Source organism: Rhipicephalus sanguineus, chromosome 4 (assembly GCF_013339695.2).
Source record: "Rhipicephalus sanguineus isolate Rsan-2018 chromosome 4, BIME_Rsan_1.4, whole genome shotgun sequence".
Taxonomy (NCBI): Eukaryota; Metazoa; Arthropoda; class Arachnida; order Ixodida; family Ixodidae; genus Rhipicephalus; species Rhipicephalus sanguineus.
In genome coordinates, this window is record NC_051179.1 from 125771867 (window position 1) to 125902667 (window position 130801).

A 130801-nucleotide genomic window follows, 5' to 3' on the forward strand; every position below is an offset into this window, starting at 1 on the left:
TTCCTGTTAGACTTCCAGATTACACACCTATCTTCATTGCATAATTATTTGCTATTGTTCTGGCTCTACGAAAACTTCCTTCAAGCGAATCAGAAGCAGCTGTTATAATTACAGATGCTCTTTCAATATGTTCGGCGCTCCTTCGGCGACAAATTTACCGCTCATTAATATGTTTCATCATTTAATACCGGCAAACTTGCGAAAAATTTAGCTGTTATGGGTACCAGGCCACCGCGGAATATATTTAAATCAGATGGCGGACTCATTAGCCACAATATCTTGAAGCGGACCCATCACACCGATTATACCCGATACTGCTTACGCGACAACAATGAGATTTCGAAATGCGTGTCTGCATAATGAAATAGGCACATTTTCATTTGATGAATTCAACGACTTCGCGCATCTAAGATTTTTTGGAATAAGCAGTGGTGTGTAGAAGTTACGGCAAGTAGAAGTTACTTTCACCACACTACGCTGCAGAATTCCGAAGTTGAATTATTACTTACATAAAGCTGGACTCGGCGCGTCACCGTTTTGTCAGTGTTGCGGTGAAGTAGAGACAATAGAACATTTCTTTTTATTCTGTCACCGGTATTCTAATCAGAAGAAAAGATGCCTCGTCGCGCCCCTTCAAAAGTTGCGCAAATTTTATCATTTGGTGGCATTACATTGGGTTATAGCCACAGAGAGGTCCACTCTGCAGTGTTTGATTACATACAGTAAACAAAAAACATTACCATGCTTGTGTACTTTGGCTTATTTTAATTATTAATTACAACCGGTTGTTACATCTGTCAAACATCACATCCGATAGTCTGACTGTTAGCGCTATGCAGTTTTCAAGTATTACCTATGTTCTTTTTTCTCTTGTAGTCTAAAGTTACAGCGTTTGTCTTTATTTATTTATTTATTCATTTGATTTGCATCCATAGACACACAAGGACACAGAGAAAAGAGGGAGAGAGCAAGCTGGCAACTGCCACCAGAAGGGGCACAACGCCTGCCTGCTCTTTCGGGAGGAGGGAAGAGGAAAGGAAGTTAGGAGGAGAAAAAAAGAGGAAAGGAGACAGGAAAGTGAAGAAAAAAAATTGACGAATACTTGGACACAAATAGGTAAACACACACACACACACACACACACACACACACACACACAAGAAAGGCTTATAAACGGGTGGCCAGATCTCTTTGGTCCATAAATGTCAGCAGAGCTCGATGGGCCTGGTCGCGTCGAGATACACAACCTCTCGGAAATAGATAATCGTCGATGGTCGCGCATTGAAGTCCGAGGAATTTATATTGCTTAATCAGCAAAGCCCGCTGCGTAGCAAACGCGGGACAGTGTATATAAGTGTTTCACATGAGCCACAAGCTGCACAGAACGGACTGTTCACACGTCCTTGACGATGTAAGCGTTCGCGCACCAATACTGAGCCGACTCTTAGTTTATATGACAGTGCTCTGGAACGACGAGGCAAGCTTCATAAGTATTTAACTCAAAGATCCTGCTGACTGGTTCTTGGCCCATCCCCCTTTGTTTAAAGCGCCATCAGTAAGAGATCATCATCATCGGTCCTCTCTCATGTTCTGCCAATGAACCCGGTCCTGTGCATGCTGCTGTAACGCTATACCCACAAACTTCATCTCAACTGCCCACCTAACATTCTCTCTCCCCCTCGCCCGTTTGCCTTCTCGGAATCCAGTCAGTTGCTCTTATTGACTAGCGCTTATCTCGCCTACACGCTACATGCCCTACCCATGTCCATTTCTTCTTCTTGATTTCGACTAAGATGTCCTTAACTCTCTTCTTGTCCATTAAGGTTACACCCATCATTTTTCTTTCCATTGGTCGTTGCATTGTCTTCAGGTTAAGTTAAAGCCTCTTTGTAAGCCTGCAGGTTTCTGCTCCGTAGGTAAGTACCGGTAAGATGCAGCTGTTATATACCTTCCTCTTGAGGGATAGTGGTAAACTGTCACTCGTGATTTAGGAATACTTGCCGAATGTGCTCCATCTCATCCTTATTCTTCTAGTTACTTGGGTCTCATGGTTCGGCTCCGAAGTTACTACCTGTCCTAGACGTATTCCTTTGCAACTTCAAGTGCCTCGCTACCTGTCGCAAAGCGCTGTTCTCTTCCGAGACTGCTGCACATTAATTTAGTTTTATGTATATTAATTTTCGTACCTACCGTTCTGCTTTCCTTCTCCAATTCTCGTCCCCCAACTTGCTCATCAATGCAATGTCATCAGCGAATCGCACGTTACTAAGGTACTCTTCATTAAGTAACTTTTCGCAATCTTGAACCGGATAGTTTAAAGCAAATCTTCAAGACATAGTTTTTTTTGCTCCATTAATTAAGAAGAAATAGATACATAAAAAACGAAGGTTTAGGATATTGTTATTCGATTAAATAGGCGCGCACGAATATAGATTAGGAGTAGGAGGAACAAAAGCTTACTTTCGAAACAGTATACAGGGGTAATCTCTTCTGCACAAGGTGGCAGGTTTCGTCATTCAAGGAACCCTCTGGCCTTCGCTGCCTCCTTGTTCCTGGCGACAGGGCAACGTTGTTTCAGGTCCGCGGAGACGAGCTTGGCCTCCCAGGTTTCGGTGAGGTCTTCGCATTTTACCCCGGCGTTGTAGTCTATCGGTGAGGGCGATGCGTCTGTGTCTAATTGTCATGGGCACTCGAGAATTAGGTGCCCATGGAAAAAGAAATTGCAAAAAAACTAATATGATTCGGAAGGAAAGAAAATCCGGAGTAGAGATGAAGTTCCTGTATGAACATCGGCAAAAAAAAAAATAAAGGCACGAGCCCATAAAAGCTTTTGCTTTGTCTTCTTTCTGTACGTTCTCTTCTTCCCTTCATCATAACTGTGCAATTACAAAATAACATGTATAGCAACACAGTAAGAAAATCACAAAAGTACATAGGACAGCTGTGGTAGGGAAAAAAACAAAATGCCAAATTAATACAGAAATGGAGAAGATTAGCGCTAGTATAGGCACAAAATGTAGTTATACAGGGCAAGTAACACAATAACACATTTTTAGATAAGTTTTTTGTAAAAGTTGTTCTAATTGTAGGCTCTTTGTAAAAGAACGTACGTATAGAACAAGAAATTACGTTTCACCTAAGAACTTGCTTTTCACTTTTCACAAAGAACTTACGTTTCACTCAAGTTCTTTGTGAAATAACTTACGTGAAAAATTAGGTGATGTTGGCTAGCGTTACGGGAAAGCAGTGCACGTTAGTCATGTTTACTTCTTCGGCAGGCAATAGATTTGAGCCGCGATCCGAGCCACGTTCTGGTGCAAATGAACGATTGGGATATTGGTTCAAGTCATACAGCTAGTGCAATAACATATAAATAATTGTGAACAAATTAAGTGTCAAATGCAAAGCGAATGGCAGTGGTAATGTGTGTAGAAATTGAACCCAAGGTGAATTCAATGTGAAGCGCACGTCAGTTAATGAACTTAAGAGCATTGGCTTTCGTCTGTGCTCTCCTCAGCGCAAGTTGAAGGCGGCCCTCTACAAAATGCCACTTGCGCAGGGCGTTCAGATTGCATTACACGCTCTGTGCAAGTGGCATTTTTTTTTTTTTTTGTAGTTGGCACTCTATCCTTCTAGCCGCCTGCATCTGGGTGCTGTCGTAGTCGCCTCCTTAACTTCGTTTATACAAAAATATGCAAAGGAGGGCATGAGTCTATGTAGAACATGACCAAGAGCAAGGGTTGTCTAGATTATTGAAAGATAGCGGGTGTGTGTGTGTGTGTGTGTGTGTGTGTGTGTGTGTGTGTGTGTGTGTGTGTGTGTGTGTGTGTGTGTGTGTCCCTGTCCCGTGTTCACAAGTCTCTGCGCTAAACTCTAAGGATATGACTGATAGGTCGTGATATGTACTTGACATGCCTGTCGCATACGTCACGAAATCATTTCCCACAGTCACGTGTAGCACATACCCGCATACAACGGAGCATGGTATGCGGTATGTGCACCAGGAAACTTACTCTATATGAAAGCAGGACCGCGACAATAGACTTATACTTGGCGTGGTCAGACATGAAAAATGCTACCGCTTGTTAAAATTGCCTTTTAATGTATCCCACAAACGCTTACCTATGTACTCCTATGCTTCAGGAACTGTAGCGTAGCTCATCCCCGCAGGAGTGCAACAGACACGCTTCTTATACTTCGTTTCGACAAAAGTGGCGTATTTTTGCTGCAACGCGAGTACCGGCGTTTTTACATCGGACAATGCACTACTTCTTAGAAGTCGGTGTAGTCAAAGTGCCTGGTAAACCCACAATATGCACACAGTTGCTCAAATAACATAAAGACGTCTATACAACTCGTAAGACTTTGCTCAGAGTGCGACATATAAGGAGCTACTCGCAGACCCTGTCGCCTGAAATACATTCCCATGATACGCAGGATCGATCTGCTGAAATCATACGTCGTTTAACGAACACAAAGTGTAGCTATAGCACACGTTTAGGGGCTAGTTGTTGCACTAGAAAGACTCAGAAAAGGGCCCACTGTAGAATAAAGGTAGTGTAGTAGCACACAGTAGCAAAGACAAGACAGCCCGTGAACTCAATGAGGCATTTCCTATCAATAAAAGCGGTAGTGAATGTATAAGCAACCCTCGATTGCTGTATAAGTGAATGCGAGTTTTTATATGCAATGTGCTAAACTACAGGTTGTAATCATCTATCTTCTTTTTGCAGTTTTCTCTGCGCATGTGGAGTGCTTCCTTTCTGGTTTGTGCCCTCTCTGTGGCCTACATATTCACTCGCCTAAGACGTGAACGAAAAAGGGCCAAGTTTGCGCTGGTGTCGCCTCTGTCCGTGTGCTGTGTTTTTTGCGCAATCCTTCCTTTCTGAAAGGACACAAATTGGCGAACAATTATAATAAATATAGCGCCTTTCCTCATTAACATGAACACTGATGAGAAAGGAGCAAAGGAAATTGCATTCGCTTGCAAAGGACATTTCTCAAAATTGTGTCAGGAGAATATTCACTCCTCGCGTTGTCACAAACGTTGTCGCATATATAGTTTTCACTGCTCGTACTCAACGTTTCCTGAAAAAAAAAAAAAAAAAACAAAAAAAAACGATCCTCCGATTAGTTTTTCTTTGCTTCACTCAAACACAAAATACTAAGAAAGCGTACAACGCACATATTTTCGCATAATCAAACATATTTTTATCAATACGGCGTTATATAATTCGCTCAGCATGGTAGGGCGAGAGCGATCACGGCGTTTCACGAGCTCCAGGCAATATGGAGCAATAATCGCGTCGCGCCATTGGCGTCAGAAAACGCTTGCGCCTAACGGCGTGGACGCCAGCGACACGGTGTCGCCGGAGGCACTGGTGTCGCGCTTAGCCGGCTGCGTCGTGAGAGCGCCAGGAGTTGAGACGGCTGGTCGGTCGCTCTCGAAGAAGCCGCACCGTTTGGCCGGGTTCATCGGCGATCCAGCCGGGCACGCGAAGGCTGCCGCGAAGCCGCGAAAGTTCCTCAGCGGCAGCGTGCAGGAGAGCCGGTGGCGATCCGTGGGTTCGCGGGCGCAGTGCGCCTGGCAGAACGACACGAAGAACGCCTGCGCCTCGCTCAAGCCCAGGAAGCTGCGCCGCGTGTGCCGTCCACTGTCGCTCATCCATCGGGTTGCGCTGAAGGCCGCGTACGCTGTCGAGGAGGTACAGTGCAGAATTCCGCATTAATACCAAGATTAAAGAGAGTGGGACCTACTGAAGAGTGAAACACCTTGTGCAATGGCAAAGTGCGTACCGCGCCAAAATACCGTGAGGAATGGAAGAAATATCTAGGTCGAGCTCGAGTCCTTGCTCACAACGGTTTTTCAGAAATCGTATGAAACCAACCGATAATAAAAGCAAGGAAATGATGCTGGGATGTATGCATATTGAATTGAATTCTTATTCATGTGTAATTACGGTGAGACAAATGAAAACGAAAATTTTTCGTGGGGACCGATCCCGGAATCAAATAAGGCAGTCTAAGCTTTGATTAACTTCATAATTCGCCGTATTTTTTTGGTACTGCCGAACAAAAACGAGCACCTGGATTATTAACGTTAGGTCAAAAAAATTCGGCAGATCCCACGTACCGTGGGAGTCGATGTTATGCGAAGCATGCGGCGGGTAGGTGACTGTGGCGTAACTTTTTTTACTGAGCGACACGTTACAAAATGACGCTCAATATTTGTATATATTTCATACGCACACATATATATGTTGAAGAGCTGCATATGTGTTATATAAGCAGTTGTTTACGGTTGGGTAACGCTGCCAATGACAACGTGGGTATTACCAACACCAGAAGCGCTAAGCTGATATGTAGTGCTTATACGTGTCCCGAGAACGCACGCGCGTTTCACGAACCCGTGTGCATGTGTGCAAGAAGTTCTTGACAGTTCTTGAACAAGGGAATCAACACCGTGATCAGTGAGCACCAGCAGCTGGTCATGACTTGTTATATGATTCGGTTGTGATCGTGGTGAAGAGGTGTCCATGTGTATTGAAGTATGTGGTATAGTAGAGCTGTTGGAATTCGTGGATGCCTAGGTCATTTCGTCGACAAATTGTCGGTCGACAGAGACGGCGACATGTCGGAACCTGAAGCCGCCTTTCGCGTTGGTGAGGCATAGGCCGTCGAGGCTGGTAGGCCTGGATAGTGCTACGTAGACCAACATTAGTGGATGGTGTTTGTCCTCTTCGTAGACTACCTGTGCCTATGTGGCCTACGTAGCCTAGTCTACAAATGGCTGTCAATCAATCTGACATCATCAACGGTCAGCATGAGGCCATCGCCCAGCCTCTTAAGAAATGAAGAGGACACTTTGTCGTTCTGGTGGACGAAGTGTACTTTACGATGCCGTGATGTGGATATCATATGTAACTTTCGTTATTGTATTCCTCCGGGGTCGAGCAAAGCTTCAATATAGCTTGCTGAATCATAGGAATACAAAAGTAATGTTTATTAGACCGCTATAAAAGCGGAGCGAACACTGGAACTACAGACGTTAATCTGATATGATGCCCGTATCGTAGGAGTACACATCGTAGGAGTATCATGTAGTGTTTATTGCTTTCTTGTAAAATTAGATAGCCAGCACCACAACCACAAGTGACGTTGCACCACTATTACGCCTGCGTAGGCTGTTTTTCCAAGCCAATTTGTAGACCTGGCGTGGCTCAGTGGTAGAATACCTGATTGCCATGCAGAATGCTTGGGTTCGATTCCTGCTGGGATCCTAATGTTCATTATTTCCATTCGTTGAGTCAACGCTGCCGATGTTGGTTTTACTTAACTCTCTAGCATTTCAGTTACCAATGTCTGTTTCCGCCGTTCCTGGGTAGACATAAACTGTCAATCACCTGTGGCGCATACCCCTACACCGCGGCCCGTGGTAAATGCCACACGTGTCTAGTGGAACGGGTTTGACGATGTACGCGACAGGATTTTAACGTTATTTATGTCATGACCCGGCAGTCATATTCGTCAAATCCTCTTACCCTCCCATGCAAATTTTGGTCTACACCAAATTAAGGAGGCGATCATGAGAGCACCCAGACGTAGGTGGCTAGATAGATAGATAGATAGATACGTAGATAGAAACGCTCAAATTGCCAGAGGTTCGCTAAGAAATGCTTCGCATTTAAAATGCTCTTTCCTTTCTATGGTCATGGAGGTTGTCGTTTTCCGCTTATACACATCTTAACATCAACCAAACGACAAAAATTTGCACATGGGTCAGACAAACAAAAACACACATGGCCAACACACAATAAATGTCAACCAATTACACTTCGCTTGCCAGTCGTTTATATAAAATAATGTTATATTCACAAAGAAGTGCCCCGGACATGGTGATATGCCCGACGATTGGCAAAGTTGCATATATCTGTGCTTTGCCATTGCAATTGTTTAGTTCATGTCCCTCGTGAAGAGGGGAGTCTTTTTGCACCTCAACAGACTGGCGTCATGTTGCCTGAAGCGAAGCGTGACGTGTAACGTTATTGGTCGAGCGGAGCATCGCTGTTGACCCTGTCCCCGGCTCTGGCGGTAGTAATGCTGGTAAAATAGAACCGCGAAGTGGCACGCCGCATATTGGTACCCTACCGATACGGACTAAGCACTGCAACACCAACTCACCCAGCAAGCCACCCTTCGATACTTGTGCAACTTTACTGATCACCGTGGATATAACTGGAGCAATCTTTACGTACCACGCAACGAAAAGCGGACAGGAGACGCACATGAGGACACCGTATATAGCGCGGCGTGGTGTCCTTATGTGCCGTCTCCTGTCCGTGCTTCGCTGCCAGCTACTTCAAAGTTGTTCAGACTATTCACCAGCAAGCCCACATCGCAACCCTTCAGTATATTACCACTTCCGGTGTAGGCGCACTCCGTGGTCTATATAACACTGTTCTCCTATACATACGCCTAAATGTCAGGCCAGCTAGAGGCAGTACTGCGCACCTATCTCTAGCGCAGCAACGCCTTCGAAGGGCTCCAGGTCGCCGACAAGAGAGACCTCTCCGTGGGCTTCCCCCGCGCAGGCACCAGTCCTATGCTCGTACTCGTGGTACGAGGACCTGCTCCACCAGAGGCCTGATGAGGTGCCGCCATGGCCCTCGAGCAGTACGCCGCGCGAGTCGAAGGCCCTCGCAAGCGCCGCCGCATACTGCGCTCCCAGTCCGGCCATGTTGACGGCACGGCCACCGCCTTCCACAAAGAGTGGGCTGCTGAGGGCATGGAGTGAGACGGACAGCTCGTTGGTGTAGTAGTGGTACCTGCAATAGCCCGAAGCATGAGAGTCTTGGTTGAAGAGAACTCGCGCGGTCCCCTATGCATTTGCCTAAGTCGACTCGAAGGCGAAAGGCATCTTTCTTCAGTCGATTGTACTGGTCGCCCCTCCTCCCCTCCCCCCGGAAACTTTCTGCACCCAACGTGGTTTTTCACTGCCTCCGGGATCGGAGGCACTGGCAGCTTTCTGCACGTCACGTGGCTTTCCGGTGCTGCTCGGATCGGTCCACCTTTGACCAAGCGAAGATGTCGTGTGATGACATCGTCACGTCACGTCACGTTATGCGTCGCCACAGCGATATCATGATGACGTAATGATGACATCATGAATTTTAGTGACCTGTCACATCATAGGGTGACGTCATCGCATGATTTTTTGCGTCACTCGTGTTGATGCCGACGCTCACTATTCGCGGTTTGATGATTCATATAAGGCTTTCGTCTTAATTAACACTCAATGTACCAGGTTGGCCCGGTATGTTCACAGCAAGGGCAAAGCAAGCATTTAATGAGCGCACTACTTGTGGCTTTATGCTTTTTCCGGCCGGGTAAATTGCACTAGAGATTCACCGATTACATAGGGTAGTGCGGGGTCTTCCGTGCATAACATCATATTATAATATGCAGGCATGCTGAGAAGAGAGCCGCTGGGAGGGCACGTGGTGTCTTCAAGACGAAAGTTCCCAATTACACTTGCCTTCATCACATCAATGCGCTGCACGACCAAAAACTGAGCAGTCGCGCACGTGGATTTTAGTGGTGGTCACGCAGTAAGACCGTGCCGATGGAGGCACATATGCCTGACAACGAGTCTGGGTGGTGAACCTAGCACGTGATGCGAAGAAGTAGCGTGGTCACATGACGCATATTATGACAGCGCAGACACGATGGTGCGGCGACGGCAGAAATGATAGTGTGAAAACGCTCCGCCTAACCGCATGAGTGCAATAGGAATGAAATCTTCAAATGGCAGTCATGTACTGTATTGTAAAAACAAAGTAAAAAAAAACCTGACAAATTTTTCTGCGACATATTCCCTATCAGCTGTTTTGATTTCACGTGAGTTCATTTCAACTGTACTGCAACTGTAACTACAGTAAAACTGTACTGTAAAAGCGACAGTTTTTCGCTCGCCACGTGACTTGCTATCACTTTTTCGAGATAGCAATGTGTGTAAGTACAATGAGGTGAATTGTATTAGGTAAGGCGGTTTGATTCTCACGACACGTGGGACACGTACAGGGCCTCCACCGCATGTTAATTCTGTAAGTTTGGCTAACGTAAGCTTCGAGGTTATTAAGCAGCACCGTTACGCTTTTAATTCAGAGCCTTGCGAGTGATGTTGGAGGCTTTTTTCCTCAACTCTCCTTAGTTTCTTATGGCTAATTTCGCTGCTTGTTTACGTGCCGTTACTGCAAGGCGGGGTTAGCAAGGAAAAGAACGAATTGGTCCATCAACCTGAACAGAGCCCGCTGCGCTTGCACGTCCTCGCTGTGCAGGGCTCGTTCCATGTCCTTCCTCCTAAGCAGACTCCTCCTAACTTCCAGGGCGTCCAGCCAGTAGCGGAAGACGTCGTCCCTGGGCTCCGGAAAGTGCTCCAGCAAGGCTTCCGTCTCGGAGGCGTTGAGTAAGCCGCCCGGCGGCCACAGTGACGTGTTCACTCGGCGCAGCTTCTCCACAGCCGCCTCACGCGTCTCAGCGTCGATCCAGGACGCCCTCATGAACAGGCCGATGGCCGCCTGTGTGACGTCCATGAGGACGTCGTCCACTTCGGACCGGACGCGTGGCGGATACTTGGTGCTGATGTAGCTGCGAGAGGTTCGTGCCAATGTTTTCTATAGGTCAAAAGAATGCATGAGCAATGAAGCCCGTAAGTGCGGGGTGATGTCAACGCAAAACATACGATGCTCACGGAATCAAACGCGACGCCAAGTATTTTAGTATACGAGGGTACAGCACACTCTAACGAGGGGGTATCCAAAAGTAGCCGGAATAGCGCTGCGCTGGGCTGAGCGAGGGTAGTACGCAAATCCTCCGTTAGGCGGGCATCGTGTCACACCATTCAAGTTCATTGTATCCAGTGGATTCTTCCAGAAATCTTTTCTCTGGCTACAGTGATTTTTTGTGAACTCACTTTCGTGCGCTCGGCGTTTTCTGTGATGGCCAGTTTAAGTGGACTGTGTGCGGATGTGAAATTTTGTTTCGGGGTGATAAGAATAGGACTATGAGTGGTCACGAGTAACAACCTTGGAGCGAAAGTCTGGGTAGCTTCGGAGCTGTTGTTTTAAAGCACGGCCTGTTTTCACTCGACCATCTCGTTCCTCGTTTGTCGAAATTCCGAGGCAGAAATTACTAAGCGACCGTTCACATCCCCAAATCTTGCGTTGAAATTTACTGAACCGAGCTCCAAGCTATACCAGATAGCTTCTCCAACTCTTCAATGGTCCGTCGTTGGTATTCCAATTGCACAACATGCCTGGATATTTTCGCCCGTTCATGAAGGTTACAAACGTCGAGAACGTGGTTTGTCATGAGTCGACATTTCCTTCTTTTTTTTTTCAAAAGAAAATCACTTGTACTTTCAAGTATTTGCCACTGAAGCGTCCTTATAAACAATGTTTATTATAACAATAGTTGCCGAGTCACTCCGCCCACCGGAACGCTATTTTACGGTTACTTTTGTGTACTTCTCGTAGGAACTAGTATAAGCAATTGATCAATGTAAACAAGCCGTATCGCTACGCCCATGTGACCTGAACTGAACACCGTGCAATCAAAAAGTTCGTGCATTACTCGAATCTAAATTTACACGTTTGATTCCGTGATTGCCGCACAGCACAGGGACAGCGCTTCAATACTCTTTGCGTGCATAACGCTTTCTCAAAAAAAAAAACGCGGACGCGCCTTTTTCCTATTCTCACAAGACAGCTCTCGTTCTTTCAGCAGTGTTCGGAAGGCATCTGCAATAAAAAGCCAGCTGTCTTTTGTAGTGGAATGTGTCAAAGCTAGCAACTTTGTGTCTTGTCATCTTTATAAAAAGTTATGATATCATAGCGACATTACTAACGAAGCAATCCGCGCTCAGCATATTCTAAGAGCGCACATCACTCGGCTTCGAAGTTCCGCACGATCTTACAAGCTATCCAGAAGGTTCGGTTGCGAGAAAGAAAGTTCCAATGCGAAGTAGCACACGAATCAAGGCATAAACAAATCAAACCCAACAAGGGGCACTCTGGCAACACGAGCGCTTTTAATTCAATGACGTTGTCCCAGGTGGTCGTCTATCTTGCTGTTTCAATCGAATGGAAAGCACAAGACAGATATGAACTTGAATCTTCAGCCTTCGTTGCATTTTCGCGGGAGCGAAAACACCCGCCTGTCTTCAGATTTATGCGCGTAATAACTCGGGGTGTTCAATGCTGTACACAAGAAACGGCGTTACGCTTCCGACTAAGCTTTTCGCAGAATGCTTGATCTGGCATTGATATGACGATGCTAGTTCTTTGAGATTAGGAAACGAATCTTATTTCTGCGACCCATAGAAGCGCACTGCGCATCATCGTGCGTGACAGTTGCATAACAGCAGAATGCAGATGAACACTGTCAGCCTAGAATCGCGTTGCTAAATTACTGCTACCCCCTTGAGATAAGTGTGGTGAACCTTCACAATAACTGTGAAATTTTGTGGTAGACATGCATAGATATTTCAAATTTGAAATATTTGCGCATGTTATAATGACCATTTCATTACATGTCTACAGATTCGATAGCGAATGGCTTGTCGAAGCAGACGTTCACTTTACTTTATGAGGTAGGGAAACTAAAGGCAACAGCGGAGTTTCGTTGAGTCAAGCGAATCAATCCGCTCTGCCAATGCTCTACAATATTGTTGTAGACTTTCGTGCAGTTAAAGCGCCTGCAGTCACTTTCAGAAAGCGCGCGCGTGCACCTGGAGAGGAAGGGCAGTCCGAAGGCCCTGTTGGCCGCCCAGAAGCAATCGGCGTGCCGGTGTTCCACCAGACGTGCGGCTACCGGCCTTCCAGGGAGCGTGGGGTCGGCCATCCAGCCCAACAGCTGCACCACCGCCCATCCGAGCTGGTACAGCACTGTCTCGGCCGCCAGCGACTCTAGAAGACCGTCGACCGCTTGCAACAACTTCACGTTGGTCGCCAGCACGCGGTCGGCATCAGTGACCCTGCATCAATCATAATGCGAAACTCTGTCACTGTATTGCTGAGTTTCGATAGTAAAAAAAAAAACTTCAAAGGAAACTGAGGACTGCGTCATGCACGATGTGATAGAAAAGGATTGGCTTAACGCGGCGAGGCAAGACGACACGAAGCAGCAGCAGTGTTGCCAAGATTCAGCGGAACAATATAAGGTCAGGAATTCCATAGAACATGAATGTGTCATTCTTATGAGCGGTGCTATCTCACAGCTACAGAATCTGCGTTAAAGCAAGGAAAACTGTAAGTAGCAGCAGAGGACTAGACAACGTGTTGAAAGTACGGAGCAAGGAATACATCTGGGGTGTGAAGCAGTACAGGGGCGCGCGGTCACCCTAGGCGCTCTCGACTGCTCACTGAACACAAGTATTTGAGTAGTGTTCCTTATCGTAACCGCATGGCATTCGCATCGCATTTGCGGACCGTGGTGTGAAACGGTGCACGCAACAGCTAAAATTAACAGCTCACAACCTATGTGAGGGATATATTCATTATGCAGGCTGTGAGCACATGGGGCACATTGCGCTGATCGGCCGCAAGGGCGCAAAAACAGCAGAAATATTTGTTCTCATAGTTGTTGGCTATGACAATGTTGTGTTTCAATGTGCATGTCCTGTGAAGCTTGCATGTATTACCGGCTTCTCTGAAGTCTGGATGGTCTACGGAGCAAAAAGAAAACAAACTGTGTAGCAATTGGTGTTGTTCTAAATCCTGCGCTAAATGCAACTCCACTACTGTGAAACCTGAAAAAGTGCGTAGCACGGGCCCCCAGCTACTCCCGTTCGTAGAGGTCCCACTGCTCCGTTTACGAAACCGCCGATGGCCTGAGTGAGGTAAACAGGTACGGTGTCGCCTGCACAGTAGAATCGTGTTAGGGAGATTCGCGAACTCGGTGTGCGACATGAGCGCTACTTTTTGCTGCGCTTTATTGACTTCCTGCTTGTTACGACAGTTGAGATACGTGTCGTCTGCAGCGAGTTATGTCAGATTGTTTCACCCTTCAGATGTGGCGACGAAGAGCCGGTGGGAGGAGCAATCGTTCGCTCGGTGAGGCGGTGGCGCCCTCTCTTGCTCGGCTCGGGTGTAGGCCGCATGTTTCCGAAGCGTTTTTAGCAATCTTAACTTTATAATTTCAATTACCATTTGGTTCTTTCTGTTCTTTATATTAGTTGAGACCTTGTTCGTTTATTTTAACACAGTTTTGTGCATTGCTAGCCTTGTTTTAGGCCTGTATTGAGCATTTGATTGTGAGTGTGATCACGCTGCCTGAGATCTGCGGACAACAAGCCGGGTCCCTCAAGTGCTGCGCGCTTACAATGAACAGTGAAGCTTGTTCGCTGAGGTGCGTTTGGCACGGATGGCATTTTTCACCATCATTGCGTCCGTACCTGTGCGTCAACTTCAGGTGGCGGTTCAGGGACGCTGCCCACTGGGCGGCCGTGATTCGTGGCGTGGCTATCTTCGGAATCTGCTTTAGCTGGAAGGCTAGCTCGCTTTGGCCACGGTTTGCTGCTTCGGACAGTGCGCCAGCGACAGCGTACTCGTCGTGGCGGAGAGCTTCCAGATCCCTGTGCATGAGAACGACCGAAATCGCAGTAATCTTGAACAAAATAACCATGCACTCATTTAGGATAAGACAATTGGCCCCGCATAATAAATGAGCACATTTTTCCTCAACACTACACCTTACCATTCTTCGTTTTCGACCTCCATACTCCCCGAATAACAATTCCGGATTGTACTTTAATCAACGAGTAAGCGAGAGAAAACAGCCTCGAAATAGGTGTACTTAATAACGTTGATTGGGTTGGATGTCACAGCGATTGTTTACGTCTTCAATTCCCGTTACAGTAGCGAAATTTGCGCTTGAGTGCTGTGTGGTTGGTAAAAAATTAACAAGAGTAAAATGGAACAGCACAACACTGCCGCTATGGTCCGTATTTCTCAAAAGAAGCCAGTACACAAATGTACAGAATCACGGGATCATGAGGCACTTCGCGGTCGGGGCCATTACTCATTTTCAATAAGAAATGGGGTAAATAAACAGAATAATAAAATAAAATAGCATGTTTCCCGCGTTCATGGCAGAACTGGCCCAATACTAGACAAGAGATAGCAGCAGTAGGTAAGACGGGACAGTTCCGTCTCACCGTATACTTTTATGTGTTGGCTAGTACAGTAGCATTTCTGCGAAGGTCACCGGATTTTCTGTTAAAAGATAATCGTTCGTCAAGTCCACGGAGGAGAGTTCCGCGTCGCGTTGCATGGATCGAATGACTGTTGGGCACTGCGTACATAATATTCATGTTGAAAATTCATACTGTGCAAAATAACTACAATTTGGTGGCCCCTTCGCAAACAGGTTTCCTTACATTAGCATTGTCTTCCCCACTGTTCCCGCGGCGCAGGTGCTAACCGATAAATGCCAACTGTCCGCAGTCACAGGCGATGTTGCTCATATATTACAAATGGTAAACGTTAAGCCTCCTTACTTGTCACTCATGGGAACGAAGTTGCTGGTGCGCATCAGGTCGTAAAAACGGCGCACTCGGGCGTTGTACACTCCGCGAAGCACCAGGGCATCCAGGCCTTTCTTCCAGGAGGTGGACACGAGGCCTGGCTCGACGCGCACCTGTCGTCGGTTGTGGCCCGGCATCGGCGAGACCCGCACGGAAAACCACAGGCCTGTTGGCGTGAAAGCAGAGTATATCTTGAGAGGTGCACTCCTACGTGCCTTTGAACAATTTCCTAGGAACCCCATGACGGCTGGGGTAGGTCAGTACATATACTTATAAGGGTCACAACGCGGAAAAAAAGGAAGGCAAGAAGGGGGACAAAGACCTCTCTATACTTTCCTTGGCTTGATTGCCCGTTGGTTCCTATTAATGTTGTGCCTAACAAAAGAATTCCCATTTTTTTCGTTCATCCCTAGGAACAAGCTAGGATATAGGCACGCACGTTTATGTCCGGAGTCGCTCTAACGGTCTTCTAAATTATAAACACCTATGTTTCCTGGAAAGTTCGCAAGAGCCGTGAGCTTCAACAAAATATTCCATTACAGTTGACCTCAATGCCGCGATGATATGGTTATAACCGGCTGCAGCTTTAGCTTCCATTGAGTACTCTGTAGCACGGAGAATTCTTTAGAGATACTAGGCCACTTACACGAGCTCAACGATAATATTTTTCCAACATCCAATCCATAGCTTCTCAGTTGCGTTTATCGTTTGTGAACAGGTGCCCAGCTACATATCGTTGTGTTGTCAACTAAGTACAAATCTAAGTGCGTTGAGTTTCTCCTATGTCACGTGCACGAGCGCACCGAGATTCCAGTTCATGTCCAGGTCGAGGAGCACGTCGAGCGGGTTCGCGGACGTCGTGGGTTTCTCTGGCCACGACAACGACCGGTTGGCGAGGAACTGGTGCAGCAGGGACACGTCTCCGTACTGACTGTACAGGCAGACACGGTACGCACGCTCGGCGCGGTTGCGCGGCAACGCCGTGGGTTCCTGCGACCCAAACTATAGGTATCAAACACGTGTTGCACTACATAGTGACGCAATATATTTGCTGATGTGCATTCGTGCGCCTTTTTATAAAATGAGGGAGGGGCAAAGGGGTAGGGGTTAAAATATTCACCATGAAGCATAGGTTTCACCGAACTTCACTATGTTTGTGGGAGTGCCTTTTGCTGGCTTCATCGTGCCTATAGGACAATCCCGTCTACACTAGCAAGAGTAGCTCTACAAAGGCTCGGAAATTAATATGATTTAGAAGCACGTTTTCTTTTTCTTCTTAAAAACAGCCGTTAACTGAGGCGAGGCCGTTTGTATCGTGTTTTTCTTCCCATTAGTAGCTTTTGCTAACATGAATACGTGTAAAGTTAGCAAATTTTCTATTTAACATTCTTTGTTTTCTGTGTGTAGCCTGCAGGAAGCTGCGCATAAGCCAGAATAGAATTATTTCGCAGTATACTATTTATATGTATTGGTCTGGCTGCATCTTACGACAACGCTAGGAATAAAAGAAACATTTTTCTGAACTTCGTGATTACCTGACTACGTGCTGGAAAGGTTCATCGTCTCTTCAGTTTTTCAGCGTCGCTGCGCTTTCTAACGCACTGAGAATGCTTGCAAGAATTTTCTTGAGAACACCGTGCTTGTACTCTCGCACGCTGCCCCGATAGATTTAGCACTCGAAACAGTGGTCACGCAAGCTCGGTTTTCACCGTGCTCTCACACCCGTTTAGTTCAATACCATTATCATGTGACAAGTGAGCATTATCGTCAATGTGTGCTACGCCATTTCGCTAGTACTAACTAACTAACTAACTAACTAACTAACTAACTAACTAACTAACTAACTAACTAACTAACTAACTAACTAACTAACTAACTAACTAACTAACCAACTAACCAACTAACCAACTAACTAACTAACTAACTAACGAGCTAACCAACCAACTAACAGAATGTACCACTGGAGCCTCATTTCGTGCCCTACCTTCTTCACTTGATACCTCCATTAATAATAGGTTGGTGTGGATAATATTGACGGTAAAGACGTTCTCACGTACTAATCAATCAGTGCAGCATAAATTATTTTTTTTTTGTTATTTACCTTCAATGTCACTTCAAGGATCTTATAGTGTATTGGCAATTTGTGGAACATCACAAGCATCACTGTTCGCTCTAATGTTCCCAAAATACTCTGAGTTCATATTGACAAGCCCGGAGAGACGAAAAAGAAAGTGAACCTACAGACTGAGGGTTTAAGCATGCGCGCTCGCTCCGATAGTGACCGCGTCATATTTGGCTATAACGTGCTCGACACCAGTGGATTGGTAATTAGGTTATCTCTTCTTTCTTTTGACTTCCTCAAGTTGCACAGTGGGCGGAAAACGCCGGGCTGTGGACAGCGTAGCATTTTAGTCACCCTGGGCTTTAACACGCCTACGAGACATGACACAGAATTATTTCTTTATTTGACACTTGACATCGCAAACAATGCGACCACCATTGTTGTTATTCTAGCGCGTGGACTCACGCATAACGGCAGAACGCCGCAGATACTCTGGTGGGTCATCTTGCAGTGATTTTATGGATGCGCGTACAAACCTTGGCGAGGATTCCTCCCGTGGGCCGCTTCATGTCAACGTTGTGCGCTGCGCCGAGGAACCGAATGGCGTCCATCTGCGACACAGCCAGCAGGTCTCGCAGGGCGGTCTGCGCCCCGGCCACGAGAGGGCGCCACGAGCCGCACGCAAACTGGTAAAAGTCCCCGCATGGTGAGCTGCTCTTGTTTAGGGAATCTGCATCATCCCAAAAATGCTGGTTGTTTGTGGGTGCCACATCATAGGTTGCAAGGCCTGCCGGCGAGAGCCCTTGCTCTGCTATGGCAGATGTCGTGAGAAGCACACGTTGCGGTCTCTAGCCGAAGACTGTGTCACAAATGTATTATTATGGCGTCTCATACAAGCTGCATTCTTGGCCTTTTCAGGATTTCTAGTAAATGTGTCATTTCTTTGTTGCAAGGTGGACATAAATTTAGGGGCAAGCGAATATTCGCAATATTGAACAGCAATCAAGTTGATTACTATATAGTTTAAAAATATTAGTTTAGAAATGAAAGTTAAGTACAATTTCGAACACCCTGCACCCTACTATAGAAAAGCTGCGTAGAGCCATTACAAATTGAAGTTCTCGAACAATTTTATAATTTCTGATGTGACAAATAATATTACTCGTTCGAGTCTCACAGAAGTAACACCGATGCACCTGGAGTGACGTGAACAGCGCGTGAAACACACAAGGACGAAAAACCGACGAGGACTAGCGCAGACTTCCAACTGACATTTATCAACACAAACATGGAAAAACGAGAGCAAGATGACACACGTGTTCGCCGCTCATTTGAATTGCGCATGACGGCAGACATGGAGAGACATGCGCAATTCAAATGAGCGGTGATCACGTGTGCCATCTTGTTTTCGTTTTTCCATGTTTGTGTTGATAAATTTCAGTTGGAAGTCAGCGCTAGTCCTCGTCAGTTTTTCGTCCTTGTATGTTTCACGCGCTGTTCGCGTCACTATGGAATACCGTCTAGCCCGGTCACACATCTTGCACCATAAGTGTTCTCATTTGCTCTGCTACAGTAACACCGCGGTTGTTGTGCAGAGCTAACAAATCCTGAGTGAGCGCATCGGGCAGTTTCAACTTCCACTAAACCAATCGGGACGTTTAGCTTTAAAGGGCTCCTAAACCACTATGAGTTAAAAGACCCGAGAACGCACACTGGCTTTGCTGCAGTCGCGGCGATGTGACGTCACAGGAAGGACCCGCCTGCTCCACCGCCAACGGTCGCCTCTTTCTGCGCCGGCTGTGGTCCTGCTCTTTCGCGATACGATGGCGATTACTCATTCATTCCACAATGCTAGCCTCGCAAGGTATAAGGTGTCAGCTTGCGTTACTAGCTAAAGTAAACTAAGGTGTAGAAGGTGTGGGTAATAAAGCTTAGAAAGCGCAAACTCTCGGGTAAACGCAAGCTTCGCCGTGAAAAGCGTAATGCTTATTCAGGACGGCAAGGTGGTCGCTGTTTTCGCCACGTATTCCAAAAAAAGAAAAAATCAGTTTGGAGAAAATCTCCGCTGAATGGTTCTAACTTCGTTGCAGCTTCGCTGAGGCATTGGTTTTGAAACATGCATGTCGACGTATTACCAACGAAATTAGTACATTTTAATTAACATTTCGTTGGCTTATCGTGCATGTCCACCTCGGCAATTAATCTAAGCGATTTGCAGATACATTAGGCGAATCTGTCTGATATAAAATCACTTGGCGTATTTGAAAAATTGAACACTATAATAACGTCAGTCACATATAGCGCTTTCGGGAATGCTGAGGTATTGGTACTTGAAGCATGTACAAATTTCTCAACAGTCGGCAGTTATTTTGTAGTAGTGCCTCGATTTTGAACATAACTGAAAAAAAAAAACGACGACGTCAAAAGTGTAGAAGGAACATACCGCAGCGACGAAATTGCTACTGGCCCAGCTCTCGATTCGCGTACCCTGATTTGCGTGAACAGATCGTCCGATCCGAACGGTAATCTTCACTTCATACGGAGCCGCGCTGACATATCATTCGTTTGGACAACCAACGCCAATAAGTGGAAATGAGCGTTGTGAACTGTTTCGACAGCGAGCTGAACGACGTGGCCCGCGAAGTCCCCCGCCCAAATGGGGCAGCGACTCGTCTCGCATGCCTTCTTTACATAACGGTTGATGCTGCTCAGGGGTAATACAACTGCAAGCAGCAATGATTTAAGAGATCGTTGTCTGAAGCGGTAGAAACGAGTCTGGCAGCACTGTTGCTGCAGTGCTGCATGAAGAGGCAAGACGTTTGTTCAGCAATCAACCCCATCTTGTTCTTGTAGTGAACCGTAAAATTTTTGCGAGATAAAAGTGACTCAAAAGAACAAAGTAAGGGAGTACAGAAGAAAAAATTCACATAACAGCTGGGGCGGTATTATCGAGCGAACGCTTTCGAAATATTTGCGGGACTCGCCACTTCATGCGTTTTTACGCCTGTGCACAGATAGCCGGTTTAACACGCCGCCAAACACGCTTTGCGCAGACACGCGAACGCGTCCGATTCATAAATAAAACCTTTCATATATAAAACAACGAGAATGAAAGTAGTAAACTGTCCGACAAACTAAAGAGAAACGAGAGAAGAGGAACATTCGTCAATTACGATTTTTCGGAAGCCCCCGTCAAAGCACAGGCGTGAACCGTCGAATAAAGTGAGCATCGTAGGGAACACAAAACCATAAATCTGTAGAGAAAAGTCGCCCGTTTCATAGCCACGCGAAACGAAGCAGCGAACGACTCTAATTCGTAAGAAAACTATTCTTGTTGTCATAGGCGTGCACAGGGCCCTCCAATAGGGAGAGCCCAAGTTTCGCAGCAGAGCCCCTTCCCTCTCCACCCCTCTCAACCATTCCCGATCGGGTGAGGCCAAAAAAAAAATAATAACTAAGCTTCGCAATCGATACGAAAATCAAAGTGAAAAGGCAATGATCTGGTTCTCACAGCGTCCTGCCTCTGCTCCCCAGCTTTCCGGGTGCTTAGGTGGGAATGAAAAAACTAAACAGTTCTTGTAATGCAACATCAGCTGCGCTCGGCTACCGCTGTCGTCAGAAACCTGTATGGCGCTGTACTTCAAACAATTACGGACAGTCCGAGTGAACACGGGCAGAATTAGCGCTCCCCTTGGATGATTAGAGGGGGGGGGGGCGACTGCCCTCTGCCCCCACCGCCATCGCGTTCGCCCGCCTATGCGTGTCGTAATAAACTGTGGCCTCCAGTGTACTTTAGGTGCCTTTTTACATCGCGATTAAGCGGCTACAGCTATACACTATTTTACGGGTGCGTTTCGCTGCCGCCATATTGGGCTGTCAACCTTGCCGTTTTGCAACTTTAACAACTGAACGAACGGTGCTACGGTAGACGCGTACACATGAAAACGGTTGGTTTGGTGCATTAGACGTTTCATGACGTTACCAATCCACGTCACGAGACAGAGAAATAAGAAAACATTGGTTTAACAGCCCAAGGTGGCGGCGCCCATATGTCTTACGTAAAATCCTCTATAGTCGCCCTTCTATCGCACTAGACGCAACGACGCTGACTTCGCCGGATTGCCTAGGCGTGTTCCAAATTAAGAAGAGAAGAGCAAGCTTGTACTATACTGGATGGTGGAGATTAGTTATGCGTACATTAAAACGCTGCTCAGGTAAGCAGCTGCTGCCCTGAAGAACACGTGTTCGCCAAAACATTGGCTCCAGTGGCAATACTTGTTGAACTACTCCTCATCATATTCAGCCTCCATGTACACCTCAGTTTGTTCATAGTTCTGCTGTGGTATTTTGTATGCGATAACATCTCTGACTGTGTAGCGTTTGTAGGAGAGACTGCGAGCTAGTTCATCTTCTGGAGCTTATTTGAACACTAATGCGAAGTAAAGAATATTTATGGTGATATCTATCACGCAGTTTAGAATTGATTGCTAAACACAGTAATGTTATCTGTACTGATAATACGCGTAGTTTTGCGTTTTAACCTCCTGGTAAAATGTTGCGGCGCACCTTCATTCCCGTGCATGTGTAAAAAGCAGGTAAAGGTGGCGTACCTTCGAACCTTCGAAAGTGCATGAGGCAGAGCTTGGAGTGGCAGGTGTTCCACGTGTTGCGAGCCATGCCTAGGAGGCCTCCGCCGTTGCGGTAGTTGAGCACCGACAGGCCGATGGTGATGGCGCTCAGGGTCACCACCACGCCCAAACACGAAGACACCAAGGGTCCAAAGCCCGTCGCAAGCTGCGGTTGTTGGTGCTGCGGGCAGTGAAATATGTAAAATCATCAGGCTGGCTAGCGAAGAAATCATTTTCTATAAGGCAGTAACATATGAATATTGCTGGCACAGTAGCGTACCTAATTGTAGTTAGGCACCCCTGAGGTGACGAACGGCAGAGAAAGATGTGAAACGCGTGCTGGAAACCTTAATGCCCGGAATGGTGCTATCGCCAATTTCAAATAATTCTGTTGTACCCCGCATGTACTTTCACGTTAAAAGACACGTAAAATCGTTTGGTCGGGAGGATGCACGGTAAATAGGTGAAAATGAGGCGTCAGCCACATGTAGAACCACGCCTGCATACACGAAAATGGAGAACCATTTATTCGCAAGCGTTGCTTTGAATGTACGTCTAACGCGGGTAAACGCGAAATAATGCAACGAAAGCTGAGGAAAAGCCGCACTGTGATATGCTATTGCCATTTCGGTAAGATTTTTGCAAAACGCTCGCATGCATTGCAACCAATTGCGATGATCTAGTGAAGGCAGCTTCACGAGTTCATATCCTGAAAATTTTTGGACAATTTTCGGAGAAATTCTAGGCCGGGAATTACAGTTGTCCTTATCGACGGGCTCTCGAGCCCAACGTTGTCTCAAATAAATGAACTTACATATAGTATCCATCCAGATTCTCTCACAAAAACTGTTTCCCCATCCCACGTGCATTCGGATACGCAGCGTGGGAGTCGGCTTCGAGTTAAAGCATCTTTATGAAAGGTGTAGGGCTTCTTTATTGCAGGCCGAATTGGTAATTTTCGCCTCAGAATACATGCCGACAAAAATGACGTTTTATATATTTAATTCCCACAGGCTTCCCAGCCTACTCAACCATCCAGCGGTGTTACACACATTAGCTTCTCACGCCAACCAAATCGGGAGGATTCCGCGCTCATGCAAAATGCCTCGGCATCGTTGACGTAAACGCGAGAACTTGGTATTCTCAAACTTAATATTCAAGTACAAGCTTCTAAGATTACAGTGAATAAGGCAAAAAAGAACATATGATGACATGGGTTGGTCAATAGGAGGATCAAGCGATTTCACACTGAACCCTCATGCGCGAGCTCTGAGTTTCATGCCGCACAAATGAGCTGTAGAATGACCCGACTTTGCCCACATTTGCTGCTTCGCTTATATCTCTAGCTATATTGTGGATCACGAGAGCTCACGGGGCGTCGCATGCACGAGTGGGCGTTTTAAATGTTAAAGCAGTAACGCAGCTTCTCGTCAATAAATACAGTCTATCGCTGAGGTTAGGCCTCATGCTTTGCTGCTTTGACTTTCTAGGAATGATGCTGTAGGGCACTATGCTCGAGTAAAGCTATCTCGGATGCTGGCCGGAAGGTCGCGGGTTCGATCCCGGCCGCGGCGGTCGCACTTCGATGAGGCGAAATACCAGAGGCGTGTGTACCGTTCTGTATCAGTGCCCGTTAAAGAACACCAGATGGTCGAAATTATCCGGAGCTCTTCACTACGGCATGCCCCCTAATCATATCATGGTTTTGGCACGTAAAACCCCAGAAATTATTACCATCGGGCAGAGCTTTAGAAGGAAGCGGCACATACACCTCAAAGGCGAATGCACCAAGCACTCGCCAATGGTTTTAGTCGCAGAGGCGATTAGCTGCCCCGCTTCGGTCATATGGGTGGGCCCTTCCTGCCTTCTTAGATTGTACTTGCCTGCACTCAGAGAAAAGATCGAGTAAACAGGGAGTCTCCGTCCCACAAAAATTATCGTAATTTATTTCGCCTTCCTTTCCTTGCATTATTGCCGCGCGCCTGGCACTTTCTGGTCACGATGGCATGTGCGCTATCAGCGTGACACAGCATTCTTCGAAGGAAAGTGGCCAGCGCCGAGCTTTCAAGAAAGGAAACGCAAGCAAGCCAGATGACGATATTGTTCTGGGACAAAAAGACGCCCCTTTTACTCGCTCTTTTCTGTGCGTGTATGCTAACTTTTGCGGACTACCATACGATGCCGAAACTCACCCGGCTGTCTGGAGCACTCGCTGAAGGCGCCTCCGGTGCGTTGGCCATTTTTCGCTGCATTCGGTGCAGCGCGTACGGCTCGCGCCTGCCGCGTTCTCGCGTGAGCAGGGCTGGAGCACGATCTGGTGATTGCGATGATGATGATCATGAAGGCAATGGACGCGGCGAACAGGCGGTGCACGCTTGAAACCATCACTCCGCGCCCATATTTCCAAAATAGACTGCATTCGACTTCCAGTAAGTATACTTCAAAAGGGGAGGGTTGGGAACATTGAGTACTCTCCCTTACTTATTGAAGTCAATGGTCATACTAAAAGCCTAAAACGGAACGAAAACGTAAGAACACACATATATTGGCAGGAAAAGAGGATGTCGCATGAAAAAATCTTCGCTAACATTCGTGCTTGGGCAAGTTGGTATGTTTGTGTACAGCGCGAGGTACGACGAAGACCGAAAGGACAGAAGGGACACGGACGAGCGCTGACTCGCAACTGAAAAGATTTATTGAAAAACACATGTACGCAAAAGCAGAAAACATACAACACTGCGCGCGTGTTGTATGTTTTCGGCTTTTACGTACATGTCTTTTTCAATAAATCTTTTCAGTTGCGAGTCAGCGCTCGTCCGTGTCCCTTCTGTCCTTTCGGTCTTCGTCGTTCCTCGCGCTGTACACCAACATGCTGCCGTACCAACTAGCCCAACTTTCAATACTGTGGCAAGTTGGTACACGGCTAAAAATGATAAACAGCGGAGAAAGCACAAAGAAGAAAACCGAGAAAGGAATCTTCATACGTACTTCTTTTTCATGGTATTTATTACAAATGTGCGTAATGTACATACGTAGCGAGCAGTATACTCAAGGCCCTCTCTACAAGCGTACAACAAGCATTACAAAGAAAGAAGTTTCAAATAACACTTTGTCCTAAAAGGATATTAGAGCGGTGTATTTCCTCAACAGTGAATACCAGTCCGGCTGAAACTGTAGTTGTTGACCCGTACCTTATTCATTCATGGTCACTCTTCCGGCGTGGGCGTGTGCCACAAGCTCAAGGTTCTACTCTGCTCTACTCTACTATGTGGCGTGAGAAGCGTCGCGTTGGACGATTGAGTGATTCCGAAGAGTCGCTGCTACAGCGTCTTTCAAGACTCTCTGACAGTTCTCACTGATGTAGAATGCACATTCCAGCGAGGACGTTTTCGGTTACTGCTTGATGCTGGCAAGTGCAAGGTAAATCGCTTACAAAAAAGCATGACTACAGTCATCATGGTGAGTTCCTCAACAATTGTATAAACACACTGTGTCGAATAGGTGAAGTGCGGCATTATGATTAAAGCACATGTATAAACACTATAAGAAAAGAACCATTCTATGCGAAAGGTAATGTCGCAACTCAATGCGAATAAAAAACGGAGTGCAGGAAAAAGAGTGTTTCTATAAAAGAGTCATCATTCGTGTCAGATAATGTGTAGCGGAATTCAACTGTGGTCTTGCCGAAACATGAAAAAACATTTTCTTTAATGCAATCTGAGCTCTTACCTGAAGAGTCTGGAAATAGGCCCGGGTCAAACGCTCCAAAACAATAGTGTGCAGGCAGCGTGTTATAGCTATTTTTTGCACTTGTGCATGGAGTATAATACATTACCGCACGAATTCACCTCAAAAGCAACCAGCACCAATCATAGCATGCAACACTAAAATACATTGTTCTGATATTTGGGAAACGAGCACGTCCGGCATCTGAAACAGTTCACCGCTCTCTCTTAGCAGAATACGTAGTACTCCAAAGTACTCCAATACCTATACTTTTTTTTCAAAACACGCAAAACATTGTTTTGAGCAACTTACGAAGATCACACTATACTGAATGCTCATTCGGAAAGAGGTACGTATGTTCGCTCCAATGTAATTGTGTGTGCACAAAGATATGTCAGAAATGCTAGCACCCAGGTCGTCCTACGTGTTGCGAACGAAAACGTAAACCGGTCCTTAGCTTAGCCCTACGTGATGCTCAATTCGCTCGCCTATATTCGACGATTAGCCTTGTTCTGTTTCATTAGTCTTATTCATTTTTCGCTGTCTCTCACGAATGTCTTGACCGCGTGATGTACAACTTGCCGAATTTAATTCTTTGCCATTATCCAATCATCTACACTATAAAGTGCCCCGCAGGGGCTTCTGCGCAAGCAGGCGTTTGGTGTGTGGCAACACCACGGACCCGAGCCAACGGGGGGGTTTCGACTCCCTCCCACGCCTCGCCGTGCGTGGCTTAGCCGTGTCCGGGGAAAAGGGGATCCTGGGGGTTGAGCCGACGCCGGGTGATTGGACCTTTAAGGCCCCCCGGCAGAGGCAACACACCCCTTTGGCCCCGGCTTCACGTAGACGGCACCCCTGGGCTGACCCACCCAGGGGAAATCGGCAGTCGCCTTTTCCTATCTCTCTCCCCCTAATATTCGTCTTTATCTCTCACTTTTTATCTGTCCTGTCATCTTCTCTCTTCCGTTTACTTCCAAATTTCTTGGCGGCGAGGGTTAACCTGGTGTAGCTATCCAACCTAGGGTAATTATAACAGGTTATAGCGGCGATGTATGGCTGGCGCTTCCAAGTGTTTGCTTTCAACCTTGTAGCGTCCCCTTGTTGGGCTCGGTGGTGGGTGGCCACCATCGCCGCCGAACTTTATAGTATTTTTACGGCAAAAGCTTTCCCCCCCCTTCCTGATCGCTCCCTGAAAAGGGGGCGCACCGAAGACACTTTCCTGCTTAACACACCAAAGCCGACATTTCCAAAGTACCATGTTATCCACAGCCAGAACGAAAAGAAGACAGTCCGAGCGATTCCACCCTTCCTCGTGTCGAAAGCTCTCACAGAGGCAATAGGCCCAGGTTATAAAGTGACAAAGATGGGAAGTGGCAATCTTCTTCCGGAGGTTCATGACAAAGCTCAGTATGAGAAGCTGTCTAAACTTGTAGCGTTTGGGGAAACCCCTGTTTCGGTGTGCCCACACAGCTCAATTAACACTGTTCGTGGCGTAATTTCCGATGATGATCTTACTGAACTTTCTTAAAGTGAACTGCTCGAAGGTTGGCAGGACCAGAACGTGGTCAAAATCCAACGAATAATAATAAGGCGCAACAACAAACAGACCCCTACAAAACACGTAATAACTACCTTCGGAACTAGTGACCTACCAGAATCCATCGAAACCGGCTATTGTAAGCTCCGTGTAAGACCATACATCCCCAACCCTCGTCGATGTTTCAAGTGTCAAGGTTTCGGTCATGGATCGCAGAGTTGCAGAGGGCGTGCCACTTGCACAAAGTGTGCATCCATTCAACACATATCCGACGACTGCACCTCAGAAACAACCCATTGTTCGAACTGTGAAAGAGATCACGCTGCCTACTCACGATCATGCCCCACATGGAAAAAAGAGAAACAAATAGTAGAACTTAAGGTCAAATTCAATCTGTCATTCCAAGAAGCACGTCAACGTTTCGCACTACACAACCCATCCTATCCCTCCTTCGCAGATGTGACGCGCCGGGGCGCCGCGCCACATGTTTCTGCACCCGCGAATGTCACACAGAGTGTGGCCGCGGTCGTGCCACCAGCGCCCCCGGCTGGAGCAGCCTGTACTGCTCCGCCACCTCACAAACAGTGTCGGCAGACCCCTGTGTCTGCTGAACCTCGGACCACTGCAAGCGCAGCTAGGTCCGAAAGCTCTGTGACCATGCCTTCCGAGCAGGCACCATCCGCCACCTCACAAGAGATGATGGATACAAGTCCAACTCCTCCGGCGCCTGAGACGCCGAAGGAGAGGCGCAGCTCTTTGGAGCGCACTAAAAAAGAACGACTACACATTACAGGGCCCCTTAAGGACCCTGTAATCTAAGGCAACACTTTTTTGTACACACAGCACCACACAACCTAAAAATGCCACAAATATTACAGTGGAACGTCAGAGGACTGCTGAAAAACCTCGACGATATTCAAGAATTTTTGCACAAACATACACCAAAAGTGCTGTGTGTACAAGACACACTTGAAACCGAAACACAGAAACTTTCTACGCCATTACGTTACGTTTCGAAAGGATCGGAACGATGCAGTCGCGTCATCCGGTGGTGTTGCCATTGTTGTGAATCCAGGAACTGCTTGTACACATTTACCACTTCAGACGTCTCCTGAGGCAGTAGCCGTCCGAGCCGTTATCTTGAACAAACTGGTCACAATTTGCTCTATTTATATACCTCATCAGCACCAACTTAGTAAACGAGAATTACAGGCATTATTTGATGAACTTCCAGAACCGTATCTTCTCCTTGGAGATTTTAACGCACATAGCAGTCTGTGGGGTGACTCGCGCTGCGATGCGCGTGGTCGTCTGATTGAACAGTTCCTTTTCTCCTCTGGCGCATGTCTTCTCAATAGGAAAGAGGCAACATATTATAGCCTCGCTAACAATACCTATTCGTCAATCGACCTAAGCATTGTATCTCCATCGCTCCTTCCCCTACTCCACTGGAAAGTCATCAATAATCCTTTTGGAAGTGACCACTATCCTGTAGTTCTGAGCTCAGCAGTACAAAATGAATGCCCTTCACAAGTTCCCAAATGGCTGATAGAAAAAGCCGATTGGGAGCAGTTTTACGAGGCTGCTAGCTCAAGTTGGACTGACATATGCGGTTCTAGCTTAGATGCAACTGTACAATACTTTACTGCTTTTCTTATAGAAGCTGCAGCTAAGTGCATTCCGCAAACATCTGGACTGGGCGGAAAACGACGAGTCCCCTGGTGGAACAGTGAGTGCCGCAATGCTCGCAAACAACAAAACAAAGCATGGAGACTGCTTTGAGACTCACCGACCGCTGAAAATCTTGTCAATTTTAAAAACATCAAGTCCCAAGCCAGGAGAACGCGTCGACAGGCCAGGAGGGAGAGCTGGCAGAGGTTTTTTATCTGGAATCAACTCATATACACATGAAGCAAGAGTCTGGAGCATGGTCGGTAGGGTAGTAGGACGAGAACCACATCCTCTTCCTCTAGTAAATTCACAAGGCAACGGTTTGGAAGACCAAGCGAACACCCGCGGTGCACACTTCGAACAGATCTCCAGCTCATCCCATTACAGTCCAGCGTTCCAACGATACAAAGCAAGAATAGAAAGACAGAAAATAGAACGCAAATGCACAAACAATGAGGCATACAATGAACCTTTCGTCTTAACTGAGTTACAAGCATCGTTAAACTCCTGTAACAGAACTGCCCCAGGCTCCGACCGTATATTATACGAAATGCTCTAACGTCTGCCTCCCGAAACCCAAAAAGCTCTCCTTTCTTTGTATAATGCCGTTTGGTTTTCCGGTGAGATCACTTCCACCTGGAAAGAAGCAGTCATTATTCCGATTCTTAAACAGGGCAAGGACCCATCTTCTGCATCAAGCTACAGGCCCATAGCATTGACGAGTTGCCTTTGCAAGGTTTTTGAAAAAATGGTAAACAGACGACTGATGCATTTCCTTGAAACAAATAGCCTGCTTGACCCATGCCAGTGCGGGTTTCGAGAGGGTAAGTCCACTACTGACCACCTTGTCCGTATCGAGGCGCAAATTCGTGATGCTTTCATTCATAAACAATTCTTTCTGTCGGTGTTCCTCGATATGGAGAAGGCCTATGACACTACGTGGCGCTTTGGCATACTCAGAGACCTGTCACACCTAGGTGTGCGGGGCAGAATGTTGGCAATAATCGAAAGCTACCTGTCTAATCGGACATTCCGTGTTCGAGTGGGCACTGTGTTGTCCCGTACATTTGTTCAAGAAACAGGAGTGACGCAAGGAGGGGTATTGAGTTGTACACTTTTTATAGTCAAAATGAACTCCTTGCGCCTCGTTATCCCACGAAATATGTTTTACTGTACATATGTTGACGACGTGCAGGTCGGTTTTAAGTCCTGTAACCTCTCAGTGTGTGAACGTCAGGTTCAATTAGGTTTGAACAAGGTCTCTCAATGGGCAGATGAGAATGGTTTTAAACTCAACGCGCAAAAGAGCACTTGCGTCTTGTTTTGCCGAAAGAGGGGCCTCCATCATTCCTGACCCCAACATTGACCTGCATGGTCAACGCCTTTCTGTGAAAACCGAGCACAAGTTTCTTGGACTAATATTAGACACAAAACTGACCTTCATACCATATATCAAGTATCTAAAGAACAGGTGCTTAAAAACCATGAATATTTTGAAAGTGTTGTCACGCACTACGCGGGGTAGTGACAGGAAATGTCTGATGAATTTATATAAAAGCCTCGTACGCACGCGCCTAGATTACGGTGCTATAATATCTCAGTCTGCGACACCATCAGCTATAAAGATTCTCGACCCTGTCCACCATCTAGGCATTCGCCTCTCTACGGGTGCTTTTCGAACTAGCCCCGTAGAGAGTCTGTACGTAGAATCAAATGAATGGTCGCTCCATCTGCAGAGATGTTACCTGTCTTTTACATACTATCTCAAGGTTAACGCTGACGAGGAACATCCCGCTGACACCATAATTAATGATGTGTCCAATGCTGCCTTGTTCAACAACCGTTCTTCACTGAGACAGCCCTACTCCCTCCGTTTGAGGAGCCTCGCTGAGGAAACTGGCGTGCCACTTCTAGAGCACCGGTTGATGGCTCCCGCAGCATATCCACCGCCGTGCCAGTGGCAGATTATTGACTGCGACGTATCCTTCGTGGAGGTTACTAAACACGCACCTACTGCACACATTCGCACACACTTCCTCTGACTTCAACATAAATACACTTGCCCGGAATTCTTTACAGATGCGTCAAAGTCTCGTACTGGTGTGTCCTATGCAGCTGTTGGCCCATCCTTTTCAAAATCCGGTATTCTGCACCCACAAACAAGCATCTTCACTGCAGAAGCCCATGCGATATCTGTGGCCATCAAGCATATCAAGGAATTACAACTGCAACGTGCGGTTGCACACACAGATTCGCTGAGCGTCGTAACAGCTTTGAAAACGCTAAAAAAACATAAAAATCCTGTCCTGATATCAGTTTACACTCTTTTATGCACGATCTACGCCCTTAAACGACAGGTTGTGGTGTGCTGGGTGCCAGGGCACCGCGAGATCGGGCACCTTTCGCCATCCACTTTCACTGGACATACTTCACGTCACTGTCATGATTTTAAATACTTCTATGTTTCTACCCGCGTTAGCGCGAGGAATTTTAATGCCCCTATACAGCCACGCACCATGTCATTGCTCACATCTCTAGTCTACTGAAATGGCGCTCTTTGGCCATCAAATGGCTCTTGCGCCATAAAATACTACAGATCATCATCATACACTATAAAGTGAAGTGCCATTACGGAGTGGCGTTTCCAGAGCTTTAGTCATTTCAAGCTAGAAATTAACCACGCCCGTACCCTAATCACTGGTGATAAAGCGACATGTGCAGAGCGTGTAGTGATGTTACTTTCCTCAAATTATCATCTGAATTTTTCAATCACACTCAGATTTCTGATGAACTGATAACGAGATGTGTGGCTAAAAAGATGTGCATTCACGGAGACAAGAAATAAGAAGGAAATACCACGGCTTTCACAGTCCCGACGTAGGAGCGCCCCGCTACGTGCTAGTTGACGCCCTGAAGGACCTAAATTAAATTATTCTATTTCATTCCATTCTTGCAGAAATTGCTAAACCAAACATTCAACTTTATTCCTGACGTGAACGTGAAGGTATTAATAAATTCTTGTGTTTATAAACGCAAAAGTTTTTTCGTAATTGCGCTTGCGTAACAGAAATGTGGGCACTGTTACCGGAAGTGTATCCCGTAGACCGCCACGGATGCTCGTCGTGGCGATGTGCACTTTAACGCAGTCTACTCGGCGACTATCGCTTTAACCTATAATAAAGACGACATTGCATTTTAGGTGTACAGAACGCGCAACTAAGACTTTTACAAGAGGGCTTTAAGAGCGATAATGGTAAATATACTCATATACTTCAAAACCTGAAGCGTCCACGCCACATGTCAATGGTAAGCGTTCGAAGTGAATAAAGAAAGGTTTTTAATATTTTTATCCACCCCTAATGAGCATATTTAATAAATGACAATCCACTTTTAAAACACGACGCTGCGAGCATAAGCCAATTCAGGGTTACTCTGTAGCGTTCATGCCTAAAGCAAGGTATATGTAAACTGGTAGCGTAACTTCCGTAGAAGCCCACGTGTCAAGCCCGTGGCTAGTTGTTGCAACAGTCGCCATCTATGTGAGGAGGGGACAAACAGAATTAAAAAAGAAAACGATGACGTCACAACCGGAAGCGGAAATGATGTCACGTTTTAACGCGATGGGCGCGAAATTATGAAATTTTTTGACAGGGCGCCGCTTCTTACTTTTTTTTTTTATAGCTGCACGTTCTTTGTCTTATCACTATGACGGCTCCATAATGGAAGCCTGCAAGGTAAAGGGAAGCCGAAAAAGACAGATTTGATAAATAAGGTGTATTTTATTGGCGAAATATTGCAGTTGCGCAGGATATTACCCCAAAATATATAACACATAAATCAGAAGTAGCATAACAATTCAACGTGCACACAAACTTTGCACACGTGTTACTCTTGCATCCGTAGACAGCGCAGCGTTTCTTCGCGTAGCGTGGCGGACTCATCGTCCCGAAGGGCGACAGCACGCCGGCCGTGCGCTGGCAAAACACAGTCACTGAAACGGCTCCCGATGGCTGCGACCTTCTGCCAAGTACCACGACTAGAAAACAACGCTTATGCGAGGAAATCACCTACGGACGACAGGCACAATTCTACTGCGCAAAAACGAGCGACGCCATTTCCATTTGCATCTGAAATGCGCAAAACCGTTGGCCCATGTTACCAGACTGCCTGCATGTGCCCGCTGTTTCTGAAAATAAACGACAAAAATTGGCCACTCAACCACATACCCAAGACTAAAGTTTGATTAAAGTAATCTACTAATTTAATTTGTGACAAATAAAATTAAAACTAATGAAAATAAACGTTTAATTATTTTTTTGTTTTCATTATTTGTCCCCCCCTCACCTAGTAGCGCTTTAATCGTCACGCGGGTGTTGATGCTTGTCGCATTAAGTTTCCGACCACTTTTCGTTCCGACTTTCGCGACCTATTTAGAGTGACCTTGCCTAAAGCAGTATAAGGATACTCGGGGTAGCGTCGCCAGCATAATTCCTTTTGTACTCTATACGATAAAGATTACAGGAATCACTCAGCGAAGACGATGACGTCACAAGGAATGAAACAACTCACGACCGAGCTTGTGTAGGCAGCAATTTCATCGACTTACAGAGCGCTACGTAGTGTTTTTGGTTGTTCCGCTGACGCACACATCCGCTCGCCGACAGCTGTCAAGACGGTGTACTTTGTATTTGTTATCCTTCAAACCCCGTTCCGGTCGTGTGTCATTTTTGACCGTGGCCATTAAATATTCGACATGCTACAGCGGCAAACTGTCCTCGCTTGCACTGAGAAGACAGCTTGGCCGTAGGATGTTAGACAAAGCGTAACGAAAAACGGCTGCAGGCCAACTGCGGTATGGCCTGGCGAAAGGGATGTCCGTGCCTACATAAGCGTACGAAGCACCGGAGGAATGGGAAAATTACGAATTCTTCATTCAGTGGGAGAAGTTGCGTGCTCGTATGCTCTGTGGAGGTCCTTCCACAGGTGCGAACGGTGGCTCCGCCGTTCCTTTTGCGAGCAGATCTACAAAGAACTACGCTCCAGCTGGCGACGAGGCACCAAACATTCAAATCGGTTTACACTAGCTGGCATCTCGGGGTCACATCAGCTTTGGCGCTCCTTGTAAGCCGCGTTGGCCTGGCATGCAATGAAAGCTGAAAAGTCTGTTCTGCTGTCACGGGTCAGCTTTTCAAAAAGGCATGTATATGTGGCTAAGGGTCCATTTAACTTCACCGGTCACAAGGTTTTATAGTCATCGCTCCTCATGAGTAAATCCATCGGCACACGACGTTTCTTTCTTTTTTTTTTGGACACATAAGTAACTTTTTTTGTGTTTTGATAAAATGCAATAATTGATATTAACATTACTGCTACTACTAGCAGTACCAACGTGAAAGACAGCAGTGTTTTCTCACGGAAACAGCCGCACGGCTTCCTCAGGGACCTTAGTTACGACCGGTGGGTCACTCAGCTTGTGAGTCATCCTAGCGAAGAAATACAAAGTAAGAACATCGTGAAACAACATTTTCAGCTTTTTTTGTATAATGCTAATATATTCATATGCAGGGCGTTTCAAGAAGTGTGTCCGAGAGAGATAGCGAGAAGCAGAATAAAAGAAAGCCAGGGAGATTAATCATGCAGTGCCGAGCCCTGTCGGATAAACTGCACTGTGTAAGGGGAAGAAAATCCTCAAACACAAGGAACACGGAATATAGTGACTAAAGTAATTAAGATAATCAACTTTTTAACTAGTGAAGACAGCAAATGGGGGAACTGAAGTATTTCCTGATGGAAGTCCATTGTCGTTTGGAGATTTATAAAAAGCGGCGTCTGCTAATTATTGAGCATAAGTCTTGATTTCCTGTGTGTGCGTGTATGTGCGTGTGCGTTCACGTCTACGGTTTGTTCGTGCCTCTACGTGTACATTGTTATCTGAAGCTGTCATTGTGACGTATCTTGAGCCGGGTCATGAAATGAAGCAATAAGCGATTAATAATTATTGTGACAAGCCATTTCCACTACAGCGTCTCTCATAGGCTGTGTCGCTTTGGAACGTTAAATCCCATAAACGAACCAATCGTACCATTTATGTTTTTTAGATGCGAAGTATCTTAAGGCGGAGCTCAATCCGGTGGTGGTGGTGGTGGTGGTGGTGGCGGCGGTGGTGGTGTGCGGCGTGACCGCCCTTACTGCGCATGCGCATACCCTCTCCCCTCTCCTATCCACATTCCCTCTCCCCTTCCCCTCTCCCCTTCCCCTCTCCCCTCCCCCTTTCCACTCTTCCTCTGAAACGCGGGCTAGACATGCCGAAATTCTCTCCTGCGCAACGCCGCGATGAGCTCGAGCGCATGCGCGTCCCCTCCGCTTCTCTCTCCTCTCCCACGCTGCCCCCCTCTCGCCCGCCTGTCGACCACGTTCCCCGCTCGCCCTGTGAGAATTAACGGCCAGACTAGATGGAAGATACGACGCGCGTAGCGTCCCTCTTCGCGTTCCACGACGCGAGGTCGGTAGCTTGCCCATCGAACGCCAACGGAACGCGATCGTGCAAAGTGCTCCGGCTTCGCATCGCCTCATGGTCCCCTTTAGCGGGAGATGGTGTAATTTTTTTTTATTTGAGCTTATACTTTTAATCAGTTCTACGTTATATGAAATTGTCAAGGGCACACACAAACCAAATAGGTGTAAACCTATTGTCGGGAAATTGCACTTCAGTAGTGGTAATAACCAACTTGATAAGGTAGCAACATGTCTCTTCTCATCCTTTTCCGTGTTTCATTGTGCTGTTTACAATGAATAATAATGTATTCACTGCCGTAGTAGTAATGTTACTACCTTGTAGGTACTAACTGTAGGTAGTAACTGAAGGCAGTATTACGGCAGTAAGGTTACCAACTTGCAAGTTACTACCTGCACTTACTATACAGGCAGTGAATATTGTCGCAAATGCTTGCTACCTCAAAGTTAGTAAACACCGCTACTTTATAAGTGCAGCCCATATTCAGCGATCGGCAGGGAAGAAACGGCCATGCGGGCGATGGTAAAACAGACGTGAGGCGTTCACAACGAAAGAATAGCGCTACAATAAATCAAGCCCACTCGGCGTGTGCCTGAGTGAACTGCGCGTCACGGAAGGCGACACCGGCGTCTCAAGGCCTGCGCCCTTGCCAATGGCCGTCGGCCGCGGACGTGGGACGTCGTCGGCGTAAAATTCGCGTTTGTTTCGACGAAAGTGGCCGAGCCTGGGGCGTCGCTCACCGCCGTATTGGGGCCACTCGCCCGACGGCAGCGACTCGGCCAGTCCTTCGGCTGACACACTCAGCGACGTGCCTGATCCGGCTGTCCACCAAACGGCCCCCGAGGAATGACGATCGGGGCTTTCCAGGCAAGGTCGCCCCGCTGCGCAGTTTGTGTGCGGGTCCTTTCAACGCCTGTCGCGAGTGTTCGGGACAGCGCAGTTAGCGTGCATTTGCACATTCATGTGTTAGCCATCGCTTCATAATAAGTAAAAGACACACACACGCACGCACGCACACGCACGCACGCGCGCGCGCACGCACACACACACACACACACACACACACACACACACACACACACACACACATGTGCAGTCTTCGCTGTTGTACTGCTTAAAATTTCTACTGAAGCATCCTCATCGAACAGCGCTACGAACGACCTGTTTGTTAGGCCATCGGCCTAACAAACACGTTAGACCGATGGCGTTCCCTGCTTAGATTATTAAAGACGATAGTCTTTCTTGGGGAACTTAAACGCAGAAATTTTGGTCTGTCTTTCTGTCTGTCTGTCTTTCTGTTTGTCGGCACGTCCCTCGATTCAGCCACTCGGCCAAAGTTGAACCACTTGCACAAGGGCCAGCCATCATGAACGGCTCACTAGGTTCATACTTGTCTACATGGTTGATCAAAAAGCGAACATTACGCATATCTGAGGCGCAGCATCACTAGGTAAGTATTAGGTGGTGTGTTCCTTTAATAGAAAATACATAGATACGTAATTCTAGAGACCCTAGTTTTTTAAGCTGCGCTGAAAATGCGACTGCGCCGAAACGGCTTCCTCCGTGCCCTCTGCGCGAGCTCATTGTTGTGTTTCGGTTTCAGTTCAGTATTGCACTGTACGAGTGCCATGGGGCGCCGCTCTGGCATTCCTGCTTTACCCAGGCGACGTGAATATAAAAATTACACCATCTCCCGCTAAAGGGGACCATGAGGTGATGCGAAGCCGGAGCACTTGCACGATCGCGTTCCGTTGGCGTTCGTTGGGAATGCTACCGACCTCGCGTCGTGGAACGCGAAGAGGGACGCTACGCGCGTCGTATCTTCCATCTAGCCTGGCCGTTAATTCTCAAAGGGCGAGCGGGGAACGCGGTCGACAGGCGGGCGAGAGGGGGGCAGCGTAGAAGAGGAGAGAGACGGGGAGGGGACGCGCATGCGCTCGAGCTCATCGCGGCGTTGCGCAGGAGAGAATTTCGGCATGTCTAGCCCGCGTTTCAGAGGAATAGTGGAAAGGGGTAGGGAGAGAAGGAGGAGAGAGGGGAAGTGGAAAGCGGGAATGTGGAGAGGGAAAGTGCAGAGGGGATGTGGAGAGGGAAAGTGTAGAGGGGAAGGGGAGATGGTGAGTGGAGAGGAGGTGTGTGGAGAGGGTATGCGCATGCGCAGTAAGGGTGGTCACGCCGCACACCACCGGATTGAGCTCGGCCTTAAGATGCTTCGCATCTAAAAGAGTGTGTGGAGAATACTCGTTGAGTGCGGACGTTTCTTCTGCTGCGGCGCTTCGCGCCAAACCGCGTGTTCGGGCTGGCTGGCGTCCCCGCCGGTCGCGTTGGTCACCGCCGGTCTTGCCTGCTGCTGCGCCGGGACTACCAGCCCGCAACACAGCATTCACGTTTCCCGACGTATTGCCAGATGGCGTTCATATCTCAGGCAGCGCCTCTTCTATCGTCTTTACACGACATTTGCAGCGAAGCACGCAGATGCGCGGCCAATTTTTTTACGAGATGTATGGCTGATGACGCATACTCAAACGTGAGTAAAATCGGCAGTCACACAAGAGGTCCAAAAACGTTGACGTGAAAAGTGCGCAAAGTATAGACATCCACTGTGTGAAAAAATTATACGCATAATGGTTTACAGTGGCGGTACATCCCTTTATTTGAACGTTGCACACAATCATGCGCCAGTATTTACTGCTCTCGTTATGACCCTTCTTATAAGAACCTATGTGACAGCTCTCAATGCTTTCTTGAAAGTGGGTTGCAGCGTCGGACGAAGGAGAAGGCAGCGTGTAAGAGGCGTAGTAAGGCGGTGGGTCCCACGTTGTACTCAACGGTTCAGTTACGAATCACATGGCCTTTAACGTAAAGTTTGCTTCCCGACTGCCTCATGCGCTGTGTGCGAGGGCATTACAGATATACGTTCTACTTTACGATAGCCTTGCTACAGTCTTGCATCATCCTCGACAAAGCGAATGAGGTCATAGTGTTTGCAAAGCACGGAAAGAAAGAGTGCGACCATGCGCAGGGAAGGAATATGAACTAAAATGTTTGGCCTCCTGTGTTCAAGACTGTACTCACAAATGAGTTTCTGATTGCGATAGCATGCCGTGTAAATCAGTGGGTTAAGAATGTTCTAAATTGCGAGTGCGAATAGGATATTCCTGCTTCTTTTAGTAGAGAGTAACCTTAAGGGACAAGAAGAGAGCAGAGTGGGTCAGGGAACAAACGTGCGCTAAGGACATATAAGTGGAAATCACGAAGAATGAATTGGCGTTGACAGGGCACGTAACGAGAAGGCAAGATGACCGCTGGTCATTCAGAGTAGCTGACTGCATTCCAAGAAAAGACAGTCGCGCAAGGGGACGCAGAATGTTAGGTGGGCAGGTGAGATTAAGAAGTTTGTAGGGATAACGTGGCCGTTGCAAGCACAGGGCCGGTTTGACTGGAGAAACATGGGAGAGGCCTTTGCCCTGCAGTTGGCGCAGACAGGCTGATGATGATGATGGTAATATATTACAATATGTCGAATATTCAGAGTATATATTATGAGACAACGTTCTTGCAATTTTTAGGGAGTAATCAACACGGAATCGAGAGACGTTTGAAATTATTCTGTTGCTGCCGCAGCTTCCGCAGAAGTCAGCCATTGGAGAAGTCAGATTCTGATCTTGTCTGTTGGCTGCTTGATTGATGCTTCCAGTGTATGTGTCGAGGCGATTTTCCACGATGATGATGATGATATGTGGAGTTTAATGGCGCAAGGGCCATGCTTGGCCAAAGAGCGCCATGAACAGTGATGAAAGTAGTGACATTGATTCTTGAGTTACGATTTGTAAAGGATGTGAACAATGATTGTGTTGAATGGCTGTATAGGGGCCTTAAAATTCCTCGCGCTAAAGGATTTTCCACGAGAACACAAGCACGAATTTATTGTTGCTAAAGCATTGCCACAACATTCCTTCCGATTTTCGACGATGCGGTGCGTATCCTGTTTAGTAATCCGCCTCACTGACCACTTTGTGCTGCGTTTGCGATAGTGAACCTGATAACGAGACTGCCGTTAGTGCTGATGTGCGCACAAGTGCCTAAAGGTGACGCTCAATGCACTAGCGCCTGATTCGGGATGTAACCGTTAGCCCGTAATCTTCGGGCAATAAACGCTATTTTACCCGTTGGAACCCTGGCCTGTTCAGTCTCTCATCGAGATGCAACATATTGAGTATATCTAAATATTGAAGCAGTCTTATTACGAAGTCTGCAGGATAATCATACCGAATAGACGCGCATGATTGATGATGAATGGGAATATGGGCATGAACTCAAAGTTGCTCTTTAACTCGCCAAAATTTAGCTGCTATTATGATATGTTCTGCGCAGAAAATGTAGATTTTGTTTGGTTAAGGTGCGTACTGAAGGCAGTGTTAAACACACATAAAAATGAGGCAGCGATAAGAAAGTGAAGGAAACAGCGCAGATACCGACGACACTCTGCTCAGCGATAAGACTGAAGACTACGTTGCTCGCCTGTCACTGTTGAGTTGGTTGCACTAACAATGGGGCTTCCTGCCAGGTGTTGGCAGTGATCGTTTAATTAGTGTAAGCTTTGACAATAAGGTGATATGTGTTAACACAATGTGGAATCGAAGTTATTTACACATGCACAAGCAACATCGCGCATCTCGATGCCGCGCGTGCTGCTTCAACTATCAATGTTAATTGTTAAAGCCTCCTAGTCGAAATCAAGGAGAAGAAATGGGCATGGGCAGGGCACGTAGCACGTAGGCAAGACAACCGCCGGTCATTAAGAGGAACTGACTGGATTCCAAGAGAAGGACGCAAACGCGCGAGGGGGAGACAGAAAGTTAGGTCGGCAGATGAGGTTAAGAAGTTTGCGGTCATAACGTGGCAGCAGCAAGCACACGACCGGGTTCATTGGCGGAACATGGCAGCGGCCTTTGCGCAGCAGTGGGCGTAGTCAGGCTGATGATGATGATGATGAATAACTGGGGTTTTTACGCGCCCAAACGCCGATATGAATATGAGGGACGCCACAGTGGAGGGCTCCGGAAATTTCGACCATCTGATGTTCTTTAACATGCACCTAAATGTATACTGGCTTCCAGCATTTCGCCTCCATCGAAATGCGGCCGGTATTTGATCCCGGGACCTTCGGCTGAGCAGTCGAGCACCACAACCAGCAGACCACCATGGCGGGTCGACTTCAACAATTAAGCTGGTGTTAGGATCGTCTGCATTTATGCAGAATATAAGTGTCGTGAAACAATGGCGAAAACTCTAAAACGCGAATATGTATGAACAAATGTGCTTATTATCCTCTAAACAATATGCTATAAGAGATTCCTAGACGAACTTTGATACTTCGACCAACGTAGCCTTGTTGTCAAATTCGCGCCTTTGTTTACCAATATATCTGCGTTCTTTCAAGACAAGGATCTGAACGAAAATTTAATAATCTAAGGAATACGTAGCGTGCACAACAGAGGAGCAGTCAAAATTTCTTCGTGGGGATAAAAGGGTTGAAACCTCCCCCCCCCCCCCAATCTCGCCTCGAGTGCTGACCCGAAGGTCGCGGGAATGAATCCCGGCCGCGGCGGCCGCATTTTGATGGAGGCGAAATGCTAGAGGCCCGTGTACTGAGATTTCGATACTGTGGACTCGATATTGTGGACCCATGCATTACCTTTTTCTGCACGAACTAGTAGAGCTGCGAGTCAACGCTTGTTCCGTGGACTTTGTTTTCTCAGTGTACTTTTTAGATGCGAAGTATCTAATGGCGGAGTTCAATCTGGTGGTGGTGGTGGTGGTGTGCGGCGTGACCACCCTTACTGCGCATGCGCATACCCTCTCCACTCACCCTCTCCCATCCCCTCTCTACTCACCCTCTCCCCATACCCTCTCTCCTTACCCCCTCTCCACTTTCCCTCTCCCCTCCCCCTTTCCACTCTTCCTCTGAAACGCGCGCTAGACATGCCGAAATTCTCTCCTGCGCAACGCCGCGATGAGCACCAGCGCATGCGCGTCCCCTCCCCCTCTCTCTCCTCTCCTACGCTGCCCCCCTCTCGCACGCCTGCCGACCGCGTTCCACGCTCGCCCTGTGAGAATTAACGGCCAGGCTAGAGGGAAGACAAGACGCGCGTAGCGTTCCTCTTCGCGTTCCACGACGCGAGGTCGGTAGCATGTCCAAAGAACGCCAATGGAACGCGATCGTGCAACTGCTCCGGCTTCGCATCGCCTCATGGTCCCCTTTAGCGGGAAATGGTGTGATTTTTCCTGTCGCTATTCTTATGCTGAGATACAAAACTCTTCTGCTTTTGCAGCAATGCTATCGCTTCGCCATGATGTACAATAATTACTTTGCCGCTAGCCGCTAGTCTATTGCTGTGTCGTTTTTTATAAGAAAAAGTCACAGTTTCGCCGCAACGGCGAAGCAATGATTGCGATAGCAATAAATTGTAATGTAACGCGAAGAACGGAAAGCAGCTCGAAATTGCCAGCTCGTCGCTCGAGCCCAAAGGACGCACGAAAAGAACGCACACAGGACGAGCGCGAACTAATGCGTCACAGCTCGACACTTGAAGCGCACTGCTCAAACATAAAGCAGGACGCACGAAACAAACGAACAGGTACACACAAGACGAGCGCGAACTAATTGTCACAGTTGTTACTTATTTCTGTTCGAACAGCGCGCTCCTTTCGCAAACGCGGCCGCTGCAGCGAGCGAAGCGAAGCACCTCACCGGCCGCCCCTTCTTTCCTTGAGATAAGCGCACGAAAGCGACGACGCCCTGTAGAGCGAACAGCAACGGCGTTCGCAGGGGCGGGGCGACGATCTTTAAAGGGCGCAACACGCGCGCACGTCGCGCCATCTATGTGGCCACTAAGAAAGCATGCTGAATTACATGGTATATATAAATAGCTCGCCGTTAGTAGGCCGAGAGACGGTGCTGTCGTGGCCTAACGTCTAACGCGGTGGGCTGCAAAGCGAGAGGTCGCCCGTTCAATTCCGCGCGTCGGAAAGAATTTCTTAATTATTTTTCTTTGTGGCCTTTTATATATATATACATACTTATACATATACGGTGAATGACGGCGACGGGGACGGACATTTTCCAGCCGAGACTGTCAATATAATTGCTATAGCAATAAAAAATAGAAGTACGAACGCTAGGATCGTGATTATTGGTTCGAGTTCACAACGACGAGGCTCCCATCAAGTACGACGCATGTAAATAAGAAAATACGTATACGCCTCTGCAACCTAAATCAGTTGTTTTGTAAAATTTTATGGCCTTATATCCTAATTAGGGCGTATAATAAGGGTAGATACTTTACAAAAACGGACTTAGACGGTCTGTAGACTGCCTAAACCCTTTTAAAGACGATAGTCTTTCTTGGGGAACTTAAACGCAGAAATTTTGGTCTGTCTTTCTGTCTGTCTTTCTGTTTGTCGGCACGTCCCTCGATTCAGCCACTCGGCCAAAGTTGAACCACTTGCCCAAGGGCCAGCCATCGTGAACGGCTGACTAGGTTCATACTTGTGTACATTGTTGATCAAAATCAAACATTACGCATATCTGAGGCGCAACATCACTAGGTAAGTATTAGGTGGTGTGATCCTTTAATAGAAGATACATAGATACGTAATTCTAGAAACCCTAGTTTCTTAAGCTGCGCTGAAAATGCGACTGCGCCGAAACGTGGCTTCCTCCGTGCCTTCTGCACGAGCTCATTGTTGTGTTTCGGTTTCGGTTCAGTATTGCACTGTACGAGTGCCATGGGGCGCCGCTGTGGCATTCCTGCTTTACCCAGGCGACGTGAATATAAAAGAGTGTGTGGAGAGTACTCGTTGAGTGCGTACGTTTCTTCTGCTTCGGCGCTTCGCGCCAAACCGCGTGTTCGGGCTGGCTGGCGTCCCCGCCGGTCGCGTTGGTCACCGCCGGTCTTCGCCTGCTGCTGCGCCGGGACTACCAGCCCGCAACACAGCATTCACGTTTCCCGACGGATTGCCAGATGGCGTTCATATCTCACGCAGCGCCTCTTCTATCGTCTTTAGATGGCATTTGCAGCGAAGCACGCAGATACGTGGCCAATTTTTTAGACAGTCTGTAGACTGTCTACATACATTTTTGTAAGGGATATATAGGTATGTATGCAGAGCACTTAAGTCTGAGTTAACTTATAGCTTACAACGTTCGATGTCTCAGTCAGGGTCGCCGCCACGAGGGCACGCCGGGCATATGCGCATAAGACCCCCCTCCCTCTCCCCCTGCATCCAAAACTTATTTATTCTATCGTAAAAACTTTTACCTGGGCGAGCAAACACGGACACAAGAAGAGGGAAGATGACTGGACATGCGCAGACTTTGTGTATTTTAATAAATATTTTCACTCACTTCGCTCCTCATAGTCTCAGAGAATATTTACCATACAACGACGCTAGACAAAACCTGCCTGAGGAAAACGCACATCCCATTCGTGGGTACCTCTCTCGCTCTTTTTTCTAGGTCAGAAAAAAAAAAAACAGCCGTGGCTTAGTGATTACGGTGCTCGACTGCTGACCCGGAGGTTGCGGCGAGCGCATTTTCGACGCAGGCGAAGACCCCTGAGGCTCGTGCCCTTAAATTCAGGTGCACAATAAATAACCTCAGGTGGCCGAACTTTTCGGTGCCCTCTATGTGGCGTCCCTCATAAACATATAATAATAGCATCTAGGGTTTTACGTGCTCAAACCACGACATGTATATCAGGGACGCCGTAGTGGAAGGCTCCAGAAATTTCGACCATCTGGTGTCCCTTAACGTGCACTGAGAACGCGCAGTACACGGGCCTCTAGCATTCCGCCTCCAACGATGGCGGAATGCGACCGCCGCGGCCGGGATCGAAACCGTGACGTTCGGGTCAGCAGCCGAGCACCGTAATCGCTACATCACCGCGGCGGACGTCATAATCATATTGTGGTTTTGGGACTTAAAACCCCAACAATTAATATTATTGTCCCAGACTTCTAAAAGAACAGTCCTGGTGATTATATGTTCCGACACCTTTTTATTGCTTGTGTCTGCTTGTATGATTGTGCAATAGTCGGCGTAACACGGTCACCTAACAATATGTGGTTTTCAGCGATGAATAGGTGTAGAGGGTCTATTGCGCCTATATATAGGAAAAAATAAACTGTAAAATAATATTTTAGTGCGAAATAAGCCGTACAAATCGCCAGCCACCGCCAATTTGTCATGGCCCGTGTGACGTCATATGCTGCATAGAGCGGAGCAGTCGTCTTCGAACCATCTTTCAGCCGCTGCTAATCGTTCAATTTCACTGCCAAACTAAGTAAAAGTGAAATAGCTCAATTGCACGCGCAGCTCACCACGGAACAAAGTGGTTCCCCGGAACGCAGATGCTCGCACAGCAAGCCGCTTGTTACGTCACGGCTCGCGAGTGGTCCAGTGTTGCCCAACTCTCAGGCCGCTCGCACGTTTATAAAATTATTCGATTTTAAATTAAGGGCTCGACAAAATGCGCTAAAATTTCGTCAGGTTGTTTGCGAACGCACGAGGACTAATCCACATAACGCAGATTATGGTCGAAAATTGGGTGCCCTTACTCCTTTAATGTTCCTGCTTCGGTTCCGTAGTGTTATACTGCTAAGCTGTAAAAAAAAGTAGAATGTAGCAAAGCAGGTTTTCTTTACGTGATATGATCGCATGAAGTCTCCGAGTGCATGGGACACGGACTACCAGACAACATTTTACTGGCGTTTCCAGCACGGCACAAGAGACACGTGGAAGGCAGTGTCTTATTGCGATCCACATGTTTACCTTAGCTGAGTCGTACACTGGGCAACGCGAACTAAAAAACGAAAGCGAGCGTGTACGCGGCACGCGACGTGACCTTGCGGCTGAAATAACGACACAGAATCGACGTCACTTACGGCGCACTCTCGTCAGGCGCTGGGCTGCTGGAAGGTATACACGGGCACCACAGGCGACCTCGTTTGAATGCAAATCGTTCTCGCCGGCGAAAAACACAAGAGAACACGAACGAACGCGACGAGCTGACATCACGCACGCACGCTTCTACTTTCCCCGCCGGGCGCGTGTACATAAAGCATTGATTGAGCTCGTTTCAGTCGGTTCGCGCGACTGGCGTCTCATTCAGGAGGCTCGTGTGTGCGTCTGTTGGCCGCTTTGCACGCGGAATAGCGGCTACGCGAGCGTCGAACGAGCGCGAAGTCAATCGGCCTCACACGGGAGACGCTTAGGGCACGCTCCGCCAGTTGGTCGCCGTCGAACTGCGGAGCACTCGGTCAAGGAAGGCTCCTCCCGGCGCACGACTTGTGCAGCGACGGCGCCGTCGAAGTTTAGGCGCGCTTTGTTTAGCTTTTAATTACGCCGCGACGACCGTTAAGGGCTCCTAATGAGGGCACGAACGCTTTCGAGGGCAGGCAGATTGAGGTGACGGGTACTTGCTGATAAGCGAAAGACGGCAAGCGGAAGGACGTCTGGCTGTTCAGCTATTGTTACAGTCATTTACCTTTAACTCGAACAAATAAATTACATAAAATGCGTCTAAATCGCCACTCTTCCTGAGTCGTCGTAGCGGTGACTATTTAGAGAAAAGCTGCAGGGGCGCAGGCAAACCGTTTCGTCGTTAAGAGTTGTGTTAAAAAAAAACTCCGGACTTGGTGGCCACTTGTACTTCCTCGTGCGTGCAGCGCTCGCCCTCTCTTTCTGTTCCCCATTCCCTCGTCCCTAGTGCAGGGTAGCAAACCGGACGCTCGCCTGCTTAATCTCCTTACCTTATCTCTTATTGCTTTCTCTCCCCCTCCCCCTCCTCTCTCTCTCTTTTAAGGGTTCTATTGGTGTATGTCTTCTACACGTCGTTGCTGCCGAGTCTCCTCTAGGCATGAAACATATTCAGCCTATATTATTCAGTTAATAAAACTAATAAAGATTGACAGAATTGCCCTCTTAAGGTATTTATACTCAGCTAACCATGCGCAATAAGTGGGCATCTGCTTTTTGTTTAATGTTGTGGAAAAATTTAAAAACTCGCAGCGTGCCTTATGCACTCACCTTTGACCAGGCTACGATATCATTTGATGTCGTCATCATGTGACGTCACGAGTTTTGGCAATTTGAGACGTCATGATGACGTCATCTGGTGACGTCACCGCGTGGTGATGGTTTTTAACACGAAAGTGTTTTATGCCGGGGTCCACCAAGACTTCACTGACGTATTTCCGTCACGGATATGACGTTCTTAAAATGTACACGAACATAATACAAAGAAAAAAACCAGAAGAAAAAGTTTTACAAAGATGGAAAATTTGGGAATCGAACCCACGACCTCTCGGGTCCGCGACGATAGATCGCCGAGCGTTTAACCCATCTCTCTCTCTCTCTCATTGCGCCACAAACGCATTTGCAGAGAGCTGCACAGACGCGCCTTATATATCTAACACTCCTCCGTGTACCCGCGCCCTTGCTCGGGGCGGTGCCGCCGCCTACGAGCAGAAAAGAGAAGTACTGCATTATGACACTAACGCGCACCGACAGTGAACGCTTCGGTGGTCTCAGCACTACGACGCCTCGATGCCAGCATTCGAAGGGAGGCTGGCATCAAGAAGCACTACCAACGCCACCTAGGTGGTGTTCGCCCTACTCAGCACAGCGGAGCGTGGCCTCCGCAATTAGCTCTGAAAATGTTTCCGAAGTTGATTGCGGAGGCTGCAATTGCGACGCGCTATACGCGCTGATTTGACTCGGTGACGATTCAGTTACGTGCTTTGTCTTTCGCGTTGTATTAGTGTGTCAGTTACGTGCTTGGCCTTTCGCAGTGTGCTAGCGTGTGCAGCGTAATGCAGCTTCCATATGCACAAACGGTGTTTCTCCGCTGTCTACTGATACGAGTGTGATGGCACCGACTACGAGAACTGCGGCATTAAGCGCCGTCGAAAGACAACGACGTCGGCGAGCTAACGTCGCGCAAGTGAGTTTGGTGCAGCGATGGGCACGCCAGGGGGGAGCAGGAGGTCTTCGCGCGTTCACGGCTCAAGCTGAGAACTCTGCCTCTCGCTTTCCAGAAGTTGACCGTATCGCGACCCAACTGGCTGTCATACACGCACCGAACCAAGACCGAAATGAGCGTACCTTCGCCGAAGCGACCCGCCAGCGGGACGCCGCTCGACAATACGACGCAGGATGCCCAGCACACCCACAGGATGGTCCACGACCCGCAAATCATGCACCCTTCGCTGCAGTGGACCGCGAGTTGACCAAACGATTCAGTGACAATCCGTTCGGTTTCGCCTGCACGGTTTGCGAACGCCTGTGGTTCACGTGTGATTTGCGCGATGCTCCGGCGCGTGCAATGCAGTGTCTCCGGGCAATGCATCCCGGTCGCGAGTCTTTCAAAAACTTCCTCTTATGTGCCAACTGTTTCACTTTCGTGTTCTATACCGATTCCTATATCAGAGGGATCAACCACATTTTTTTTGCATCACTCGTGTTCACGCCGCCAAACTGCTTCAGCTGTTCATCACCTGCATCCGTGCTATCTAAGTACTCCACGCTAGACGAGCGCGTAGCATCACCTCAAGACGTCTTGGTTCTCGATGTGCCCCACAAGCCGATCCACTCGCACGAAGCTATCGCGTGATGATAATAGAAACGTGTACGTCTTTTTGTTCTGTAGTATATCTTTCATTGATATACCTGTCAAGTATATCTTTCAGGTCCTCGTAATTTCGCATGAGCATGAGCTGCACTGAACGGTTCATGCTTGTACTTATAGACAGACAGGGATAGTGTCCGTAGGCACAGAAGTGCATACCATGCCACGTAAGTCTGTATATGACGTGCTCCATTGAACTAAACTGGAGTGGAACAAGGCCGTGTTTTTTAAACACAACCCGATGAAGCCAAGAGATAACAAACCCAAAGAAAGCGTAGGAGGCACCGCTTGTAGTACGTACATCGAATAGTAGTAATTTTGCTGTACTATATACGACGCTCTATGATATGTATTCTCTGGCATATGATGTCAAACTGTACTAGAAAACCGAGGTCTTCTTCACGCCTTTCAGCCTTTAGTCCCACCTTCTTCTTTTGTAACGAAGAGGAGCAATACTTTTCTTCGCTTGAAGTGCCAGCCTTGATTGAGGCTATTTTGCCCCCAAAGTTTGTAAGTTGGCAGCGCCCGTTCTGCAAGCCCTATCGGATCCTTAAAACGCGGATGATTTGGCTATCCCTTTGGGCGCTCCGTTTTAAACATTCAAGGAAACCTCGGGAGCGAACAAAAAAATCTTTTCGGAGTAAAGATGCCGTGATGTTGTGCAAGCGAACGGCCCCTTCCTCTGCCCCTGCCCACTTAGTGTCACCAGCGGCGGTGGCCGAAATCGCGCCATCGTGAGCGCCCTTGACCAGTCGCGCACTAGCCGACACGAGGTGCAGACACCCATTGTCCTCCACGCGCCGTCTAACGATGTGCACGGAGGTGATAATCACGGCCGCACATCTACCTCGTCGCGCTCGGCGACAATCGGGCTTAACATCGTCTCGAGGTGCGGAAAGCGGACGGCGAGCCCCATCTCGCGATGAGTTCGCTCCGAGGCGCTCGTTTTGAGCAAAAACAGGGTCACCCGGCGCACGCTCCATTGTTCCAGCGCGTTTTTTCGTCGCACGCTGGTCCTCTTCTTGAATCTTGCGAGGGCAACGCGACGAAAGGCGACTACCGCTGTGTGATTACCGTCGAGTGCGCCCGCGTGAGCTTATCCGCCTTGATTACCTGGCGGCGCGCGTCCCGCGGCCTGCGCTCGCATTTAACCAGCAGTTACGAAGAGAAAGGACCTCTTGTAAAGGATAGAGATGAAGCGACAACTCTTGGTCATTGACTCAACTCAGAGTCCACCAGCACAATTTTTGGCCTTTGCTTAAAAGATAACTAAGTGCTTCTGTACAGAGAGGGAGATATACCGTCGCGAGAACAGTATATCCTGAGTACTCTTCTACACAGCCTCTCCTTTGGAAACATAGTCGCCCATTTCACGGCTAGTTTCACCAACAGTGCAATTTAGTATGGCTGAAAGAGCCCAAGCTTTTAAGGTCCTCAGGTTTGGTATCTTCTATCTTCTAAAGGAAGCATTTACTATTCTTGAAAAAAAAAAAACCGTGTTAAAGGTGAGTGCGTTTGTTCTTGCATCTTCTATGTGTTCACTTTCGCGCTTCTGAGCCCCACCTGCGCGTGCACATTCCTGATTTTTGTCTACGTTCATATTGGCATTATTTGTCCATCCCGTTAGATGGTATAACCTCTTAAGCTATGATTATAACATTGGTTATCTGACAGTTGCTTGGCGAAGGCCGGTATTAACAACCGTTTCGTTTACTGCATACATTCATGCATGCATACACGTGAGAGGTAGACATCCGTATACAGCTCAAAGGAGAATTGATACCTACGGAAAACCACTTACCCCAAATAAAGGCCATAACACAAAGAAGCTGATTTCACCGTTCTAAAGCGTAACGAACGCTCCATTCAATGAGACGAAGAAGGATTTCTTAGTCCTGCGTGTATTCAAACTGAATGGTGCCAGATTAAACAGACAGGACGGGAGAGATGAAGTGCTGCATGGAAGTCTTCAGGAACGCTCCAAACATGCGTCATGGTACCAGCCTTAAGGTGCGGGACGTTCCTGGACCAGCGGATATTGTACGCAACGGTCAACTGTATATAGCGCTGGTGTGTCGGATCGGAGTAAAAATCGGTGGTCGCGTTCCTGCTTTTGTGCGAATCTTCTCATAACCAGTTCCACATTCCATTTTACTGAGTGTAAACATTTGCAGCAGTATACTTTTGCGCAACGTACACCCTGAATCACACTTATCTAGACTGGTCAATCAGCCAATTGGCTGTTTTTTGCAAAAAGAAAAAGAAAAAAAAACAAAAAGCACAGGCCGATGCCACACAGATGTCTGCGCGGTAGATTATGGCTGCATTTGTTAAATGACAAACATAAGTGTAACCTAGCAGATAATGCAACGCTCATGCTGCAGATGCTGTCACAGCCCGCGACCATGCAACCACGCGTCTACTTTGGACACAAGTAGAGTTCAGACTGTGCGCAGCATTGAGAACATAAGGACTATAAATGTAACTTCAATGATGTATCATAGCTCAAAATACTAAATAATATCTGGGGTTTAACGTCCCAAAACCACGATATGATTATGAGAGACGCCGTAGTGGAGGGCTCCGAAATTTCGACCACCTGGGGCTCTTTAACGTGCACCTAAATCTAAGTACACGGGCCTCAAACATTTTCGCCTCCATCGAAAATGCAGCCGCCGCGGCCGGGATTCGATCCCGCGACCTTCGGGTCAGCAGTCGAGTGCCATAACCACTAGACCACCGTGGCGGGGCCGGTCAAAATAAAGTATTGCAAGTTATTTGACATCACAGCAACGGAGACATACAAACAATTTCATCGGACATCAAGTGTTAGAGCACGTGCATTCGTACGTTGCAAGTGAATTATAACGCATCTTGTAGGAAGCTGCCCACCTCCTTTGTATGTCTCATATAAACAATAACTTTTTAAAGACTCCCCTGCTTTAAGATCGCGATTAGTTCAGTCCCACTATGTTCTCCGTTAAAATTTTTAGCTAAGCTACTGAACGCGAAGAAGACATTCAGAAGCCGATTGCCGAAGATGATATCCCTTACAGGACTTTTTCTTGTTGTTCACAAAGCCTCAACGTGAAAGAAGTGCCTTTGAAGGCTTTAAATTCTATTGGTGTATGCAGCCGAAAACGTTTACATCTTGAAAATATTACTTTTGTTCGTCTAGCGTTGATTAGTGCAGACAAGTTGAACGATCTCGTTTGGTCGAAGTTATTCCAGCCGACTAAACAGCGAGACCTAACTGTTGATGGAAACCTTTTTATTTTTAGCCAAAATTGGCCGCTGCAAACTGTACACTCGGTGCGCAATATTCACAAGATAATTCGGTATTTTTCTGGTTTCATAAGATCAGGTTTTGTCATTTTCAGCTTAATTGCACTGGCCACATTTAGATTTTTATTATGACGGAGTCTTTGCGGCTCACAGTCATTCGCTCAGCCTTTCATTTGGAGTAACTTATACTCGATCAGTGCTCCCGCCTTCGCAGTAGTAACTGACTGATAAAGGTTACTGGGTTGGAAATCTTATTTTGGTTCTCGGTTGATTGACACGAACCTCGCATCGGCACGCAGAAAGCCGGCGATCACGCGAGCTACGAGTGCGATAACCACCGCATGCCTTTAAACAGCGTAGTTGACCTCATGTAGCAGCGTTGTTGCACATGTTGGAATTATGAAGTGAAACTTTGCAGTGATAATTACGTGGCGACGCAGCAGAGAACAAAGCTCAGATCATATTGACACAACGTTTTGTTCCATTTTAAAAGTACGCTAAGGGCAAACAACATGTTATGCTCGAGTGAAAGATTAATGCTTGAAAATGTGTGAAACGCCAACGTTATCTGCAGCGGCGCTTTAGTAATCGCGAAATTAAGGCAAATATAGGACATGGTTTGCGCCACCAGTGGGACATTCTATAACTAGCCGGATATGACGTAGCAAGGGCTCAGAATGAGCCCTTACTACGGTGGCATCATACTGCTATTTTGTTGCTTGACATTGATCTGTAGTATACATTTGCCACTATCTGCACTATTTAACCAGTATGCGCGGCGTTAGGTCAGTGAACCTGCTTCAACTTTCAAATTCATAGCGTTAAGGGGACCGGAGCTGAAGCTGCTTGGACTTTCAAATTCATAACGTTAAGTAGAGCGGAGGTGAGTAGTGGAACTTGCACAGTTTGTCTGCCACATACCCGCTAAACTTGTTAGGCAGCTTCTTCATTTTTTTTAGTGTACCGGAGGTGAGTAGTGGGGCTTCACCAATTTCTGTGGCACATGCCCACTGGGAGCTGCGTTGCGCTCCGCAGGGATGAATGTCGACCTTACACAGCTCCGCTGTAAAAAAAATTTAAGAAATCTGCTGGTGTGCTCGCTGCATTTTCGAGCAGAGGATCACGAAGTCAGCCGTAACGTAAGGAAGTTGTGTAACGCACTCATCAAAGTACTGGTTCCCCGCAGCGCTGTTCCATCGGTCTTGTCAGGATACTGCGTACCCGTATAAGAGAAATGGAACAATAAAGAAATGGTTCGAAGTTTTCAAAAAACTAAGAGTGGATTAACAGCTAGTGCTATATATAATTCTCGTGCATGTTTTCGTGAACCGTCCCTCAAAGCCAAATGAGTCGCCATGCGCCTTCTGGACGACTCCTCAGTGAGGATGAACATTGGTCCTAAGTGTATCGCACAAATGAAGGCTGCGCGCACAGATTTCACGGTACACATGGGTTGATCGTGTTGCATTTCGGCCGCACTGCGCCCCAGCGGTGTAAACGGAGCCTTGCCGAACGACGCCAGCACAAATGCGCGCACGCAGATGAGTCGGCCGTACTGCAGCGTACTGACGCCAGAATCGCATGCAGCTTTCCCACACTACAAAGCAATGTCCGAGTATCAAGCACCTTGTTAGAATAATTCCATCCACAGAAAACATTTCATTACAATGCAAGCAGCAGCGGCCAGCCAAGTATATGAAAACAGGCATAACAGGAAGTGTTCTTGCGTGCGTTTCTGGTGGAGGCGCAATGTGGCCAGGGAACAGAAAGTGCGGGCGTAGCGCCCCTAAAGGCGGCTTTGGAGAGTGCTTACGTAACGAGTCCTTCAGAGGCGGACGGTTTGAATTGCGCTAGTGGTATGCCGACCACTAAAACGCAATTTTCTTTTAGGCTAAGCATTTCCTTGGCGCGAAACAAGCACTAGGAGGTTTCTGGAATGCTATTTCAAAAGTCCACGGCGAGTCGATATTTGCCCTTCTTTCTTGCCTAGTCGCGCAAGCGTAAACACGACAGTGTATAGCAACACTGGCACTCAATGTACAGTGTTAGTGCAGTGATAGTGCGTGATTGTGGAGTTCCAAGTGCGAAGCATTTATAACCGCACAGTCACGTTTCCAAAGGCACATTACCAAAGCGTCAGACGTTTCCTGAATTCTAGCTAACATCCTCCTGTATTCACGAGTACACGTCTTACACTACATTTTTTTTTCTTAAGAAAAAATTGCACCCGATAACGATGCACATCACTATCGAAACCGACATGCAAATTCCGCAGAACACTTACGAAGGAAATACTTTGTGAATTAATTAGGCCCCTGTTTGTACGTTTGACATGAATGCTGTCGAAAGGACACGATACGTTACCTGCCGGCACACCAGCGCAATGGTCACCCAGGGGGAATAGGAGCACCGCGCCAGACAACGTGTTCTGCATTGTCCTCAACAGCGCACTACGGCTGTACCGCGAATGAGGCTTCCACGGTGAGTTCCACTTTGTTTTGCTCCGCCGCCGCCGCGGGTTAGAATAATGATCCCGTAGCACGTGACGGTTGCAGAGGCATGCGTGCTCTCTGCACAATGCGATCCGTGAGATGAGCGCAGTGAGAAAGTACACGCGCCCATCCATGCTGGGGCGTTAGCGTGCAAGCGAACGGGAGTAATCGTGCAATACTCATCATGGGGATCACGCGTGATCCCTCTTGCGTGGATTCATTTACCACACCAAGTTCGTTGCGATTGCGGCAAGGCTCGTGAAACTGATGGTCCTCTCTTCTAAAGTTCTCGGGCGATCGTGCCCCTTGGGCTAATATTATTAGCGTTCTCTGATTGGAAAAGTCGCTGTTCGTGCAAAAAAAAAAAAAAATCCTTATTGAACGTTTTACCGAATCTGCAATTTACCGTTTCGCGTCGTTATCCGGAAGCGAAATTTCGCCTGGCTAAGACCCTCTACTGTCTCCAATGGATTTACAACAAGAATTACACGAGCTAGCTTAAGCTAGTTAGCTAGCTTCTTTTGCTATCGTCAACTTGCCTTAAACGTTTTTGAAAAAGTTATTTCATTCGTAATTGCCCAGAAGACACATGGAACTAGATATTCTGATCCAGGTCACCTGACCTTGATCGCTTGATTCACGGACCGTTCTAGCGCTCACTGTTAGCCTTCATTTAAGAAGCAAATTTGCATTTGTATCGTTGACGCCCCGTATTACAGAGCTTAAAGATAGGCTTCGTAAATAAAAAAGCTTCATATTTCCTTTCTGTTGAGCTTCTATGCAGGCTACAAAGGCACCATAAAAAACGAGAGGGAAGATTGACTTCGCAGAATTTCTAAGGCGAGGGCTGGAGATCCTCTGAAGTTCCGCGTGTTGTGCCCCATCGCTGCCCAGAGCCCATCTTTCCGGGAAATAAAATAAAATTTAAAGTACTCTTCTCAATTGTTAATCTGTGAATACTACTTCAAAATGTCCGGAAACAGACCGCTTTTTGTGAGCAGAAACGTTTGTTCCCATCGTAAGCGGAATTCGGAAATGATATCTCGATTATGTCTTAGATTCCATTCTGTGCTCGTTAACTGGCATCGTATAGTTATTTTTAGATAGGTTTGTGCTACTCCGCATGAGCGCTGTTACAGGCCACCTGTAACTCCAATTTTTCAACATCAATACATGTCTAACGGAGATAAGCACTTGATAGAGAAGGTATAGAATGATTTGAGTGATATTTCGCGTATGTATTGTAGATTGTACACATCTACGGGAATGTATTGCGGAGTTCACAGCTTATCTGATACTGTTGTGTGTGTGTGTGGCGGGGGGGGGGGGGCTCAGCAGCGCACTTTCCTAACGAACGGCATCAACATTACAAATAAGGGTTTTCCCGGAACTACATATGCTGCGAAGCGTTGCCTTCAGCTTTTTGTTCCTTAGTCTCGTTGTGGTTTTTCACACTCCTGCCCTTCCTTGGTCACTGCCATCAGCAATGTCTTAGCCTTCTCTAAGTACTGCAAGTGCGCTGTCTTTACTTGAGGCGTAAATGAATCCGCATTTCTCATTATGGCTTCAGTTGGTGCTCTTTGGTGTTAAATGTGCTTTGACCAATTTGTAATTACTTGCACTTTGGTCTACGAGGCGCTACTATTCATCGTGGCTGAGATCAGCTTGCGACAATTTTTTTAATAGACTGACACGATATAGTACTTTAAAAACCATGGGTTAGCATTTTCTATGTACGTTGATGACTTCTGCATGCATAAAAATTACCTACTCTTCCTGACTACGTAAATACTCTTGACTCATGATGTTTAACAAGACAGCGGGACCGTATGGCCACGCAATACCGGGAGGTAACATTCCGTTACCCACTTACACAAGCGGTCTCAGCAAGGAGTTAGTATTTCTAGCAGCAATGCGTCGTCGTAAAACACGAGCAGAACGAAAGTGCAGACCTGAACAATCACAATGATTGTTCCCGTCTTCATTTCTTGCCCATCGTGCCATCTGACGCCGTTTGCCTCTAGAATGGACCAAGTAGCCGAGGAATGCGTTTGTCCAGCTTTTCTTTTCTCGGTGTTACCTAGTGCAAACACTCGCCAACGATTACGTGAGCGGACCTCATTCATCTACTCATTTCATTATTAGCTACCTGTCTCCGGACCTATACGTTTTCACGCTGCCTACAGCTCTGATAGGAGATATTGAGCGCTCATCACGCCTCAACACACGCATCAGCGACTCACGCAGCAAAACTCTGATGATTGCCAGCACGTGTCCAGCGTTCTGTTCTAAGCAGTGGCATTGTGCGAGGCATGGTGAGTACCAGCCAGGGCTGGGCAAAGATACTTTGAAATTGTATCGCGATACGATACAAGATACTCAGGCAAGAAGTATTTGAGATACAGATACAAGATACCACAACGCCGATTGTATCCGATACGATACATTACAATTGTATCTTAAGATACTTCGATACATCCAGAAATTTGTTGTTATATATCTGTATATGCGGTAATGTAGCACTAAACGCCGATGCAAAAAAAATATTTGCTTGAAAGTTTATTAACTGCGACCAATTTTGTTTTATTTGAATGAAATGTCTGTTAATATCTCAAAAGTTTTGTTTTTCTTGCTGAAGGTATATTACTTATTGGGGTTGCTTTAGCTGCTTACCACGACAGCTCTTTATACACTTCGCTGATAACGGTTTTTGCTTGCCGCTTTCTTAATTGGGTGGAGTCGATGCTCTCCTTGCGGACCAGCTAGCGGGCTGTCATCTAATCGCAAGAACTTCAATTAAGAAGCCTCCGCACAATGGTGCAAATGCCGTTCTTATACCTTGCGCGTAAACGTAGCACGGTTTTCGCAATACCCGATCACCGGACATTGTACATCAGCGAGAAGCTGGTAGCGACATTCTTTGCGACGCCTGTTGTTTACGTAGAGGACATAAAACTGCAATTAGTTTCATATTCTACTTATCTGCTGGCGTAAAGCGCTCGTTAGCGACGTACTCAGTAAAGCGCGATCTTCTAACAATTTTTCTTTTATGAGAGAACATCTGCAGCCCAGAAAACGTGTCAAACGTGTTCTATAGTTGCACAAAGTGCCGCAGGACACCGCCGCTATTCGCACTATATTGCCACTGAAGCTCCGATTACCTGGTGATTAGTAACAGTAAAAATATTTAGCACAGACAAAAAAAGAAAAACAAATATAACTAAGTAAAATAGAAAGACGGTTCTGTATCAAACACAGCGAATAAGTATAGGAACACGATACGGGCGGCAGCCCCAAGAGCTAATAATAACTGTTGCGTTCAATGTCATACAGAACCACGATATGACAATGATAGACGCCACAGTGGAGGGCTCCGGAAATTTCGACCATGTGGTGTTATAAAACTTAAATTAAGCACACGGACATCGAATTGCGGCCGCCGCGACCTACGGGTTAGCAGTCAAGCGCCATAACCACTAGACCACCGCGGCGGGTAGCTCCTAATAGCCATGACAATTAGGCATTTAAGGTAAGACCACAGAAACTTCAGTGCCTATGTAAAATAGCGTAAACCGACTCGTTGAGAAGCTCATTAAAAAAATGGAGCAATTTGTATAACAATGTTTCTACAACCCCTTTGCTAATACCTTTGAGATGGCTCCTAATAATTTACGCTATTATCATGAAAACTCAATTTTGCTATTTTACTAAGCAGTAAGCAGAAGTTTTGTTACTGTATACTCCAAGCACGCACAGATTATTATATATTTGTTCTCAATGTCGCCCGCCTTGACATAACAGTAAACTTAAGTAGAATATCCTCCCTGTCTTTCCGTTTTTCTTCTCCCTTAAGTAGAATATAAGCCTGTAAACAGTAGCATAAATGACGCAGATAGTTAAAGTAAGAATAAAGCAGAGAGCTTACCTTGCTAGCACGTTAAAGACATATTACCGTAAGCAGACCCGAAAAAAGCAATACAGAGACATAGGTAATGTATGGGATGGAAAAGGACAGCTTAGAATGACTTGTGCTAACAATCCAATTATGATTTTGAAAACTCATTCAATAAAAGAAAAGGAGACGCACGCCAAGATAGCTTCTCTTAAGTGAATGTTTGTTCTGTTAAATCCAGCGTCAGCGTCGGCACCGGTGGTGCTATAGCTGTTAGAATCTTCTTTTCATATAAGTCAATCTCATTGCATGCAATTCAAACTTGCATCGACGAGGTCCGTCAGATCGCCGATGTGTGAAAGCCACGAGACGTAAAGCAACCCCTTTTCTTGAATTCTTCAGACTTCGTAACGAAGCACCACGCAAGAGAAACTTCGATAAGGACACTACAGCGGCATCAGAATTTGTGAAAAAATACACCGCACGCATTGGAGTATTTGGCACACGATAGTGGCTAAGAGCCAAGTGCGCTAACACTGACACTACTAAAAAGAAAAAAAAACGTGAAAGCAAAATGTCGTCTGGGCGTAGACGTTCGCGCGTTTGTCTGTCGAGGCCACCACGTGACTCTGCTCCCTCACTAGGGACGCTCAGAGCTCATCACCCGCCCTCGCTGGAAAACTCTGGCGGAAAGATAAAATAATGTCATTGTCTTTAGTTTTAATCTGGTGTCTTAGTGGGAGCAGTATCAGCTTGAGAAGCGGAGTTCAACCAACGTTTATTGTTTCGCCCCGCTGTGTTGCGATCGCAGTATCTTGTATCTTAAGATACACGATACATTCTTCAGTGTATCGGAAATACAGATACTGATACACGTCTTGCGAGACGTATCGCGATACAGATACAAGATACCCAAAGAGTATCTAAGATAGTATCGAAGATACATGTATCTTCGATACTGCCCAGCACTGGTACCAGCCATGGTGGTCTAGTGCTTATGGTTCTCGACTGCTCACCCGAAGGTCGCGGGATCAAATCCCGGCAGCGGCGGCCGCATTTTCGATGGAGGCGGAAATGCCTGAGGCCCGTCTACTGAGATTTAGGTGCACGTTAAAGAACCCCAGGTAGTTAAAATTTCCGGAGCCCTCCACTGTGGTGTCCCTCATAATCATATAGTGGTTTTGGGACGTTAAACCCCAACTACTGCTGAGGCATCATCACCAACTTGCTGAATATTGAGCAATTTAGTCAGGATGGCACATTTTCGGACGCTTCTCCTAAAGTTGACCAGGTGTGAACAAGTTTTCATGAGCTTGCTTGCGGCGCTCCCCCTACATGAAGACATTCTATTAATGCAAAGCGATTATTCTGTTTGCCCGCCTTTAGGCGGTGCTGGCTGTACATGACTTCATAATGATAAACAGCGCGAAAAAAACGAGAGACAAAAAGGGAAGAACTAGACAAGACAAGCGCTGACTGCCAACTGAAACATTTATTGCGCATAACCCATGCTTAAATAACAAGGCTGCAAACAACGGGTACATGAGAGGGCGGTCAGTGCTTGTCCTGTGTAGTTCTTCCCTCTTTGTCGTTCGTTTTTTTTTTTTCGCGCTGTTTTATTATTATGCGTCCATACCCAGGGTTTACCGGTCGAAACGACAAAATGAACCAAGAAGTCGGAAAAACTAGCCAAAAAGAAACCAACTTCAACCGCGGGCCGCAAAAATAGCCAAAAATAAGCACACGTGTATGAAAACAACTGCAACGTTATTTTTAAAATGACTAAATTCAAGAGCCTTTTGGTGTAGGTGCAAATAAATACAGCAAAAACACTTCGAAATCACAAATTCTTAGATTAAAGCATAAATTCCTGACATTAGCAATCATTTTGTGCAAGATGACGAAGTTTCTTGCACTATACCAGAAATGACATCGTTTTTGCGTGTTTTGCGCGACATGCCTGAAATGGGTAGAAGTATCAGCGGCAATAAAAATGAGTGCTTCATGAATGTGCTTAAAACCACAGTTGCTGTTATTGACGCATAAATTGTAGTCACTTCCGCAACTGTTTTTCGCGTTATCACAGGCCGAGTACTTAATATTCTTCAATCGCAGTCCGTGCCTTCTCCTAAGAAACGACACAAGCAGTTTGTCAGATATCCGATTTCTGATGTCGATGAGTGCAGAGCGCCCTGGATTCGGAGCGCTTTCGTTTGTCCGGTTCACTTCTAATTACAGTTTAAACTGGCGTTCACCAATAGGTGGTCTGCGAAATGAGGCGCCATACAACACTTTTACCCCATTCTCAACCACTTGTCCAAAAGCTTTTTTTTTTTGTTAAATGCAAGCGCCAAATTGAATTTTGGAAGCTGGAAACACTCCTTGGTCACCATGTTTTCACACCGCATACTCGAATGCCAGCGGCTGCGACGTCCCAAAATAATGCTAATTTGTTTCAAATTAAGGCACCAGGAAACTAGCCAAGGCGCTTTTTCTACCGCCACCGGCCCAAAAATGTAGCCAAATTGGCGCAATGTAGCCAAACCTGGCAACCCTGTCCATACCAACTAGCCCAGCTCAGCACTCTTTTGTACATGACTTGCCGAGTTCTATTGCAGTGGTTATACAATGGTGGCACTTACTATGTGGCACCATGAAGCACTTACATGGTGGTATTTAGTGGGCACGTATCGAAATATGCAGCCAGAACAGTCTGGAAAGAACGGACTAAGTCGGCCAGAAAAGTGGCAAAAGGGATTCGCTACGAGAGAGGCCGAGTGCGCAGAAAAAAGAAAAACGAACGAAGGTAGGCCAGCCCTGCACTGAGCATGAACGTTCAGCTTCATTGAAGGGAAGGCACTGCAACGCTTGACGAAAGGTATATTTATCAGCGATTCCCACACAAGTGCATGATGCGTGGTTGTTTGTTTACCGGCAACATTCTTTGGCGGCCGTACACTGTGAGGCGCACTGCTATACGAAGAGCTTTGCGAGCCCTATGCGAATGCACAAAAGTTAAGGCAACTCAGGTGTAGGCAGGCTGGCCTAGTACACTTGTCCGGATGGTTCACATCTCTCTGCCGTGAAGAAATATATTTCTGGACAAACGAATACTAGCCAAGTGGTTAGAGAATTTTGGATAGGCAAGATGGAGACACTGCACAGACCTTCCTTTGAGACCTTCTCCCAAGGTTTGCCTCAGCTTCAGCTCATATGACGTTCAACTGGAGCCAAACGCTTGCATGTTACAAAGATCGTCAATGTAGAGTGAGCAGATATGCCCTACATGTAGAAAAGCCTGTTTCTAGACTTACTTGGACACGAAGGTGTCATCGAATTAAAAACGAATCCTTTACTTGCATCTTGCTTAAAGCATGAGGGAACATTTTTCCGATGTCACACGCGTAGCTCAAGATGATCCGCGTGCCATATGTCTGTATAGGATTTCAGAGTGCGCTTGGTCAGTTGTCGGGAAATCTGCGCTGTTTTCTTTCTCGGCACAGTTACCCGCACCCTTCCGATTCTGATTTCTAGTATATTCATACTTTGCATGTTAGTTAGGCAAAATGAATAACGCGGATGTGATGTCAAGTATGCATTGTCAAGTAAGCATAGTAATCGGTGAACGTGTCCTTTGTCCTTCCGGAAGTGTCGCTTGAATTTCTTACGAGATTTGATTTTACAGATAGATAGATAGATAGATAGATAGATAGATAGATAGATAGATAGATAGATAGATAGATAGATAGATAGATAGATAGATAGATAGATAGATAGATAGATAGATAGATAGATAGATAGATAGATAGATAGATAGATAGATAGATAGATAGATAGATAGATAGATAGATAGATAGATAGATAGATAGATAGATAGATAGATCATCGCCATTGCCTAACCGCACTGTGTTTTTCAATGTTACGCTTGCCTAATTTACATGATGATGAATGAAACTACACCTCTTGAAGAAACATTTCATTGCTTCACTGCTTCGGCAAGTAAAGCGCTGCTCGCAAGTATTCTTAGACGTATTTCATTTTTTATAAACCTTCTAGGTAACCTGCAAAACTCTTGTGCGCATGCATGTCGCACTACAGTTCTTTACTCAATGCCATTTCTTGGAACTCCTTACTTTCTGTTGCGAAGCCACTTGAGCATATTTTGTACACAGCGCTCGCATCAGCCTTTACACGCAAGTCTGCTATGCTTTAACAGCCTCTTTCCAATACGAGGTGCGAGAGCCCTTAAGCCAGCGAAGGACGCCATACTAAAAACCTGTCCCGACCATCCGCATACACTAAATGAATTGACCCACCCGTGACAAGAAAGATGACTGAGAAGATCTGGAAGGTGCTGCTGGTGGATAGTACCACTGAAGCTCAATTTTCAGCTCGCGTGCCTCATTGAAGTTAGACTCGTCTTTTACGCGGCCGGGCCTCGCTCCTTCAACGATAATTGCTAAGCCCACGGAACGGTGCCTCAGTGTGATTAAAGAGCTGCGTAACGTTCACGCTCCAGATACCCGCACGGCGCGAGCTCGGAACACCTTACCTCATCGCAATTCGCGCGGCGCCCGTATTCGGCGAAAGCTAGATTTCCGCCCCCGATCAGGCCTCCCCTCGTAATCCACTGCACCTTAAAAGCTCGCGCACGCACGCACGCGACAAGCGACTCGCACCGGTCTGGTTCCTTCCTGTTTCGCCGCATGCCTCCGATGCATGCAAGCTCGCAGCTGCGGGAACGAGCGTCCCTCGCATTCTTCGTGAGATAGTAATTGATGTCTCCATTGGCGGGCGGCGCTTCCTCGACGCGTGGGAACCACCAGGGTGCATGGCTGCTGCTCCGCACCAACTGGCTCCTCCGCGATGCTCGCTGTGCGGCTTCGCTCTGGCTTTTGGCTCGGCTTTGACCATTCATCCCGTGAGCGCGGAGAAGCGTGCGCTAGGAACGCCGACACCCATGCTCTCCGCGTGTTGGCCCGCATGTCGTTGGCCCGGTTTTCGGATCACGCTGTCAATGGTGCGCCTGTGTGCGTGGTATTATACCTGGAGAATTAAGAGAACAACGGTATACCGTGTGCTGTTATTTTTTAGGTTTTCTTCTTTTAAGTCTTCCGCTCTCAAAAGGCGCCTTCGTGGGCGCATGACTACGGGACGCTGCTCTATCTTCCCGCCGGCGCGGCAGCGTAGCCGTTTAATCTTCCGCCCAAGCTAACGGAGAATGTAGGATGACCGATTGTTTGCACCCGCGCTGCTCTTCCGGTAGCAGCATTCTACGCGATCACATGTCGCTTTATCTTCTGATCTATCATCTTCGCAGACAGGAGACTGGCAGCCATTTAAAATAAATATAAAGAAAAAAGCAGGCCCATACGCGCACACGTGCGCTGTATTCTAGGTAGTGCGGTGGAAAAAGATGCACTTAACTCGCCACGCGAAGCAGTGGCATGACCACCGGCGAAATATAATTCGCGGTATGTGTCAGATTATTTTGGGCGGTGTTTGTTGCAGTGAATATTGAAGATGCGGGCGGTTTCGGCTTAGAAAGTAAAACAAGTGCAAATCTTGGTTGCCAAGATCCCCCTTTGGGTACGACCTTTGGAAACACGTAGCAAAATGCGATTGAAATTTCATAAAAAGCAAATGCAAGGAGATACCGTAACATATTATGCTCGCTTCGGGATTTTTGTTCACATTCTCCACCACTGCACGTGAGTGGGCGTTATCTGATGACTTCTTATGACGGTAGGCACGTGTGAAATCAAGGAAGTACTGCGATTGAGGTATGATCTAGGACATCGTATGAAAGCATTCCGAAATAAAACAGCTGTCACGTCAGAGCAATCCTGCCATTATATTATTAAGATGCACAAGATTGAACGAGGTACTCGGGGGTACGACGAGAGAGTCAATACGAGCCTATGAGATGAAAATTCGATTACTTATTTGTACATATCTAGACATGTAACGGAAGCAGGAGAAATCTTGCTGCCTCGTTGACACAGAAAAGCCAACTCTTTATTCCGGGGCTTACGAGTTGGCTTTCCTCGCGCTGCTCGCCGTTCGTCTTCGTCGTCAGTGCATCCCCGCCGCTCCACCTGCGGAAGCAAGACGAGGAGGCACTTCAAGTCATCGTTCGCAAAATTGTAAAGAGGGCCCTCGGCCTCCCCGTGAACACCTCGAACAAGCGCCTTCTCGACCTGGGCATGGCGAACACGTTTCGAAAGCTTCGAGAGGTCCACGTCACAAATCAGGGCACTCGACTCTCAAAGACGGTAGCGGGTCGCCGCCTATATTGGCTCGCTTACGCATCGAACAAACAAACATCACGGTAGATCGCGTTCAACTCCCATTCGAATGGAGATGCACCCTCCATGTGCGCCCTCTTCCAAGTAACATGACAAAAGAAGACCACAATGGCCGGCGCCTAGCGCGAGCCCTTGCCCGCCATTATGTATCGAAACACGGCGTGCTCTACGTGCACGCCTCCGGCCCATATCATGGGGGAATTTATACCGCCACTGTGGTCCACGAGAACCGAACAGTTAACGGGCTCACCTTCCCAGCCCGGAACATAACACACACGGAGGAAGTCGCCGTTGCGTTGTCACCCCACATCGCAAACCATCATCTCCTGTTGGAACATCGAACACGGCTGTGTACTGACTTATCAGAGAAGCCCCGCAACCCGTCATATATTCTGGGCTCACATGGGACTAGAAGAGAATGAGACCGCCGCCGCCCGCGCACTCTTTCACATGGCATTCCCACTCGGCTCCCCCGATCGGCACGACTCGAATTCAGTCCGGTATATTCTTTCCGCAACATTGTTCACCGCTATCAATCCGACAACACCCTTTATCCGCGCCCGTGTAAAGGCTTCATAAAACGGAGGAGCGGCTTTTACTCCGACTCTACACGAGCACTTGCTCTGCCCGGCAGCTCGCAAACATTTCGGTCCCGCCTTTTCCAGCAGTTGCTCGCACTGTGGCGAGAAGTCTTGAAACATTTACCCCATGGTGTGAAGCTACCCCTATACAATCCCGCTACAGCCCCTATCCTTAACCCAACACAGAAGGAGTGGGAGGCGACCCTGTTTAGCTCTTCTGACCTTCAGGTCAAAAGAGCCTTAATCGCCGAAGTGTAAATAGCTGGGCCAGTTGGTATAAATCCATGGAAGCAAGCAGCTCGAAAAGCAAGACGACGCACACGGGGAGGACTGACAAGAACAAGCGCTATTCTTGTAATTCTTGTCAGCGCTTGTTCTTGTCATTCCTCCCTGTCGTCTTGCTTTTCGCGCTGCTTACTTCCATGGGCCTTGATCGGACGAGCCCAGGGAGCGGCCGACGCCAATGGGGTCCCGTACTAGGGATCCCCACCTACTATTAAGTGCGGAGCACTGTAGGGGCCCGGGCTGTCGTATGCTGTCTTCTCATGTAGCTTGGCGTCACGCAGGCAAAACCAGCATAGCGTAGCCATGTACAGTATAACATAGCGAGGGGGTGGGAAAGGGAAGTGAGGCTGAGGAGCATGCGCATAAAGAGGGCAGAAGGTAAAGCACAGCATAGCCAGCACAGTGTAGTACAGCGAGGGGTGGGAAAGGGAAGTGAGGGTGAAGAGGAGGAGTAAAACACAGTATGAGATAGTGTAGAGTACAGTATAGCTAGATGTGGGAGAGGCAAGAGAGCGTGAGAAGGGAAATGAGGTGGTGTGGTAAAGCATAGCATAGCCGTGTATTATGTAGTACTGCAAGGGGGTGGAAAAGGAAAGTGAGGGAGACGAGGTGTGATGCGAGGGTGAGGAAGGGGGAAAGGAGGAGGGGAGAGGGCGCCAGTGCATCACAAATGAAGGTTTCTTTTCCCGCCTCGGTCGCCGAGCAGACTGCACGTTTGGAACGCCAGCGCACACTTGCCCGTGAACGCGAGCGGCGATGAAGGGCAGGCGAATAACTGCTCCGCACTTCCTACAGCTTTCACGTTGAGTGCAACTGCATACATCTTTTTGTAGGTGCCTCCCCTTAAAGGAGCACTGACACAAAATTTTCATGGCTCAGTAACTCGTGAGATAGATTTGGGTGGGACACAGACGCATCATCTACGAAATATCGACGGCTAATATAGCCTACACTCTAAATGTGGTAACAGATAAATGTGATATTGTGCTCCTATAAAGTAAGGGTTACATTAGCTTTGAGTGCATAAATTCTAAACTTGGTAAACCTTACTATCGGTTCACAAAATCACATCTATCGGTTACCAAGTTTAGAGTGTACAACACGTTTAATATGAATTTTAAAGTGCGCGTCGAGCCACTGCACGTGAAACTCACCTTTGGTCTTAATGTAAACAACCAACAGCCACGTGCATACCGAGTATGTGCTGGCTTCCATGACCCTTGCGAGTGCTCTCTCCTAGCAGAAATTTTCAACGGAAAGAGGGACAGACTGGTACGGGAGTTCAAAGGCTGACGTCCTTGCCTGATCGGCAGTGCATTTTTGCGTGATCACGCATATATACAACATCCAAGAGGGAATTATAGCAGCACCCAGTGAGCCTTCGCTGTAAAGAGACGTGAACGCGGTGCTCATGTGAACGCTATTTTGTGCGCTCAGGAAGCCAGTTATGTTTACATGAAAACCGTCCTTGGTGTCTCCTCACTAGGCGCTCTTTGAAAGCAAAACTGCGACTGGGCGCTATAAAAATTAACCATCGCACGCTCGAGCCCATTAGGTTTCCAGCCATGATACGTCGGTCGTTAGCTACTCATTGCGACAGAAAAAACAAGACGTGAAATGTTTGTGTGCGTACTCCTTTAGGGGCGGTCGCTGCATACCTCCTATGTGTTCTCCTTAAGAGAACCGATAAGTGTTTTTACCACCACCACATAACCACATACACTTCGTTTTTATACTATGCAATGAACCACTAGATTTCCTAAATTGACATATCTTTAAGTCAAGTGCAACAGACGCAAAGAAATAAATTAGTTCACGGACTAACGAACACTGTTTTTTTTATCATGAATTTCAATCTGCACGTAACTTCATAGTTTGAGTGCAGCATGCGGTGTTAAAGTTACAATTGCTCCATGAGAATACGTGCGCATATCAAGAATGCCACTTGTTGCAGCTGATTTCTGAGCCTAAATATTCACGTGTGCGACACGACACACGCAAGCACACACAAAAAGGGCTGAGACACTTCGAGTACCCTATTAAAGTACTATTTTGGGACAATTGGTGGCGAATCGTGCTACAGGAACGACGTCAGCCAAAATGTGCGAAGATATTCTTCGCAACAGGAAGTACTTTTATTTTACGGTACCTTCTTGGCCTTTTTAGTCGCCTCGGCTTCCGTGATTCCGTCGCCGTCATCTCTTCTAGGCTCCTAAGCGAAACGAGAGCGTGAAATTCGCGGACGTGGAGGGCGGAAAATATCAAGAGAAAAAAAATGTCGAAGGCGGACAAATATAAGTGCCCGCCGTGAGACACGCCGCTACGTGAATAACATAACACACATGCGCGCGCACACACACGCGCACACGCACATAGCCGCACACACACTCACACACACACACGCACATGCACACAAAAAGCGAAGCAGCGCGATGGAGTGCGTTAAAAATAAAAACTACTGTTATGCAACTTGTCCTCCACGCCGTCGGATGTGCGGATAAAACAGCAAGAATAGGTGAAGAAGCGAACAGGAGAGAAGTCAGCGTGTTAGAGAAACCAAAAAAAAACAAAAAAACAATGAGAGCGCGGTCATTCAATCCTGTTATTGTTGTTACAACTCGCGAAGGCTGCAGCAGACAGGCACGAACAAAAGATGCAGTGTAGCGGTTGCGTAATACCGATCTTCAATGCACTCACGTCCGCGCGTGCCTTACGAGAAGCGAGCAACAATTATCGCGTCGCCACCCACGTTTTTTTTTTTTTTTTTTTTTCTCCCGCCTCTCGCTTTCTCGCTCATTGTCGGCGAGCCGACCAACTCGTTGTTTACGACGAGTTCGCTCTACGACGCGTACGTTATACCCGAGGGAATGACCCTTTTAAGAGCGGGACCGCTTTGTAGACAGGAAGTGATCTTCTCAAGCAGGCTAGCTGATCGTCTTAAGAGACCTGAACTGCCGGTGAATATAACGGGTGAAAAAAAAAAAAAAATGTGGAGGACGTTAAGTGCAGGCGACGACCGTGTGTGTGTGCGGTAGGGCTGTTGCGAATCCGCTTGGTTTTCTGAATAGGCAACGCGGTTTCTCCCATCTCGGCTCGCTCACTCTCTCTCCATTTCTTTTTTTTTTTTTTCGGAATGTGGATCGAGAGAAAACGGAACCACACTCACCAGCGAGGCACTCGAGCGACTGCCATAACCGTGCGGTGAGGCCGCGCTCCGGCCCTATGGGTGCCTCCGCATGAAACCTTTAGAAAGCAGGCGCCTATACGTGCCATCGTGACTCACGAACGTCCAAAGAAAGCCAGACCCGTTCCACTCCCTGCTCCGTACGAGAGTGGTCACGGTGCCTGCTATGAAGCGGCTTCACTTTATCTTTCTGCTCTGATTTCATTTAACGCTCAGCTGCATGCCGCCGCCGGCTTTGGGCTGTCTGGAGCTGGGTCGCCCAGTTCCGCCGTATGCGAATACCTCGCGGGGGCTTTCGTACGCTTTAGAACGCCGTTTGGCGCCTCATCCATTCTCGCTAATCCCAGGCGGCTTGCACCGAATTATCATAATCGGCTTCGCAGGGCGCCGTGTCTTGTGCCACTTTGTAGGGCCCACGTGGACGTGTTTTCTCGCTTATGAAGTTGTTGCGGGACGACAGGATCGGCTATCAAACATACACAATTTCGGAGTTATACGTGTCAAAAATCGCGATATGATCACCAGGCATGCAGTCGTGGGGCGTTCGCTCCATCTCGCGATGAGTTGGGTCCGAGGCCCCCGTTTTGCGCAAAAACAGGGTCACCCGGAGCACGCTCTGTTGTATCCGCACGTCTATATTGGTCACACGCTGGAACTCTTTTTTGCATTTTGCGAGTGCAGCTGGATGAAAATCGACTACCGCTGTATGATTACCGTCGAGGACGCCCGCGCGATCTTAGCCGCGCTTATTACACGGTGGCGCGCGTCGCGCAGCCTGCGCTCGCGGTTAGCGCGCAATTACGAAGGGAAAGAAACTCTCGTAAATGATGGAGATGAAGCGACAACTCTTGTCCATGAACTCTTCTCGGTGTCCGCTAGCACAATTGTTTTGCGTTTGCCTAAGAGATAACTCAGTGTTCCTATAAAAAGAGAGAGATATATTCTCGCGAGAGCAGTATATATAGCCTTAGTACTAGGGGTGTGCGAATATTCGAGTTTCGAATTCGAATCGAATGCTACCTAATCGAATTATTCGATTCGACTTTAGAATGGCAAGTATTCCAACATTCGAATAATTCGACAGGACGAATATCTAAAACGCGACAAAAGCCAATGGTGCAACTTGGTGAAGGTGGTATGACTAAAATTAACGCTAACGTCGTTACAATATAGGCCTTTCGTTAAAACTTTCACCGATTTCCTGATTCAAAATGGAGCGCATGTTTACGTTAGAGGAGATTATGTCATTTCAGCACGTAAAAAAAAGAAACACGAGAAAAGTGGCAAGCCCTTCTCATCGCTTCCGGACTACTTGCTTAATTTGGTCGCATATGCCGCAAGGGCCGTAAAACGTCCCGACTTTTGCGCCCCGAAACCCTTGATGATTGGTTTCAGATGCGAAAATTTGTTCACGCTGCGCAGTCGCCACTGCAGCACTGACCACTCGTTCAGGAACTCCGTTCTATCAGAAACTCCCATCGTTTCAGCGCGCAATCAAAACGCTGCTGTGATCGTGCGACCGAAGATAACGTGACCGTTGTCAGATGAGCCGTATTGCACGGTCATAGGGGTAAAAAAGCTATCTACCGTACCACCAGGGGCGTAGCCAAGGGGGGCGTTGGGGGGGTTCAACCCCCCCCCCTAAATTTTTCAGTTTTGCTTGCGTATATATACACGCACACATACAAACGCACGCACGAACATACATAAAGTATGGTTGAACCCCCCCGAAAAAAATTTCTGGCTACGCCCCTGCGTACCACCCTCTGTTGCCATTAAGCAGTCAAAGGTGGCGCTGCTGCCTGGAATGGCGGCTCTTCCATCAACATTGTTGCACGCCCATAAAAGCTGAAAAAAACAAGCGCGCAAAAAGCTGTCACCACGCCGTAGCTTCCTTGAATTTTTTTTGTCTTGCCGTAACTGGCGGTGCACGCTTCGATACTATTCGATATTCGATTAGATATTCGATATTTTCGGCCACTATTCGGCACTATTCGATTCGAATTCGATTCGTGATGAAATTTCACTATTCGCACGCCCCTACTTCTAAGCACATAGTTAAAAACAGCGCGAAGAAGACGCGGACAAGAAAAAACACAGGACTAGCGCTACACAGCGCTATTTCTGTGTTCTTTCTTGTCCGCGTCTTCTTCGCGCTGTTTTTTGAACCATGGATTCTTACCAACTGGCTCGCATTCACTCGCTTCTAAGCACCTTCTCCTTTGAAAGCACAGTCAGCCATTTCATAGCTGCTTTCGCCAACAGTGCAACTAGCCCAGGTTTTATAGGTCCAGTTTGGTATCTTCTATCTTCTAAAGGACATATTTACTGTCCGGGTTAATGTTTCCCACTCGGAGGTTCATTAACGCGTCCCCAAATCTAAGTACATATGCAGCTTTTCTGGACACCAGCGGCCTAGTTCGCGTGAACGACACCACGTGGCGTATCGACCTTAAAGAATTCAAAAGTCCCGCCAAGACGTATGCAGTGACGCGGCACTAAATAAAAGAGAATCAAAAGAAACGGTGCACACGCCCCGAGACTGTCGCTTCACCGCTCAGGAAAGAGAGCGCTGTGTGTCGGCGTTATCTCGACGGCGACGACTGGCAATGAATTGGCAGTTTTTCTAGATGTGCCATGCCGAATGTCTGGCCGTTATAGACGCGCCCGCGATGCATCAAGAGAATCATGCTATTTCTTTGTTTGTTTAGTTTCTTGCGCTGGCCTTACCAGCGGGATATTGGAGCAGCATGCTGCTTTCCGAGTTTCTTTTTGAGCTAGTGGGAACCATTATGTTTGTGTACGAACAGGATATTGTGGTTGCATAATAAGCGAATTACCTTTGGTGTACCATTTAGGTGTTGCTCGTTTGCTCCTTGCGTTACCTCAAATTAGAACTGGATAAGTTTGAGGACGCTAGGAATGAGAGTAAAAAAAAACCAAGTTAAAGATAGTTTTTATTTGTTTTCAATTAGTTCTTATCGAAGTGTGGCTGCCACGGCCAGCTTGGCGCCGTGAAACCGGGTGTGCAAAAATGATACAGTCGTTGAATGATGATATTGTACTCAGGAAAATGCGAACTTGGTAAGCTTTTTTGTTAGGAATGTACGTGTAGTAGAACACATATGACCGACGTGTTGTGTAATAACATCCAGATCTGCCATCTATGACACCAAAAAAAGGCACCTATCTATCATATTGCATTTCTTCTTTTTCTTTCTTTCTCTTTCTTTTTTTTCCACAGTCGACTAACTCATATGCTGCAGGTGATTGTCTTGAATCCTGTTGGCGCAGCTACACCACCAGGTTACTCTAATGGGCTGGCAGCTCTCCTGAAGCACTCCTTTCACGTTCTGTGTAGGCGCAGTCTGTTTCAACATTGCACTTCATCAAGCGCAAAGTCAATCATGAATCATCTACTGGTCCAATCGTCCACTTTGATCAGCACAAAGAGTTGCAGAAAAGCGAATTTTGGCGTTTTTGCGCTGACAGCAATGATTGTTAATGCGACATAATATTGTAACTATTCCTACAATCTCTGAAAACCACTTCTTTATTCTGTATCACTCGTGATGTAGAATATAAAATGCATTTGACTTGCTCAACGACGGGTCGCAAGACACAGCAGAGAAAAGCGAACCCTTTAATTCCCCCTTCTTTCGTTCACTCAGCATATGAAAATTTATTAAGCTGTGAGCGGAGCTCCTTCTGTTGCCATGAAGATGTGCAGGCGTTCCAAAGGAAATATTATGCCTTTCTTTCCAGGAGATTCCCTTAAGATTCCCTGACAGGCAAGCCTTCATAGTGCACGAATGAGATGTGCAGAATGCTGTACGCAGTGCGCTGCTATTTACTAAAGAAAAAAATGCGTTTAAAATTAATACGCACGTTATTAGGCATTCTCGATTTATTCTGTGCTTATAAAAGAGTAAAAGAAGTTAAAGTTGAGAGAGGCGTTGCCTTCGCGACTGATAGTGAACGCATGTCGAGCAACGGCGCATGCGCGCGGCGCTTTCTACATTGAATGAACTTCTAGGTGGTACACATTAGAAGCGGGAAAAAATGCATTCAATAACGTTTCGGCTGTGGCACGGGCTGCACAAGACTCTGACGAAGGCGGTGTCATGGCTGAAACGATAGTAAAGGCATCTTTTCTTTTTTTTTTTAGTGAGTGCCACCCGCAAGGTATTCTCTCTAGACACACACTCACACATTATATATATATATATATATATATATATATATATATATATATATATATATATATATATATATATATATATACATATGTATATATATATATATACATACATATATATATATATATATATATATATATATAATATATATATATATATATATATATATATATATATATATATATATATATATTATATATATATATATAATATATATATATATATATATATATATATATATATATATATATATATATATATATATATATATATATATATATATATATATATATATATAGCTTGCTTGCGGGCCCAATGGGAAGTATGGATCCCCGAGAGCAGCCTATGGCGTTGTTGGCACAATGTGCTAGAGGGACGTCTGCATATATATATATATATATATATGTGTGTGTGTATATATATACACGGTGTCCCAGCTATCACGCAGCACGATTTAAAAAAAGAGGAACGGCGTTACGCGAGGCAAATCTATATACTAGAGCACTGCACGGGCCGGATTTTACGGCCCCGGGCCCAGCCCGAGCCCGGCCCGGGCGTACTTGACCATACCCAGCCCGAGCCCGGCCCGGGCCCGGGCGTTCATTACTAAACTAATCCAGGGCGCGCTTGTTCATGACCAGGCCCGACTCAGGCCCGCTAGAGGATATTAGTTGTTGATGATGATTAATAATGATGCCGTGCGCTTTGTAGCGGGCGATCGGACGGAAAATGCGGTGTGTACATGCATCGAAATGTTGCTCTGCCCGCGGTGGTAGCTCAGCGGACAGCGGTTAAGCTGTTTCGCTGTTAAGTCCTAGGACGCGGGTGCGATTCCCGCGGCCACGGCGGCAGCAATTTGGTGGGGGCGAAATGCAAGAACACCCGTGTATATACTTATCTTTAGGTGCAAGTTAGAGAACTCGAGGTGGTCGAAATTGATCCGGTGCCACTACGGCGTGCCTCGTAATCATATCCTGGTTTTGGCACGTAATACTAAGGAATATAAATGAAACGTACCGTATGTGTCAACCTGGAATAAAAGACCGAAATCTTTATTCCTCCCATGGGAACAACCGTGATCTCGCCCATTGTTAGTGCCGTTGATATACAGGGCGTTTCAAGAAATGTGTCCTACCTTCTCAAAAAATCAGGAAAATGCGATATTTGATTGCTGCCTTCAGAATTGGTTTTCCTGTAGTGGCGGGGATTTTAAGATGGTTAAAGAAATGAATTGGGACTGTAATTAAAAAGTACAATAATTAACTTTTCATTAGTGGAGTTAGGTGGTTGTGTCAAATGAGAGAATTGAAGTTCTTCATGCCAAAAACCCCCAACCCCACTTTGAGATTTCGAAAAAGTGGCATCTAGTAATAATTACGAATAATGAAATTCAACAAAATTCAATGGCGATATCTCAACAGAAACATGGAAGAACGCAACTGCCATATTCTTCTGAGACGTCCAAAATGAGTGAATGGCTTTTTCTGTAGCGCTAGGCATCTTAAGATGGTTAGAGACATGAATTGAGACAGTAATTAAGAAAGGTAAATCAATTAACTTTTTAATTAGTGGAGTTAGGTTACTGTGTCAAATTAAAGAATTGAAGTTCTTCTTGCCAGAAACCCATCCCAGCATTGAGATTTCGAAAAAGCGGCCTCTAGTAATAATTACAAAGTAATGAAATTCAACAGAATTCGATGGCTTTCGCTATTGAAAGCCGTGGCATTTCGTTGAATTTCATTGCGCCACAACAATTACTAGAGGACGCTTTTTCGAAATCTCAAAGCTCGGATGGGTTCCTCGCATGAAGAACTTCAATTCTCCCATTTGACACAATCACCTAACTCCACTAATTAAAAAGTTAATTAATGTAACTTTCTTAATTACTGTCCTAAATGATGTCCTTAACTACCTGAAGATTCCTGCCGCTAACAAAAAAGCAATTCTGAAAGCCCCGAGCAAATATGTCATTTTAATGATTTTTTGAGAAGGTTGTTTATTTATTTATTTATTTATTTACAAATACTGCTATCTCGATAGAACGAGACATAGCAGGAGTGGGTACATAAGTAAATAAAACTACAAGCATACAAAACATTGAATCATACAAAGCACAAGAGGGGACACGAGTTACAATGCATGATACTCGACGTACAATAAGGCATCATTAAGGCATCACAAAATGTGGTTCGGCAATTCTTCCACAAACTGTTCATTTGGCCTTTCCCGCAAGAAGCCATCTAAGCTGTTCCAAATTTCGACAACGCTTGGAAAAAAAGAGTACTTAAAGCAATTTACAAATGGCTGAAAAGGAATAATATTAAGTGGGTGGGATCGGCGCGTGGCACGCCTAGTGGAATGACTGAAATGTATCGCCGCTTGGATGCGACTGTGGCCGTGTACAATCTGATGAAGCAGTGCGATACGCTCAAGCATGCGTCGATGAGCCAAAGGTTCTAACGACAAAGCGCATGCGTGAGCAGAAGGAGAAAAATCGCGGTCATATCTGCGAAAAATGAACCGTATTGCTTTCTTTTGTATGGCCTCAAGCTTATTAATGTCAACTGCAGTGCAGGCCTAGTAACGGCCTGACGAGGGATTTGTAAGCAGTTAATTTGCAGTCCCTGGTAGAGTGCTTGAGGGTTCGTTTCAGGTATCCCAGTTTCCTAAGTGCCCTAGCACAAATGGCTTCAATGTGCAGGTGCCAATTTAGATTTTCGGTGAAGGTAATTCCAAGATACTTAAATGTTTTCACAGAGTTAAGGTAGTGCCCATGGTAACTGTAGCGGAAAACTAGCGGCTGCTTTTTGTTAGTAAACGTCATTTGTACAGTCTTTTGGTAATTAATACTCATTTGCCACGCGGTGCTCCATGCACAAAAAGATGAAAATACATTGTTGAGACCCTCTTGATCACGTATGTTAGTTACACAGGTATAAAGCACGCAATCGTCAGCGTACAACCGCAGTCTCACCGGTGTGTCCCTAATGACCTGTGCTACATCATTAATTTAAATAATGAATAGCAAGGGCCCAAGAACCGAGCCCTGCGGTACACCGGAAGTAACCGCGGCCGACGGTGATTGTGCGTGATTGAAAGTGACAAATTGTGTCCTTAAACGTAACCAATCAGCTATCCAACCTAGTATTTTCTCGTTACTAATAATTTTGCTGAGCCTAAAAACAAGTTTTCTGTGACACACCATATCAAATGCTTTTTTGTAATCTATAAATATGGCATCAACTTGACCTCGATTATTCAGGGCTGAAGCGATGTCATGGGTGAATTCAATGAGTTGGGTAGTTGTGGAAAGGCCAGGGCGGAAACCGTGTTGATTCTGCGATAGTATGTCATTTTCAGAGAGGTACCGAAGAATATGCTTATGAATTATGTGCTCTAAGAGCTTGCAACAAGTACACGTTAAGGAAATAGGTCTGTAGTTGGAAATTTGTTGCTTATTACCCGATTTAAAGACAGGAATTACATTGGCGATTTTCCAAATTGTCGGCACTGTACATGTGTCTAATTATTTACGAAAAATTATCGCTAAATAACGAGCGTTCCATTCCGCATAACGCTTCAAGAACATATTTGGTATTCCATCCAGTCCGGCACTTTTATTAGTGTCGATGCTCAAGAGAAGGTTATAAATGCCGGTACAACTAATTTCAAGTTCTGGAATCGGACATATTTCCGGGTTATCATCAATGTCAGGGGTAGTACCGCTATCATCTCCAAATACAGATTTGAAATAGCCATTAAATGCTTCCGATATTGTCGAGGAATCTGAACAGGACACTTCATTTATTACAAAAAATGACGGGCAGGAAGTAGTGGGATTGATGGTTTGCCAAAACTTACGCGGATTGGTTTTCATAAAAGAGGTTAATGTGGTATTGAAATAAAACTTTCTAGCTTTAGTCATTTTTGCTTTCAGTTCAGACTTGAGCAAGTTAATTAGGTGTTCCCCTTCCGTGTTGTGTACATTGCGTCGTTTCCGCAGGCGCTTAACGCGACGTTTCAGTTGTATGATGGGCCTGGTGTACCATGGGTGTGTAGCATGACGTTTTATAGTTTTCTGAGGGACAAACTGTGCAATGCACTCTCTAGCTATAGTATAAAAATGGTTAGTCAATGTCTCGACACTACAGCGATCACTACAAGACATGAAATCATCAAAACATGTTGCCAGCACACATTTCTTGAAAGACCATATATATATATATATATATATATATATATATATATATATATATATATATATATATATATATATATATATATATATATATATATATATATATATATATATATATATATATATATATATATATATATATATACGTGATTTGGCGTGTTTATAAGGAAACCCACCAATGTACTTGTTACTTTCAGAAAGTCTGGTCCAGCAGAGGCAACGTTAGCGAAAATATACAGTGCCAATGTATATCTATACTGGTGAAAATAAATAGCACTTCAACTGTTTTTCTGTTTTTATTGCTAAGCTTTACTAAGAGCCAGCTCTTTGCGCGTGTCACTTGAGCTTGGCACAGTATACCTTAGACCATGCAATGTATTACGTTCGCGTGTGCTCGAAGGCCCGACTTACGCCTTTTAATGAGCGGGACCGAGTCCGGCCCGGCTCGGCCCGGCCCGCAGCCTCAAGCCCGGGCCCGGCCCGGGCCCGTACTTTCAAGCCCGAGCCCAACCCGGGCCCGCCGGAAAACGCTTCGGACGGCCCGGCCCGGCCCGCGGGCCTCCCGGGTCCGTGCAGTGCTCTACTATATACTGCACATTATTCCGAGCACACTGGAATAGCCACTGCTATTTTTTCGTTAATGAGGTTTGATTAACTAGAAATAATTATATTTGTAACTCGACAAGTACTCACCTAATTGTCAAAATGTCAATGAGGCGTATGTAGGCATGTTCAAATGGCATCTGACTGCGCTACTTTCAGCAACGTGCTAATTGCGCGCCCATTTTTTCCAGTTGATCAAGAAAGCCCACGAGGTTTGACTAACGTGTCGCTGCTGCACCATATATATATATATATATATATATATATATATATATATATATATATATATATATATATATATATATATATATATATATATATATATATATATATATATATGGTGCAGCAGCGACACGTTAGTCATAAACCTGAGGCGAACAAACAAGGCGAGCTTGATCTGTTCGTATAGCTTGATCACCCATTATTGTGACACAGTGAGGAGGACAATCTAGTGAGCATCGAATATGTGGCTCATTGAATCGGTAAGCAGAACTGTAGTGCGAAAAGCGCTTGCTAGTATTGAAGTCTTCTTCCTGGCTGTTTTCATTCGCTCTGTTGTAATTGCTGCTAACATGAGCATCTGTTCCGGGAAAGTCAGCAGTATAGACGAAATGCATGTGTCCATGCCTGAACGTCCCTCTTAGTGATTACTCTTACAAGTGCGTAAAGTGGCGTTGCTACAACGACAAAGGCAGTGTGCCATCTGCTGATATTCGCGATGAAATTGCCTATGCCGATCAGGAAAGCAGCGTACACTAAAGAACGTGTTGAAAGGGTGTCGTTTCGCCTCACAAAAATAGTCCTGATATCTTGCATGCTTCTCGATTGCATTATCGCCGCGCGCTCGGCACTTCCAGGTCACGAATGGCATGCACGTTATGAACGTGAGACAGCATTCTTCATAGGAAAGTGGCAAGCGCTGAGAATTCAAGAAAGGAAACGCAAGCCAGCAGCAAAGCAGCCGGTGGAAGATCTCTCCGTCGTTGCCATGGCAACGGCGCGCGGCCGCGCTTTGTCGCGTTTCTGCGTCTGCTTGCCTACAGTTTCGCCGTCTGTTCCGCGCACACCAGTCCCCGCCGCCGTCGCCGCCGGCCTGCGGCAGTCAGCGAAGGGCGAGGGGGTGGGGGGTGGAGGGGGCACTTGCTGAAGGCGTTGACTGAGAAAAATACCTATTCTCATTATTCTTGTCAGTAAAACACCCCCTCCGTCAAACTCTTGGGAGGAGAGGCGGGCCCCTAGGGCATACCCCCTAGCTACGGGCCTGGGCTCTGGACTCCTAGGTGGCCCCGGTCGGTCTATGAAGCTTCTTCCGAAGTACCACGGCCCGTACCGCGTGCTCTAGCAAACCTCGTACTTGATATACGTTGTCAAGTCGCTTGAGACTTATTGTAATCAAATAACTAGGCATGAGATCCTGCATATGGACCTGATAGAGCTTCGCTGTCACTGTGCAGCTGTCCGTAATTAGCCAGGGTGGCTCTTTTTCGGAGGGGTAGTAAATGTAATGCAATAGAGCGGCACTACTTCCAGAAGCAGAGAACGCTGCTCCCTTAGAAAAAAAAGGCGACAATTCGACAATACAAGCTTTGCGTTGGTTGCACTATTCCTGCTTACGTTTCTGCGTCTGTCAGTAATAGTAGAGTACTTCTTCAAAACGCTTCCTTATATTGTAAATGGCTGCCCTCATGCTTGCCTTGGTTTCGTTGCGTATTGCCTTCTTATGGTTGAGGTTAACTAAAATCTGGGTTCCTTTTGATAGTTATTAAGTAATGGGTTGCGTGGTAATAAATAATAAACATGAGAAGTTTACTTGCTCCATTTACAGAAGCGAAACCGAAACTGCAGCAAATATCTTGGGTAAAATGGTCCAGCGAGAAAACAAGAACTAAACATTCAGTAGCATTGCACTTGTAATAAAATTTGCTGGAGTTTACGTGCCAGAACCATAATATGTTTATGAGTCGTGCCGTAGAGGAGGGCTGCGGAAATTTCGACCAGTTCATGTTCGTTACGTGCATCTAAAACCAAGTACACGAGCCTCTAGCATGTGGCCTCGTTCGAAAATGCTGGAGCCCCCCTCAAACCTGTGCCCTTTGGGTCAGTAGCCGAGCGCCGTAACCGCTGTACCACCGCGGCAAACTTAAGCAATTCTGAGAGAGACAGAAAAGTGAGCAAGAAAAGACCGCATTCTGATTCGAAGCCGCGCCCTAGCGATTACGCGCGAACAGCCAGCACGGACGATCAACCCATTCAGCCACAGCGCGCGGCGGCTGGCACGTGATACGATAGCTATTATCAAGATCTTACGGTCAAACGCTCCTTGCAAAGCTTCTTGCTAGTGTCCCTACCTTCCAAAGAGCAGGAACGGAATGCAAAGTGAAAACGGCTGTTTCTGTTTGCGCTGTAAAAATGCGCTGAAGAGCATAATTCGATATTTCACACCGTAAGAAACGAGGATGATATTGGAACACACACACAGCGCTGAACTTACAACTGGCTATATTTTCAAGCTTACAGCCATATATATACGCTTTTCACCAGAAAAGAAAAAAGAATAGAGCAAGTGAAGCATGCAAGAAATTCCAGAAATATCGTAGAGGAGGAGGAGGAGGAATAAACGTTTATTGTACGAAACGGTGTCGCGGTGCTAGTCCCGCGTCTACCCTAGGTGGGAGGTCAGAAGACCAAGAAATTTTGAAACGCGATAAAAAAGTGCATGAGTGCAGCTTCGCTTGCTCTTTTGAGCAATGAAAGTTAATTTCTCGTGATCGTGAAACATATGTGATATCGATGATGGGTTGTTGTTTCCTGTGACTACAATTTTTTGTACACCAGGCCTGCAATTATCGCATGACTAAAATCACGTAACATCGCACAACATCTCCTTACGTGACTATAATCACGTAACAACTAGTCACGTGACTTAAAATCACGTAAAATGAAGTAATTAGTCTCGCCACTAAAATCCCGTAACGTCACGTAACTACTGACGTGACGTATTGGCGCCAAAAACTTCGGAACAACCGGGTGGCGCGGAGCAACCTCAGCGTCTGCACTGGACTCTAATAAACATGTACTTTCTCTCTCACGTGACTAAAATCACATCACGTAACTACTAGTGACGCGACATTTCCCCTTCAAAACCACGCAACAAGTGCGTAGTGTGGGGAACCGACCGAAACCTGAGAAGAATAGACGATCCAAGCCTAACGACATCATAGTACTACTAGCAAAAACGTTGCGCCTCTAGCAAAAGCTTGGTGTTACTAGCAAAACCTTAGAAGCTAGATCGAACACTAGCTCCGTTGTCGGTTCCAGCCTTACGCAACTAGTACAAGCTGCGCACATTTTTATTTATAGATGTTTAAAATGACTGCGGTACGTTGAGGTCGGCTGCGAGTGCCTGAGAAAAGCGGTTGAATCACAGGATTTTCGTTTCGTAAATGGCAACACCAGTCCCTGGACTACCACAAAAATTTGATCCACACGGACCTATCCGATGCAGCGCACAGTGTTTTGTGATGTTAAAGGAGAAGGCATGCCGGTCTTTTTCTCTTGACGTAGGACGATAGATACGACGAGAGGTGAATAAAAATCCCAGTTTGACCGCAAGGGCGATGCAAAGAGTGCGATAGCAACAAATGAAGTAAGGCTGGACGCTAACTCTCCTAGATCTAGCCTCGCGTAACTCTGCAAAATGGCAGTTTAAAAGAAGACAGCCACTCCAGGTGGGAAAGGGGATTTCGCACAGTCTCTTTGCGTTGAGAGCGCAGCATGTAGGTATACGAGCCGTCCGCTGATGCCTATCCAGATAGCGATTTTGATTTCTTAAAACAAAAAATCAAATAATCTTTCCTATTCCTTGCTTGGAGTAATGATCTGTTCGTTTCATTAGTTGTGTCTAACAAGGAAAAGAATCCCTCGAACGATTGCCCTTCTTTCGTTAAGATTACGACAGACACTTGCCTTAGCCCTAAATTAAAAAGCAACTGCAAAAACGTCTAACATTGTCATTTCATTACTACGCCTCGCTTTTCTAAGCTTACTTCGTTTCCTTTACGTTGCTGAATTGTAGGTACCTCACAATATAACAACGAAATCATGAGAACGGAGAAATAAGTTTCCACCATAATACGCGTACGAAAGTTCCAAAGAGCTTTGTTCACCATAACTTGAGCGTTCGTTCTGTTCCTTAGGACGTTTATAAAAAGGATAAAGTAAGAATTACAAATGTAGATCTGAACGATCTGATACGTGTGGAGTTTTTAAACATACACTAAAAAAGTCATAAAATAAAAAGAAAGGGAAACGGCAGCTCAACATTGCAGTCAAAAAACCGAAACCGAAACGAAAGCTCTTTTGTTTCTGCGGCGACATCTTGAGGGATGCTGTGAAACTAAGTCACGGGTTGGAAAAAAAAAAACAGCTTATCTTACGCTAGGAATCGAACCGATGACGGCGCGGTGATGTCGCGCTTTAAAAGTGAACGATTAACTCACTCGGCCACGGACGTCACCGTACCGCCGGTGATAAGCAAGGGTTTATCAATATACCACAAGCATTTGAAGGACCGCGTTTCAAAAAACGCGTTAGGGAACAATGTTACGCCAATTGCGAAAAGTTGAGAATGGCTTCAAACGAAAGCTGAGTGTCAGGACTACATATGATTTCCTGACCATTAACATAACTTGCTTAGTTTTACCACAGTGACCGTTTTTGTCTTGAAAAACGGGCCACTTTTTTCGCCGTTTCCATAGACTCCCATTGTACAATCTTTAACTGCTCTGGGAACAAAATTGAAGCTTACTGCAACATGATCGCTGCAGTCCTCTCGTGCGTTTAGGTTCCCAGAAGCGCTCTGTGGTCTGCGTTTTTCAACATACTCCCTCTACACTTAATTATTCGGGAAAAACTCACCAGTTCCATTGAAAACGCGCTAGCTTCGCGCCGGGGCCACCAGGGGCGCTGGCTGTGATGTGTCCACAAAAGCTGGATATGATCCGAGTGTTCTTGCATTTCTCCCCCATCCGAATGGGCCGGTAACCGAACCCATCTCCTCCAGGTAATTAGCCTGACGTCTTAGCCACCAAGCCGGTGGGCGATGGGATTGCGGGGCTGCCAGACAACGTGTTTGTTTCGGATTGCAAGAGGTTATATCTCGTGCTGAGTGGGAGATGCCGTCAGCTGCGCATGGATGGAATAGTGCTTAAGTGAAACGAATGTTGTTCGCAAGATTATTTTGCGTAGGCGTGTGTGGTTAAGCGCTTGTTGCATGAACCCCGAAGCAATTTACAAAACACAGAGCTGATCTTCATCGAACACAACAATGCGGTGAAGCAGACATAAGCTTCATATGAACATGAATGCGATACTGCCGAACATAAGAACCAAGGAAGTAGTATGTTGCTTTCATTAAGTCCTGCATCGACGAGCACTGGCGTTACCGAAGGGGCAGGGCGAGGGGGTGGGTAGTATGTGGGGCGGCCACCCCTACTAATCATCAAGAAGCGTACAAAGCTGGGCCGGTTGGTTATGTTTAGATGTAAAAAAAACAAGACAAGGGACGAAGTAGAAGGCGCCCTCACTTAACACGTGACTTCTACTTCACTGCGGAGCCCTCCACTGCGGAGTGCCTCATGGTCATGTCGTGGCTTTGGCACGCAAAACACCAGAAGTTATTAATAATGAGCACGGTTATGGAAGTGCAACTTTAACGCGATAGCTTTAAAGAGCCCGTGGCGCAGAAATTCTGGCGTCGGCGTCGTTTGTTGTAAGCAAAAAAATCATCATTGTCCGTGTCCGAAAAATCGCCATGGATGAAAATAACAAAAAAATGATGCACCCGACTTGGAATCGAACCTTGGCCTATGTCTATGTCTATGTCTATGTCTATGGCCAGTCCATTTGAGGGTAATATAAAGTTGGAGGAAACTTGCACCACACTTACCTAACGAGCACAAAAGGCCAAAAAAAGAACAAGTACTGACGTGCCCCCAATATACTGTGAAGTTCTTGTAGAAAAACATTGCTTATTTGCTTGAGAGTACGACAACAGTTTAACAGTGTGCTCATGCGGACGAGGCGCTGTAAAGGCAGCGTCATGGCGCGGTTGCAGTGGAGACGCCGAGAAAGGCGAAGTAGTGCCGCTTGCAAGCCAACAGTGTCCTTTAACTTCAGCCACCATTTTCTTCACAAAGTACTGAGACTTTCCTGGAGATTTTATGAATCTCCTATAAAACTACGAATATGGGGTGTATCCCTGGTTCTCTGTTAAACTACAAAGGCGCAACACATTCTGTCGCCTATAGCGCTGTCTATAAAAAAAGGCGTCGCAGTGGCTATTGCCAAGTTTCAAGGCTGAAGGAATTGGGGGAAATCCGTTTTTTTCTTTGCCCGCAGCTTGAAAAAACTCACCCCGTCCCTCATGCATTTGCCTAAGACGACTCGTAGGCGAAGGCCATCTTCTTCTTTTTGTTCTCAGTGGATTGTGTAGCCTACCCGCGTCACTTGGGCGCACGTAACATACGTTCCGGCCGCCGGCTCGCGTATGCACGATGAGATTTGACAGCGGCGCTGTCTTTTCGGGCCTGTGCAGGTGAAGGCGTTCGCTAAAACAGGTCGCCTCAGGGGCAAAGGAGGCGCCTGGTGAGAGGGCGAAAGAGAGGGTCACGTGATCGACCGCGAAAAGGAGGTGTAACTTAAACGGGAGTCAATTAATAAGTTATTAAAACAAAATTGACCGCCATCCCGCCCTGCGAACGCGAATGTCCAGCGAAGCTCTATCAAACACCACACATACTGGTTGGGGGGGGGGGGGGGTATGTTTTGTTATTACTTTAGAGTAATGGCAGTTGTAACTACATTGTGGTCGCTGTGTTAGACCGTGGGTGGTTCCGCTACCATTTTCAGCTAAACGAATTGGTTCCTTTCGTTGGAGCATTGCATTCACGCTGTTCTTTTGGTGTCTGGTTTGCGGGGTCTACCCATGGCAGTCTTAGAATGAACTGAATGAGTTGCTAGACGGGTTTCTCTTTTATATATTAAAGCGGGAAACACACGAAGCAACAAGGAAGGGCCGTTTGACGCCATTCGAAGCCCTCGTGTGAAGTGCAAAGCAGCTGCAACGCAATCGTTACCGGGAACGCGTGGAAGGGTGTTCCAATCGTTCAAAGGCGCCTTACCATTCAGCGTGCTGTTTTGGTGCTTGTTTTGTGGTTTTCTTTATTGAAACGAATACTGAGCTCTATGCTGTATGCCTGATTGCTAAGAAAGATATTCCGTTTGCCTTCGATTGTTAAAGGGCCCCTAAACCACCCAGAGGTCGAAATTTAGTTGCGGCGTTGCAGTTGTGCACGAGTCTACAGCGAACGCGTTCTCGGCTCGTCTGTCACCTCTCCGAATGCCCTTGTTCTGCGTCCGAGGTGAAAACACAAGTAGCGCGCGCACCTGATAGCAGCGGAGGACGCGAGCGCGCGCGCGCGCGAGAGAGAGAGAGAGATACGAAGAGGAAAGGCAGGGTGGTTAACCAAGCTTTGGCTCGGTTGGCTACCCTATACGTGGGGTGGGGTAAGGGGGAGTAATAGAAAGGAGAGGGTAGAGAAGAAAGAAGAAGGAGAAGAACAGACGCTCGCGAGCGCGAGCGTCTGTTGGTGGCTTAGTGGTCTGGCGTTTTATGTTTACGCCACGTGGTTTTTGACCGCGCGCTTTTCTGCCCACGCGTTTTTAACACGAAAGTGTTTTATGCCGGGGTCCACCAAGATTTTGATGACGTATTTCCGTCACGGAAATACGTCAGCAAAATGAAAGCCGCCAAATGGCAAAGAAAAAAAAACTATAAGAAAAAGTTCCGTCTACTGCAGTCGAACCCATGACCTCTCGGTCAGCGATGAAACAAAAAAAAACATGCTTGATCCCTCCGTCATAGGACTCGGAATAACACGAGAGTAAACCGTGCCCTTACAGAAGTAACTGAATGTTTGCTGTACATTCATATAAGAGAGTTTACACAATGTATATTGATGTCTGTCAGCTATAGCACCGTTTAATGTGGATATGCCCACGTTGATGATTGGTGGTACATCTCCATCCCGACGACTAACGTCCCTGCTAAATGATTAAACAAACCCTTGTGGTAGCTGTAGTAGTTAAAGGTGAAAGCGTAGAGAACTAGTTGTGATAGCCAGAAGAGCGTCGCATATTGGACGCAGAACTTAGTCGCCATCAGCGGCATGTTAAAATATCATTGAACACCACGGCAGGACTAGAAGGAAACGCAAAGCGCGTCGCGCTGCCTCGGCAGCCCGGCCGCGATTTTGTGAGCGGAGAACGCGGTGTTACAGTCAGGTGAGGCAGGCGCGCGTCGCAGAGGTATGAGCGAGGCCGACGCTTTTACGACGCTTAAATAACGACGCTTGGCTAAGGTCGCCAACTCATGGTGTGGTAAGGTATTGACAAAATTGAACTTCTATTGAAAACGCGCCGAATGGGAGGGACGTGTGAGGCGTTGCAGGTGCTAATTGCGGAGGCCACAGTAATGACAAATTACTTTACTTTACCGCTCCCAGAGGGCAACACCACCCCGCCGACCGGGAGAGTGGTAGATATAAAAGGCGCGTTTGTAAAGCCTCTGGAGTCTGTGACCGTGGCACATTGAATAGCGTGCCCGGCATCTGTTGTTGCGGACCGAGCGGTCGTGGGTTCGATGCCCGTTGACGGAACTTTTTTGTTTGCCATCTGATCGTGTATATTTTTTCAACGTCATTTCCGTGACGGAAATACGTCACTCAAGTCTTGGTGGACCCCGGCATAAAACACTGTCGTGTTAAAAAGACGCGCCGTTGCTGCGACCGTCCCATTGGGCGCGTTTCCGATAGAACTGTAATTTCGTTTAACACACCGCGAGGCGGTGGCTTTAGCCCAAACCTTGCTCAAAGCATCTATCCATATCGAAAAATAACTCTCCGACGCTCGCCTGGCTGTCGCACCGCGTTCCCCACTCGCCCTGTGAGAATTAACTGCCAGGCTAGAGGGAAGACACAAAGCGCGTAGCGTTTCTCTTCGCGTTTCACGACGCTTTGGAGGAGTGCATATCGAGTATCATTGTTTATTATGTGGTTGGTGGTGTCATATTTGCGCGGGATTCACCATATGCGGTGTCCCCGTATATGTTAAGAACTTCTGCTACCGCAAGTGTTAAATCATGATCGTGGGCGTTAGTCGTCGGTACGGAGATGGGCCCTTAAGCGTCAGCGTGAGTCGTCCACATCAGGCAGTGCTAGATCTGCCAAACAAGAATTGACTATATGCAAGCTCTGATATTCCAATGCACTAAAGCAATCAACTACTTCTGTGACAACACGTTTAAATTTTGTGTTATACCGATTCCTATGACAGAGGGATCAACCGTCTTTTCTACCTACGAAGACGAAACCGTTGGGGGTAGAACTTGGGGCTTGAACTTTTATCATTCATTGATGCATTGCGCTATTGCTGCCCATGCTCCTTTTGGTTGAAGCTGACCCTTGCTTCGTAAGGAATTCGTTGCAGAAATTTAGATGTCACCTCATCACAATTCCAGGCATTATCATTATCTTTGAGTCGTTTGGTTAAAGGATGAAATGGTAGCTTAATTTCCTTGTGCAGTGTTTTTTTAATTTTTTTATAATTGAAGGTTTTTCGATAGGCAGCACAACTACGCAATATAACCAGATGGATCACGGTGGCTTTTCATGATGACTTAAGCTATATGTGCCCCATTGCATTTGGCTCCATCGACACCGTGGGGGTCCCCCGACTTGGCAGTTCTCCAAAAGGCGTCTGCATTGTACCGCCGCACACGACAGCACTACAGTGAACTCCAACATCATACTTTAAATCATGTAAAACACAGCGAGGATGTCTAGTTCCATGATTAAGGCGTGCAGGTAGGCAAGATTTACGGTGGCAACAACTCCGGCAGAGCCGCCATGCTGTTTCGGAGCACGAAGACCCGTGCTACGGTAGACGCCTTGAATGTAATGTCTGAGTTCGTTTTATTTCTGCAGTTTCATGCGTGTCTCTATTATCATGTTCGCACGTCACGTTAAAAGGGGCAGCATCCGCGTCAACAACTTCGGCCCAATATAGCGCTCACCTGGGCAAATGGTGTCACCTCCCTGCTCCCGGGGGAGGCGGTGCTGACTTCGAGGCACCTTGATTTAGACGAATCGCGTCGTCTAGTGGGGTCCTAGGAGTTGCCGGGTTGGCGGCGTTTTTTAAAAGCAGAGCGGTTTAAGCTTGAGCTTGGTATGCATGGTGTTGGCAAAAGCTGTGCCGAGCTATGAAGTCACTGCATCGCCTAGCAACTACCTGACACATCAGCGCCATCTTTGCAATGCCAAGGCGCGCAAAGCCAAGAAAGGAGCATAGTATGATGTAGCAAAGGGAGTGGGGAAGGGAAGTGAGAGTGAGGAGATATTATGCGAAGGTGAATGGAAAGAAAGGGGAAGGGGAAAGGGTAAAACATGGCATAGCCTTGTATAGTATAGTTTAACAAGGGTACAGGAAGGAGAAGTGGGGTGAGGAGGACGGAAAATAGGAGGTGAGAGGGTAAACAATAGCATAGTCATGTACGGCATAGTATATAGCAAGGTGATGGGAGAGGGAAGTGGGGGTCAGGAGGAGTGATGTGAAAGTAAGGAGGAAGGGAGCGGTGTAGCATAGCACGTCATGTATAGTATGGTATAGCAAGGGTGGGAAAGGGGAGTGGGAGTGAGGAGGAGGGGAAGGCCACCAGTTCCGCTGTTTCCTCACTCTTCGCACCGCTAGGGCGTAGCTGCCCCAATTTTTTCAAACTTAGCTAGGATTCTAAAAAAAAGCGCTCATTACATCGCGCTTTTCGCAGGGCCTTAGGTTTTGCTTCTTCATTACATGACCTAGCTCACACACGCAGCCACGTAAGAGCGTCCGCGATAGCACGAGCGCTGCGATTTGCGTAGCCGCTCTTCAATAAGCCGTCATAGTCTTTCTCCGATACGTCTCGTCAACCAGTCGCGTAGGTCCGTTGTATCGGGACGTAAGCGATCGCTCTAGCGACGTGTTGACGTTGCTTTGTGGGCTTTCCATGGGTCTGACGCCTGCCGTACGTTCCAAAAGAGGAGAAGTGGCAGTACGAGTAATGTCGGCGCGCCCAGGAGTGTGTGCGTGTCGCCGTCGAGCCTATGCCACCGGCGACGATCGTACTAGTGAAGCCAAACGCACGCGCGACGCCTCACCGTCGAATCGCGTCCCCAGCTTCGCTGGTCTTGTCTTCACAAGCATTTGGAAGGGCCCTAATTTTCTTTTATATTTTGCTTTCTACGCTATTAACACCTGGACAAATTATCGCAAGAACGGTATCTTCATAGCAGGGAACAGCGCAGGAACACGAGACAAGAGAGGTGACAGGACTTGGCGCTGGCTAACAACATGAGCGTTTATTTCGTAAGTGCACAAATATATACGCTTTTTGGGAGAAGGAAATAAACAAAAGAGAGAGGGGGGAAGTCAACGCATGCGTCCCAACTAGGCGGCACGTGGTATCTTCAGCTCAACAGAAAAATGGGAACTCTGGAATGCAACGCCTGCTTTAGCTTCATCAATGGGAAGCGCTGGCTTCACCGAGAAAAGGTGGTATGCACGATTATTGCTTGAGAATGTTCTTCGGAACTGTCGAGTTGAGTTTTACATATTGCCATCCTTACTATTGATATGACATACAGATGCATCTTTCGTTTTCACGTACCAAAGCTCATAAAAACGAGAACGGATAGGAGGGACGACACACACGCAGACAACCATGAGATAACTGACACTTGCTTCTATCAATGAAGACCCGTTGTTGCTTCTAAAGCGTGCAGTGTTCCAAGCCATGCGCGGTATTTATGAAATTGTTTTCGGATACCTAGTCGCGAGTGAGTGGTGTTGATGCCTTCTTAAGGCAGCTGGCGCACTCGATTTTGCGCATTACGTAGGGAAAACTGGAATTTCCAGCAGTGTCATACTGAGTTACCCGACTCCCCGTGCTCACACTTCCCCTCCCCCTTTCTTTTTTTTTTCCTTTCTTTCCTCCCATCTCCTTGAGAAGTACGATGCCATTAGTCAACATGTTCGCTGTTGTATAGTTGCTTGGTAGCGTAGAGTGTATTACTGCAGTCTGCATAAGATTGGGTCTAGAGTTTGTGTAAGTTATACTGACGCAATTTATAAGTATTTAGCTTAAAGGTGTCTCCAGCGCTTGCGTGTACCGGTTCAGTAAACGTTCCTTTGTGCATGGTATGGCTGTCTCTCGCGTAGTAGAGTACTATGCTACTCTCAATTGCTTTCCTTTTTAAGGCCTTATACGTCTCGCGCCAACATGACCTTGAGCGAAAAGCTTTCGTGTCGTACAAAAAGTCGCCTGATTACCCGCACGCCTCGCAGCTCCAGGCGCGCAAGCAGCGCGTTTGCTTCGCCCTTGCGGCGTTCGCGTGACCAAAAATAATATACAAAGCGGCGTTCACGTGTTATAAAGTGCTCGGTAAAATAGGGACACCGGGTGGCTTTAGCCTTCGGGTCGTTTTAGACGAGTGCGATGGAGGCGAAAATGTTTAAGGACCGTGTACTTAGATTTAGGTGCACGTTACAGAACCCCAGGTGGCCGAAATTTCCAGAGCCCTCCACTACGGCGTCTCTCACAATCATGTCGTGGTTTTGGGACGTTAAACCCCAGATATTATTATTATTATTATTATTATTATCGTTTTAGACGAGTGCATGAAGGACCCTGTGACCTTTTTCTCAACGTGGCGCCTTTTAGAATGATATCAGGGACAGTTGCGCACAGCACGGTGGAGTGCATAATACTCTAAATTGTTCACCTTTTGTTCTGAACACCTCGAGGTCTAGGGATTCGCCACAAAAAACTCACACGGTTCCTCATGCATTCACCTCAGACGACTCAAAGACGAAAGCCGTCTTCTTCTCGGTGTATTGATCCTCCCCCGCCTCCATGCGAAAGCTTTCTGGACCTCACGTGGTTTTGCACTGCCTCCATGATCGGCCCACCTTTGACCAGGCGACGACGTCATCACGTATAATGTGACATCATAGTGACGTCACGATCACGTCGTGGTCACGTTACATATTTTGGGAATATGTGACGTCGATCTCTGATCTGTGGTGATCTCATCACGTCATAATTTTTTGTATCGCTCTTGTTGACGCCGGCGCCGCGTGAAGACAATCGGCGCCGACGGTCAACTTTCGCGTTTCATGAGGCATCTAAGGCTTTCGCCTTAAAATTTCGGTTCAATTCGTTCACTTTCGGCAAATAAAAACAAAAGAAACCAGTTTGACCGCAAGGGCGAAGCAGTGAATGCGACGGCAACAAATTGTAATGTTTACGAAGTAAGGCTAGCGGATAATTCCCTTAGGATCTGATCTGGCGTAACTCTACAAAACGCTCCCGGGAATGAAGCGGCTAAAGTGCTGCCTATCGCTTCGACGCAGAGTAAGCGGTAAGAGCAGAGCACGTACAAGGGTAGGAGACGTGTACTAATGTCTGTCGAGACAGCACGAGACCGTGCCCTTTTCATCCAAGTTCGCAGTTGCTGCATTTTGCTGCCCGAGCGACGTGCTTATAGCAAGCAACGACAGCTCACCGGAGCACAGAAAGGAGGGGTGAAGGCAGGCCCGTAGCCAGGAATATTTTTCGGGAGGGGGGGGGGGGGCATTTGCTGAAAGCCTTGACAATTTGAGAAAAACACCTATTTTCATTATTTATTTTCGGTAAAAGCACATACTTCACCAAAATTTCGGTGGGGGGGGGGGGGGCGGACCCCTAGGGCCCCCATGGCTACGGGCTGGAGGAGGAGGGTAAAGCATAGCATAGCCATGTAAAGTGTAGTATAGTAATGGGCGGGAAAGGGAGGTGAGGGTGAGGAGGATGGAAAGGAGGAGGTGGATAGGGTAAAGTATAGCCATGTATGGTATACTAGAGCGAGGGCGTGGGAGAGGGTAGTGAGGGTGAGAAGGCATGCCTATGAATGGTATAGCATGTCAAGTGGTCGGAAAGAAAAGTGAGGGTGAGGAGGATAGAGAGAAGGATGTGAGGGGGTACAGGATAGCCACGTATAATACAGTATAGAAGGAGGTGGAAAGGGGAAGTGAGGGTTGGGCGAAGTGACGTGAGGATGAGGAGGAGGGAAATGACGTGGTGAGAGGGTAAAGCATATATCAGAGCCATGTGTAGCATAGTGTAGCAATGGCTTACTTGAAGAGGAGCTATAGCTTGAAGAGGAGGCAGAAGAGGAGGGGAGAGGGTAAAGCATAGCATAGCCATGTTTAGCATAGCAAGGCGGTGGGAAACCAAATTGAGGGTGAGGAGTGATGTGATGGTGAGGAAGCAAATAGGAGAGGAAGAGGAGGATGGAGGAGGATCGTTAGGTAAAGTATAGCATAGTATAGCAAGGGGTGGGAAAGACAAGTGATGGTGAGCAGAAATGATGTGAGGGCGAGAAAGAGGGAAAGGAGGACGGAGGGTATAGCACAGCTGAGCGGAGGCGAGTGGAGAAGGGAGCGGAGGGAGTGGAGAAGGTTAAACAGCAGACCTTGATGCGCTCATGTAGTTCCTGTCTGCTGTTTAATCTTGCACGCGTGGTTTTATTGCTTCTCAAATTCTGCGTTTTTTTTTCCAATAAAATTTCAGTTGTTAGTATGCGCTTGTGTTGTTCGGTTCTTCCTTTGTCTACGTTTTTCGAGCATTTTTTCACATAAAATAGTGCCTGTTTCCTTTTCCAAACCACTTCATCATCATCATCAGTAGAAGTAACATACGCGTGTTTGCAATCCTAAATAGCGCTATAGCGCAACTTTCGCCGTCGCTGTCACATGTGGCAGAGTCACGTGGTCAGTCAGTGAATAAACGGTCCAGCAAAACGCGATTGATCCCGCGCTCGGCTAATCCCACGACGGCACCGGCAGATCTAGCCTGCAGGCCCGATCACGGGTGCTCTGGACGGCCAGGATTTGGTCTTCATAGACGGAACTTCGTAGGAGCGCGTCCAACTCCTCCTTAGTGATCTTCGGGCCCAACGACCCGCACTCCCAGAGCATGTGTGGCAAAGTAGCAGCCTCGCCACAGGCTGCGCAAGAACTATTCGAATAAATGTCCGGATATATATGCTATTAAGGGACGCCGAATTTGGGTAGGAGTCAGTTTGCAGGAGTCTGAACGTGACCGCCTGCGGCCTGCGTAGCTTGGAATGGGGCGGCGGGAATACCTGTCTCTCTAAAAAAATTTAGTAATTTCGTTTTGCGGGCTAGGAGCGTCCTTGTGTGCGGGGGGAAAGTCGCGCGATCCGAGGGCAGCGTGGTAGGTGCCGAACTGCCCCGTATGACGTCACAACGCCGACGTAAAACTTGATTGAAACCGAATGTTCTGTCTGGCATTCCATGAGTGCTTAGGAGAACTTGTTCTTGGCCATGATCATGTGGGTATGAAGGCATATTTGCCGCTAAAAAGACGCACACAGAAGAAGAGAAAGATTTGGTGGCACATCTCCATCCCGACGACTAACGTCCATGATCAACGATTAGACAAACCTATGTGGTAGCTGTAGTAGTTAACGGTGAGAGCGTAATCACAGAAAGCGGTGTGACAGCCAGAAGATCGTCGGGTACACTCTAAGCCAAAAATGGAAAAAAAGAGAGTAACTGCGGGTTTTACTCCTAAAGACCAACTGTTACTCCCCAAAAAGACCAACTGGAACAAGATGGCTGACACGTCTCAAGTTCGGGGAGTAACCGTTTAGTGTTAGGTTGGAAGGGAGCAACAGAAGGACGAACGGCAACCGTTGCTCTCGGCGCGCAACCGTTGCTCTCCTGCAGGACGCACCCTGTATCGGTCGATGCATGGGCCACATCTTCTTGCGGGCTGGCGTAAGGAAACTACTTTTCGTAAACTGAACAGAGAGATACGCACGCTAATAGGGACATTTAGCTTGTACGTATACTTTTTAACGTTACCGTGTTACCGGAACACATGTTTTAGAAAAGTTTTAGCTCCCCGTACGTAAACGTTTACGTTCGTACGTAAACGGATACCTTTACATTTGAATAAACCATGAAATGGTGATGATAACGGCATTTAAATTATATTTAATTTAAATAAGATTGTATCACCGCTGCGGCAAAATCACGGGGGATTTTTAGCGTGTACAGTATCCCGGTATACGCAAAAGGGTGCAGAATACCGGGTTATCCGACGATGGTGTCGCCATCTTGTGACGCTTCGTGCAACCGTAGTCATGGGCACGTTTGTTTTCGCCTAGTGTTTTTGAGGAAAAAATGATTGAAAAGGTAACTCATTCGTAATTATGCCGCGGCAAGGCATTTACACCAGAAGTAGAACGCACGACGTTTCTGCAATAACAATTTCTTGTTTGCCTGCTTCATCTTGTTCCCGCTAGATGGCGTCACCTATCCAGCCTGTCGGGGTATTTATGTCAAGGCTTCTCACGTTTTTACGGCTTCGGTATTCTATTTCTAGGCCACTCTAGTGATTCTAGCCGCTGAAACAAGGAGATCGCAATTGGCGATCGCACTTCGGCTTATTTTTACTCGGCGGGTGGAGCCTCGGCTAAGCGGGTATCGCGAGTAGCCGCGAACGAAGGTGGATTTTCGAGATAGGGCCGTGCAAACTCTCGAAATTAAAAAAAAAAAAAAAAAAAAAAAACGTAAAGCCAATCCGGAGAGTAGTTCACGTTCCGTAAAGGCCCGCGTATGCGCAGATTCCTTCCGGCAACTCGAAACACGGAAACGTAAAGCTAAAAGCCCCTAATACAAGCTAAAAGCGCGTAATAAAAGGCATGGTTGCACTAGAACGCCAGCACCTGAAGCTGCTGTCGTCGCAAGATAAATGGCGTGTTTGAGTATAACATTTGGCATAAATATATAGCCTGAGAATGTGGCAATAAAATGCGAAGCTTTGCGAGACTCCGTGTATACTTCACGACAAACAAGCGGTTGAAAGAAGTACACAGTTGATAGACTTTACATCTGCGGTTTTATGCTGAACGGCAGTCTCCAGTACAAAGCAGCAAAAGCCCCGACTGCAGGGTTGCAGCAGAGATCACGCAACGCACACTTATATCGCGATGCGCAGAAATACTGACAGCGAGCTAACGCCGCTGCCCCCCCCCCCCCTATCTCTCCCTTGTCACTGGCTGATTTTGGCGGGAGGGCAGTTATCGCAATCAGGTGCGGTAGTTTGACTTTGTGTTTAATCTCAGAGCAAATGGACGTTATCAGCTCGGGCGGTGTAGTCTTTTCAAAGGGGAGGCGACTCCTCCGCAAATAAAAAAAATATTAATATTAATATTGATATTAATAATAACAGTGATAATAAAGAAGAAGGAAACACACCTCCGGGCAAAAAAGAAAAAAAGAGAAATTACTGGCCTTTTAGCTAGCGCAAAGGGCGCACGGCAAAGCCTGTGTTTTCGCGAGACACTCATTACCTTGACGTTTTCAGATGTTTACATCGTTACTTTCTATTCTCTTTCGAGCATCACCACTGGTTCTGCACGCCTATGCTCATTTCACTAACGTGTCAGAACGCGCAATGACCCGTCGGTAACTACATAACCCCGTTTCATTTCAGACGGCGCCGTAGCGTTTGGTGGCGTAGTGGTTAGCGTGCGCGCATGGCGATCAAGTGGTCGTGAGTTCGAATTCCGTGTGTTTGTTGCAAATTTTCTGAAATTTCTTTCTGAATGAGATGTCTGTATATCGTGTGTACATCTAAACAGATATCTGTATAAACCTCAATATGCTGTACAAGTCAATCAAAAACGAATTTTTTTTAGGCCCAAGAAGAAACTAAGGAGTAACGGGAAGGAGCATCCGTTGCTCCCTTGAGGAGCATCAGGAAGGAGTAACAGTTGGTCCTCATGGAGCAACTGGGGGGGCTAACCGTTCATCCCTTGAAGGGGCAACTGAAAGGAGAGCAATGGTTCGTCCCCTTGCCGTTGCTCCTTTTAGGAGAGTAATGGGAGTGGCAATGCACTTGCTCCCTCAAAGGAGGAACCCCCATACCCCCGTTGCTCTCTTTTGGCTTAGAGTGTAAAGTCGCCATTCCGCGGCATGTGGAAAACTAGCAGTTGTTTCATGTACGATTACAACCGATGAGAGAAGCTCCTTAGAAATGGGACGCAAACGACTGTGGGCCTTATCTTGCTGCTGGCTCTCATGAAGGCGCTAGGGTGGGGAGTGGGTGGGGAGAGCGTCCGCTGCGCTCGGTGGCGGGAACGACTGAGCGAATGAGTGCGCGGCGCGCGCAGCGCTGGGAGAGGGAGGCAGGTGTGAGCGTTGATGCGGCGGGGAGCTTCGACGGCGGCGACGGAACGCCGCGCAGCGTTTCATTGCCTTTCTGCGCCGGCACCGGGTGGGGAGAGCGTCTGCTACTACCTTCGACAAAGCGACCGTAGTGCGCTAGAATGATGGTTGTTATTTCACAATCCACGGTAAAGGTGCTGAAAGTGAAGACGCCCATCGTAACCAGTTGTGCACAGAGCTTATTTCTTTTAGCCTCGAATTTCTGGTTACCTAAAGCGATGCTTAAGCGAAGGGCGCTTCGACGGCGGGGCGCGGGCCTAAGGAGCTTCGCTCCTAAAAAGTAACCACGACACGGCACCCGGACTACACGAAAACGCAACGCGCGTCGCGTCTCCCCTCTAGTCCGGCCGCGATTTTTCTCGGGGCGAGCGTAAGCGGGGAACGCGGTGTTGCAGAGGCAGGCGCGCGTCGCAGAGCTATTTTTAATATGGATGGATGCCATGGGCGAGACCGAGGCTTGGGCTAAGGTCGCCACCTCGTGGTGTATTAAGGCGAAATTGCACTTCTCCTATTGGAAACGTGCCGAATGGGACGGACGCATAGCAACGACGCGTTGCAGGAGCTAATCGCGAAGCTCACGACCTTGATCCATTACTTCACTTTACCGCTCCCAGACGGCGACACCACCCCGCCGACCAAGAGCACTGCGAGAGGAAAATGTGAGACATAAAAGGCATGTTTGTAAGGCCTCCAGAATGTGTGATAGTGGACGACTCCCGTTGGTGGAACTTTTTCTTGAAGTCTTTTTCTAATCTGATTGTGCTCATTTTCGACGTCATTTCCGTGACGGAAATACGTCACTGAAGCCTTGGTGGGTCCGGCATAAAGCACTTTCGTGTTTAATAAAAGATTGTGCCCCCGTGTTCTCGTCCTCGTCTTCTTCCGTGTGCGTCTTTTTAGCGGCAAGTATGCCTGGTTCCATAACTATGGCTGTTTTGACAGTGTCAGTGGTTGATCCGTGTCACCGGAGGACCACGTACGTATGCCACGCAGTATCGCGGTTCTCACCATTTTGCCAGCGTCACTACTTTCGGAACCAGATTCGACAGCGACGTAACGCTTTATCAACGACGTCATGCGTGGCGTTTGTGCGCATGTCATGCGACTCTCCCGCATGTGACGGTGACCGAAAGGTTCGCTGTTGCGCTATTTCGTGTATGGAAACGCGCGCGACAAACACGTGCTCCCACGTGTGTATGTGGCGCTAGTGTGCGGCTGTGTTATGCTACCATCTCGCAGCACTAATATCTTCGGTGCAGTACACATACTGTGTTTTCGAGACTGACGAATTTGCAAAATGCAGGCACAAAAAGCACGTGAATGAACTTATTCGTGTTCGAAGCCATCTTTCTTTACGCATTCAGCGTTAGAGGCAACATCGAGGCCCGACGCAGACCACGATGTTGCTTCCAACGCTGCATGCGTAAAGAAAGATGGCTTCGAACACGAATAAGTTCGTTCTCTAACGAGGCCAGCGTGTTGCAAGCTCGGCCAATTACCGCTGTTCTCTATTCAATTCAATGAAGATCGATGAGGGACATTAACTTCAAGTCTAATGTTCTATGTTCACGAAAACGAATCACCGCCAGTGTTTACAGGAGAGGGAGTTCTATGGGCTGCATGTGCTCGCGGTATAGCCTCAAGGCCGTCAGTACATACCTGCGAAAAAACTCTACGACCTCTGCGCCTGCTCGAAACAAGCGTGGCTATTTAACGCGTCGTTCATTATGCGCCGCAGTCACGCTGTCACGATTGCACCCGGAAGTTGTAAATATATAGCCCGTTGAAAATAAGAACCCACAATTATCGAGCGCAGCCGCCTGGGCTAAACATACGGGTTTGCACAGGCGAAGGTGTCATGACTAAATAGAATGCCTAAGGCAAGGTAGTTAGACATTGTCTCACGGTGAAAATAGAGCGCGCTCAGCTGGCAAGTATGTGGGACGTAGATACGAGATGTTGGCGTTTTGATAGCACTCGCTACTCGTCATGAATACTATGAGATAATGTGACGGCTTCGCACATAGTGAAGCGAATAAACGTACGTCTTTTACTCCTTTCCCTTGCCATTGATTCGATGTTCACCCCCGATACAACGCAACTAAGTCGTCCAGCACCAATGCGCGTGTTATTCACTCGAAGTGTCCTCTATATGTCTGCAAGCTAATGAATCTGCTGCCTGTAGTATTATTTAATGAAACAACAATGGCGAACTAAATATTTTCGCTACTTCAAATATGCTCCGTCCAGGACTTCGAGCATCGGTTAGAGAAAACAGAAAAAAAGTAAGGGTGTGCGAATATTCGAAAGTTTCGAATATTCGTCGAATATAACATTCGAAATATTCGTATTCGATTCGAAAATCGTGTATTCGAAAAGTTTCAAATATTCAATAACTTCGATTATTCAAAAAATTCGAATATGCGATTCGATTATCATGCATAAAATAACTCGTCTTCCACATTTCTGCTGCGTTCGTATTGCTAAAAACGTTGCCGAGAGGAGCGATAAACATCGTAAGTACACGGAGGCACGATATGTGCCTGTGACGAGCGCCCCAATACGTATGATTTATTGCTGGTGCATCTCCGACGTGCAGCGCTATGGCGATGATGTAACCGTACATTTTCAATATTATGCGGCCGTAACGTGCCGCACTACCACTTGTTCACTATGCGGGACCACTTCTGAAGAAAGACAGTGACCCATGTGACTGGTGGCGGACTGCAGGCACCTTCAGATACCCCAGTCTGGCAAAGCTTTGCCCCATGTACCTCCCTATACCAGCCACTTCTGTTCCAAGCGAGCTTGCCTTTTCAGTGGCAGGGGGGGGGGTGTCTCTGTTAGAAGGGAGCTCCTGCTGCCTGATCATGTAGAGCAACTCATATTTCTTCATGATAACATCTAGTCATTACTTTCATTGTGCCGTGATATTTGCTTGTGTTGTGATGTGCATTGTGCTAGCCTGGACATTGTGTTCTGGAGATAGCATTGTATGTTGTGTTGCTAGTCAGGCTGTTAATGTTTTTTTTTTTTTCAAATAGCTACATGTTAAATAAAATATTGTTACTGTGGAGGGCATTTTTCCTTTGATATTCGATATTCGATTCGATATTCGAAGGTGGATATTCGTATTCGATTCGTATTCGTAAAATTTGATATTCGCACACCCCTAAAAAAAGCCTCCAACGGCCCCTAAACCACTCCCAGTGCAAAGACGAGAGAGTGGTTTCACCCTCGCATTTACTACCACTCCTACAGGCGTTATCTCCTCATTGCCACTTATTAAATGTGAAGCATTTCTTAGCGAACCGCAGGCACTTTGAGCATTGTTGTCTACGTATCTATTTAGCCGCCTACGACTGGGCGCTCTCGTGGTCGTCCCCTTAACTTGACATATACCAATATTTGCATGGGAGGGCATTAGTGTATGACGAACACGATGAACAGCATTACATCAATATCGTGAGATACGTGTCGCGTACGTCATCAAATCCTTTCCTTCAGTCACGTGTGGCACAAACCCCTATGCCACGGCCTATAAAATGCGGGTGTAGCGTCCCTGTTTTTGGGCGTATTAAAGAGTACACTACTACCACAGGTAAATCACAGTCTGTATCAACACAGGGACGGCGATACCAGAGTTTCAAAAATCTTTATGTGATCGTATTATGGAGCTTGTGTCGCACAAAATGCGGGGCACGCGTCCGCAGCATTGTCGGTGAGGAAAATATCGGAGGGACGGAACGACTGAAAATCACGGTTTGAGCCGCAATCGAACCCAGGCATTCTGCGTGGCAGTCAAGTAATTATGCACAGAGCTACGCCAGTGCTTGAAAGTGCTTACGAAAAAGACATATAATCGCGTCATATCGCGGCAATGTCGACGGTGTTTGCAGTGTTCTCTATCAACGTTTGTAACAATGTAATAACCATTACATATTAAATCCTACGACTGGCCAAGCTATGGTCAACCATTGGTCAAACTGCAGAAATATGGCAAAACCCGCTTCTTATGATGCGCACATAATCGCGCCGTAGCGATCAGTTCATTTCAAGAAAAGTGGCATCTGTGCTCCAAGGTGAGTACCGTCGTGACGTCGGACCATAGGATACCCTTTGGGCGTCAGTGTAGTCGACGTGCCTGGTAAGCTCACGTGGAATCCCGTAGCCAGGAGGGGAATGACCTAGGACCGCCTCTCCCCCTCTCCCTTTGTTCTTTGTTAATTTGTTGCTTCTTCAAATAGGTACTTTCCCCAACACGCGTGCTTTCCTCAAATTGTCAAGGCCTTCAGCAAGTGCTCCCCCTCCCCTTCCCCGACCGCCCCGAAAAAAGATTATCGCGACGGGCCTGCCCATGATATAACCAAAACTACTCAAAATGCCGAAAGAAGTCGGTCCAACTCGCAATGCTCGACACAAAGCAATAAAAAAAATTCTGTACAGGCCAGTTATCGCCTGCTGCTTCGCATGATATCGACCCCCATAATAGGTGGGATATGCCGAATTTTTTACTTCGTAAAACACGTGGACGATGTCAGCAGTAAGCATTAGGAATTAGGATTTCGCGCTCTTCGGCTACACGCTGTTATCTCCGCTCGCGCTGCCGCAAACGACATATAAACGATAGTCATGCGATACGAGGCAGAACGGGCGTGCGACTACATAGGAAAGCTAGGTAGGATACGATTCACAACGGAAAGCCCTCGCATAAGGACCAATCGAGAGCTTATTTCCTCATGACGTCACGTGAACAGAATGCTGGCATCCCGAATTGGGCCGGTAAGACGGGAAACTCCAGGAGAGAATAAAGCGCTCGTTCTGTGCATTTTCGGAGGTTGTTTTGAGGCCCTTTAATACCTCGCTGGAATCATTCGAATATTCGCTTGCATTGAGCACCAGCTGCGATGTTTTCTATAATTCTTGCTTCCGTTCACGATACAGCATCGACATCGCCGAAGTATCAAGCATTAGTTTGCTATTAGTCTGCTGGGTGCTCTAGGCTGATTCAAGCATTCACTGGTCAGCGGTTGAGATAGACAATTGGTTTCGTGTGAGTATCGGTCGAAAAAAAAAAGCATGAGAGATAACTGGAATGGAACGGCACAGTCATAGCTTACGGCACGAATATACCGGTGGAATGCTGTAGGTTACGATACACTCTTAATGAGGTCCCGCCTAAAGTGCTAGGTATAGCCAGTAAACCGGGCATTTTTCGTCTGCTTTCCTGGATATAGCCAGCATTTAAACAGGACCTAATTAAGAGTGTAGGATGACACGCAAGGAGCTCGATATCGCTCACCATACAGTGAGAAACGACAAGATAAGCGCAACAAATTCAGATTTGTTGTCGCTAGCGGGCACACGTATTCAAGTGCAGACAAAGAAAAGGCGGGCTTTTTTTTTTTGCTTATCGTGAATGTAAGTTTCATGAGGAGGTGCTACAAGCTGTAAAAAAAAGGGAAGAAAAAGAAAACGCTTGAAGGAAAGCTATCAAAATTAAGACTTGATCAACTGCTTCACTCAGTGATTTCACTTCATCGAGGGCGTTGAAGCTGGATCATTTATATGCGCATAAGCGTGCGCAGGGTTCCCCTTCAGGGGGGGCGAAGGTTCGTCGCAGCGCCCCCCTCCCTATTATGTCAATGTATGCGGCTGCCTTTGCGCCCCTCTTCTCGCCCCCCCTACAATGTATAGGGCTGACTTTGCGCCCCCCCTTCTCGCCCCCTTGCCCCCCCCCCCCCTGCGCACGCCTATGTATATGCGGCTTGGAAGAAGGGACTTTTTAGCTGTTTATTTTCAGTCACATCGTAAGCGCCAGGTTGCGTCTACCAACAACAAGAACAACAACAAAATCTAAGCCACTTCCACACAAAGTGAAAGCTGTATGAACTGCTGAGCATTGATTCGCCTGTGTTTCGCTAGTGTTTATCTGCTCGTTCTTTTCTATTCCCCTTCCCCGATCCCCCAGTGTAGGGTAGCCAACCGCAAGTGTTTCTGGTTAACCTTCCTGCCTTCTCCTTTTCTGTTTTCTTCCTTCCTTCCTTCTTTTGCGTTCTCTTCGAGTTTTCTGTTTTCTGTTCTTTTCGAGTGAATATGCGATATTTTGTATCCTTTTCAGTTCTTTTCTTGTGATTATCTGATTTCTTTTGAGATTATCTATTTCCTGTTTCATGGTCTCCTGTCTACTGTGTTTCTACTGTTTGCTGCTCCGAGCGCGGTGCGTCGAACTCCCGGTGCTCGCGTTTCGCCTCCGCTTCTCCCTTCCGCAGATTTGCCGGTGGCGGTACTCGGAGATCGGTGATACATCAGCGTGTTTTCGTTATCAATAGCGAGATGGCGCGAAGAGCTCGAAGGGCGCGCTTTAAAGGTCGTCGCTCCACGCGTTGCGATGAGCGCGCGACTTTGCAGGGCGTGGTCGCTCGTGCGCGCGCTTATCTCGTGATGGCGGTGGTTCGTACCGCTTGTGCTCTCACCGCAAGTTTGCGTTGAAAGCATGAAGGTCACTTCGCTCACTGCAGTGACCGCTTATGCGAAAGGAGCGCGCTCATAAAACAGAAATAAGTTACAACTGTGACAGTTCGAGCTCATCCTGTGTATAGGCGTCAGACTCTGCCCAGGGAGCGCTGCGAAAAACGCCGCCACCAGCGCCCTCATCGCAGCCCTGGCGTTAACGGGGTAGTACAAAGAGAACCGTCCACAAGCGAATGTGCATAGGCCACAACAGAACCCCCGTCTTTCGTTGATGTCGAGGCGCGGTTTCCTGAAAGTCAAGGACCTGGAAAGCTTCTTCCGCCAATCCACGCTTTAGAAACGTAGGAAGCTCATCAAAGGGAACTGCGGGTACAAGACAAAAGAAGTTTCAGCTATTTCGGCGTGCTGCGCCGTTCTGTAGTGCCTAAATGCGTTAAATTCGTGAAGGAAGGAAGGAAGAAACAAGCGGAAAGACAGGGAGGTTATCCATTAAATTCGGGTGTAAACGTAATGTCGAAGCGATGAAGTACTGTCGACCGCAAAAGTTTGCGGGATGTGCAGCGCGTGGCGGAGCTACGGAAAACTGCATTGCTGCGTCACCTACCGTGATGCGGCGGGTGTTGAGGCTATCGGCCTCGGCGATTAGCGACGGCGCGTTTAGACAACGTGCCGTTGCCGGATATAATCGCGGAGGCTGCAGCCGATAGCCTCTACACCCGCCGCATCACGGTAGGTGACGCAGCAATGCAGTTTTCTGTCGCTCCGCCACGCGCTGCACATCCTGCAAACTTTTGCGGTCGACAGTACATACGCGATTAATTTACTTAGCTATGTATATATCTTACGATCAGTGGTACAAAGCTCGCTTTATCAGGGATGAGTAGCTCCGGTGATTTTCGCCTTTTCAGTTGCATTCTCTCTTAATTCATCTCTCTCTGAATTGCTGTGCATTGGGCTGTTTTATTGCGCATCCTCAAATGGTCTCTTGATTGTTTTCTTCTGTTTGTATATACTGCAAATGGGGATACGTGCGAGTCCACTTTCGCAGCAACCAAAGGCTAAACCGTCGCCTCCGAGATAGCTAGGGCAATCGCGGAGGCCACAGGCAAAGCAAACCTGATGGTGGTCAACATTTTGCGATTTACTTGTATGACGCACGTGCACGTGTTAGCTAGTTAGAACCGGAACTCTGAGCCTTCAAACGGTACGTCCGCGATGCTGTTCGGTGACGGCCAACTCAGATTACAGTATGTAGCGGTGTGCGTATCACGCGTCTTCAGTCTTCCTCTAGCTGCTCACTCCGTGTCACACGGCTCGCACCGCGGTCAGAGCCTCTGCTGAGCTTCATAGTCAAGGTTACCACGGTTCTCCATCCGCGCTACGCACAACAATAACAGCTGAGCCACATTATCACTTTTTCATGCGTCCGGCTGTGGAGAACGCGGGCACTTCGCTTACCCAACACGCTCGCAACAGCCCGTATCCACCATAGGCGTGCGCAGAGGGGGAGCAGGGGGTTGCCGCCCCCCCTATTGACCTAAGAAGAGGGGGGCGCAAAGTCTGCACATACATTGACTTAATAGGGAGGGGGGGGGCGCCGCGATGAACCTTCGCCCCCCCCCCCCTTGAAGGGGAGCCCTGCGCACGCCTATGTCCAGCGCTCTCGCCTTCTTCGTACGACAGCTATGGAAATTGGTAAAACTGAACGTTGTTATTCTCTCCTTTACGTCCGTGGCAATTCACAACGCAACAGCAGCATCGATTGCGGCGTTTCTTCGTAGTGTGCGGAGCGGTCTCGTCTGCTGTTTTCGCCGTCGTTCTGGCGAGTGATCCAGCAAGCACTTCATGGCGGTTCGGTGGCGCGTCCGACTAGCGGAGAGACATTCACAGCTCTCTTTCTGAGTGTTAACTGCGCAAACACACGCAATATTAAGCTCACTCGTTGTTTCGCACTCGCTAGTTGCACCTGATCCCACAGCAAACTGTGCGAGGGAGTCGGTCTTTGTACTACCCAATACCGCTCCGACAGCTGGCGCCACGCGTCTTGGAAGCTCCAGAGTCCGACGTCTATGTTCGTTCCGTGCGTCCTTTCTGCTTGATCAGCGTGTTGCTAGTTTCGAGCTGCTTGCCGCTCTTCGCGTGACATTACACTTTGTTGCTATAGCATTCATTCCTTCGCCCTTGAGGCGAAAGAATCCATAACAAACGCTCAACTACGTCTGTGACGTACGTTTCACTTTCGTGTTATACCGATTCCTATGACAGAGGTATCAGCCATGTTTTTTCATAGTAGCACACATAGACTGAGGTCGCCAAGAAAATAGGCAAACGATATGTCGGGAATGTCGTCAGTTAGGGCTGAATCATGCGGAAGCACATTATCGCAGGAGTAAAATGGTAGGTGCAAAGTGTCACGGAAGTGTGGCACGAATGCAAACTTAAGCTCTGTGGCAGATTGCTTGCGTGCGGGAGTGAATGTTTCAAATACCTCTGTCCTTATGGAAGTCGTTTATCACGGTTGAAACGGTGTGATATTCGAATTACTGTTTTACGGATCCCACAGTCGTCGTATAATTTATCACTACATTGCAAGGAGCGTTAACGCAAGCCGTTGCTCTCGGGCAGGAAAGAGGCTCACTAGCAACTAGGCTTTATTTCACGTTGAAGGCAAATATGGAGCTGCGAAAAGCACCTCGTGGTACCGACGCAGGGGCCACATAAGAGAGAACAGATAAGATATACTACCAGTCACTATTCCCGGGATTTCGAGACATCTGTACGTGGCGCCATCTCTCGATGGCAGCAACAGCGTCCTCTCATAACTGACTGGGAATTAGGCGAAAAAAAAAATCATATCTGGCGAAAAAAGCTAGTTACTAAAAAGGACTCCCTGTTATATGCAGTAGAGACCAACTGGAACATTTTGGTAAAATTGCAGTATGACACTACAAAGCGTGTGGCTTCCCAGTACAATTGAACACCATGCACCCATTACAAACACATGGTGCCCCATTGCAATATATTAAGCACTCTGGGGAGCCACGCGGTTTGTGATGCGACACTAATTTTACCACAATGTTCAAATAAGTCTCTTTTTGGTCCAACGGTCATTTTTGGTAACTAGCTTTTTTCGTCAGATATGAGGTTTTTCGCCTATTTCCCGTTCACTTACGGCAGGCCACCACTGTCACCGACGAGAGATAGCGTTTCTGTTCACGCAGTTTGTTGAGTATCACTTTGCGCGACATGAAGACTTTAAAGCGTCTTCTTCTGAAGCAGTTTCGTGCACTGGCGTGGCTTTGTGGTAAAATACCCGAATTTCACGCATAATACTTGAATTGGGTTCTTGCTCGAAGCCTGATTTTATATATCGGGATTTGTCGCTGGCGGACAACGCCGAGTTTTACCTCAGAACCAACGCCGCCGACGCCGACACCGCATTTTCTGCGACACCGGCTCTTTAACGCTGTCGCGTTAAAATTTGTGCGTACTCATGAAAACCGGACAGGCCCACATGCGCAACTCGTATTCCATGGCAACTTCCATTCCCAGAAAATGTGACTTCAGTTCGGTGATCATACCGTAATTGTGATATGTCCATAATTGCAATCACACAAATGTTTTTATCCCATCTTGATAGTAAGTGCGTAGATCGTATTCGCGCTTCTCTTTATGAAGCATGTTGAAAGCAAAGCTCTAAATCGGCGCATATTTATAGCTACAGACCAAGAGAAAAAACTTTTAAGCTCTGCTACTTTACAACATCTATATTGGCAGAAATTTATTCAATACTTTGTGCTTTACGTTTCGTGAGTCGACTGCCAGGACCTCTTCGCTTGGCAGTTCCGAGCGACTCGCCAGCCTGATTGCTCGGCACACAAAAAATCAGCTTAGAAAAAAGAGATTCCAGATTTTTTTTTAACGATAGGGCTGCCGTCTTGGTGAATGGGGTGTCGCCGCGGTGTGGTGCCTTTGCGGCGGCGTCGGCCTCCTCGTTCCCAGCTGTGCTAACGTGCAAGGAAAGCCAGTGGGGGGACAGACGCACGCCGCTAGCTTCGATGGCGGCTAGCTTGGCGTGCAGCAGCACCACGGTGATCCCGGCTCGGTCTGGCTGCAGCAGCGCTTGTAGGGCTCGCCGGGAGTCGCAGAGGATCGCCACGGGCAGCTGGTGTGTCGTAGAATCGAGGTAGTTGGCTGCCTAGTGAAGGCCAGCCAATTCAGATGCAGTGGAGCTGGCGTGGAAGGGTAGGCGGCACTGGATGGTCGTGCCAGTCGTTTGTATGACACAGACAGCCGCCGCCGCTTTCATAAATTGGCATGCGGAATAGAAAAAGCAAACGCCATAGAGAAAAACTCACATCACGATATAATATCGCATTGGGCTGCCAATCACTGTGAAATCGAAGGAAATGGCACACGGTATGGCGTGTGCGGCGCATCAAGAGCATAATTTATCACTACTACCTCTAGCGACGCGCGATGCTTATTTGGAAAACTATGCAGTCAATTGTCTCTCGAAACGTGGATTGTAAAAGAAGTGCAGAATTTTCGATTATAATACTAATACGATTGCATTACAATATTACGTTTGGATAATACTTTTCTTGAAACAGATTTTATTATTGCATATAAAATTCGTCGACCTGTAAACAGAGCTTCGGTTAGGCACTGGTTATACTAAGAGCTTACTGTATAGAATGAGAAACACTGACAGTTCTACATGCTCATGTGAAGAGGCTTCAGAAGACAGAGAGCAGAAGCTTCTTCAGTTCGATAGGTGTGATGGTCCACCTGAAAAAATCTGGAGTCTTTGGTCTAGTCTCAAGGAGAGCTTACAGCTCTCCCATAGTGTAGTACATAGCACTCTAAATCGTGGAACATTTTTTCTAAGCACAACTACATGTTTTAATACACGGCCACCATCATTAGCAAAATTTTTGGGGCTATGGCCAACCGAATATTTGCAACGCATAGCTCCGGGCGCAGCACTTCGTAGCCAGTGGAAGGGGGCGGGGGTGTCAAACCCTTCCGAATTTTTTCACTTTTGTATATCTATATGTACACGCACACACGAGCATACAAAAAGTACGAGTGAGCCCTCCCCTGCCCTCCCACCCGCGATAAAAAATTCTGGCCACGCTACTGGAGCGTAGGTACAATTCTTGGAGCAATAAAAATATCACAAAGATACTAAATAATATAAACATTATTCCTCGAAGTCTTATTATTAGGCATGCCTCCTAATAACACGAAAGTGTTTCATGCCGGGGTGCACCAATAGTTCACTCACATCATTTCCGCCACGGATATGACGTCGGTAAAATGCAGACAAACAGAGGACAGAAAAAAAGCGTAGAAAATAGTCTCGTTGATGACCTGGGAGTCGAACCCACGCGTTCTCGGTCCGCGACGATAGGTGCCTGCCGCTCTACCTTCTGCGCTACCGACGCGCACGCATGAGGCGTCACAAACGCGCCTTATATCTCTCACGCCTTCTCTCTTTCACGGTGACCTTGGTTTGCGGGGGGCGGTGATCGCCGTCTGGGATCGGTGAAGTGAAGTACTTCATCCTGACATTAACGAGCGCCGACAGGGAGCGCTTCGGTAGTTTCGGCTTTCGGTGCAGCGAGAGACACGCCATTGGAAAGCGGCACGTCTTCCTACGTTCACGGCTCAAGCTACGAGCTCTGCCTCTCGCGTTCCTGAAGCACTTTGTAGTATACGCATGACTACAGGAGTAGGTTACGCTCTTGCTGGGGAGCGCACACCTTGGCGTTTCTCTCCTCAAACGATGGCGCTTTGAATGAATGCATATCGAGTACCAGTGTTGTGTGCTTGTTAATGGCATCTTTGCGCCGGATTCAACATATGCTGTGTCCAGATGTATGTTAGCTACTTCAGCTACCACAAGTGTTAAATCATGATCTTTGGCATTAGCCATCGAGACGCTAAGGGGCGAAACACCTTAGGGTCTCGGCGTGTCAGCGGGCGTCGTCGTCCGCTGTCCCGGCGTGCATCGTCGGGTCCTGTCCATTTGCTTGAGCGCAAGAGAGGGCACCGCCACCTCAGCACTCGCCATGTGGCGAGAGAGAGCGAACGGCGCGCGTTGACTATGGAAACGCTCTTTCTGCGATGAACGCTGAACTACCAGCTCGCAAGGAACGAGAACGCGCCCTCGCCCGCGAGAGACAACGCCGACCCAGGCAGCGTCTACTAGTGAGTTCCTTGACTGAAAAAACCGACTGCTCGCGCTGCACAACCGTTCGCCGGCCACCGCGTATATATAGACACTAAATCTTGACCTGCAATATAATGCCGGTGGGAGATTTCTCTTGTGCGTAGTTGAACAATAAAGATTCTCAGCGTGCACGTTAACTAAAAGCGGACTGCGGGCCTCCGTGTCTAATCTTTCTTCTGTTTCTCATTGCCCATTAGCAGTGATATTGCTGTGGGAAACACTGGCGCACACTGCATGCTTCGCCCCTCCACAGGAGTCACGTTAGTGCAGCTGAAACACCCTTCCCTACATGCTTCGTCCCTCCCCAATTTTTTTTTTCGTGTTTTTGGACCATTTCTATGTTGGGAATCGTTGCGCATACAGTCGGACGAACACAGGAAAAACGAAGCGAATAGGAAAAGCGGAACATTATTGCGCTGTCTATCCAGTTCATTTTGCTTGCGTTCGTCCGCCCTTATGAAAATGTGAGATGAGTTTAACAATAAAGTCTAATGACTTCTCACATTTCAGTCATTCGACTGTCTATTGCTATTCTTAAGAATATCTTTATGTACTTGTAATGTCATTCAAAACATATTGGCCAGTTATTCTGATGCGTAAATACAAGTGATTGTCTGATGCGTGATTCCAAATGATTTTCTGATGTGTGAATACAAGTGATTGTCTAGTGTGCATGAAACGACTATCGGCATCAACCGTCATTTGACTGTTTATTGTTTTTCTTTAGACTTTTTCTAATGTACTTGTAATGTTATTCAAAAACATATTGGCCACCGTCATTCTGATGTGTCGTTCCAAGTGATTGTCTGGTGAGCACAAGATGACTTCCGGCGTCAACAGTCATTTGACTCTTTGATGCGTTCCTTCAGGACATCTTACTGCAGCTGAAAAATATATTGGCCAGATTGAATCATTCCAAAACATACTGACAACGATTGCACTTGTCTGTTGTTGACAGTGCTTTCCTAGCGAGCACAAAACATCTTATTACAATGACCAGCAGTCGAGCTTGCGCATTGTGGCCAACGACGCCGAAAACAATCATATAAAAAATTAGCTACCTTGCATAATAACACTTGTTATGAGTGATATCATATGTGATTATATTTGTGCCTGGCCATAAATTCAATGATTGACATATATGAAGCCAGTATAAAACAAATGTGCACGTATGCACGTTCAACCAACATGCAGTTGTGCTCGACAAAGGCAGTTCTCAAGAAAATGAATAAAAACATTTATTGAGCACAAATACATGCAATGGGTGAATAAATGAAAGGGAAATATGACCAATCGTGATCCGAACGACCAAGTCGTTTTTGTATGTCGTGTACAGTCCCCTCTGCCCTGCTCTACGTGCAGCAAGACAGTCGTCAACGAGACCTCGGACTCCAAAACAGCACAGGCAATGGCGCCCACCAGAGTTGCCATCGGCAGCTTTCCAAGCCAGATACCAGCTTGGACGAGAACTTCGGCCACCGCGATGCACCCAGTGTCGCCCACCAGAGACACTTCTGGCAGACCACCAAACGATGCCGCAGCGTGGTCGGGGCCGACCACCATGATGCAGCCAGCACCGTCCACCAGAAACAGTGTCGGCAGCTCCGCGCGCTCGCAATCATGGCAGAGTGTGATGACGAAGAAAAACACCGGGCTTCCGGCGCGGGGAGCTGATTGAAATAGACAAAGAAGGGGCAGATTAGAACAGCTTGCCCGACGAAAGGGCGTTGTCTATGTTTGGTTCACTACTATATATATATATATATATATATATATATATATATATATATATAAGAAACCCTAGGTAGCGATCCTCACATAGTACAAACAATCATACCGCATCGAAAAACCTAACGCTTTGAAAAACACGCGCCATCACATTTTCATTTTTACTTCGTCAGCGTTGCAGTTTCATGACCAGAGTATGAAAATATGGCAGAATCGAACTGATAAAGCAATCACATTTCTAATGTAATTTCTTCCTCCTTTCACTTTACTGCGTCTTGGAAAAAATGCAAACATGAAATAAATACTTCGTACTCTTCAAAATTTCCACAAACCAGTCATCGAACACAAGTGCCAACCGGATGAAAGGCTGTTAAAACGAAGGCATAACAGAAGAGAAACAGCTGTGCACCGTGGACTGCCTTCTCAAGTAAACTGTCCGGCTCTTCTTGGTCATAAATATATCCTCAGTATCTCAACGGAATGACCATGGCCTCTTACATTACGGTGGGAACTCAGAAGAGAGCGGTAATGAAGAATGAACGAACAGCTAACAATTGCCGCTGAGGCCTAAATCACTTATTTAGGTTACGATCATCTCACCGTGGGTGGCTTCATATACTGCAACCACGCAGAAAGGACGACCAGTTGTTATGAGGTCATAACAACCATTCGGCGCTCGCGTGGCTAAACAGGCCTCGCTGTCCGCGTGTACGCAAACACGAAAGGCCTACTCGCGCTAGTCTTCTACTATCCAATTACCCTCCTTTCCTTCTCTCTTATCTCATACTCTCCGGTAGCCTCCTCCGATTTTTTTTTACCGGTGGCGGGCGGGCTATCAATTGGCACCCGCGAGCGCGGCTTAGCGTGCGGTCACGTACGGAAGGACGCAAAATAAACAGCCCGTTCTCGTCCGCTAATTTGGCGCGGCGAAAGGGAAACGGCCTCGAGCCCACGAACGATTGTTTCACTCACCGGGGTCCGCCGTGTTAATAGCCAATGAATCACCCCCGCTTTTTAACGCCCTTCTGTACATGCACAGTAGTGCTGTTGAGCCGCGTTTTTTTCACCCATTCTCACCGTGGCGTAAATATGCCGCGCTCCGTTTCAGGCCTGGGCAAGGTTTTAGGTACGAGCGTGAACGAACGGTGCGCTCAGCGGTAGCTGTAATCGACGCCCTCCTCTCAAGTGGAGCAAAGCGGCGAAGTGGCCCCGCGTGATTCCGACGCACTCATCGGTGCCTTATTTCTCCGGAACTGGGCGCGGCCCGTCTTTCGGGCCATTCGATTTCTTCGAATGATACGTGCCTTTACTGTCATTATGGGCGAGGTCCGCACGTCACCGCGTGCCTGGAAATCTTTACTCCGCGACAAGGTGTGGTTCGAAATTCGTACGCATTATTTACTGAAATAACGTACGGACATACCGAGAGCACTAGACCGTGTACGCTGCGTTTTCTGCGTGTCCGTTTGCACCATTAGTGCTGGGATTCGCGCAGTGCAGTAGTGGTGTATCTTCCAACTGCAAGGCGAAGAAAACAAGGGTATGCAATGCGGCAAATCCCATGCTGACTCACAACTGATCGTTTTATTGGATTTAGGCGGTCCTATCTGATTGCCGCACGGCTTTGGGATTCGAAGACTAATACCTGCGTTGATCAATTCAGGTTTTCGCTGTTGTATGACAAATTGCTGTGCAACTTCAATACGCCAGTGCTCTATAGAGAACGCAGTGAACTCGCGAAAGCGTTGCACCTCTACTAGAAGGTACGATGCCCTAAGAAGCTCGCACCACAATGATTATATCGAACCATACAAGCGACGCTGCTCGCTTGTCGGCCTGAGGCGCCGTTTTGCTTGAAACGCGATATGCAGATTACGTAGTCGCGTGCGCTTGATAATTACGTCTGCATTTGTGCTATCCGAAAAGACCGTTTTACCATGCCACCGTCTCGTTATGGTGTCATGACACAGGAGTGAGGCAGGCATACAACTCTAGCATCAACAAAAGCCTCTCTACAGATGCAGCTGCACCTTTTTGTAGCGTCGCTCTCTTGCACAGCCGCTAGGTATTGCAGTGAAGCCCGCAGTTTTGCGGCTCCGCCAGCAATCAATGAGGTAGGTGCCGGACGCACCGACGCCGCATCTCTCGAGCTATTGTTCACTGCGGTGAGCAGTTGTTATAAGCTATGCCATAATGACCACCACGAACCATGGAATGTGCATGTTGCAATAGCTATTGATAAATATCATGGAATAAATAAGTGAGTCTGTTCTCTACACGTCAGCCGTCGTCGCCACACGTAGTATCTGCGCGATAATATCTGGAGTAGTGAGGTACAATGCCCTGTCAGTGAAGCATCAGAAAGAATTCAAAGTCATATGAAATGAACCTGTTCCGCATTTTTTTTACTGTTTATCCACCTAGCCAGCTTGCAAACGATGATACAAATTAGGTCGCCTTGTAAATACTACATAACAACCTCTGGGGTGACCATTGCAGAAAAATGTTGTTACCATGTTTTGTGAAAGCCTCACCTGAACGGCACATTTGAGAACAAGAATTCGGTAAAGAACGGAACAAGCAGACTGGGGCAGATGAAGCTCTTCTTGTGTGTCCCATTTCTTGCGCTGTCACCAAATTCTGCTAGTGTGCACCGACCGGCCCAAGTTAGAGGCCTATTACATTTCTGGAACTCGTGGAGCATTTCTGATGAGGGAGCAATGTCCCGACAACCTTGCGGCGTCCCCATCCTTCGGCATTGCCGTCTCACTAGAGAACAAGCGTACGCAGCGCAGCCTTGCTCGCAGCAAATACACCACTGAGCTCATATCTTGAAAAGCAAGGACCCGTGCGCATTGTCTCTTAACTGGTAAGCGTTGTCGTTCTCTGATTACTAGTGAGAACGGCGGCGCAATGGTTATTGCGTCGTTGGTCTCTCGTCATAAAAGTGGTCGGATATACGGGCACGAGTTACCGAGAAAGTGATGAATCGACAGCTATGAGTTTACCAATGGCTGTCCGATGCACAGCTGGCGGCGGTTATCTATCGGCTCGGAGAGCGCTGTAGTGTAGCAGGTGCAGTATACATGTACGCGCGTGTGTTTGCATGCAGCGCAGAGCTCGAACGCAGACCGGCCCCGAGTCCTTGGCCGCACGTGACCGTCGTGACCGGACAGCGTTCCGGCTCGAAAACGGCGTCGTCGTGCACGACTCGCTGCTGCTGGCGCGTCTGCGTGTTCGCTACAAGGGCTCGGTCTGTACGCCGAACGAAAATGCGCTGCCGAAGTGATGGAGTGTTTCCACAATCGTCGCTACAATTACCGCCCGCCATGCTTTCTGCGATGACAAATTGCTTGATTAGAAAAGATCTTTTTGCAGTTGGAGGTATGCAAGAAACTGTATTTAACGTGAGGTGACTTCTGCTGAACGTATGACGCAGTGCGAGACGAAGGTGATGGATTGATTCAGTGCCAGTATTATATGTCTTCATGAGTTTAAAAGAAGTTTATTGGTCGATATGCAGGCGCCGCGTTGCAATAATGAATGAGTTGTGTGGTCAAGCGTATATGTGTTGCTTTATACCACTTTCTTTTCACACGTCTGTTGATAAAGTTGTTTGGTGATGAAAAGGTGTTGCTATTACTCTGTTGTTAACAATAGGCAATGCTATGTGCAATTTTCGTTCGTCACACTAGATGAGGTTTCGTTATAGCGGAGATATAGTGACCTGCGATATCAACTACGATTAGGCGTCTGCATTTCTGAAATTTTCCTTTGTGTTCCTAATTTTTTCTCTCCTTTCCCATTTATTCGGTTCGCTGAAAGAGGCAGTTGGTAAACACCCGGAGTCAAGACTTTGTGTCTGTCGCACTGTTTAAAGTAGTTAGTATTACAGTCATTGTTGTTATCTTGCGTATTTAGCGGCTGATGCAATTTCCGATATTTGAGGTGCTTTTTTTCTTACGTTTGCTTCCACCAACGATGCCCCTTTTTACCAACGTTTGCTCGTTGGTTTACAGTGACTGCAGCTGCTGCAGGCGTGGATCACAGAGCCGCCATATTAATCACTATTTGTTTGGCATTGAGTAGTATTTCTTTTTTTTTATACTACCCGTCTACACTGCAATCTCATTGCTTGTAAACTTACTAGGCGACAATGTAGCGCCTAATGGTTGATTTTAAGCCTGTATATGCTAACCTTCAGATCAGTAACTTTGTCTTGTGCGCTCACCAAAGCTTCGCTTATTCCGATTGCCACTGTTTGTGTGATATCTGCTTTTTGTTGATGTTGTTTTGCCTATTTAATGTATTTTCAATTTTAATAACCCGGACCAAGTGATCCTACATTGCCCATTTTCTTTACTTCGTACGGAACAGATACCAAAGAGAAAAATCCGAAGGCCTGCGAATCTTCCGTGGAGGGTCAGGTTGTTCGAGTGAAAATCGGGCGCTCACCTTTGGTGCCGTTCCTCGGGCACGACAATCGCAGCTGGATTACTGATGACGACCATGGAGCCTGCAATCCACGCACATAACTATTACGCCACATCAAGCTGCCCGCAACATTTATGTGGCGCCAAAGCGGAGTCGGGGTGCTTTGATGAGGGCATGAACGAAACATCTCACTTCTGGAAATAGAAGGGTGCGTGAAAAAAAAAATCACAGCATATCCACGGAGTGAATGATGATGAGTGGGCGAAGCTGCGGAGGTTCATCGGTAAACCGTGAATCTTCCGTGAACTCTGCCCAGTACATCATCACCGACGTGAGATCGGGCGCGTTTATACTAAAGGTTCGATGAGTTATGACGACTTGCAGCTCACTTTAATTTTACATGTACGCTGTGAATTTTCATTGTTTAGAAAACCATTGCTTTAGAAAACATCTGGCGTCTTTCGTTAAGCAGCTGGCGTCTTTTCATTTTGCTTTAGAAACATCTGGCGTTCTTTCGTTTTGCTTTTACAAAACATCTGGCGTCTTTCGTTGGTTTATTTCATCCATCAACGGCGTTTTGAACAAAATTTTTATTGTTTAATGACGCACAGGAGAAATCTCACCAGGCACTACCTTGGAGGTAAACAATGGCTGCTAATGGGAATGAGAGACAGAAGAAGTCGGCTTTTAGCTAACACTTACACTTCTACTTCTACTAACGTTTCCTACTGGAACATGCCAATGGCTGCTAATGGGGAATGAGAGACAGAAGAATTCGGCTTTTAGTTAACGCGCACGCTGCGAATTTTTTATTGTTCAACAACGCACAGGAAAAATCTCCCACCGGCACCACCTTGGAGGTCAAAGCGTAAGAATGGTTACGCACTACGACTACTACTACGACTACGAGGGACGAACGGGTGCCGCCTTAAGGAGCTTCGCCCCTAAAAACAGACGTCCGTAGGAATAACTATGGGGACAAGCGCGAACTCACGCTATTCGCGCGTGTGCTCATGGCGCTATATATTTCCTATTTATTCAGTGCTTCTGCCCATGAACAAATAGCGTGAGATTGCGCTTTTCCCCGTGCCCTCTATTGTGAATGTGTATTTTTTTCCGCGCATCCTTTTGTTTCCAAGCACGCAAAACACACTAAGCCAACAACATCTTACAGATCTCCATATTTGCGTCAGTGACGTTTTCGAGGATCGAGTTATTGGCAGGATGACATTTAGCTCTGCTCTTGTACTGTATCAATGCGACGCTGACTTTTCTCTGGGAGCCATTTTTCCTGTACGAGTGGCAAAGACGTTTGCCATTAGTCATTCACAAGCGAGGAAAACACAGCGCAGGCGACGCCTGAAAAGTGAGTCACTTTGTTCATTTAAGGAAGAAATAGAAGCGTGGAAATAGACAAAGGCGAAAAGTACCAGGCCAGCACGCTGTCTTGACCGTCTTAGTCTATAGTTGCAATTCCCCTTGTTTCATGCAGGAGGAAACCGCACAGTTGGGCTTAAGAAAGGTCTTTCAGAGCGCAAGCTCTTACAGTTCATGTTGAAACGTATAATAACAGACCGGCGATGCTTGTTCCCAGCCGCAGCTTTAAGTCTCCGCCCACGTCACTGCGGCCCACTCATCGTCCCGATGACGCATAGCGGTCAAAGTGGTGCGGACTTCGACGGCTCATCGCTCGGACAACTAGCCTTCTCGAAACGGGCAGCGTGGGCGCCGGCTTTGAAGGGCACTTCTCGTTCCCGCTCGGTCACCGCGGCAGTAGCACCGACAACGAAAAGTCTTCAAGGGGCGACCCGCAAACGCAGCCGTTGTGCTCAAGCGCTCGCTCGGCCCTTCAACCAGCACTTCTTATCGCCTCTTCAAGGACCGCGTTGTCGCCTCGGCAACCGGGCCGTAAGCGTGGGGCGGTTCTTGCTGACTTACCGCGTATCTGCGAACCATTAGTCGATTCTGACCACATCCTGGGGCCAACGCGCCCGTTATTGCTGCTGTCTCTCCGATGGCTAGGAACCTGTGATCATTTCGCCAGCTGTTCGTACAACAGTTCAAACACGAACGGCAGCTTACAAGCGTAGGAGAATCGTGTATGGTTTGCATGTGCTCAAAGGGTGCTAGTCTACCACAGCGATGCTTCCACGCAAGTTAAAGTATGATTGCCGTATGTTTGCCTGTTACGTCTTTCAAAGGCGAAACATTTATTTCCGAACTAAAGAAACTTTATTTGCCTCAAAAGCTATAATACAGCGTTGCTCGTTCCCGCGGCAATACGTGAACGAACGCTGCTTGTTTGTTTCAATAAAAGTGACGTCCGTGCTGTATCGAGAGTGCCGTCGTTACGTCAGACAGTGAGCTACCCTTTAGACGACAGTGTAGTCAACGTGCCTTGTAATCCCCCGATGTGCACACAGCTACTGAAATTTCACAAAGACGTCGATAGACTTCGTAAGGCTTGGCTCGATGTGCGGTTTAAGAAGCTCCTCCCTGAATGCGTCGCACGAAATCGATGCCTACAATGCGTGGTGTCTCTCGGCATATTTGGTGACGTTGCTTCAAAGAGGAAACAGGTGACAGAATATTCCCTCTCGATGTGCGAGTTATCAGCCGGCATTATTTCAAGCTCAATGGACATAAAGTATGCCTAACCGAGGAGTAGGAGGAAGAGGAAGGAAAGACAGGAAGGTCAACCAGACGAGCTTCCGGTTTGCTATCCTACGCTGGGGGAAGGGGATTAAGGGATGAAAATAAAGGGAGATAGAAAGAAGCGACTATACAAAAGATTCGCGGGAGCTTAAACAACACTGCTGCATTCCGTGCACGTTCGTATCTTGACAACTTTGTAGTACTGGACCCGTGATCTCAGGCTTATCACGCTCTACTGTAGATAATGACACATTTTTGTCCTCATCACTATTGACAGTACGACAGAACAATGCAGAAGTGAGAAGGAGATCAACATCGTTCGCGCGTGTGTGAGAATATTACTGTGCTGACGTGATATGAATGGCGTCTCAGCTGTGGCTTAGATGTTAGTAAGTCGCCCTCTTAAACTGAGTCGCGGGCGCACTGCTGCGACCGCAGAAGAATAGCGAGGAACTCTGCGACAGCAGCGTATTCATAGAACAGGCGACTTGTGTTCTCTACATCACCTGTGTGCCTAAATCGCGGTTACGAAGCAACAGTACAAAGACAAACGTTTTAGTTACGAAATAAAACTCTGTTTATTAAATAAAACATGAAAACACATCGTTCGACCGCACTGCCTTTTATCGCTGCTTGCAATCGAGTGGGCCATGTCCTGAGATGACATCCCCGTTGCCATCTTTTCGCGTGCTTTTTAGCACCTACCATCTTAAAGCTTACGGCGAAGCAGTTGTACCTTACCAAATTAAAGGTTTTACTAATAGCGTCAGAACAGCTACTCTGCTACGCATCGTGATTCCGACAGTCGCTTTCATGCGTTCGCATGATAACTCTTATGTGAACACATACAGAACGTACATAGCAGTACAATAGAGCATTTACTCTAAAACGAGTGGATGTCTTCGTGGCATGAATATACGAGTGCTCATTACTGGCCGAAGCTCTGGGAGTGTCTAAAAAAAACGTTCATTTCTTCAGCCTTTACATCACGGTCAGCTTGATTTTTATAAGATCTATGGGCGGATGTTTTTGTGGCTGCTCGATTGGTTCGCTGCACACGTGCCTCTAGTGTTTGGCAAGAGCCGGCGTTTTATTATAGCTCGGTGATTTTGGCGGAAATGTTTTACGATCACACTTAGGTGCTCCGATTAATTTAATGTGCCTCTCTGTTGGTCGAAAGAGCCACTTGGATGGCAATTAACCTCTACTTTCATTACTCCTTCCTGTTTTGTTCGCCGCCTTCTCATTTAGCGCAGTGCGGACGTGCACCGAGGTCAGCCTCACAGCGTTTGCAGCGCAACAGCTATTCTTGACTGTGCCGGGCAGCCCTGTGAGAAATGTAGCGGAAAGTACAGCAGAAGTAGTGAACAAACCGCGTTCGCTGATTCACGTGGCCTTAGCTTCTTTTTTTCACTGCGGTGACAAGGTTCACAAATTGAGCTCCGCAGGCACCACGTCACCGTACCTGGTACACTGCGAACCATTTACACGTACTGTGCTTAGTCGTATGGTTAAATATAGGTACAGTGCTTCGTCACTTATAATTTTCAGTAATCATACATAAGAAATCACTATGACAGTCGAGGACAATGAAGAAAAAAGCACCAAGAACACACCGGAAATTGGCTCTTAGCCCGAAACCCAAACCCTTAGAGCGAAACGTGCACACAGACACAGAGACACACACGCTCAACACACAAGACACAAAACGCTTCGACGCATTCATTGTGTACTTTGACGCTACGTTGGTAAGGTGAAGCTGAGGACGATGATGGGCACTGAGGGTATACGACGACAGCGCAACGGACAGACGAGCCAACACAGCGAACTCAGTTTCCAAGTTTTAACAGCCAACACGCACAAAAAACAAAAAAAGATCGACCACTGGCAAGCATATGCGCGCTCTTTCACCGGCGTCGTTTAAGTCAAATGTGCAGAAAACCGTGCCAACTTGTCCAATGAGTGTGTCTCGCGGAACGGCCCCAGTTTATCCCAGCGTACCGCATCTGGTTTGTCGCATGCAGGCACAACAGCCGCCCTAACGGAAAACGTATTTCCTTTGACCAATGCCGCGGCCGCCATTTCGAGTTCTATACGTTGAACAACTCGTACCGGCCGCTGTGTCCTTGGCAGTTTCATCATGCAAATCATGCTACTTTTCGGCGGGGCCGTTTTCATCGAGGTCCCCAAGAAAGCACACCCTCAAGTAGACAATGTAAATGCGGTCCGCAACGTTGCCATTAACTGCGACCAGTGGTGGTGCTGGCTGGACGCATCCAGCCCGTTCATTCCGTTGGGCGGTATGAGCACGACTTGGATCGCCGCGGATCGCCGCCTTCTCTTGCCAGGAGGGACGCGACCGGAAGAACGCAAGGCTGAGAACAAACCGCGAAACGTCTCCGTTCCGTTTGTGTGATCCGAGATAGCCGCGAGCGAGGGCCGAGTCCGCCGAGGACACGCGCCGACTCTTCCGTAATTAGACAGAACAAGCGGATGGACGGCCGGCCGCAGGCACTGCGGCCAGATTGAGAGACAAACGCCGCCGCCTTGGAGGAGATTGCCTCTCGCGCGCTGTTTGGCTCTGGAAAGTGCGGGCCTAGAGCGTCGGCCTTGTATCGCGTAGCCAACGGAAAAATCTTCGATGTTTCCGCATAGCTGTGTATTCGAATAAATCTTCACTCTCGTGCACATGTGGCCTCCGCCGATGTATATTTCTTTGACAAAACCGTGTTGGGAATGTATATATTAATACTTTGCTCGTAACTGCTCTTAGCAATGTAATCTGTGGATAGAAGAAATATATATATTAACAGGAAAAAGTTAGCAGAATGAACAGATCGGTAGGATGACGAAAAATTTATTTATTTATTTATTTATTTATTTTCAAAATACTGCCAATCCCTCAAAGGGATTATTACAGGGGTGGGAGTTAATTCATACATGAATGTACAGAAGTAATGCGAACAGCAAATTATGCGCTCTGTAAGAAATAGACATTTACATGTATAAAAAACAAAAACAAAAATGCACACTCTAAGTAAGCAATTACATCAAGCATACCAAATAAGGCGACCATTAACCCCATCTTTTGGTCGTTCTATCTTTCGGCTTTTTCTCGGTCTCACATTCTTGATTTCCGTATCTCCAAGCGCCTTTAATCGAAACATAAAATTCGGGCTGTTACTTCCACTGTTCAGCCACGCCGGTGTCTTGTATCTTTGTGCGAATCATTTATGTAGATTTCACGTCCGTACATGTGAAGTTCAGTAGACAGCAGATATCAGTGAAACTGTAAAGAAGACAATTTCACTGTAAAGTGAAACTGTAAAAAAACTGTAAGAAGACAAGTTCATTTACAATCTGCTAGAAGGACTAACATCGACGAAAACTAAGACAATGTGTACGTACGCCTTTCGCATAGGCCCTGGTTTCCTGTCTTGGCGTCAGCACGTATGTTAGCCTTCACTTATAAAAAACTCCACGGACGTCTTTCGCGCTTTAGTCAGCACCCAGTGAAATTGTCTCTGAGATGGCGTAGCTTCTTCGCAGCAAAATGTATGCTAATGCCTTCACGTGGTGCCGCAAACGCGCTTCATTTCACTGCGAAGTTGTAAAGTACGGCTCCCCTCGTCGAAGGTGCATTTTGATGCCGGTATCCTGCACAGTAAGCTTTATCTATATGCAGCTGCCTTTTGTTCCAGTCTTCGCTGTAATTATCTAAGGCTCTTACTGTCTTAAGCATCCAGCTACGCACGTGGGGAGATCCAGCCTTCTTAACTAGGTTTAAATAACTAAGCAACTTTGTTCACCCTTTCCCGCGGGTTAAAGGTCGCAACGCCGGAGAAACGCCGGCGCTTCTTCCGCTAAATGCACGGCGGCCTCTGATCGCCGCGATTCCGTGCACGCGCAACCTGACTGAGTACGGTGCCAGACTCGTCTTCTACACGGCATAATTTGATACTCCCATCGAACGGAAGGGGCGGTTCGCTTCGTGGCTAATGCATCGTTACGGTGTGCCCATCAACCGCTTATCTAAGTCAATTTAACTAAACGTCCAAGAAGCCCGCGCGGCCGTCCCACTTGGCAAGTGCCCCAGTTTGTGAGCACCCCGTATATTAACGTGGCGCCTCGGGCTGCCTTTCGAAGCGATCAAAAGATAGCGTCGTAAGCGGGGCTCCATTTGCGAAGATGCGCGCTTATTTAAAGCGCAAGACAATGAGGGACAGATTGGAGCGCGAGCCTTTAACTGCAACTGCTCTGGCTGGCGACGAGTGGGTGCGCACGACTGCCTTTGTCGGCCGGCGCACCGTTTAAATGGAAGGACGTTGCCTCGTGATAGCACCTGTCGCGTACGCATCTGGTTGTTCCTGTCTTTCGAGACCGCGGGAAACAAGTGACAGTTACGGTATTGCGCGAGAAGCGCCCCTTACTGCCCGCTCGCTCGCTGTTTCATTGTCAAGTGGCAGTGGAATTGGGCGCCCTCGGATGCCCCTGTCCTTGGCCACATGCGGGCAGGTAGACGCGAGCACGCCGCGTTGTCATCATTGGGGACGCTGTGCGGCGTGACATTCTTTTTGTCTTGCCTCTGAAGGTCCAGGCGAGAAGCGGTAACAAGCCTGCGCGAGGGCAGCGGAAAAGAAGACTCTTGCGTAAGACGACGCTTGTGGAGAAGCTGCAGAACAACTGTGGTGTTTGTCGACCTTGCGGGAGGACCTACAATTAGCAGTGGCGAGATGAGCCAATGTTACCGCGCTGCTTTGGCTATAGGAGCAGCGCCAATTGTCGTTAGTTGCCTGAGTATGCTCTGAACTACTACAGTTAGCATCACGGAGTGCGCTTGTTTTCTGGTCACTGCATGCCGATAATAATAACGAAGCAGTCAGATACGCAGCCTTATAAGGTACTTGGTCTGTTTGTACTACATTTTTGATGACGTTCACTTCATTAAGTAATTATGAACTTACAAGCTGTGAGCAAGAAACGGCCGCTTTCAACACCAAGCCCCGCTTTTGCGAAACCAAAGTCTTTCAGCTGTGTGATAACACAGCGTACCTATGAAAGTGCTACATGGTTCGTAACGTTACTGCGAGAGCAGTTAAGTGCTCGAAAGAATGGTTGCATTGTAGCGTCATTCAGTCAACGTTGTAATTGGTGGCTACTATGCGCTAAAATTGACTACCTCACGACCCCGTCTTGCCACGAAAACTTCAGTTTGGCTACCAATGTATTTTCTGGCTGCGTTGAACTTCTATTAGGGCGCATTAAGCTGCCCATTTTGCAGATTTAAAAATCGCGGTTAAATTCATACTCTCTTCATCGGCGTCTCAGCCTTCAAGAAACCAAAGGCCAATATTGACAAGTATTTAGGGCTTTGGAATATCAGCACTGACACCAAAACAATGACCAGCAGCACAATGTGCGCTTCATCGGCTTGGTAGGTGGTGGCGGGTGATAGGAGAGAAGTAGGCTACATTCGCCGCCGGTGATATGTGTAATCAGGTTGTCATCATCTTCCAGGCTGGGGTCGATGGCTCGATGTCGCCTCACTCTGGTTGTTGAGAAAAATGCCCCCACCTCCCCGAAGGTAATCGTGAGGAAATGCGAATGCATTTCTTGCGCCGATAGAGGGTACCGTTGCCGTCAGACGTTCGCCTTCACCGACTTCTGCCATCGCCTTGAGAGGCGCCCTGCCAGCGAATGGTCGAGAGTGAGGCGCGAGCGGACGGGAGAGTGGGGCGCCAGCGTTCTCGGCTCGACGTTGACGTTTCACAGCGGCGTCTCGGCACACATTTCCGGATGTTCTTGAGAGGCGTCCAGCCAGCGAACGGTCGAGAGTGAGGCGCGAGCGGACGGGAGAGTGGGGCGCAGGGAGGAGAGAGAGCGAACGGCGAGAGAAGGGGTGGCGAAGCAACGCACCTACCCTCTCCTACACTCTCTCGCACCACATGCTCCGGTTGCTAGGGGCCAGGATAAGCGCGCGCGCCCGCAGCTGTTGCTATGGGAGAGGGCGCCGCCGACAACGCCGGATGCCTCACATAGCCGACTAAGAAATGCATTCGCGTTTAAAAGGTTGGAGCTAGAAACAAGCTCGCCGGCAGAGGCATAATTGACTGGTTGGTGATGATAGCTATCTCAATCAAAGACAGATGCTGGTGGGACTGGTTCAAAAACGCTGCCCCTGTTTTAGGGGCGAAGCACCTTAAGGTCTCGGCGTGTCGGCGTGCATCGTCGTCTGTTGTCGGGATGGTCGATTTCCTTAAATGCAATAGGAGGCGCCACTGCCTCAGCGCTCGCCTTCTGGCGAGAGAGAGCGAACGGCGCGCGCTGACTATGGAAACGCTCTTTCTGCGATGAACGCTGAATTACCAGCTCGCAAGGTACGAGAACGTGCCCTCAGGGACAACGCCGACGCAGGCAGCGCCTGCTAGCGAGTTTCTTGATTGAAAAACATTGACTGCTTGCGCTGCACAACCGTTCACCGGCCACCACGTATACATAGGCGCTGGATCTTGAAAGTGGCCAACTTGAGCGAACGGCAGTAAACGCAGCAAAAATTGGTCACGCATGTGTGAAAACAACTGCCACGTTTGTATTTAAAAGATGAAAGCAAGAGCCTTCTGGCGGAAACTTAATGTAACACTAGAACCCACCAAAATCAGAATTGCTGAGATTACAGCGTAAGAAGACCGATCTGAACAGATGATCTGTGCATGTGCGAGTTTCCGAAAGCGGCACCAAGATAAGTGTAACTGATAGCGAAGCTTCCATAGAAGCCCATAAGTTCAGAAAATGGCGGCTCATCAGCTGCTCATGGGGCTTAACGCCATCTCTGTGAGGATGGAACACTTCCCGTCTGAACACAAAATGAAGCGGATGTGACGCATCATCCGGCATATAATTGGCGTCATTCTGTTGGGACTAGCGCGAAATTTGATCAAGAATTGTTTTCGTAGGCCCCTAATCGCTAAGCGCTCGCGCTAAGGCGAGCCGGCGAGTCCATGACGAGTGCGCTTCAAGTCAACGCCAGCTAAACGAATGTTGACTCGCGACTAGACAGCGGTGTTAGTATACTGCCGTTTAATTCGCCTTGGTTTTACTAGGAAACTTATTCTTAGAACATTTATTCGGTGTTCGTGGCAACTTCCGCACATTGATTGAAGCAAGCACCAGCGTACCTCTCATTTGCAACGTTGCTCATTTGCTTTCCCCATACGAAGGTTCCTGTGCACATTGCTTGCAACAACAAAAAATGACGCCCAGTCGCGCCAAAAGTATGGTCACAATAACGGAATTTTAATACACTCCAGACAATAGAGAGAGAAAGAGCAGAGGAAGGCAGGGAGGTTAACCAGAAGTCTGTATCCGGTATGCTACCCTGCACTGGGGTTGGGGAATAGGGGGTTTAAAGCGGGAGAGAGAAGTTTTTTCCCCTTATCACTCCAGACAATAAGCACCAAATGTGGCAATAAGTACGAAAAGTGCGCGGACACTCCGTGCACTATGTTTTGCCTCATGTTCCGATAAACTACCCTTGCGTGTAACGCATACAGGCATGCGCATGGCCGCGCGATAGATAACTTGACGATCTGCTCACCGATAGCAAAAATAATAGTAGACACTGAGCGTTCACGAAGGAAACCGGGTCACCGGAATACTGATTCACGAAAATCCAGCGAGCACAGTATTCCGAACCGTTGCCTCAGTTTCTTATCTAGAGGTAATGGGTCGCCAGGCGTTACTCGTGTTGCTATTGCATCCTTGCACAGCACATCGTTTCCGCGGATACCGAGGCAAGTGCTCGGCGTTACATGTGATCCGCATCGTCCCGTTGCCCGTTGGGCACCGTCCTGAACGCGTTCACCAACGACGAAACGCACCTCACGACTCCGCGCACAGCAAAAATAAATTCTCATCGCAATAATTCAGAGAACGCCTCCAAGTTCGCCATACCAGAACACGTGAGGGGGCGTGTCGTCGCAGGCGAACTTTACGAGCATGCCTTTCCATACACCGCAAGGGCTGCACTGAGCAATGATGGTGTGCACCTCTCTTCAGAAGGCGCTAAGAAAACGGTTTTTCACAATAATTAGACATTGTCATAAATTTTTCCACATTTATTCTACATAATATTGTTCGGGAAATGAATATGTCATTTTTAAAACATTAAGATGGCGTCGCCCTTGTATGAAACTTAGTTTTCGCTATTAGTGTTTGTTCCCTCTCTACCTAGTCGCGCTTCAGTCACAGCACCCATAACTCCCCTTGCTGATGTTGCTGACAATAGATTCTGAACTGCTTTACGCCCGAAGGTTCGCGACCTATATTTCGATCGACCTTGGCGCGCCCGCGGAAGGCGACTGGCCGCATGCCGTTTGCAAAAGTTTAACGTCACGGAAATCTCGTGAATGGCAAAATATTTGAGGCCGCACAAGAGATCGATGAGTCAGTAAGAGATTTTGGCGACACATACAAAGCAGCGGATAAGCAGTAGCCCGCTCGAGCCGCCGGCGGTGACCTCAGGCAATGGCTCGGCGCCGATATCGTCGCTAGGCTTACCGCATCGAAAGTGCAGTGCACGGTGCGGTAATAAGAGACGCTCACATAAGAAGCAAAGCTTTGCTACCGCTGTTGCCGCTTTACGTTGCCTTCGTGATAATATCACATTTTGAAACAAGTAGGGAAATAGCGGCGGCATCGCTGACTGCGACGCTGGCAAGGCCGAGTTTTTGCCGTGCAGTCCATGCTGCGAGCCGTACGCAGCATGCAGTTATAAGTTTGGCTTCTATCAGAGGTCTCGTTCATGCTAGACACTTGACAGTTGTCATCGCTTTTGGTGAGATGTCGGTTTAGGTATCGCTATATAGTTAAGCGATCCCTGTTTTGCCCGCAAAACGCGTTGTATCTAGTCTGTCGCCACTCGCGGCGATCGCCCCGGCAAGGGGATCAAGGCAGACGTCGTATAAAGTTTTGCTGTAGCTTACCGGCCCAACGATCGTGCACCAAGCTCGGTTGTTATGACGCAATAGGGCACAGCTAAACTACCATGGACTATACACCGGGAATTCATAAGCACTTTGAACAAGAACGTGTGCGGTAGTTGCCGCTCTGTCAGACTTCATTGACTGTCGCACACATTCCATTCGGAGCTTGACATCCCTTGAGAACACGTAAAATTCGAGTCCTTTGCTTCAGGCTGCTGTTGTAGCATCCCAGCACGCAACACGTGAACCCTACCGTCGCAATCCATCCAAATGCGGCCGCTAAATCGTGTTAGTGCAGCTTGCCTATGCACGAGCTACACGCAGTTCAATGTACAGAGTACAAGTACCGGCATGCACTGCAGCAGCTGTGGCTTACTGCAGCTCGCGGTAAGATGCGTATGTTGTTAACATTAGCACCCACTTCATTCAAAATGACGAAGCTTCTTGTGCTCTTGCAGAAATGACGCTCTCTTCACGTGTCTTGCGTGAGTTTTCCTAAAAGTATTAGAAGTACCAGCCTTGTGGCGACCATCAGAATGCGCACTGCATGTGTGTGCTCGAAACCACAGTTGCCGGGATTGAGGAGTGAATTGTAGTCACTTCCGCGATAGTTTCTCGCGTTACCACGAAGCCCGAGCAGTTAATATGCCCGAGTCGCTGCCCGTACCTAATCCTAAGAAATAACAGAGACAGTTCGTCGGATGGACGATTTCTAATGTCGGTGAGGGCACGGCGTCCTGTATCCGCAGTGCTTTCGATTGTCCTGTCCGTATGTGGTCTGCAAAGTGAGGCCTCATGCAAAAGTTTTCCCGCAGTCCCAGCCACGTATCGAAAAGTCCTTCTTTTTGTGTAATGCGAGCGCCCACTTCAATTTTGGGAGCTGGAAACACTCCTTGGCCGCCACGTTTTCACACCGAATACTCGAACGCCGGCAGCTGCGACGCCACAAGATAGCGATTATTTGGTTCAAATTAACGGAACAAGAAAGTAGCCAAATTGGCGCAGAGTAGTCCACCCTGGCCACCCTGATTGAGGCAAAGAATTTGAGTGACATGTGTGTACGTACAGACCGATTATTAATGGTCATTTTTATTTTTTTATGATTCTTTTCCATTCTCGTTCTTTTCATAACTTTAAGTTTATTGTTATTTTTCGCTGTTTTATTATATTTCCTTGCTTTTCCCTTTTTTTTTCAGCTTCGACGGCGGGAAGCGCACTTACAGACAAATCTTTATTTTCATTTTTTATTCCTTATTCGTTATCTTTAGTTTTTGTTTGTTGTTTCTGTATTTTTATGTTAATATCATTTGTTTATTTCTGTTGATTTCTGCTCCGGCGGGGCGACCTGCAGTTACAGACAGTATTATTCTTTATTCCTTGCTTATTTTACAGCATGCGCGATGGCATCGGGAACAGAAGCCTTTCCATAGCATTGCTCATTGCTTTGTCGTTGTTTTGTTTTGTTTAGCGGATATAAACATGTAAGAAGCTCAACTACCTTGCATAACATGGTAGATGCCATACAAAGTTGCAGCGTGCCTAACGTGTAAAAGTACTCCTGTAGCTTGAAGCGCTCAGTGAGAAAAGTACCATTGAAATAACAAGGAGAAAGCGAGCACCTCAAATGCCTGTTCCTTGAAGTTGATTGTGTGAAATGTTCGAGTTACGATTTACCTAAGTATAATTAACCTCCCGTACCACCGATAGCCGCCTGCGGCTATATCGTTCTGGTGCTAATCAAGAGCGTATCGTTCGCAGTTCTGGTGGCGGCACTGCGATGAAATGTCAACTGAAACAACACTCTCGCACTAACGTTGACGTGGTCATAGGAGAATTTTTTTTCCGCCGGACGAAATTTCACGTGTTGCTTCCCTCCGCCGCCTCCGATGTCGCTCTGCCCAACAGGAGGAAAGGAACTCCACATTTCCAGCATGCTTGAGAACAGCGCGGCTTTCCGACTGGCTCACCGTGCCCTGCTGGTTTCTTTAAACAAGTTGCTAGGTCATTTGCAGTTGCCGAAACGTAGCGATCACCAAACATTTAAGAGGATGTTCTCAAATCTGGCCTTGCGCATCAAACCCTGTTCATTATGCTGGGACCGACGTGGCAGCGCTAAAGGTGTATACATATTCAAAGCTAACAATTGTTCTGTTGTAAATATCTTAAGAGAAGAAGGCTGAACCAGACTCGATTATTCCGGACGCCCGCTAACAACATGGCAGTTATTCCACATCGATTTATCTGCTCGCGTTTCTCATGCTCAAACACGGCATACTTAGCTGATATACGATTATAACGTTATGGAAAGGAAAGCTGCCACTGGCCTATGTCGAAGCAGGGAACCACAAGATTCTATAGCGTTACATTTGGTTACCGCTGTTAGAGTTTGCTATATATTCGAATTTTCCCCGCGGCCTCGCACCGAACGTGTTCCGTCACAGCACTCCTGGCCTTCTAGCGGGCATGAGCAAAATAAAACTAAACAGAGGCGGCGAAAGCAAACAAAAATGGGGCCCGCCCAACATGCACTGGCCACGCGAGCGCTCTGCCTTCACGCGCGTACGCCTAATCGCGCACCGCGTGCGCCGGTCTTGACCGCATCGTGCGACCGAATCTCATTCACAATCATTCGTGACGTCGTGTGCGCGTTCGCGTACAGCGCGTGCACGTATACGACTGCACGCAAACGTCGACGCCGTCACATGTCCCGTCTCGTGCGTGTCTCCGTGCACTTAAGAGCGTTGAACCCGAGCGCTCTCTGCCAAGGACTGTGCGCCCGCTGAAACGTAGTCTAATTGGCGCATTCGACGTCTGCCGCAGCGGAGTCGGTCGCTTATCAGCTTCCTTTCGCAAGCGTAAAGTTCCAATTGTCTCACGCGAGCGACGCCAGGTATTAAGTAGTCGTATTGAGGACGAATTTCTTTTTTTCTGCGTCGAACTGCGCGAGGACACACTCACTATCTCACAGTCGAAGAGGCTGTGGGATAGACCTGAACTCGATCTGCGATTTACTGAAGGGAGGTCTCAAGACGCCAATAAATTTATCTCTTCTTCAGAGCGCATGCAATTATATCTTGTTTCTTTTTTATAATTCGATCAAATATTTATTCAAGATGGAATATACATAATGGGGTGCATATGCAGAAGGAGGCACGATAGCACATGGCTGAATGATGACCTTCTGTTAGAAAACTACATTGTGATAAGTACAGAAAAATCAAAACAAAACGGCATCGACTTATTAGTCATAACGATGTAAACGGAACAAACGTAAATGTGTATTAAATATTATAGCGATAGAACACAAAGTAATAATACGAAAAGTATACAAATAAGAAAATGATGGCGATGGAGATTACTTAATAGTGCAGAATAAAATGAACAAGCTTTTTTGGATGATCCTAATGATAATTTTTTGTTACTGAAACGTACGGTACTCTAAAACTGAATAGCTGCGAAAGTGGCTGTATGTTTGTCATAATTAGTACGTACTTGCGGTGGTGAAAGTTGTTGCTCGAGGCAAACCGAGAGAGGTTAGAGTTTAAAAAAATTATTGTCTTTAAAACCGTTGAGGCACTGATACAAAAATTCCTCATTCCTACTTGAATAAATTACACACCGTTAATTTATCACGTTGCAAAAATAGTGAGGATGCGCTGGAGATTCGAACGAAGCACCCCACAACTAAATTGTTAATCGGCTACGAACGCGAGTGTGTGCTGGCGGGTTCGAGTGAAGATCGAGCAGTGAGCTTGAGTGGCTTATGACGAGTGTTAGTTCGGGAGAAAGGGTTAAACATATGGTGGTATCAAGTTGGCTAGCCTGCAATGGCGCCGAAGACATGAAGGTATGGCGGAGAACAAGAGAAAGAACAAAAATGCACTGAATAAGAGCGTCGACCTACTGCCGGCACTTTCTGATTAGTGAGACTTGCTGTTAGATCACAGATTTCTTTCCGAGCGTTTAAAATTATTATTTCTTCGGCCCCCTTATACACTTCTCCCTCCCCCTCACTTTTTTATGTTTAGCCTACTCTCGCCAGTGCCTATCCACAACCCCCGTGGAGTAATGCAGCTGGTTTCTTTGTGTTTCGTCGCTATTACCTGGCTGGTCTCAGTTAAGTAGATGTGGGCGCACCACAGGCTCTTGGATACCCACGCAGAGTCTGTAGATATAGGTCATGGGACAGTTATTTTTTTTAAACCGCCGCCCAGTTCTCCCTGCCCACCTCTTATTGGCGCAATTCAAAGATATCATGCACTGTAAGTGACTACCGTGCTTTCATTCTCAAAAGGCGCTGCCTAAAGGTTACAAATGATTGCACATTTAAGGAGTTAGTGCATTTCATATTAGCGTGCATGCGGGCGCCGTCCGTTACAGAGTTTAATATACAGCTTTTCGTGCAGTGCAAAATAACTGTACCTCAATGGACGACCGCAGTTATACACCTACACGCCA

At 47.3% G+C, this 130801-nt stretch overlaps 1 protein-coding gene across 1 annotated transcript; it reads right to left on the reverse strand.

The window, feature by feature from the left end:
- Positions 1-5195: 5195 nt before the first annotated feature.
- Positions 5196-116682, reverse strand: LOC119391587 (endothelin-converting enzyme 2-like). The gene is made up of 14 exons (XM_049415333.1): positions 116646-116682; positions 114729-114789; positions 111697-111791; positions 109965-110215; positions 106353-106505; positions 22256-22454; positions 18182-18375; positions 16387-16573; positions 15557-15749; positions 14453-14632; positions 12788-13033; positions 10297-10647; positions 8512-8825; positions 5196-5694 (listed from the first exon to the last, which is right to left on the reverse strand). The coding sequence occupies exons 1-14, from the start codon at positions 116680-116682 to the stop codon at positions 5321-5323; spliced, it is 2835 nt and encodes a 944-aa protein (XP_049271290.1). The 3' UTR covers positions 5196-5320.
- Positions 116683-130801: the final 14119 nt, after the last annotated feature.

What these genes read in the sequence shown, in the direction of transcription:
- LOC119391587 (XM_049415333.1), bottom strand. Translation starts at nt 116,682, where the DNA reads ATGTGGTCAGAATCGACTAATGGTTCGCAGATACGCG. An exon ending in TACACGGTCTAGTGCTCTCG is followed by an intron (nt 110,216 to 111,696) that starts GTATGTCCGTAC and finishes TATTTCAATCAG; the next exon opens with CTCCCCGCGCCGGAAGCCCG. An exon ending in CGGGAGGAATCCTCGCCAAG is followed by an intron (nt 16,574 to 18,181) that starts GTTTGTACGCGC and finishes TTTGGGTCGCAG; the next exon opens with GAACCCACGGCGTTGCCGCG.